Source organism: Dermacentor andersoni, chromosome 2 (genome assembly GCF_023375885.2).
Source record: "Dermacentor andersoni chromosome 2, qqDerAnde1_hic_scaffold, whole genome shotgun sequence".
NCBI lineage: Eukaryota > Metazoa > Arthropoda > Arachnida > Ixodida > Ixodidae > Dermacentor > Dermacentor andersoni.
Genome location: NC_092815.1, coordinates 119,245,867 through 119,353,867, shown reverse-complemented (window position 1 = coordinate 119,353,867; position 108,001 = coordinate 119,245,867). Strand labels below are relative to the sequence as shown.

The window sequence follows — 108,001 nt, the reverse complement described above, 5'->3', positions numbered from 1 at the left end:
GACAACTTTGTTGGAGCGCTCTTTTATGTTCACAGTTGTCTGATCATGCGTGAAGTATCTGTAATGTTAGTGAGTAACACTGGGGATGGTCATAGCCGGCATGCTTTCTTTACTGCTGGACCTAAAGTGTTAGTGAAGAAAATTTCTACAGAAAAATATAAAGGGCAGTAGAAATAAACAAGAAAATACAACAGCACAAGAGCCCGTTTGAATAAGAAGATACGCCCCTTGAAGAATGGGGTGAATTAATGCCAGCCAACAAAGTTTGGAGCTTCTTATTGAAACACTCACTTTGGCTGTTCATCTTGACGGTCATGAAAGAATCAGATTTAACGCAAATACCGACTGTACCGACTGGGCCATGAGTTCAAAGTCACGACGTCCTGATAAGGCCATCTATTGCTCATTACTAAACATATAGCAATACTGCATGTGTCGGGTGGTCAGGTGTCCCGACAAAAAAAAGGTAAGTACGAGGTGTCGATTTCAAGTAGTTAAGTTTCAAGATAGAAATAATGGGGGCAAAGCGATCCAAAAAACTTAAAGACGAGACATCTTTTAGCTTAATTGAAGACCAGGAGAAGGAAGGGGGCAGAGAGAAGTTTCTGTTGACGAAAGTGTATATATAGGTCGACCGGAATCACCACCTAATCATGACTGCCGTAAAAAACGAGGAACGGAAAGGAGGAATAAATAGAATGAGAATGACGACAAGACGGCGACTTTGAAGTGAGCCCATCGAGTTTGCGCTGTCGGAAAGACTTCAGAGTCGCTCTTGTAGAACTGCAGCACAGATAACTTTTCATAATATTCTAAGACGTTTCTGTGTCAGCCAAATAATCAGATATGGACTGTCATTCTTGAGAATATTCGACGCGTACACGTAGCTAGCAGCACACAATCTGTACACCTTAACATGGTCCATTTTTCATCTCGGACAGTTTTTATGTCCAAAAATATGCGGATACAGTCGACTAAAGGCGACACTGAGCCTGATTTTGAGAAATTATTGAAAGGCATATGTGATTTCTCCTTGCGCTAGATAGTAGTTGGAAGCTAAGTTTTCTTTGAAGTAGCTCGGCAATATATGGCTAAGAAGACTTCCAGTTAACTTATAATACAAGAGATTGGCCGAAGTGTCTTATGAGGAAACCGTCGAAACAAGTCTGCATGCCAAACTACAACTTCGTCGGCTCTTTTCACTAGTAGAACTCTGTGCTGAAACATTTCTGTGGACAACCAGAACGCAGGAGATAATAAGGATGCGTATATTTATGGTGCAGTCGCCGCTTATTTTTGTGAGTACACGTACCTTCCTTTGTTTCATAAACGGCCCTTTTGTCCACGTTTAAGAGCGTCATGATGCAATAATAAGTAAATGATATGAGCTCCGCAAATATAGCATCAAACAAATCGAGAAGATGGCGGCATTCAAGGTGAAAAAAAAAATGCTAGCTCTCCCGTAATCGAAAGTAGATGTAAGCATGAAGTGGCAACCGGCAAAGCAGATTGGATGGAGATGATACTAGCCACAATCTTAAAATGGGTGTAGTGCATGTTCGCAATGGCACACCCCACCACACCACGCCGTACCCCACCGCACCACGCCAAACTGTGCACTGGCCCACATGGACGCTGCCCAGTTAGAAAAAACCCGCCTGAAGGCGGCACGACAGGCAGCGAAAGACGCCAGGAAGACAGCGCACTGCCCAGTTGGAAAAAGAAAATCCCCCGAAGGAGGGGCCACGCAGCGTGGCGCCATCTCTCGATGCGACGCAATACCTGTGTCGTGGAACTCACGGACCGCTGACGTTCAAACGAGCAAAGGCAGCCTCGTCTCAGCGCCAAAAGATGACAATGAAGTATATGGTGCCCTGCACTTACCTTTAGAACGTCGCTGTTGGAAATGATAACTAAATCTTCAGCGTACTAGAGCGATATTGTGAACAAATATTAGGAAGAGCTCGGAAGCAATATTTCCTGTTACTTGTTTTGGCAGTAACTGTTGTATCTAATGCGGTCATGTACAAAGGACTGGGGGCCAGAGATCGCATTTTCTTAAGTTTTGACTGGTTGCCAGAATGATGTCGAATAGTTCTCGCAACTTGCCCGGATATTGACGCTGGCTTCTGGCTCAAGGTCTATTGAAGGTCGCCGGCAATGGGAGCTAAAAGCATTCCATGCTTAAAAACAGAAGATGCAGGCACCACTACAATGACTGAAGGAATATAAGCCCTGCACGAAAAAATACTAGAGACAGTAGTGGAATAGAATGACAACTGCGGTGGCTCTGATACCAACTGTATTCACGACTTTGGCTCTATCCGTTCCAAGCAGCAACGGCGATGACGTTTTCCTTTCTGAACTGTTTTGTTACTACGCTTATTCAAGTCAATCACTCGGTATCAATGATTTCGAGGGCCAATTGCGGCCCATTCAAATAGTTTGGCAGACTTGCATCCCAAATCTAGTAGTTACCTCAAGCACGACCTTTCAAATTTTTTGTATTATTCAATTCCTATAAATAGCCCACTCCCCCCCCCCAAAGAAAAGAAAAAAACCTGCGGATTGCGGTTTCGACGAATTATCATCGGGTTTCTGTGACCAAAGCAACGACAGTACAACTGGACGACATTATACGGTCCGATTTATCAGCTATTATAGTGCCAGTGGCATTATAGCTCCATTGGCATTATTAATGTATTCATGTATTATCATTGTCATCAATATTATTATTTAAAGGTGTGTGAATATTTCGCACTTCGAATACGAATCAAACAGACTATTCTATCCGTACTCGATTCAAGAATTTACTATTCGAGATTGTCGAATTTTCAATTCTTTCGAATATATAAGGCATAACCGCACGATGGAAGTGATGCCTTTTCCGAATTATGCGGAAGCAGTAAAGCAGCTGCGGCTGCTGCCCAGAGACAATAAGTTCATGCGCGAGAACACGAGGCGCATAACCCCGGCACAACATTTTTTCATTCACTCATAATGCATGTCTCACTATTAGGCAGCCTATACGCGAATCTGTTCTCTCCATTTAGGCAAAACATTTTATTATTTCTCTCTTCGCACCGTGCCTCAAGCTTTTCAAAACAATGCGTGGTGCTGTGGCAACACTCTTCTCCCTTTGAACGAGCACAAATATACGTATAACAGGTGGCGTTCCGTTCCAGTTTTATTTTCATTGCTGTTGTAGCGAAGGAGAGGAATGCTATAGTGGGCCATCCAATCCAGCGCTTTCTAGTTGGTCAGTCACTCCAGCGCTCTTGCTCAGGGAACGCCGCTCGTGCTGGGAGTTCATGCCCTGCTCTGACGGTCGGGCCAAACGCTGATGACTAATAAACACCTTAACACTGTCATTGTCACGGTGCACCAGATAACTCGCAAGCTTCTCAGTTGACTGGATGTGCAGTTGCGAGCAGCGTTACATACATTTAAATATGTATCTGAATAAACCATCTTAAATTATTAACCATCTTATTCGATTCAGACGTTTCTATATTCGAACACCCTTATAATCATTGCATTATAATGTTGCAATAACATTAGTAATACTTATGTCACTGGCCTTCCACTGTAATCGTACTGACAGGGGAAAGAAAGTAGCGTAGTACACATGGTGATCACTGTTCACATTGCGGAGCGACGCATAGTTGGCATGGTCGACGTTGACAAATCAGATCAGCTGACAGCTTGTTATACAACGTTTTGATGAATTGTGTGAGCTGTTGGAAAGCTAGCTTATTTTTTTTCTATTACCGCGTTGACACCGCTGTCATAAAGGAGTTGCGTGATTTTTTCGAGAGTACCGTCAATAGAGCCATGAAATAGCGCTTCAGAGAAATCCACGTTTTTACCAGTTGCCATTCAGAATTATACCCATCCAGCACTTGTTGTGGTTCGACAGCCACAATTAAGACTAGCGGATACACGGGCACCACCTGTTCAGATGCGAAAGAGTCGAAGCTGCAAGAAGCGCTACCACAGCGCTAGGTCAAGCAAAAAACGAACGTTCCTATTTCTTTCTTCTTTCCGTCTCTTTCTTTTGCCGCTAAATCAGTTTATTTTTGCCTCACGACTTAGGGGAATTGTTTAACGACATTACTCCAACACTGGAAAAGCTAGCAGTTTCTTCTTTTTCACCCAATTGACATCTTTTTTTTTGGGGGGGGGGGGGGGCGGGGGGGGGAAGTGATACCTTTTAATTTTTCTGCGATGCACGTAAAGTATTCATGTTTCCGTTGACATCAGTTGTTCTGCAAGTATATCTTTCTTATATGCTTCTTATTTCAACACCTAACACATATGCCGGCTCTTCAATTTTTTATTAGCATTTATTAAATATTTATATTTGAATCTTCCACGGCTGGAAGAATAATTTGTTTGTCTAAATTTTTTTGGTGCCGTTACATTACATAAAACTTTACCTGCGGCGACGAAAAATTATTTTTACGCTATTTTTTCTTTGGCGCATTAAGCTCTACCTATAAGCCAACTAGCAACGGGAGCAAGCCAACCTTCAACTTCATCTCAATTTTTGTTGGGCGGCTTTTTCACACAGCTTAGCGGCTGAAAGGCGCAGCCCGACGCAGCGGCGGCTTGTGGGCTGTGTACATTACTCTTTAAGAATGGTCATTTTCGCGCAGTTAATGAGCTAATCGCTGGGGAAGTATAATATTCCAGTCGATATAGTAACATCTATTCACAGGTAATTCGCAAGGGTGATTCAATGGGCATCTTGGCAATATTGCATCTTTGTTTAGCAGCACGACGATCTACATAGGAAGTAAGAGAAACGACAGCAAAGGGCTTTTTCAGCGCTCTTTCCGCTCAGTTTTTTTACTTCACCAGTAAATCGCCGCGCTGCTAACCAAATATTCATTCACAGAAGGTGAACATATTTGACGCATTCGACTAAAGCTATTTTTAACAAAAATCAATTATCCCCGCCCCCATTGTGTTCAACAATCCATTGAGCCTTATATATCAATTGAAAAAGTATATAACATGCGCCATTTCACTCCTACAACTACATGAAATCCTATTAAAAGGCCGTTGTTCTAAAAATAAAAAGAAAATAAAGAGAAACCGACATACAGCGCATGCAATTCGCCAATAAACGCAATTTTTTTCTGCGCATTAAGCTCTACCTATAAGCGAACAAGCAATGGGAGCAAGCCAACCTTCACCTTCTCAATTTTTGTTGGGTGACTTTCTCACACAGCTTAGCGGCTGAAAGGCGCAGCCCGACGCAGCGGCGGCTTGTGGGTTGTGTACATGACGGCGTGTAATCGCTAGTGGTTGGAAGTAATTCAGCAGAAACCACGAATACAATTAATTACTTGTTTAGCTACATTTATTCTACCGGTAGGCTATTACGTAATTTGAATAAGCAACCTGTTTTATTTAGGGGCGAAATTTTTCAAACACAAACAAACAAATATTCATGAAGGTTTTCAACTAGAAAATAGAGTGGTCAGTAAAGCCGCAGGCTTGACGTGCCACATCATATGAAAAATATTTTTTTTTAAATGACATGGCACATGTTCCATGAACAGGCTTTTTAACAATAAAATATTTTTGGGGCATAAAGTAACACATAAGCCTAACGAACTGCTCTAAAACCATTAGTATCGTTCCTGGAAGACAGTGGCAAAGTTTGGAATTTTTATAAAGAGTGATCTTGCTTGCTTGATTATTTGCTTATATTTTACTGAGCCTAGTTCCTGTTATTTATTCAAACTAATTTTTTAAAGCGATAGCTCCTATGGGCTCAGGAAAAACGTATTAAAGATCACCTAATCTTCACCTAATACACCGGGGTTGTTGGAGAAGTATGGGAGAGGCCTTTGCCCTGCAGTGGGCGTAACCAGGCTGATGATGATGATGATGAATCTTCAACGAGCTCAATTAAATATCGAAAGACATCGGCAGAGTGGCTTTGGAACCTTTAGTCAAGGTGGCGGAGCGGTTCAAGGCAACTTTGCCAGTACTAAACCGGGGGGAGTACTGATCCTGGAGAGTGTGATTGCGCCAGCAGCTGCCAGGATTGGCTAACGCCCGCTTAACATGTCTTTGCGTACTGGACATAACCGGCGTCCGCGTCATCTTAGCCATCACGTCGCCTTCGCAGTTAAGGGGGTGGTCCTCAATTTAATTTTCCGCTTCTACATGTATTGGTTGAGTATGTGTGTCTCTGATTAGCAGCGTACTTTGATCCTTTTTGCCGGTCATGAAAGTTCTCTGTCCCGATATGGGAGAGCTTCATACGCGGCCAACAGTCACATACACCGCAAACAGTGAAGTGTGAAAGAACTGTGGTATTAGTGTTCTATTTCAAGCGGTCGGCTTCTTCTCATGTCTGCTGGAAGGCGCTGCCGTCGTCTTGTCTTCTTCAAGAACAGCGTGAAGCCTGTTAGCTAGGTAGCTTGAGAAAAGCCGAACGAATCCAGCAGTGAGCAGCTAAAGCGTTGTTTCAGTGGAGACCAGTGGGTAAGTTTGACTAGGTAAGAGGAAGAACAGTCGAGTCTTTCCACATCACCACAGGGAGGCGCAACTTCCAAAAACGAACAGGATTCACACTTCTTTTGTTTCCCGAAAGAAGACCGCTCGTCGCACCTGTGAATTTTCACTCCAAGAAATACCGCACAGTACAGTCCAAGACTTACTGTGAATCTTATTTCGCCAGCTGTCGCATCGCTGCTTCGCGTTACGGGCGAAACAAATTCTGTTTGCTCCTTGCTTGTTACGTTTAGAATACGTTCGATGTTTTTCGTGTAGTGTGGCAAAACTGCACAGAACATCTATCCATTTCCTTGTTCAAAGTGACTCTCCGTGCATAGCATCTGCGAAAGTGTCCTTGAACATCGTGGCAAGGCTTTTATATGCATTCCACTTTGACAAATTTGTTTTGGTAGGCTTCAATGCAGTATATATATGTATTGCGGTAAGAATATCGAGCATCTGAAAAGAAAAATACTGGAAAGGGGAGGCCTCAGGAGAAGCACACGAGATTATATAAAAGCGCGCGGCGCGGACCATCCTAGTTGCAACGGGGGTATCAATTCTAGAACCAGGGTGTTTCGTGAGCTGTAGTCGCCGACGCCGAAGCATGCCAGGAGGTGTTTGCATACAATATCGGTTTTCTGCAATAGCGTACAGCCGATGCTATACACTTCCAGCATGCGCAGGCTTCGACGAGTCCGTAACCCATTGACCAGTCCGTATTCAATGTTTGGTGTCCCCGTAGCCTCTTTGCATCTCGGAGAAGCCGCCAAAATGTACTAAATAATAGCGCGCTGTTTACACTTAGGACGTGCGCGAATTATCGCTTCTCTTCACCGCAATCCAATGCGTATGCTTCACCGCACTAGGCTTCTATATAGCGGTAAAGGTATTACAAAACGTGGGTAAGGTTTTGGTTGTTCCTTTTTCTTCGGGCTCATTGAAAAGAGCTGTTTCATTCTTACAGTGAAGCTGTTTGCCTCTAGGTGGTCGGCATTATTCGTTTCCTTGTGGGCCGATGTGGGCCGATCCCGCCGGCAGTGCAGGGCAGGAGCAGTGGCTCGTATCCCAGTAAGGCAGAGGCTTCAAGCATTCAGCAAAGGGAAGCGAACAGCATATTCATTCTTTGAATCACTCATGCAATATACAGAACAGCATATGTTTCAATAAATAACAAGCACAAAACAAGCCCCCGAACCCCATAATTGGCGATAAGGCGCTCCCGATAACAATGCGAAGCACGTACCGCTCCCCGCATACGTGTGCAGGTAAGGATTACTTTTGCGCAAGCTGCCACGGCGACGGCAGGTCGTGCTGCGCTGCTAAGCACTAGGTCGCAAGATCGAATCCCGGCCGCGGCGGCCGCATTTCGATGGGGGCAAAATGCAAGAACGTCCGTGTCCCGTGCATTGGGGGCACGTTAAAGATCATCTGGTGGTCAAAATTAATCCGGAGTCCCCCACTACGGCGTTCCTCATAATCAAATTGTGGTTTTGGCACGTAAAACCCCACAATTCATTCAAGAAGATGTCAATAGTTATAACAGAGGACCTTAATTTTAATATATCCAGACGCAAAATATGTCTGGTTGGCCTAGTTTATGAGAGAGCCTTTCGGTGTCGAAAAGGCTTTCAGGGACCTTGTACACGCAGTGCAAACAGGAGCGATCACCTACCATGTGTTCGTTAAGGGACTTACTGATCTTTAAGGCACTGAAATACGTACCATACTTCGCCAGCCACAGAGCCCTCCTGTGTGCACTTGGTAATAAACCCGAAGCGATTCAAATCTCAAAATGAAGGCTAGCGATTATAAATAAAGGTGTCTTCAGCAATACGGTCTGTCGCTAAATTGCTTGAATACTAATCGCATTAACGCCTACAGTCATCATGAGAAACGTTCTGCTGGAAGCTTCTTAAAGCGAAAGTACTGTCCCACGTTTGATAGTGAACTGCCACATAGCTCTAAGGCTTCGCTTCCCTTATCACTATCCTTTATCTATGCACCAATTTAATACTTTCGGGAAATCGGCGACATGTTCTGCTTGTTTAGTAGCCTAATAGCATAATAAATAAAGAAAAATCAATCCATGAAAAAGAAAGAAAAAAGCGTAAAGGAACACATGCCCACGTACTCAAGCTAATTAGATTACATCAGCAACATGGCAGTGCTGTTATCTCATTACATTGACAGCACTCACATGCACGGAAGAATTCCGGAAGTCCTTCTTGACGCGTCAAGAAAATATTAGCGACAGCTTAGCCAGAGTAAAAAAGAAAAATGAATTAACAGCAATTTTCGCCAACAATTCATGAAATGATAATCCAGAGACAGAAACTGAACAATAATAATTTCTGCAACGACATCAAGAAATCTGGTATTTAACTGTGCACGCTCATCGAACCTTGCTCATAGCAAGGTTTAGAGTGTGCTTAAACTCTTCGGAGAGTGTTCTAACCACGGAGGAAGGGAAAAAGTTTCTGACAATTACAATACTCCCTAATGCTAAATTCGAGCGCACCTCGATACGCGTTTTCGTTTCGCGATATATTGAGGCAAAGAATTTGAGACCGAAATCACCGCACCGACTGGCACTGGGTCAGTGACTTCAGCGCCTTTGCAGAGGGAGGGGCAGTGTGGGAAAGCTGGCATCAGAGCCAGTTGTGGAAGATGACGGCGACGAAAGCGCGAGCGAACAGCGAACAATTTTTCGCTTTCGCTGCAGATGTCTTTACAATTAAGAAAACGAGGAAATATTACCGAACAAAATTTTCAAAAGTCATTCTTAGTCAACATGACGTGTGAAGGGCCGCAGAGGACGACCTGAAAGAGCCAGTGCCGCTCATTCTATTTACTATATTTGGACAATGGTGATAAAGGTATCTAGGGTGGAAAGTAACGTCAAAGTAATCAATTAGTTTTTAGTCATTGTTCATTTATTTTCGTGGTGTTGCAATAATTGATAACAGTAATCAATGACATTTTTGACAGAGGTAGTCGTGATTCTATTCAGCAACTTTTTTGGCGTGACGTGTACAATTCCCAGCCATACATGACGCCTTTCTGTGGCTGAAATACGGTGTGTCAATGCATTACTTCAATGCTAATCACTCTAACATCGGCAGTCATCGTGAAATGGGTTCTGTCAGATTTTTTTCCAGACAAAAATTTACTTGGAGAGGGGTGAGGACGAATGATTGAGCGGCGTAGGTTTCATTATAATATTCTCTACCAGCTATATTCAGTAGCTTTGAGAAAGTTAGCTACGAAAGCCTGTACAAGCGAATATATTGTTCTTGAAATTGACTCAACAAAGGACAAATGCCCGACACAGCGTGGACAAATGGTTACTGTTTTTCTGGCTTTTATGAATAAAAAGGTTGCCACTGAACGCACTAACGATCTAGAAACTGTTCATGGTGGCACAAAAGGAGCTTCGAATCTATTAATTTTTATACCCTGTTTGTGTAAAATTGCAGGAAATATGAATGCTATATTGGCGCGAATTATATTATGGAGTTCACACAAATGATCGACTGATGAAAAGGCATAAGCCACCTGGCCTTGTAAAACCGGTCACTCCGGCTATCGAATACGATTAACAGCCGAATCGAATAACAAAATAACCGCTTTCGCCGCAACATGATGTTGCTGCTCCAGTGGCTTTGGGCTTCCGCTGCTAAGCACGAGGTCACAGGTTCGATCCCCAGCCACGGCGGCTGCATTTAGATGGAGGCGGGATGCAAGAATGCTGGTGTGTTTAGGTAAAGTGTCCATTATGAACCGCACGGGATAAAAATTAACCCGGAGCCCGTCAACTTACGGTGTCTCTCACAGCCTGAGTTTTGTTCTGGGTCGTTAAACTCTGCTTAATCAATCCAAAAAGCGTGGGCGTGAGAATGAAGGCCCCCTAAAGAAAAGTGTACGGTGCCGGCGCGGCTCGGGACATCGTCAAACCAAGCACCGCACGCCGTTGTCAAACTACTCGAGAGATGGCAGCACGGCAGCCACGTTGTCCGTATTTCGTAGTATTGAAGAAAATGATGAAAATAATTGTTTTACAAAGAACATTACTGACCATAAGGTGTGATCGGTTAGCTCCAAGATTTTAAAACTTCACTTCGATGCATGAATGAATGAACTTTATTCCCCTTTACTCTTTCCAGCCGTGCTACAGCATGACTCTGCTTTAGATGGGCTGGCGGGGAATATTTCGTAGTCTCGGAGGGCACAAGCCGCTGCGTGGTTGCACCTGCCAACTAAATTCATAGCGGAAATTCTGAACGATCGCAATTAAAGGAGAAGCCTTATCTCGACTCAAACTCCGAATTCGGTATTCCGCATTCAAATGCATAGGAAATTTAAACCTTTTTGTCTCACTGTAGGCAATCCTTGAACCAGTCTAAACGACATTTATGGAACTATAAAAAGTTATGAGCTAGTGAATGATAGTCGCCAGATTTTTCAACACCTTAGTACGACCTATACTAACTCAGAAAATTTTTAAGTCTTTAGAACTTCAATCAGGACATTTGCAGCCTTGCAACTAGCAAATGTAACTTGACAATTGTGAGAATATAATCAGATCTACACTTGACTACGATCAATCAAGAGAATAGGCTGGCTTCAGGAAGAGGTGCTCTGCGATGTACCCCATCCATCTCATCAATCAGGTAACCGGGAAATCTGCAGAGAACAACCAAGCTTGGTTGTACCAATCCAAGGCTTTTATAGATTATGAAAACGCATTTGATTGAGTACAGATACCAGCATTTGTAGAAGTATTGCGTCATCAAAGAGTACAGGAAACATACACGAATGCCATGGCGAAGATCTACAAGGACTCCACAGCTGTACTTTATTTCTCCACAAGTGTAAAAATGCCCCTCAAGAAAGGGGCCAGGCAAGGGGACACAATCTCTCTCGTGCTATTTACTCCATCATTAGAAGTATTCAGGCTATTAGACCAGGTTATGAGTGAGGAACAACGGCGAATATCTCAACAATCTTTGGTTTGCAGATGACATTGTCCTGTTCAGTAACGATGAGGACGAATTGTAATAAATGTTTGAATACCTTAAAGGAGAAAGCGTGGAAGTAGGGTTGTAGATATATTGATAAGGAAAAGACAGAGATAATGTCAAATGGCCTGGCAAGATAACAAGAATTCGTGATCGGCAGTCAGTTCGTAGAATACATGCAACATTACGTTTACCTAGCTCAATTACTCACAAGTACCCTGATCACGGGAAGGACTGCATCCAGCAGGCATTACCAAATCATGAGTGGGAGTTTACAGCTTTCTTTGAAGAGAAAAAGTCTACAACAATTGCATTCAACCCATACTAAAATAGGAGGCAGAAACTGAGTGGTTAACAAAGAAGATTGAGAAGTTGATGAGCAGGCAACAAGCGATGGAACGAAAAATGTTAGGCGTAAATTTAAGAGGCAGGAAGCCAGCGGTATGTATTAGCGAGGAAACGGTGCTAGCCGATAGTCTTGCTGCCATTAGGAGAAAAAGAAATGGAACTGGGCAGGTGATGTAATGCGTAGGGCTGATAACCGGTGGACGAATAGAGTAAAAGAAGGGGTACCAAGGGAAAGTAAGCGTAGTCGAGGAAGGCAGAAAACTAGGTTAGGAGATGAAATTAGGAAGTTTGCGGACACAACTTGGCATCAGTCAGCGCAAGACACAAGCACGGTGACTTAACTTGGCGTCAAATAAGTCCACTAAAGAACTGCACACAACCAGTGGCACATACCGACGTGAACGACCAACATTTTAACTGCGAAGCGTCTGTTTGCCTAGTCGAAGCCAAGGTCAGAGCAAGGTCACGCGCAAGGACGCGCTAATTTTGTCTCCGAAAAATATGTGCCGATTCAGGGGATAATGCAGCTTGAAATGTCGCCGGACATAGTTCAAGCAAACGCCGAATATGGTGCGAATTATGGCGGTCCTATTTACCGCTAACGGACAGAGTACAAACAAACATCAAATATAGTGCGACTTATAAGGCGGCCAGATTGGCCGGTACCAGACATAGTTGGAACAAACGCGGGATATAGTGGGAATTATGGTGGCCCGCCGCGGCAGGTGATGCACTTGAGCACGGACGTAAGCTTCAACAGAAACATGCCGTCGTTGTCTTGCTGTCGTCGTCATTCCATCGTCGTCATTTTATTGTCTCCATGGCATGTGATCATTCCTTCGTTGTCATGTTATCATCATCTTTCTGTCATACTTTCTTTGTTGCTGTCACAGCGTTGTCATATCGTCGACATCACACGTCGTCTTCGAGGTGTGGTCATCATACCGTCGTTACCATTTCAACGTCGTCATGCCTTTGTCGTCATCACAAGGTCACCGTCATGCCGTCGTAGTCATTCCATCGCCGGCATTTTGTCATAGCGATTGCACTGTCATCAACCCTTTGCCGTCATCTCGTAGTCGTCATGCCTTCGTTGTCATACCAATGTAATGATTTCAACATCGTCATCCCTTGGCAACACTCCAGCATCGGCATCCCGTTATTGTCGCGTTGTCGTCGTCCACACCACCGTCGCCATACCGTCGTCGTAACTCCAGCGTATTATCCTATGGTCGTCATGTAGCCGTTCTCAGAAGTATAGCCGCTCTTTGCACACGTTTGTGTCATCTATACCTTTGAGAAATGCCTCGCATGAAATAGAATATATCTAGGGTGCTTTCTGCCTTAGTGTTCTTTTTGAGTGGACATTTTCGGAATCGGCTTGCATTTTTGGTGCTATAGCTAAATAGCTAGATAGCTGGTGTTACGCCTCAAAACAGCATTGGGCATTGCTCGGATACTTCCCACGAAGCGACCACTTGACCAGCGCCCGTCCAGACTGCGACACAGCCCTAGTACCAACTGCTGACGGGTGAAGAAAGAAGCTCCCCTCAAAGTGACAACGACCACTGGATTCTGTAGACGTGGTAACAACCATGAAGCCCAGGCTTCCCGGATCGCGGCAAGCTGACCGTCACCGACAGCCCACTAATTGATAGAGGCGGTGTTGATGCAAAGGGCCAACATCGAGGACTTCCGTGGGAACTCCGTCGACTTCAGGTTCTCAAATTGTCACGTGGTCGTCTTGCATGAGGGGTCTATCGCGCAACATTGGAGGCGGATTCCGGCGGAACGGTGCAATGTCATGGGCTGGATTTTGCGAACGGTTCTACGATTGTGAGTGGCCGAGACACAGTTATCAGATCCTCTAGTCTAGTCACTTAGGGAAATGAGCTGCTTTAAATGCGGGCACCTTTGATGTAATGAGTGTGCCCTGACGTGTGCTCACATGTATTTACGTGTGTGAGTTTAGGCATATAGTAGCTCAGACATTTAAAGTGCTCCTACATGAAGTGGGCTCCCATATCTGGAGCCAGTGTAAAAAAAAAAATGTAAAATAAACCTTTTTCTTTCGCTCCAACTCCCGGACGTTATCATCCCTGTGCCTGGAGGATTCCTGGCCTAAACGCTACCCCGAGGCGCAACACTGGAAAAAAAATTGGTCTCACATTGCCAAGCACACTATTCTCATTAAAACCGGAAGCGTTCGAGTCTGATTAAGTTGACTGTAAATATAATATGCCATTGTTGTGTGCTTTACCCACCCACTTAGCACAGCTTCGAGTGTACCAGAACTGAGAGAAATTGTGCCTAATCACATATTTATTATGTTCCAAATTATCTAAAATTTTAGCAATATACCTTAAAGCCCCAAAGATATCTTGCTTTTCATACACTCAAGTTTTAAGTATTTTTTTCTGATGCAGCGAGGCTGAATCAGATCTCAGATGATCTTTAACCGTTTTCCATTCGCCATCAAATGTCTCTCTTATGCCTGTTTCACGTGTACATACGTCTACAGCAATGCAATACCCTCGTTACACCTTGAACGCCACCGTTACACGTCGCGCACGCTACATAATCACCTGAGCTTCACACGCATGTTTGGTAACACCAACGCTTTTAACACATCCACACTTCTACAAGCCGTCCGCATGTAGAAGCCTGTTTCTTACGAGTTTGCTTGTACTTTGATTAGTTAACCCCCCCCCCCTTACTCAATGCCGCTTGGGTGTGTAAAGTATATTTAAAATAATAAATAGACAAACAAATAAATCAACACACCGCTCCCCCCCCCCCCTCCCCATGATTACTTGATCAGATAACTTTCGCACTTTACGTATGATTCAACAGCGTCTCCAAAGTTGGTGCGATTTTTTTTTCTCTCTCAACTTGTCACTTCACTTCAACTTCCTTCACTTCTTGTTATTTCCGCGTTGTTTGGTCTTCTTTTCTGTACTGGGATTATGTGCTCAAATTTTATTTATCATGTATTGTACCTTGTTTTCTTTTGTGTTCTTGTTGTGTATTGACTGTTGGGAATTTGACGCCCCCTTACACAATGCCTTATGGGCCTGTAAGGTATTTCAAATAAATAAAAAACAACGTTCTTATATTTTTTGGCAGAAAGTTTCACAGGTAGTGCCTCTGACATATCACTAGAAACAGTTGCATTTTCATTATTCTTTGTTTCGTCATGCCGTTCCTTCCAACGCACTTGTTTGTCATGCTAACTAGTACTACCGATTAATAAGATGACTTGGTATTGCATTGTGATATTAGATGTAGCACCTCCTCATAAAAATATACTTTCTGTCCAAGCTTCATTTTTGACATGCCGTCCCATTGTGTGGGCTTGCTTGTCACTCTGGATACGAATGAGCGAATGAGATAGAGCGCGAGGGGAAACGAAAGGCTAACAAGACGCATATCCGGTTTGCTACCCTGCTCAGTGCTGAATTAGACTTTTGGAAGTAGTTTATATTATGTGACATTACTTGAGGAACGTGGGGGGGGGGGGGGGCGTGTAGCTTCGTGTTTTCTTCATAATATAATAAAACACCTTTAAAAAATATTGATGATGGCTCCAAGCAGTCTTCCCTAGAAGTATTTAATTAAGTAATGTCATTTACAAACAGCGTAGGAGCGGCGCAGTTAGAGTTTTCGCAGCCGTGGCTGTCATGTGGCGAGTTCATCAGTAGACTGTGCTTGCCTGTCTAAAACTCAGTAACAGCAATCTTGTCAACGAAAACGTTCGTGTAGAGCCAAGGTCAAGGCTCTTGATTTTGGAACCGACGCTCAACCGACAGAGTCACAAGGGCAGTGACAGCACGGACGCTCAAATTGGCATTCGAGCAACGGTATCGTGTCTCAATATACAATGAAACATACCGACATTCTTGATTCCTTAATGCATGCGCTACTTTACTTGGTTGTCTGGAACCGCGATATTCTAGTTATAATATAAAAATAACTTGTGCACTTCCATCGCCGATGGAGGAGACTGCGGGTAAAAGCCGCTTGAGAAACAAACAACTTGACTGAAGCCCGCAGCCACCTCTAGAAAGCAGGCAGTGATAGCAAACACATTCAGAATAAAAAATATTCAAAATTAATGCACTTTCACACGAAACAGTCACAGCAGTTAAAAATTAAAAAGAGCGCCAAGATAATACTCTTTATTTATCATGGGAGCAAAGGTTGGTGAAATGTTCGCGTAGTGTTCGCACAAAAGTTATTTGTAACTCAATATCTGATTTATGAAATAAATATAAAAGCGTTGGCAGTGTGTATGATACGCATAGAATAATTTGCCAGCGCAGTAACCATGTCAAACTGTTCTGTGTAACGAGTGGCGTATGAATGTGTGTTTTTATCGAAATTAGATATCTCATGAAAACACTAAATTTTCTTTTACGTCACGTTTGAATGCCATACTTAACTTATGAAGATTAAACACATGGATGATATTTGCTTTCAGAAATAAATCTGATGCATGGGAATTATATGGCACATTAAAAAGTGCTCGAACAAACTTTTTTCGCAGTACATGTATTCTTTCAATATTTGTAAATGTCGTGGTACCCCATACCAAAAAACAATAGTATAAGGAAGAAAGAAGGAGTGTATTGTAAAGAAGTAGCTTGATTTTGAAAGTTAATATAGCTCTGTGTCGCGCATTTTTACCTACATCACGGCGTAACTTGCCCAAAACCAATTCCATGTGCGCGTCCCAAAGCATGGGATCTGCACTACAGTTCTCGCGCTGATGCACCTTCGTCACTCTATTTTTGTGCCGTGATTTCCTTGTCGGTTAGTGCGCTGCGCACGGCACGTCGTGCATCTTCCTTCCCGGGTGGCAGCCCTAGAGGGGGAGAGATACGTTTTATTAAACAGAAGATGCAAGAAGGTAGCTAGAGAGACCTTCATTTGAAAGTAACGCTGGCATGATTCTTCAGCGCTGCGCTCGGATGTACCACAGCTGCGCTAATGAACTCCACCAGATATATCCTTGCTCTGTAGAGGAATGGCTGACAGTTGATAGCATTGTGGTTAGCAGTCTCTATTTTTTTCTTGAGAATTGAGGAGAAGCAATGTTGATCCCCGACCACCTCGTTACTCGAGAGAGAAAGATATATATAAATTTATTGTTGCTCAGAGGTTGATGATCACGTAGCCAGAGTCTAGACGTCCTCTCTCAGCGTACTTCAGAGCGAATCTGATGCATGCTGTGGGATATGCTTTGCACTGAAGCATGGTGACCTCAGTAGACCACCTAGCGGTTGGTGAGGTCATATAGGTGGGATATAGGAAGGAAGGAAGTGAAGGATGGTGTTCTAATGTGCCGTGTGAACTAAGAGTGAAAGGAAAGGCTGGTGGATAGCATGTGACACCCTGAAATATGTTTTCGCTTCCTGAACACAAGCTCCACATTCGAAAGCGTTCAGTTTTTTTTCATTATTGTGCAAAGTGTGCTCCACGCAGCGTGATCATCGGTTGAGAAAAGAGTTCGGCAGCTGATAAAAATGGTCGCCAGCTTAAAGGAAGTTCTGTGAAGGTGTAAAAATAGGAAATTTTTTTCTAATGAGTACCATTTGCCACGATCAATTATTTAGATTACGCTTCAATACAAAGTAAATAGATCTAGTTCCTTGAAATACACTGATCTTACATTAAGGAAATTCATTCGACAAGTTGCGTTACCAACGCTGAAGAGGCTCTCAGCATGTTCATGGAAGGTCGGTCACATAAGACGTTTATGCCGTAGACTACGTGGGTACCGAAGAATCGCGCTTCGTATAACGTGCTTTTAATTTGTTCGCAAAAAGCGCGTTGTTTAGGCGTAGATCTTGGGAGTGTTGCACACATATGTGTTTGCCCTTGTTACCTTAGCTGTGTGCCGAGGACAAAAATGCCATAGAATTTCACAAAGATGGCAAGCAAGAAATGAGGAAAGAAAAAAAATTGAATGATTACACAAAGGGCAGTACGTGCTTTGCTCGTTCACGCCCGAGCTATCTGCCTGAGGCAAAAAAAAAAACAGGAGAAAATATTCGCAACAGGGTGTGTAACGCATATGCTGTTTAAAAATCCGGACACGACACAGCACGTAATGGAATACCAAGATATTCACCCAGCCAGAAGCGTAAGAAACGTCCAATTTCGAGAAGCTTTGGTGTTCCAAGCTGACGGGAGCGTTAACTTGTCAGCGGTCGACATATATAAAGCAAGAGAAGTTTGCAGTATTGGTGGAGAAAAAGCAGGGAAGTTATGGAATGGGATCGTCACAGGCATAGTTAACTTTACGAAATACAGCAGAGAAAAGGAGAGAACCAACTTATAATATGGTCACGGGTAAGAAGCTCACACAGGCTACGTGACTACACTCATTGCCATCCTATCCCGAATCAAAGGGAATGCAAGTAGAAATCATCATCATCATCAGAAGCAGCAGCAGCAGCAGCAGCAGCAGCAGCGGCGGCGGCTGGTTTGAAGAATACCTTGGAGCTAACGCCCGGTTCTGAACAGAGAAGTTGAAGACTTTTAAACTTATTTTTCGTTGATAAGCATGTAAGCGTATACACTGATTCCGCGTTTCAGAAGAACGAAAGAAATCTGCCGACTTTCAAACTGAGGGATGCGCACGTGCTCACGTTGCCGCAAGTGTTTCGACTCCGCATTGAGAAACACTGAATGGAAAGAAGGAACTAAGAACGAAAGATGCCGTGCAACGAGTGCTTCGTTGGGAGCCTGTTTAGCCGGAACACTTGCGAAATTGGTTCGCTGCTGTGTAAACGACTGCATTGAGTACAGTGACTGCCTTACGCATCAGCGTTGCTGCTATGCTTTCGCGGCAAGAATGCTGCAATGACTGTTAAGGTGAACGATGGTAAAACCGGGTTTTATGTTAGTATGCACGTAACTTGTTCACCGAACGTGCTTCGTACGATGGCGAGCCCGAATCGGGCCTCCTAATTCCCCAGCACAATATGGCGTAACTGCTCAGCAGCATAAAAAGAGTCCGCCGTTGAACAAATGCGCACTACACATTTCGCAGAGGTGCCTCTCTCTGCGCCCTATAAGACTTGACCTGAAAAGAGCTCACCTTCGCTTTTACTCGGATCCCTGGTGCGAAGAACATTGCTTCTCGCGAAATATATGATAAACACGGAGCCGCCGCACGGGGCTGCGCCTTCGTTCGAGCGCACGGAAATGCATTCTCATTTTTCTTCACGCACCGCGGCTGCAGGGGCGCGGAAAAGAAGGCAGAACGGCCGGTGTGGAACCAACTTCGGGCGAGCATGCTGTACTCCGCAATCGATCACCCCCGTGAGCAAAGGGCGGGCGTTCCGCTGCGAGAAACGCAGCGTTACTGGGTCGGTGCAAGCAGGCCACGTGCACACCTGCGCTTTGCAAGGTTTCCAGGTGGTCAGCAAAAGGGGAGGCAGGTGTGCCAGGTGCAACAGATACCCGCCGGGGTGACTCACTGGTTGCGGCGTTCTGCCACTCCACCCGCCGCGGTAAAGCCCAGTGGCTAAGACGTTCGAGCTCGAGGTCGCGGGTTCAATTCCCTGTATGTGGCGGCCGCATATTGATTGGGTCGAAATTCGACAATGTTGGTCTCCCAACTATAGACGCATAGCTTCAAGGTAGAGCCTGCACTTCTTTGAAGTTGGTTAACATCTTTGACTGACTGTTCTCATTAAATCGTGCCTAAATTGTTACGTATGACTCAGCATATCGCAAATTTCTTTTGCCTTGATTTCTTATTTTCAATCGAAAATACATCACTGATAGCGCCTTAGTGCTTACGATGAAATGGGATTGGCGACAAACAAAGTTTAAAACTTAGAGTTTACTTTTCAATCAGCCCCCGACAATATAGCCAAAAAGCACCTCTTTGTCCCCTCAACCGTTAGATTTCTTTTCTTTCGAATAAATGTAAACCAGTAATCAATACTAAAGCAAAACAGCATCTATCACCATAGCAAAGCCGCTTAGCATTGTGACATGAATCGACCAGCTCTTCGCAGCTCATGACAGTCAGGTATATATGCCCGCGGTGTTCGCAAATGCTGAATCATTGCTCTGAATACTAAAACCGGGTGAAGTTCATTTTCGTTTTACTATCTGAACTTCCCTCGCTGATGGCAAGTGTGTAGCCGGCTGAAAGCACCTCAACGTACAAGGTCGAGCTAAGGCGTCGTCGGTCTCGCTGCATACAAACGGCCATACACTGCAGCGTTTTCTTGAACATCCGCACTCTGTAGAAAAGCCTTTCTCTTTCTCTTCCTGCCGTTCCTTCCCAACAGAGCTGCATTGTACTGCAAGCGTTTGTAATCTTTCCTGCTCTTCTTACTTGCCTTGGCTTACTTTCTGTGGCCAGGGTGTGGCTCCGCAGCCAGCAGTCATTGCAGGCGAGTCGACTTTGCACGCATACATACCTGGCAGTTCCAATATGACAACAAAAAACACGATAGCAAGCGAGAAGGTGGAAACAATGAGCTTCGCCAAGACAATGCTCGTGCGCTGCTGATATAGCCTGAGTGTTGCTTTTTTTTTTTTTTTTCACAAGCTTTCACGTCGCCAATCTCTTCCAAAGTAAACTGTAACTCTATGCGGTCTGTGTATTCAACCGCTGTGGCGCCCGCCGCGGTAGCTCTGCTGCTGTGCCGTTCAGCCGATAAGAACGAAGTCACGAGTTCGATACCTTGTCTCGGCGGCCGCAATTCGGCTGGAGCGGAATGCAAGAACGCCTGGCCTCTTAGGTTTAGGTGCATGTTAAATAACTGCAGGTGGTCCAAATCAATCCGCAGCCCTCCACTACACGGCGCCCCCCCGTGCCGCACTATTGCATTGGGAAGCTATACCCCATTAACGTATATACCTATCGTGAGCCTCTGTGGTTTCAAAAGCCAGCAAGAACGCAACACCTTGCTTGCGAAAGAACAACAATGGACAAGGCAGCTCGTTTTTACGATTCGGTTCTTGGTCAAAGGTGTTCAGTATCATTCTTTCTCGCAGTTCGGAGCGTCATGCAGTGGTAACCGCTCAAGTACTTAGTTTTCAAGCGTAATGCACGGTCAGTGCCAATAATGTAACGAAGTACTCAGCTGCAACTTTCGTGTCGTGTCATTTGTTGTTGGCAGAAGCAGTCACAGCCGATTATCTTAAGTAAGTGTTCTATTGTCATAAAGTTGGCCTCGGTATGCTTGATGTGATACGTATTCTTGTCTAATATCTTTATTGTGTGGCTGGTTTTCAGAAGTGCGATAGTTGAATATAAGTTATATGGCTTTAATGTTCCAAAGCTGCAGTGTGGCTAGTGCACTATAGTGTGCGCGGTAAAGGTTCCATCAATCATGCAAGCTTTCCGCAGCTCTGACCCATGAAAGCTCGGAGTCGTGACGCTACTATGGCGCTCCCAACACCATCCTACATTTCTACTTTGTTTCTTAATTTTTTCCCTTTTTACATAGTTTCAAGTGACGCAGTCTTAAGTGAAAAACGGCAGCGAGAGAAAGAGAGAGATACGTATAGGTCAAACAGACATCATTCGGTTGCTACTCTGCGAGCTTGGCATTACACATACGAACTGTCGGGTTTCGCGATATCTGACAGGCATTGGTAATTCTCCCGTCACCTCTGACCCCTAATCCCGAAAAGTGCGCATACGTTTCTACTGACCGAAGCGGATACCCAGTATGGACTTGTCAAGGCTTGTGGGCGGAACGCTCCTGTCTGCTTTAGTGCAAACTGGATTATACGCTATACGGTGCCACAACCAGCTATGATCGCTCGGTGCACAACAAATATCACAGAACGCTCCTTGATTTCCCACACAACACTGATTTTACAGCATACATACAATGCACACCTTACGTTAGGCCTTCAGCGAAGTCTTGGTCGCAATAGAAAGGAGAGACCTCGCCTCCTGCCTCCTACGACGACATTTTTGGCAAGACCATCCGTCTGCCTCCTGGTTAACGAAACGACTGGGAGTTGGAATCAATCACGCTGTGCTAGTGGTTCGACAGATCAGTGCATACGCCACTGTCTTTTAATACACGGGCTCTCAGCCTGCCTGCCGCCATGTCACAGCCCCAAGCTGTCTGACCTTGTGCTATCAAGCGCAACCTAAGTAGAACACCGAATAAGTTTATATGATATTCCTGTCACATCCCTTCTTATTATTAGCTAAGCGCATTGAACGATCGAACCTCTCTAGCGAGGACAAACCGAGAAAACGACGTGTTTTGCACTCATTTGTAAACTTGCCGCACGTCAATCTAAATGAACATGTAATTCTACTTACCCTGAAGGGCTTTCGACGAAAAGAAAGCAAAGAAAGGAATGCGACAAAAAACACGCTCTCACAGCATGTACAAAACAAGCGCTTTATTAAAAACGTTGGAATGAGCTCCAGCAGCGACATCTCGCGTGCAAATTAAACAACAAAAATATAACTTCTATTGAATTACGCATCAAGTGAGGCAGTGCAACTGTAAGTCGTCCCAAAACAGAAGAGTAGCGCGACACACAAAGTTTACGCAGGAATAAAACAAGAGTATCGCTCAACAATATGTCAGCCACGTGTTACCGACTCACAGGAGTGGAAATATCGCGCTATCCGTGAAGTGAGAAGTTAAGCGACATTAGACGTAAAAAGTATTTTTCGGTCATTCGCTCACTCAATTCCCTGGCGCTCTTTCGCGTCAAGGTCGCGAAGAAGGCGAGTGCCACAGTCTGCTATTTTGGTCTCAATGATCGCAAATTCCAGCTTCCTCAACGTCTCACGGGCGTCGAAGCTGGAATTATCGCTCTTTCCTGCCAAAATCAGTCAAGCTAACCACAAACCTGCTGTTGTGGAGTGTCGTATAAACACAATGACGTCATTCTCCGTGCAGCCAACACACACCAGGGAGCTAAGCGAGCGAATGAATATCGGCACTTACGCCAGTCTGGGAACGTAATCGTCTGTTGCAATTCGTTGCATATTTAAGTAGAACTGAGAAAAGCAGATTTCGGATTCATAGTAAAAAAAAACAATAAATAGGTGGAGTTAGTACAGGGATACGGGATTCATTGTACTCTAAAATCTGGCCGTCTGCCTGCGGTGTTAAAAGCATTCAGACATACAAACACCATCAATTAACACCATGAGAGCAGTTCGCGGTTCACTTATGGGTACAAAGAAGTGTTGAGTAAATCCGTGCGACCCATTTGTGCGACTTGTGACGATAAACAGAAACTGGATGTGGTTTCGCTACATCACACAATGAGCAACGCGCTCGTACGGGGCCGTGAAGCCAGACACAACACAACGAAAACAAAAAGAACTTACAAACGAGATATAGGTCACACAGCAGCGCCCGGCATGGCAGGACACTGCCCACAGACAAACTCAATGAATAATGTAGATCAGCATCCACGCTGTTTATAAATATGAAACAACTTTTACAAAACAGAGGAAAGACAGGTTCTACTGTAATAAATCATGGACGAAGCTGAATACTTCGAAGAAAGCCCATGCCTATGATAATAAGCAATGCGAAATTAAAGATCAGCAGAAAGAAAGGAACGCGTATTCTGAAATAAGTAGAATATAACAGCAATAGGCACACATTCTGTGGTTAGTAGAGAAGCATTCATGCAAAAGTATTACCTTTAGATAATGTTTGAAACCTTTGTCCAATAGTCTGAAATCAACAGTATTGATGTATCAAAGTTCTTTTCTGACGCATCAATGTTTCTGCAGACCGGACTGCTTGCGCATACGCACCATCAGCACAAATTGAAAGGCGAACATGAAAGAAGTAATCAGAAAAACTATTACGCGTTATTTCATGAAAGTGGAATGACCAATAGCTCCATAGCAGGGTTCTAAACTTTCTTTATTCTAAAATTTACGCTTTGGAGCCCAAATTAGGTCCATGTTAAAGAGATAGATGGACACGGGCACACAAAGCTGCGAGTGGCTTTAAAATCGTTGGCGTTTGAATTTATGTTGATGGCACATAATTTCCTAACAGACTATTTGTGTCCCCAAAGCCACTTTTCCTGTCAACTTCGTCACGTCCTAAAATAAATGTGGACAGGGTCAGACGCTTTTTTTAACACTGTGTAATCCGGCAGCCGTCATGGTTACGGCAACACAAATTAATTAGGCTTTGCCTTGAAAAAAGGAAACACGAAACATGCATACAAAATTGTGACGTCGAGGTTTCATATGAAACAATGCACACACAACGTGGTCGTTTAGACATACATAATCAGCCTTCGAGTGGCATTCTTTGTACATGCGTGCGCCAAAGAAGCTTGTCAAAGCGTGGCAGTCAAGGCTCAGGCAGTTCAGTATGAAAGTGAACACGTTCTCAAAGGTAATTTTTGTGGAATAGCGAAGAGCGACACGATTGCACATACTGAAGAAAACACTCCGGAACTACCTCTTACAACCAACAGGCTGCGACAATACATGAAATACAACGAATATCTTACCGACGAACAACCCAAAAGATAAGACCTTATTGTATTACCGAAGTCACTACTATAGCCTTAAGTAAATACCCTATTTTATACACTCGTTATAAAAAAATACCGATAAAGTATTTGCACAACAAGTGAACTAGATTTTCTTCTAGAATTGAACTTCTAAACCATGGTATACAGCAATGGTTCAGTGTGGAAATGGCTGGACGACGGTAGTAATTTGCTTCCGTCATACCCGTGTCTCTCTCGTACCCGTTTTGTCCCAGTTCTCAGGGTAATGTAGGCTCTCCAAGAAAAGGAAAAAGCTCATGTGCACACACCCAAGGTGCGATAACATTTTCGGAACTTTATAATAACAATATCGGTTTTCAAGCCTGCAAAATTCATTAAGGCTCTGGTGTTCTTCAAATTGCCTCGCTATTGCTGTGACTTCAGCTGTCGTTGCTCAAGAACTGACGTGAACTTCCAACTGCACTTTTGTTGCACTCCAGAAATTCATTGAAGTGTTTCTGGATGTTCGGACTGGTTGCTTCAGCAGCATTTTTATGAGCATGTTACTGAATGAGCATTCGTCACCACTCTTCGTTCAATTGGCCCCATGTAAACATTGCGCAGAAATCTGCCTCTACAACCAAAACTTTCCCAATTCATTGCACTACCTTCCCTAGCGAACACTGCACGAGGCGCCTACGGGATGGTTATGAACGCCTGGAATGAGGGCTGCTAGCCCGAAAAAATTGCTGAAGGAAGCAGTTAGCAATTGCCAGGCATAAAAACGACAATCTTCCTTCAGGCAGTCAGCGAAAGCCAAAAGGCACAGTCGCCACTCTGAAGAAAGCGCGTCTACAATGCAAACGAAGCACAACAAACTTCCTGATTTGGCATAGGCTGCTCAGTACCATCACCGATTTTACGTAATTCATTGCTCGGCGCAGACGTAACAGCTGGCCCAGCGTGCACGGACGGCTGCCGTAACGTTGTTTTCGGCAAAAGCCTTGCGTGACGCAGAGCATGATACCAGGAACGTGTGCGGGAACTTTCGAACTGTACACGTGCTGATCAAACCTACGTGAAAACGAGGGTGCGACGTAGGCTAAATCAACACGTTCACTGCCCCAAAATCTCAACAGGATATTCAGTGACGCGCAAGGGCGCTTGGCAGACGTCAAGCCGCCTCATTTTCTTTGTCCTCTCTTCCTCTAGCTGAGCCTGCCTGCATAACAGGTAAAGCATGATGGGCGTGACGTCAGCCATGTTGCTACTGAGCTGCCTCCACACGCATAAGTGGGTCAGCCAGTGCAAGCGGACTGCGGGGACCTCACAGTTCACATCAATATCGGTGGCCTTTAAAGTGGACGGGACAATAAGTTAGGAGGGTCAACGCGCTTAGTCCTTGTAGACGGGCACCTCGACGGTTCTAAAGCGTCCATCCTTGGTGGCCTGAACGACGCGGACGCGAAGACCTTGCGGCTTGGGGCGCTGCTTGTTGATGATGGACTTCTTGAAGAACTCGGCAGGCTTGCGGCGGCGCACCTTCTTGACGGTGCGCGAGGAACCTCCGGTGGCTCCGCCGGCTCCACTGCCTCCGCTGCCTCCGCTGCCTCCGCTCACACTCCTTGCGACGGTGCCGCGGTTGCCTCCGTAGTTAACAGCGATCGGGGATGCTCCCTGAGAGGCCACCACAGGAGTCAGAACGGGCACGACAGCGGCGGGTCTCGCAGCCAGGCGACGGAACGAGGGCTTGCGAACCACTGGAACCTGTGAAGTGGAGCGTGGTGGGTCGAATGATGAGACCCTCTGGTTAAAGCTGGCTTTTTCATCTTTGACATCGGTTGGGCGATGCGGATCAATAGTTAGTCCCGTATTGTCAGCGAATTACCTACTATATTCGCCGCCCCCAACCAACGAGAATATGCCGTTTATTGCGCATCTAAAAATACCCAACCTCTGGCGGAAACAGGTGCAAAATTTTAAGTAAACCCGACAATGAAATTAAGAAAAAACAGCAGTGTAGTCTGTCTGAATATGAAATGTTCTTCAGCGCAGCAAGTCCTGGTATCAATTCGAGGTCGCGGTGGCGGCATTTACATTGAGCCGAAAGACACAGGGGCTTTGTTGTTTCACCGAAGCCGGCCAGGACAACTTCCCAGGCGTAGCCGCGCTGCAACCTTTAAAGCGCTCTAAAGCGGTTCGCCTTCTTAGCATAGTCTGCAGCGCTTCCGCCAACGCGCCCAACACAATTTCTATGTTTTGCACTGAGGAATATTGAAAATCGGAACCGGTTATTTGTACTAACGCGGGTATTTCAATGCCGGTCTACCCAGCCAAACACGCAACCGATAAGGCAACACGCTCGAGCGGAGCACTTACTGGCAACACGTGCAAGGCGAAATCCACCTTCAGCCAAAATAATGCTTCAACCTCAAATTCGTAGCAATGTGTTTCTAAGATCAATTTTTTTTTTTCATTACTGTTCTCCAGCAAGCATATAGGGACGCTATACATACCTGCTGGGAGTACGCCTGCTGAATGGGGCCATGTCTCGCCGATATCTCGCCGATTGGGTAGAGAGAGTGGTGTACGGGAACCTTCCTCAGGGGCGCGGCCGCGAACGCCGGTGCAGCAGCCACGAACGAAGGCGTCGCCGCGACGGTGGCTAGGTGGTGCACCTGCGTTCCAGCAATCGAGAACACAATCAACACGGCTCATGTTACTTGCGTGTAGCGCAAATAACTGACTCTACATCGCTTGTTCCTCTCGATGATTCACTGGCGGAATTTCTCATTGTTCACGACTGCCCTACATTGTTCGGTTTCGTAAGTAAGTTGTCGAGAGTTGCGCGCTACACCGCACTTGGGTGCAGTTTAGTTTTCTTTTTCTTCGCTTTCTTGATTTATCTGAGCTTTTCTGTCTTGCTGTCACGTTTGTTTCCATCTTCTGTCTTACTCCTGCACAGGGTAACCAGCTGGCCTCCCAACTTATCTCTCTCTTCCCCCTCTCCTCTACTCCGGACGAAAAGTTGTTGAGGAGTGTTAAAGTTTAAATGTATGTGTTCATACAGTTCCTCCCCCTTTTAATTATTTTTTGCGATGTTTCAGCGCAGCCAAGCTTACAACATTCGTCGACTTTCGTCGTTGCTTTCACCTGTGGCGTGTTCGCCCGTTAACGCATTGCGAAATTGGCTAACTGAGTGTCGATGCGAGTGCAACGCATGTTTATCATAAACTAATGACAAAATCATTAGATAACGAAGTAACAACAGTCGTTTTGTGCGAAACCTGTTCCACACAGCGTTTAGGTTGTAACAAAGTGAGAATGCGAAATTCTCCACAAGCAAAACGCACTACCTAAAGCAATATGGTATTAAACCCAGCAATTATATATGCTATGCGCTACCAGAGTCCTTCCATTGGACTCTGGTGCTACTCACACTTCGATCACGTTCTGGCAACCAATTTTACACTTGCAAACTACACCAATGATTCGGGTGATCCCCAAAGGTCAATAAACGGAAGGCCGGCTTACTTTTCCTGTCACTAATTACAGTTCCTAATAAAATGCAAGCTGAATCAACTCGCTCATTCTAAACCGCTGCCTTAAAGATCCCATTCATCACATTTGGAAAGAAAAATGTCTGGAGCTCGATGACCCTTCATAAATCAGTTGATTGAATCAAGTTAACCATAACTTGCAGACTGCTTATTTTGTCTTCCATTTCAAAGCCCCATGTGATTTTGGCGTACGTGCATAGTTTTGCTGCAGTGACTTTTGTTCTGGCATTCCGTAGTTCCAGTGTACTGAAACAAGTACTTGAGGCCCATTTATGTTTATCTAGATGCTCAAATATGAACTTTTCTTTTTCAGCTTGCTCTACGCACCATGCACGTGGCTGATCAGTCCGTGATTGCTCTACTGCTCAGTGTTACGACCGCTGGAAACAGGACTGGATACAGGCTCGTGATTAATCTAAAACGCGTGAGTCATAGGAGGTATACTTTCAGTCTTGTTCTGCACACACTATATAGATATATACGTTCAACAAGACTTCTGTCAGCAGAAAGAACACCCGAATTTCAGAGATTTTACAATGATTTCGATATCAGTGGCAGGCACTTGGTGAGAACTAAATTCAGTCGTTACAAGCATTGGTTGAGGTCAGTGTCTTAGCTACTGTTAAAGTGTTGTTGTTTTTTCTCTCTTTCACATCGGCTGTGAAATTAGCAGAAATGAGGTATAGGCAAGGAAGGTAAAGTAGTCATCAGCACACCTACGCTATCGATCTATCTGAAGAGCTGTGTGACACCGTACTATAGCACTGCGCGAGGAGACGCGTGCTCGTCAGACCCTACCTGTGGCTGTGGCCTGGGCGCCACCAGGCGGTAGTGGTGCGGCGCGGCGGAGGCCGCGCTGGCGACGTGAGCGGCGTGCGGCTGCTGCGACTCGATGCGCACCGAGGCGGGCGCCGAGTCCTGCGTGCCGGGCTCGTTGGTCTTGACCCAGGCACGGAAGCCCCGGTGGTCGGCCACGTACTGCACCTGCCGGAACAGGCCGGCGGCGTCGCGGAACCCGTACATGCCGGTCTTCACGCCGTTGCCGGCGTCCTGCTCGTGCCTCGACTGGCGGTTGCCGTACTCGTCCTGCGTCTCGTAGCCGAACTGGTACGGCTGAGGAGCGTAGACCTGCGCGAAGGAAGGTGGGCGACAGCCGCTGTCAGTCACGAGGTGCACGGAAAGAAAGAAAGAAAGAAAGAAAGAAAGAAAGAAAGAAAGAAAGAAAGAAAGAAAGAAAGAAAGAGAACTTGGGATGGGCCACCGGACAGGGGCACGAACGGTTTGCTACATTTTGCAGGGCAAAACAAGCTAAGGGGAATAAAAAGAAAGAAGGAAGAGCAAGAAAGCAGTATCCGAACGCACACGTAGAAATGCGCCCACATCACGCCTACAAGCGGTCAGCGGGGCCGGTTGATTTCGGAAATCGTAACAGCCGCGTAGACATAAACGCGACAGCAGCGTCTCGCAATCTTTATCGCATAACGATAATTACTAAGCGATGGCGTTTTCATGCGCTGCATCCCCCATCGTCCGAAACAAACGGTAACCCATGTGTCGGAATTTTTGGTTCGCCGTGGTCAATGGAGAAGAGCACAGAGCGGCACTCGTATCTCTTCCTGAATGCGATACGACAGTGCTTGTGTGCACCGCGTGAGACGACTTAACCCGTCTCGAACTATCGTTTCCTGTCTAATCAATGCGATTCGCATTCCTCAACGCAATAGCGTAGTTTATATGAATTCGATGACTTAGAAGCGCGAATTGATGCGCCAATTTTCGCATTCGTAAATGCCGCTATAAACCGCTTCGTTTTCTGATTGTGTCGCAAGCACCGCTGTGCTGTTCATGCACCTTCACGCTTTCCGTCGAGTATTAGACTGCCTGAAAAGAAGCTTTTAGGGAAAGTAAAAAAAATGCTTTCCTTTCTTTTCATTATTTTTTTTTATTTTATGTCTAAGCAGTTTCAGCGCAAGGTGTTGCAGCGATGCTTCAAATAAAGGTGTCGTCCTTGAAAAGCGAAGCAGAGCTTCTGGAGCCTGCCGTGCAAATGTCTGTCCGGATTAGGGACTTAGAACTTCATATATAGCATTCACAAAGCGGGCGGCTCTCCAGATTATCGACGGCAGAAGAGAGTGCCCATATTTTTTCGCAACGCCGGAGGCAGTAACGAATTGGATATTCTGTGGCTTTCACAACGCTTCTCACAAATGGAGCTGTCAGCCATACATCTACGTTTGGCGTCCTCTACTATGTCTTTTTTTTTATTAGATAAGAATACAAGAAAACTCTGGCATTGTATGTTTACGCGTGCTTGGCCTTGAAGAATACACGATTCGGCTCATTGGTAGTCGAAACTTTGACTACCAATTAATTTGTCGTGGATTTCAGTATGTGGTTTTTGAATGTGTGTTGGTCTGCTGAAAGTAGAGTTATTCCTTCTCCCTTAATGTATAACACCGAGCACCGGAATAGGCAGTTTTCACTCGCATAGCAGATACGAAATCAAAAAATTTCCAGCTTATAACGATGAAAACTTGCGTGCACTTGTCACATGGAGACTCGCAACCGGTGCTCAAGAAGCACGACTATAGCGTCATCAAAGTTACTATTATAGATTGCACTGACAGGTTAGACTGGGTTTGCCTGACAGGTTCTCGTCTCACGTTTTGAATCACGCACTTTAACTCTTAATAACGGCCTCGCTTGAAGGAAAATAAATCTTATTCCTCAACAAAGTGAAACCATAGTGTCCTTATAACTCCCCATTCCCCCCCCCCCCCTCAAATTGCTTACCTGTCGATAGAGTATCAACGTGAGGTACCATTCCATTGCTACACTGTGGGATCCTTTTGTCTGTGTTTCACTGACGATTGTGAAGTGTCACCACTGCACGCTGAAGAAATGGAACTCAATTTACATGAAACCAAATGTCTTGGTTTCCAGCCGAGTGCCCCACTGTATAATGGTCTTTACAGATGATGAACATTGTCGTACGTTGTTATGTGGTGCCTATGCTGTATATAATTTCGTTTACTAAATTACCTGCAGGCTCTCAGTTCTATATACAAGGCGGCCATTACATTTATGCCGTACGTGAGTCATGCTTTAATAGTATGAAAAACGAGCATTGTGTGCGAATTGCTTTCGTGTTTTGAGGGAGTACCCACGGTACTGCGGCAACGACTAATATTCGCGTATCTCAGAACCTATAAGGGCACTGCGCATGATCCAACGTCCCCGCCTCGTTGCAGGCCGCGATATCACGTCTCCCACGCGAGCGAAGGCTATATCCATTGCGTCATTAGAGAAGGAGGAGATACAGAGAAAGCCGCTCTTCGGATTACAGTAGTTTGCCGAGATCGCAACTTCTCGAGCGACGCGATTCACCTTGAAGTATAGGGCCGGCGTTCCGATGTTGCGTTTTGGCAACGCTCGGTGCTCGCGGTGTTACGAAACGCAGGCGGTCCCGACCGCCCTCTCGCATCGGCTCGTGCAGTCCCGATCGGCGGCATTAAGAAGCGGATTGTTTGATTCGGGCAGCGGAGAGGCCCGACCAAACTTCTAACGGCGGACAGTTGAAGTACGTCGACGAAGAGCCGGCCATCACGACGGCGCGCGGCGCAGCTGCTCCGTGCGTCCACACGCTGCAGAGAAGGCGGCCAGATGCGGGACATACGCGTCCTCGCACGCTGTCCGCGCCGTCGCCGAGCCGCAAACAAATAAAAAGGAGTCCGCATCGTCCGACGGGCCGTACATACAAGAGCGCACGGTCAATTCCGAGAGCCGGCGTCAGGCATGCAGACGCCGAAAGACGTCGTGTCGGCGCCGGTATATATGCTCGATAAACAATAGGGCAGCGCCGCGGACTCGATGCGTGTCGTTTTGTGTACAGGGAGGCGCGCGGCATTGCCTTGGCGTGACGCTCGAGACAATCCGTGCACCGTCGCTCACGCACGAACTCCGCGTATAAGTGTACATCACTGCGACGCACGCTACAACGCTACGAGCCGCGCATATTATGTGTGCGCACGCTCGGCACACAGTGCACAGAGATTCGTGCAGTGTATGGTGACCTCGAATCGATAGATCCGCGACACGAAGTGTTTATTATTTCTTTTTGTGTTTGCATCTCGCGGTTAGCTTTCTCCGATTTATAAAGCGAGTTCGGACTGGCAGAGAGCGTTGTCTGGCAATCATCTTCTGGGCCGTAATGGCGGTTGCTTGCGAGGTGACATTGTCTTCCGCCCGAAACGAGTTCGAGAAATCTGATATGCGTTCGGGCAACGTACGGGCGATTCCGTAGGTCGACGACTATCCTGCGTGCGGTGGGCCGCGCTGCGGACCACGCGGAATTGACCCTTTTAATTATCGGGGAAATGTGGCCGATAAAGTGCTATCTCTGCCGAAGGCGCTTAGCATGTATGCATGTACGCGTGGTCAGCTTCAAGACGTGCAGAGCGATGGTTTCTCTCATTTTTGCGGCCTACACCTCGCGACTGCAGGTGAAAAAGACACTAATTTTACAGGCGCGCGTTTTTTCTCTCCTCTTTCTTTCTCTCTGCTTTTCCTTCCCTTCGCGTGAGATTAACCGAAATAGCTGCGTTTCAGCTGGAGTAAACTGAAGAGGCTTTTCAATGGAAGCTGCAGCCAGTATCGTCTGCCATGCAGACACCTCACACGCCACTATCAGATGGCAGAAGTGACAAGAAAATTGGTGTTCTCACACCGATAACGCTGGGCCCCCGAAGTAAAGATATGATAACAGCAAAGCTCCAATGCAATAAACGTAGCTGCGCATTCGTTCAACCAGATGCATCGTGTCTTTTTTTTTTTACATTACTCTACAGGTATAGGCTCAGCAAAGCGTGGCTTCGAGTATCTACGCGTACGTTGAAATCTCCAGCTGGGGTTGAGGTTCCGCTACAGTCGTAAAGGTAAGAGGATAGCCTACCTTGCGACTGAAGATCACTGATTTCTTCGCGCGGCTTCTAATGCTGCAACGTATCCGACCGCGTCCACTTTGAAAGCGCTCGCAGTGTCGTTCTTACTGCTGTTGAATGCATAATGAAGGAGCAACTAGCGATCGGGTTATATGCTTAACGTTATATGGCCGTCAAGAGATAAAATCGTAACTTGCGAAGATATATAGCGCGGAATGCTGACATCCACGTGTGCAGCGCAAGCGCGAAATGCAAGTATTGGCAAATGTATAGTTGCGCCCAAGGTGACGCCTTATATGGTAACCTCACACAAATAACTTGTTTTTTTTGCGAGACCTAATTCCCACAATGGCATGGTTATTAAAACACTCGTCAGCCATTGCCTCCGGGACATAAATCAATACGAACCTGCGACTGAAAAGAAAATACACATCGTTGACGGTCGATCTCTGCTGTGCGAAATGTTTTCTTTGATTCCCCTTTTCATGCAAGTGTGTACAGACTGATGCGACGACTGCTTTTATGCCCGGGGACACTGAAGCGGTGACTGTAACAACTTTGTCTTCAGTGTTATGGTAAGGCTGAAGTGAATTATTGTAGGGATTCTCATTGCTCCTAGTTCTGCGTGTTTACTTTACCTTATCTACGTTTAAACATAAACCTTATGATTTGATTTGGTTTGCTCGCTTCATGGTATTGACCCCTTTTCTTTTTGTATTCTTTTATTCTAAATTCACTGGTGCCCATATATATATTTCTTTATGTTTTGATTCGGCCCTGTACTTTCTATTATACTGCAACAGAAAGCTACAAAATAAATACTGCGCAAAAATTGCCTTGACTTGTCTATTCACCGTCACAATGACATGCACATGTAATGAAACATAAAGAAATTAATAGATAGTGAGGTTTAATGTCCGCGAAATAGCCCATTGGGTTGTTCCAGGTTGACTTTGACCACCTTTGGCTTTATAAGGTAGACCGAAGTATGGTACGTCAGTGCATTTGCATTCCGCCCCCATCGGAATGTTGCCGCCATGGCAGGGATCGAGGTGCCGATCTCAGCCTCAGCTGCGTAACGTTATTTATGGTCATTGAGCTACTTCGCAGGGTAGGCGTCTAAAGACAACTTGTGATCCAATGGTGGATGTTTTCGCATACGTTCTGTTCAAACAGTGGTAAAGGATCACGATGTTGAGTGCAGGAGGATTTAGCCTTGCTTAATTTGCCGGCATTTGTTCCGTCCGAGTAGCGGCGACTCAGGTATGAGATCACATGGTTATGCGCCGCGTCGTCAGGTTTAAGGACAAACGCCGCTCGGGCTACATTACTCTATCTGTCTTTATTTCAGCGGCGTGGACTTCACACGGTAGTTATTACTTCTCTCTCTCCCTCTCTCTCTCTCTGTTACTTATTTTTATTTTTATTTTTGTCGGGTTCGCGCCCCAATGCCTACTCTCCGGCGTAATTCTCTGTGTGCCAAAGAGCACAGAATAATTAAACTGTCTCGTAACTGCACAGAGAGTTAGGAGGGTGGGAGAACCCGTAACGGGGGGCCGCCCCGGATTAATTTTAACACGTGGAGTTCTTTGGCCTGCACCCAAAGCACGGTACACGAGCGGTTACGCAATCCGCCTCTGTCGGAATGCGACCACCGCGTTCGGATACCGAACCTCGGGAGCAGCACCAGAACGTCGTAGTCACCGTGTGAACCACCGCGCCAGGTGAACTACAGATTGAACGGTAAGGTATACAGTGAGCGAAAATGAATGAATTGATCGCTACGAGCATCGTCTAACAAGCTGGCTCAATTCCCAGCACTGTCGTTATTCTCTGTCATGAATTTTGTCACTTGTCCTCGCGCTCGACCTTGACAGTTCAGCTGCCCCGCGCGCAGCGTTCCATTTCTCGCGAGCGCACGTCACAGCGTGGCGGTGGTGGCCGTCGCCGTCTGTGTGCAACCGTCTGTCTACTCGGCACCTATTTTCCTTCTCACCTTTTCGCCAACGGGCTGGCAGACAGACCTGAGTGCACAGCACCCATTAGATTGTCAGCGCCGGCGCAAAGGGTGGGAAATAGCGTTCGTGATAATAATTATGCGCGCTAGCAGGGCTGAGCAGCATAGCTGCAGTGAGCGAGAAACGCCTGCCAGAACACGCGGCTGGCCCCACGAACTCTCAATCGTACGCGCCGCTCGATACGGATACGAGTGCAGCGTCCAGAAGAAAGACCTTCGCGCCAGAGCTTCATATATTAGCGCGTACGGCCGCCGGCCGTGTCCAAAGGGCGCGCTTTCCGCTCGCCACTTGTCGTTCGGCGCGGTGGAACGGTTGGGCGTGGTTCTCTGAATGTGTGGACCTGCGGGAACGAACGCCCGTTTCTAATGCATACCTGCGAAACGCGCAGGTCACTCAATTTTTCTCGGGGAAAGAAAGCGAGGCCCTGCACTGCAATGCCAAATACGGTGAGCGCCGTAGCGTTCACGCACCACTAAAGGAGACACGGCCGGCGCTGTACCTAGCTGGCAGATTCCAGGGCTTCTTTATGAGCGTACGCAGAGGCAATTTGCGCTATAGATATAGAAACTACCAATTAGCTCGGGTACAAAGGAACGCAGTTGGCTGGCGATCAAGGGTTAGCGTCTGAAACAACAAAGCAGTAAAAGAAATAATCCACCTTTCGTATAGTTTCCTACTTTCCGGCAGGAATTGTTCTTAAGAGAAGCAATTCTTCTCGAGAAATACGATATAACCTTACTGCAAACATTTCGTTGTTCCTTAATTTCGTCTCTCGACTTTCAGTGCCGGTTATGTTACCATCCAGACCTAAATCTATATGAGTGGGGTATTTGTGATGTCTGCTAAGACGCCAAAGACAGTTAATTAAAGATTCGACAATTACAAGCCCTGTGGCTTTACCACGGATGCATCGATTGTATATGTTTCATTTGTAACTAATTGAGCCGAAGTAAAAATTCGTTGCTGTCGACTTGTGGAGGCATTCACATGAACCTAACAAGACCTCACCGAGCTTGACTGCCTGACTGAAATTTGCCTCTCGCAATTGCTTAAACGGGCGAGACGATTTATCTTCTCAAAGTTAAGCCTAGCCGCCCAGTCAAAGAGTATCTAAACGCGGTATAGTTCAGAGCGACACTGTGCAACAGCAACCGCGGACAGGACCCTCAGCTCGCAAGAGCTGCTGTCTCGCCTTCGGAAGGAAACAAAGCTGGTTGACCGAGTTAATCGCCTCGAAGCCGGCTGCTGCTCGAATATCGGCCCACCGGCTGGTCTGCAAACAACGAATTCATATACGCGCGATCCTGTCAGGCTGTATCAACCTGACCCGCTGGTGCGGCGTTCATATCAACCAGCCTATTGTAGATACTCGAACGCGACTATCACAGCTGCTGTTGGTGCAGTGAACAGACTCCAGAGAACGCAACTTGAGCTACACTCGAGACTTCTGTTTGTTATCAGTGTTCAAAAATGAAAAGAACAGGCGCATTTCTCTGTAGACCCTGTTTCCTTGGGTCTGCTTAAGCGTCGACCGCAGTGCGTTTCCTGGCACTGAAAGTGGGCTCGCATGTCTACGTTAACTAATAATAATAAATAAAGTGCCCAAAGCAACGCCTTCAACGTCGCCTTTGCCGATATAGTCGCTGCATTACGTTTCCCGCGTGAAGGGAAAAAAATAAAAATAAGAAAAAGAACATGCAAAGAATCGTACCCTGGAATCGGCCAACAATTACTCGTATGCACTGTTTCCACTCACTGCCCTGATTCGAGTGCGCAGAACGAGAATTAATCGATGCAATCAGCGTCGGAAACGGGCCCGGCCTGCTCAGTGGACAGGCGTTTTACTGGTAGCGATGACCCAGCCGATATGCTCGCGGCAAGGTCTTTCTGTGTTTCAAGAACACGCCGCCGGCACACACGCTGCAAGCCCGCAGGAAAAGGGGCACCCACCCAGTGGGGTGCCCACACGGCGAGACCTAATCAGCGACAATTAAATCTCGAAAGGGCAACCATTGTGTTCGAGGCTCGTTAGGCGAGTATGCAAACTTGAGTGTCCGCGGTGCTCAAGGGACCGTGCGCGTAGGTTAAACACACGTATCAAAAGCTCGGGTCGCGCAAACGCACACACACTTGTAGGCGCAAAAATAAAGGCCGAGACCAATGAAACACTGTGAAATGTTCGCACAGAGGCGTAAGTGGAACGGTATGCAAGGTCAGCGCTGGGGTGTAAGATTAACGGTATGACCACTAACCAAGTCACAGCCGTCATAATCGCCCTTGTCATTCCCTTCTCGAAGTTCACTAAACCGGCAGCGACCTACTAAAAGACATGCAAGGCGCGTGGGCCTTCGGATGATTCGGAGCGCCGGCGATTGATTGCGCACAGTATTGGCGTTGAGTAGATGCATTATTAGCACTAGCAGAGATGTGGTGCCTAAAAATAAGAAGAGCGGAACGCGATGTACTGTCATGCCGCGAGGGCTCCTACAAGAGTCTGTAGTAGCATATGCAACATTGTAACACATTCCTTCGGTTGCGAATTTTCGTTTCTCCGCTTGCCTTTCTTTTTGCATTTCTCCCTTAAATCCTACTTTGACGGATGGACATTGTTTATTGCTCTTGAATCAGACAGGTTGTGGAATCATTGTTAGTTTGACCATGCCGCGACAGGAGCGCAGGAGCGACATGAATGAGAACCAGAGCCAGATTCTGCAGCCAAACAAGTGACACACTATCAGATATGAGTTTCTTTACTTCTATTATTTATTTATTTATTTATTTGTTTGTTTATTTAGGCGATTTTGCAAAATTACAGGCAGTGACGGTGCATACACTATACGCAATGTTCCTTCTCCATTGCACGCCCCCCCCCCCCCCCGCTTTTTCTTTTATGCTCATTTACCATGTGCAGTGACATATTATGCTGCTACAAGTGCAATTTCATTTTACATGTGTTGTTTCTTAGTGCTTCTTCTTTTTCCGAGACTGTTTAGCCGTATAGAAAAACATTGTTTTTCGAAAGACGGCAGTACTATTGATTACATTAAATAAATAAAGTCACTTTAAATATCACTTATTTGGAAATGACATTAGTTTGACGTTACCTTGCAATTATGACTGGGCTTTGTAACGACTTATCATAGCGGTGAGCAATTCTTTCAATAAAGTGTTGTCATGATGTAATTCGCTACGTTACTTATATACTCAAGGCCTAATGAACGTTGAGTACACAGATCATTAACCGAAACAAGTTTAACCCTTTCTTTTTTATACCTGTTTTGTTAATTCCTACCATGTGTCTTGAGCAACTTGACAGGCACTACCAAATATAATTAATTCAAAAGCAAAACGTAAAACATTTCCTGCCATTCACAGCCATCTCTCGTTCCTGCAGTCAAATCGCAATGTCTTTTGGTAGTCGTACCTCCACTAAACACTGACGAAATTCTCACCTTCCAGTGTTCTTGCTTTTTTTTTTAATGGGAAAGCTATTATTTTGAAGACGCGGCTCATGTTCTAAAAAGTGTCTTCACAGAACTGCACGCTGAGCGCCGCGTATCACTAAGGAAATATCTGCCTAGTTCGCATCAAGAAGCAAAAAAAGAAAGAAAAAAAAGAAAAAAAAATGACAGAACAAATTCTCACCTCTTGTTCATCGTAGCCGGCTCTGGCTGAGGCAGCCAGTGCACACGCCAGAAAAGCCACCTGCAGAACGAAAGAACAGCAAAGAAAGGTTAAAACAGGCAATACATCAACTTCCGTTGAAACCACGGATCTACAGAGGCTAACGAGCCCTTCTCAAGGCATCATCAGCCGCAAACGTAATTCATCATGCTACAACACCTATCGTCATCAGTCGCAAAAAAAAGCAGTAATCACAAGAGTATTACTAATGGATGAAGTCCAGCCGTACGCGACGTAAGCACGTACGGTGTCGCCTTGTCAAGCCACTTGGCACGTGAAAAGCACATCTGGGATCGATACTACGAATTGTTTCGTACGCACATTCCGCATCCCCGGTTTACCTCGTCAACCTCGACCACCTCGACAAGGACAACCTCGTTGACTTCACGGTCTTTCCTTTCTCTGTGCCTGCCTTTCTCTTCTTTCTTTTTTTCACGAATTCCATAATTTACAGGAAGAGACCTCCCACCTGACCATCCCTATTAACTTTACCTATGCTTACCTTGCGAACGTCTTCCCTATGAGAAGACACTAAGACCACCTGCGACTCTCGCCCAGTATATTCATTAACTACACCTTGAAGCCCTTCCCGCTGCCTGAGAGATTTAAAGACGCTTTAGAAAGCTTGTGTTATACGAAAGTCATTTTTCCTGCGGTTTCTCCATATAATGCCAGAAGGTTTCCGCGTACGTTGTTGCGACGAGTTTTCGGGCCCTGTGGGAGTGACGTCGTGAATTTGCGACGATTCCGAGTCCTGAAGAGCGATATTATTTTTGTACATATCTTACGTTCTAAAATCAGTATTTCCTTTCTTTTCATTTCAATTTCTTATTAGTTATACACGTATTTATTTATTTATTTATTTATTTTCTTGCACAGCTCTTGAGTCATTTTATTTTATTTATTTATTATGCAAAGTTTTTTCTCGCAGTAAATAAACAGTCGAACCCAATGCGACGCGCATTATGCAGTGGGCAATGGCAGTGTGTATAGGTCCCTGTTCAGCACCTTATTCCCTAGCGCGAAATTATTCAACCTTAGGTCCTGAACTACATTGTCGACCTAATTCCGACCGCTACATTCACTGTACAAGGATGTTTTATAATTCACTCGCTGAAATCAATATAGTAATGTTTCATCGAACCGGGAGTTAATTTGTTAAAGCGTAGCAGATATAAGGAACGGGAACGTGCCACATTATGGACGCAGACAATAAACTGGGCTCCAAAATAAGGCGGCAACAAAAGGAGTAGTTGAGAGCGAAGTAGACGGACAGAAAGAGAACGAGGATAACAATTGCTCACAATCGAAGGGCGTTCGATCACGAGATCGCGTGCGAGGGCACAACGCCCAAGCTTTGATGAACGCAATGTTTTCATAAACCCGTATGGTCTATTGTCACTGCCCGCCGCATACGCCCTCCACTTTTGAAGGTAACGGCTTGAACGAGCAGAAGGATTTGTTCTTCTATAGGCCGCACATGCATTCTCTGAAACGCAACGGCATGCGCGCATATGCACCGTACCCTGGCTTTTCGTGACTTGGTCTATGAGGGCCGGCTTTACGTCATTCAATGAGATTGATCCTTGTCTTATCCAAGGCGTTACAGATACACGCAACGTCCTGCAGAGGCTAGTCGCTTATTGTGGGACATTCGGTATTGGGTGCAAGAGAGAGGCAGAGGAAAGGCGAAAAGGTTAACCAGAGGGAAAGATCCGGTTTGCTATCCTGCGCTGGGGAGAGAGGGGAGGTAGAGGTAAAGTGACAATCCTGGGTGCAAAGTAATTGACTAGACGTGTTGAGGTAGCAAAACTCGGGACTCGAAGCACGAAAGATGAGTACATTAGAAATTAGACCAAACGAAAGAAAAATAATATTTTTTTTTTATTGGTCGCCCTTTCGCCATTAGCGATAAAGGCGCCGTTTGACCAATTGCTTTTGGTCAAATGTTTTCGGGCTGCACCCCCTGCTCATGTATGTCACGCGACGTCACAAAACCGCGAAAACTCACCACGCCAAAGTGACGTGTGCGCATTAAGGGCGCATTAATATGCCGAACAAAACTGAAATGTCTTCGGAATAGCCGGAGGCTGCCCCGTTCCGAAAGGAATAGAAGATGGCTCTCCGTCGATCACTGTGCCACCAACTACTCGGAGCTGCCGGGGAGCATGGATTTATTTGCGTATGACAAAACTTTTTGCGTGGCCGTATAACGTTATCGAGCCCTTCCGCCCCCCCCCCCCCCCCCGCCCCACCTATTCTGCTCCCATGTGTAGGGTAGAAAACTGGTTAAGCTAAACTCGTTAACCTCCTTGCCTTTCCTTCTCCACTCTTTCCTTCCTTCCTTCGGCACGTATACGACATTGCTCTGCCAACTCTTCTTGCTCAGGATCCGTTTTAGCGCATTATCAGCCTTCCGTTGCATGCCGCCGCGATTTTGACCAGCCACCGCAAGCTAAGTAAGGAAATGCGGACCAATAGCAGACGCCGGCACCTCCCTCTTGTTTCGGTTATCTATTTTCATTGCGCTGGCTCTATAGAAACCCCCTCCAGTTGAGTGTTCTCCTCGCCGGTTGTCAGCCAATTTGATAAGAAGAACCGCTCAATGTAGGCAATGTTATTCGTTTTGAAAGCAAACAAAAACGACCTCCTACAATCGAGGAGAGCGTTTGATTGGGCTGTTCAGTCAACGCTGCGGGTCACCGCTCGATGCCTGCGTCGGCGGTTAGGTATATTTCACGTCAAGAGATTGGAATAAAAACATATTGGAATAGTTTTACGTTATATGGCCCCTGTATACATGAACGTGCATAAAATGTGGTTCCTCCCACTCTGATGTTGTGGTGGAGAAGGAGGAGAAAATAAAGAGAGAAGGCAGGAATGTTAACCATTGGCGTGCAAGTATAGGCGGATCATCCTCGCAGAAGTTTTCCTAGACAGTCGGATTGATAGGCCATGGTAAACAGCAGTTTACAATAGGTAGTGACGCACTGGAAGTAGTAAGGGAATACATCTACTTAGGACAGGTAGTGACTGCGGATCCGGATCATGAGACTGAAATAATCAGAAGAATAAGAATGGGCTGGGGTGCGTTTGGCAGGCATCCTCAGATCATGAACAGCAGGTTGCCATTATCCCTCAAGAGAAAAGTTTATAACAGCTGTGTCTTACCAGTACTCACGTACGGGGCAGAAACCTGGAGGATTACGAAAAGAGTTCTACTTAAATTGAGGACGACGCAACGAGCTATGGAAAGAAGAATGATAGGTGTAACGTTAAGGGATAAGAAAAGAGCAGATTGCGTGAGGGAACAAACGCTAGTTAATGATGTCTTAGTAGAAATCAAGAAAACGAAATGGGCATGGGCAGGACACGTAATGAGGAGGAAAGATAACCGATGGTCATTAAGAGTTACGGACTGGATTCCAAGGGAAGGAAAGCGTAGCAGAGGGCGGCAGAAAGTTAGGTGGACGGATGAGATTAAGAAGTTTGCAGGGACAACATGGCCGCAATTAGTACATGACCGGGGTAGTTGGAGAAGTATGGGAGAGGCCTTTGCCCTGCAGTGGGCATAACCAGGCTGATGATGATGATGATGATGGTGGTCTTCTACATGAGCTAAACGAGAAGCTTCATTGGCATGGCACAATTATCGTCGATAATACATAATATATAACATAATACGATAATAACATAACATAATACGATAATATATTTAAGAATAAATTTAAGCATATGAGCTCATGCTGACCTTCTTTCACTCACTGAGGCATCCAGCTTAGAGGTTCAGCTGCTCAGCTAATAAAGCATGGAACAAGAATACCGCTACGAAAGTGACGACTGCCCTCCAAACAACATCACTCTTGACTGGAAGTCAAGAGCGGATTGCTACCGGCTTGTCTGCAGACGTTAAACCTGCTTTGCAGGGCGTAGGTTGTCACCGTCACGTTGTCGCATCAACGACGCTCTATCGCACGAGCTGTCACGCAGGTTACGTCTGTCCAAGCAGCGCCGCGTAGGACGCGCCCGTCAGAACAGGTGAGTGAACGACAAGCCGCGTGGGCTACTGTCACTCGCGTTGACATACAGGCGTGCACGCACTGTACAACTGGACACACGCGCACTCGGGTACACAATCGCACTCGCTTAAAGGCTGAGCAGTCTGCTTCAGCCTCCGCATCGGGGAACAGCCGTGTAGGCGACGTGACAGAAGCACAAATAAGTACATAAACGAGTGGTCGCGCGGTAGCAACGCCCGCGTCGATGCCCTTGCAATGTATATGCGAAGACGCATTCTCAGGGGCTACGACGTCCAACAAAAGACCTCCAGCGCTCGGTAAAGGCTGTGCTTTGGTTAGTTCCCGCGATGACCGCTGAAGCAAAGAATGGTGACACACTTTGATCGGACGCGACCGTCTCGCGCCACCTCTCTGTTATTCTATGTCAAACCACAAGGTGTCTATACGTCCAACGTACAGAATCGACATCTCCTCGTGCGACTCGACTCTGTCATCGGCCCTGAATTCCATAAGCTACTTCTCTCGACCGTCTTGGGTGAAACATTTTTCGTGTCCGCCGCCATGGATTTGCTCTACCACTTTTATCAGCCACAACCGAGTCGCCGAGGCACATTTGTAAGTGACAAAATTAAGAAAGCATGAATTTTGTCCTAAACGTGTCTTTGTGATCGCACTTGTCTCCTTCACAATGATGTACAAAGCCCCTCTTCGTGTTACGTAGTTGACGACTTATCCCCACGGTTTTCACGCACGCGGCAGCCAATGTTTGATTGTAAACCTAACTCTATTCCTTCCGCATGTAAATTGTATCTGAAATACTGCAACCATACTGCCTCACCTTCATCACTCATAACTATTTCCAGCCAGACGCACATTTCGTCACATCTTCAAACCAATGAGCTTTCGACGTCTTTATGGTAAAAGCTACGCGTTTAACTATAATCATTTCATCCTAACTTTATTGAAGCCTATAACTGTCTACGAGAAGTAATTGTCAGTCCGAGCCAAGCTACAAAGTTTAGAGAGCTGACAATTCCATATTTTTGTTACTGGCTGTGTCTAATATCATTTCTGTAAGTTCACTTTCTCATTCCGCAATTTTTCACTCTACTTCTATGGAAAACGACTGTCGAAACGCTGCTGTCGCTAGGTATTCGCTTATTTATTGCTCTACGTTTCAAACGATTTTCTTTCGCTGGTCGTTGCATAATATGAACTTTCTTTTACTTTTATTCTAGAAACAAACCAGCTTGTTACAATGTTTTGTTTTGTTTTTCCATTTCATATCCATGCGCCTTTACGCTGAAGAAGCGGTACACATTTTTATGTATCCTTTCGGGTTACAGGATGACAGAACCCCTAGCAATGAGTAGGCTGTGCTTTTTATTCCAAATGATTTTGCTCATTTTGTCAGGTGAAAACATTGTCGTCGATATTTTCCTAAAGTTATTAAATTTAGTCTTTTTTTAATTATTTTATGGCACTAGTATTTCGGTTTTGGTGATATTTAGTTCACTTCTTTGTGCTACGGACATGGCCTCAGCAAGGTGAGAAGGAAAGATCATGGAAGAAAATGTTTCATGTCGAAATACTTCAATATAAAGAATCTTCGTTACCACGAAGAAGGAAAAAAGAAAGGGGGGGCGGGGGGGGGGCGGGAGGGTTGTATTGGAATGAGCAGTAAAATATAGGAAGCGCATAACTATAGCAAGCAGGAAAGACACAGTAAAGGTACACAGTGGACGAAGATCGATTATATCCTATACGTTTCGCATATCTTCATATTACACATTACCACTGCAGCTTCAGATTTCACGCATCGCACGTTTGTCTGATTTGGGATTTTCTGAAGTCACGAGCGAACGAACGAACGAAGACCATGAAACGGTTGCTGGAAGTCGTAAAATCCTGGACTGATATGCAAATAAACTGCAACGCCAGCGGCTACACGACAACTCGATAGCAGGTCGTTCCACTCCGTTATGGCCTCCCTGAGAGGCGCGCGGTGCAGCGCAACCATAGCATCGACTTCCTATCGCGGAATGCCTCGTGTGCAGCCTGTCGGAACGGTGTATACGTCCGTGCTACAGACATTGCGCATTTTGTTCAAACATTTCGCCTTCTTCTTGTCGCGTTGTCTGCAGCCAATCGCGATGTTAAATAACGCAGTGTTTCGCGGAAGGAATGAAGAAGTCGCGTGTGGCATTCACATGTGTATAGCGCTATACGAGGGCAACGAAGGGCGCACAACTGAAAAGAGCCAGGCACCACTCTATGTCTTCGCCTTTCCTTATGAGTTAAGCATCGTATGCGCATTCACAACGAATCGTCTGAGCCTGCCACGCCTATCAACGGTTCTGTGCTGTTGCAGAGCGCGATAAGCGATTATCGGCAGCGCCAGATTAATTTCGACCACCCAGTGTCCTTCAGCGGGTACGATCGATCTCGACCTACGTAGACACTCCACCAGCATCGGAACGCGGCCGCCACGGCTGAGAAACGAGCTGCCGACGCCTTGCTCGGCAAGTGGACGCCATAATCACCCGTTGAGAAACCTCGGCGCTCGAGGATAAAGGCAGCGAAATGATAGTGTGTTCACTCAATTAACGCGGGTGAACGCTAGATAGTGTTGTGCTTATTTATAATGCCGGTACACCTCGACTCAGTCGTGCGACGAATGAGACGAGGTTGCACGCCTTTCTGAAAGACAGTGTACGACCGCGTGGCAAGCTGTGAATGCGTTGCGATGATACTGCAGAAGGTACCATTCTCTTCACGTACAAGGGCACTTTAAAGGAATCCTCAAGTACTTTCCACCAGTGCTGCGCGCTTTTCTGTCTCTCGTGACTGAATGTGCACTGCATAACGCAGAGGTACGTCAGGTCAGTGCTTTCTAAACAATACAAGGTTTACTATGCTTGAGCCCTGGCGTCATGCGGGAAGGGCAGCGGTACATATGCATTTAAACGGAGGACGTGGACGATGCTTAACGCAATCGTCTTTCCTTCCCAAAGCTCGGGCTTCTGTGGGAACGTGTCCATTCCTACGGATGACGTCACATTTGAGGTTCGGTGATTTTCCCATAATTTTTTAGGCCGTTTCTCCAATGCGGCTGTTCCAACTTTCGCGATTTCATTTGCCGTCGACGAGCCTTTTAGCATGCTCGGTCTACGAGGTAGCCACCCAGCAGTTGCAACTTTCGCGATTTTCACGAAGTCATTTGCCGCCTACGAGCCTTTGAGCATGCTTTGTATGCGAGGTAGCCACCTAACAGCATCCGCCATCGTCGCCGACACGGGTGGTACAGAGGCAACGAAATTCCGCGGAGGTATGAACACCACGAATGGAGGAGCTATGGAATAGGCTGCTTATATATAGAGAGAGCAGCAATTCCGTCTCAACACTGTTTCACGAAGTAGATGTCGACGTAGCTGCCTTACTGAGACACACATTCATCCCTGAAGGCAGGCGCACACGACAGATATACAAAACTGTTTGATCTCAATCCATCAGACAGAATGCCTAACATGCATGCATTTACTATACTCAACAAACTAAAATTCTTGCGGGTTCCTTTTTTAGATTTCATTACTCTTGTTCTCGATCGACAAAGCAATCCATTTCGGCGTAGATGGAGCAGCTGACAAGCGACACTTTACCCTGTCGTACACTGGCACTAAACGTCGGAAACAAAATCGAGCAACGCTGCAATCTCGCACGTAGTGTCCACAAGCGTGCTACTTCCGTCTGCACAGACGCATAGCCCACCCGGCTTTCACGTGAACAAATGGAGCGATCGCTTAACGGTGCGCACCAGTTGTGTAACCGGTTACTATTTCTGAGACCTGCAATAAAAACACGCCGGGTAGTTAAGGAACCGCGAGACTGAGCTATTGAAATTGGCCGTGTAGATCTATGAACAGCTCGACAACCGTAAGTATAGGACTCTTTGCTCAAAACAATGCAGGTTGTTCACCTTAGCTGATCGCTTTCGTTTCTATTCGCTTATTTAGCTTACTAGATATATCCAAGACCAATTTCTGCTATTACTGCCTCACTCAAACTACTTCGTCAGTTGCCTTATTAACGATTGAGAAGTATCAAATCGTTGTTTACGTTATTTTTTTCTCTTCTTCTTCCTTTCTTTTCTTCACTTCCGCCGAAGTATGGACGGGCAGCATTAGAGCCCACCTAAATATTGTTTGCTTAGAACTACAGATGGCACCTCAACAAGAGCTGATCCGTAAAAGAATGGAGAGGAATGACACATGACGAGAAATGGACCGAATAGCCAATTTACCGTATATAAAGTACTTAACACAGCAGCAGCATTATGCTTATAAATACACGAGAATAAAGTAAAAGGACGTCTTTCTTAAAATTACGCCTACATGTCTGAGACGCGTGGTATGACACCGTTTAAGAACATACCATTCCGCATTCAATTCGCGGCGCTTCTGTAAGGAAAGCATATCGCGCGGAAAGCGATTTACTGTGTTTACCGCGGAAGGCCTTGCGGTGGTGCTCCGTCGGTAGTTGTGTTCTAAGCAGGCAGGCAGGAAGACCTCCGAGAGAGCTGACGTGTTTGCGTTTGCCCGAAGAGCAAATGCACGCGGTTCTTATCTCGTCAACCTAGATGTCCGACGGAGACGCCAGCTTGTCTGATGCATCGCTTCACGTGCGCCGCCACGTCCTTGCAGTGCTACACGTTGACCGGCGGAGCGCATAAGACGGCGCCCTTCCTCGGCGGGCCCCCCTGCCTTGCCCGGCAACCCCAATAAACTATCAGTCAAGCGTTTCATTGGAAATGTTTGGCCAGAGTGCTGGTGTATTTATAGCTTCGCGAAACAGCAGTGCGGTAGCTTCGCGGCACATCTGCGTAAGCGTGGCGGCCCGTGCCACCTCATTCTGCCCACACTTGAAGCGATGCGTAATTTAAATTATAGGGTGTTACGCGCCAAAACCACGATCTGATTATGAGGAACGAAAAAATAGTGGGGAACTCCTTAATAAATTGGTCGACCTGGGGTTTTTAAACCTGCACCTAAATCGAAGAACTGGGGTATTTTCGTATTTCGCCCCGATCACGATGCAGCCGACATGGCTGGGATACAGAGATGCGTAATTCTTAATCAATTTTTCTTTTTTCATGTGAAAGAGGAAGGAAACCAGAGTTACGTGTTTCCCAGCAATGCAGAATGAAAATGCTCCGGTAAGCGATAGGGGCGTACGCGTAATCAAGACACGACAAAGCTTTAGATCGCTCAGGCGGCTCGGCCAAATGCACAAATTGTATGTTGAACATCACTGGTTTCTTGATTGATTGATTGATTGATTGATTGATTGATTGATTGATTGATTGATTGATTGATTGATTGATTGATTGATTGATTGATTGATTGATTGATTGATTGATTGATTGATTGATTGATTGATTGATTGATTGATTGATTGATAATTTTGAAGCCTCGTGGCAAAAAGATGTTCGATGGGAGAATAATTATCTTGACGAAATAGGCCAATTGCAGCCTTACTGTGGTTATTTGTACATACAGCTATATGACTAATAGCGAAAGGAAACGAAAAACTGGAAACTGCCTGACCTTCTTTCTTACCTTTTCTTCTTCTTTATGGAAGGACAAATGGCAGAACGTGAGGCTTAGTAGATTTTTGGCTGAATAAAATCATTTATGCTCAATTGAGACAAGACAACGCACTGAGTTAGCTGAAGAAATCCTAACGCACATGACGCCGCCTTCTTAATGCTCTTGCAATGGCAGTTTCTTGCTTGCGTGCGTGCTTCTGCTGCCTATTTCTAGACACCAACGAATTGCGTTTCATCGATCTAAACTGCTCATTATGCAATCGATAACATTACAAGCAAAACTAGCACCACTACTAAAGGTACGCAATTTGCCCGCACTCCTTCTACCTCTTGTTTGCCACGGTCAACCACTTAACGCTCCTTGTGACTGCAGTTCCACCCATTGCTCAAGGCGTTGCTCGTACAAGTCTTGCAGCAAGCTGTAAAGAAACTAACTCGACAGTTCCACTATGCTCTATAGCTGCAGGTGTATTTCAACATCACAGGTGGTGGAGGGAGAAGTGGAGGCCCCGGAGAAACACCAAGATGCTTCGAGCAAAAAAACCAGGAACATAGTCGAAGCAAGATGTAATCCGCGTGACTTCTTGTCGAACGCAAAGGTTGCTACTGCTGTCCTTTTTTAGAAAAAGAAAAAAGTGTTACGCATAATAGCCTGCGCATTTTCTCGACTTTGATCTGCGGGACGTCGTCGACGCTCGATGGCTTCGTCCCGCTTCGTCCTTCGCAGAAGGACGAAGTGGGAGCTGTCAACGTCAAACCCAGCCTCGTCAGAATTGCTGCATTATAAAGCGCTGATGACACGCTCAGCAAGGCGCATTCAGATACGAAATAGAGGCCTTGCCATGGCTGTAGTACTGGTGGTGCGAAATTTATTGCAAGCTGGCACCTAATCTCTCGCCCATACCAGACATACGCTACGAAATGTGCAAGCAGCGTTTCTCTGACTCGCTGCGAGGACGAGCCGTCGATCTGCTTGTGCACGGTTTGACACCAGTATGAGGGCGCACCACGCTGTTATACACTTGGCGAAACCTGCAGTACTCAGCCGGTGCCCATTCACAATTTAAATTAAAAGGAGTGTGCTTTTACGAAGTAGCCCACATTATGAACGCTGCTCACTTTAATGGGACGTAGGAGCACATGAAACGTTCGTACAGCCGAGTGCAAAAATATAGGGACCACGGCATATATATATATATATATGTATATATATATATATATATATATATAGTTTATTCGAGAACAGCCGTCAGCCGTGCAACGTGAAATTGTATAAAAGCATGGCGCTCGTCAAGCAGACGCACGTGGTGGGCAGTACACTTGATTTCAGCATTTATGCCTAGGCTGAGCAGAAAAAAGAAATTTAGCGGGAACTCTGGTCTTTCATATCTTGTACTCGACTGCACATACATATTGTGCGCGTAACCTGACGCTGAATTAAAGGAGGGAATATGAGCGTGATGGGATCACCGTTGTCTTTGTCATTACGTCGCTAAAGGCACCACTCCTAATGTTTTTCTAGTTTATCAAATATATAACTGCTCGTTTTGGAAGTCTCTGTTGTCTACAGATAGTTGTTCACGTGACGTCATGGACGCAGCTTCTAATTGTGTTAGTACCCGAATATAGCAGCCACGATGACGTCAGCGCAGCATAATATCACGCGCGCATTGTTTTGCTTTTTAACGGGTAACTGGTTTTCGTCTCATTATCACTGTTATCAGTGTCTCCTCTTTTTTTATGTATATGTCGCTTGGCATAAGACGCACCCTGTTGTGCTGCCAAGCTGCCAGGCTTTTTTGTTGACGCACCTGTCGACGTGCCGGCATAGCCCAGGATGGCGGCCACGGTGACGTAAATGCAAACCAGCTACATATTCGAATCGTATAGACAATCCACATTAATATCACCTATTCCACGCAATCAATCTCAATAGCATATGCTGCCAGACGTTCAGAGCAGTCAGCACCTGACGTAGTTCTAAATAAGCAGAAGCAATAAATTGTAGAAGTTTCGTGAACATTTTCCTGAAACACTACGCATGTATACAAGCTCGCTATCCAGTCTTTCTCCGGCCCGCCGGGCGCGAACAGTTGTCTTTCTACAATGGGTTAAAAGTTTAAAGACGACCAAGCAACGCTATAGCGGCCGGCTGGCCCAAGCTTTCAATGAGGCGAATATGCAGAACGCCAATTCGCGGGCGGAATTGGCTTTTATCTGCGTGCGTGTTTGGCCCGCGAACGCGACGGCGAGTGATGTTCTCCCGCGCAAAACGCCGCGAGCGACCGGCGGAGGAAGAAAGAACCCGAAAGCTCGTTCAAGGGGTGCAAGGCGGGCCTTACAACGCGTGGAGGACGCATGCGCCCGGGCACGCGCGCGAGCGTCCGCGTTTGTCAATCAAGCGGCGGCCACGGCTGCGCCCGCCAGCGCTACACGCTCAGCGTCGACGAGGAAGGTCGCGCTTCGCTTTCGCCCCAGGAATCTAGGCCGTGCCGACCCGGCGAGCCTGCGAATACCGCCATAGCGAATACGGCCCGCAGTATAGCCGCAGGTATTAGGGCCCCAGGGCAAGCATATAAGTGGTCGCGCACGAAACCGTCAGATCTCATCGGGCATTCAGTTATGCTAACTGAGTTTACTTGTCTCGCAGTGGGCCTCTCCCTGGCTTTCTACGCAAGTGTGCGGGACAGCTGCTATGGCTCGCTTGCGCGAGAGCCTTAATCGAGTTGCCTTCTGCGTATCCGCCCAGATCTCGCATCGAACTGCCATTGGCTCGGCGCGCGCTATGCTATATAAGCGAACCGGAAGACAACGTAGATATATGGAGGCGCGTCTTTAGGTTCCCCGTGTCCTACACGCGCGTACACGTCCCACCATTGGGGCATGGTGCATTACGCCACCAGGAGTTGTCTTTGCGCTCCGAACGAGCGAAGTCTGAAAAACAAAGAATCGAACGTGAATGAAAGGTAATGGCCCCTTCCGCGGTGGAGCGCGGTTTGTGCAGCGTACAATTTACTTGCGCAACGCGGGCGGTTAGAAAAATACGTGGAGGTTACAGACACGTCATATATACGTGATAGCTGGGAAAGTGAGCAAAACAACAACGCTTGGCCGCGAAAAAAGTGCGTATAGTGATCTAAGACACAAGTTTTTGGAGTTCATTTATTTACGTCGTTTTCACTGATGCCAGAACGCGAGGGTATGCGTGTTACGGCAACTCTAATCTACCAATATTTCTTTTTTCACAACATCTCTAGGTCTCTCCTGATCGCCTCCGAATCAACGGTTATGTGGTAGTGGAAACACATTTTACGTCGTTCGTTTTCACTCAAGCGCGAAGCTGCTCGCGTGTGTTAAGGCATGTGTGTATATTACGGGAATGCGAATTCGAAACGGAGGTTTCTTTTTCTCCTTCTTCGTCTTTTTTGTTTCCTCCAGCGTTCTTCTTACCTCGCCTCCGATTCTCGAGATGGTCGTCACAGCCAAGCAGGGAAATGCCACGACGAATCTCTCCGTGAATCGTGCGCAACCGTTTTCTTGATGCAGGCGCGGAAGCGCACGCCCTCCATTTTTCGCATCACGCCTCGATTCTGCGTGCCCCGGTGCGGAACTTGCATGGCCGAAGACCATGCATGTCGTTTCCCACCGCGAGCGCTCGGCGTTGGCTTCCGCTTGTCCGTCTGTCGGCCTAGACTTCCAGGAAACGCTATGCACCTCTTCATTCTTGCTACGCATCGTTCGTAATGTTGGAGACCGAAAAGAAAAGAACTCCATTATACGCGGTGGACGCGTTTATATCCTGACGCGGGATCCTCAGGCCGTCACGAAGTAGGTTGAACTCGAAATCTCGCAGTGCAGTATTGCTCGTTTCTTGATTTTCTTTCTCTCGCGGCGTCTTCACGAACGCTAGCATGCAAGCGTATGTATGTAGTACGCCTTCATCGTTCGTTATCTAACGCCTGTACACGTCTCGGGGCACTCGCCAAGTTTGCTGTGGATGATCCCACGCGTCTTCCGTGTCGCTTTCCGTGTCGTCAACCTTTTGTGATACCAATTGCTGTTTATGCATCACATTCGACGTCTGCCTGCTCAATTATCTGTAATTTATTAGAGTAGGGTAGCCAACCAGACGCATTTCTGGTTAACATCCCTGCCTTCTCTCTTTATTTCCTCCTCCTCCTCCCTCCATTAATGTAAATATTACTTCAATGAAGCTAAAGATTTTTCCTTTGCATTAGTGTTATATAGGATAGCATTTGTACGCATTTTTCGTACAAACTGCGCTCTCACGACTGTTATTTCGTCCTCAGGTTTGTCCATTCCAGTCTGCTTGGAAATTACTTTCACCGGAAAGGCCAAGAATGCTACAGACTTCAAATTCCCCATAGCAACCTACAGCGCTTCTCAACAGTCGGGGTTAATGCAACGCCCCCATGGCACAGCAATACCGCGTGACCCAGCTGACATTAGCCAGGCTGTTAAATTTAAAAAAAAAACATACAAAACGCGGTGCAAAGTACATTTATAAAACCTACGGTGTTTGGTTGTCAGAGGTCTGACGACCGAACACCGTAGTTTTTAAAATTGTGTCTTTCACCACGTCTATTAAATCTTTCTTATTTTATTTTTTTTGTTGAAGAGCTTGTCCACGACGTTAGCTGGGACACCCTATACACTACTCAGCAGTTTATGCCTTCTTGCGATAAAATGTCACTGTTATGTTTAAATGCACTCATTTTAGGGTGCCATGGTTGCAATCATTACCCCTGATCACCATCATAATAATAACAACAACAATGTAATGTTCCTTCATTTAAGCCATCCCTGACCTCAACAATCATCCTCATCATCAACCGAAGATTTATTCCCATCATTTCCCCCCCTATGTATTTCGATATGCCACAGGGAGCCGTGCCTGAAAACCCCGACCACAATTGGTCAAACAGCGTACCGATATCTCTCGCGATCGCCACGCGCTGCTCCTGTATACATACGGCAAACAACGAGTCCGAGCTACCAGGCGTGACGCCCAGAGGCAAGAATCAACACAGTTAAGGAGCGCACGCGCCTGCACGAGCGCGCGCGCGCGCGCGCGGTGAGTTCACTCGCGTTGCCCCGACGTCGTCGCCAGCGCTCGCTCGCACACGCTCCGCGCACGCACGGGTGTTGCGCGTGGGCGTTCTCGCGTCCGGCGCGCGTTCCACTTGTGCGCCGAGCGGCGTGAGCGGCAGGTAGGCAGGCAGTGGGCGCGACCGATCGCTCGATCTCGATCGCGTTCGGCGTCGGGTCAAGCACGCGTTCCTATACTCCGCCCTTCTTTCGTGCCAAACTCGCACGTTTTCAACCGCCTCGCTCGCTTCTTTTGGCCGCGTAGACCACGTAGTCGAAGCTCGACTTTCAGCTCGTCGCCCTCGATAGGGTGCGAGTGTTCCTCTGCGTCGCGCGTGGCCAATCTTTCGAGCGTATGCTGTCGTGCCCTCTACAGAGATATCCCGGCATTGTCTCTCTTTCACCGAAAGATGAGGACATATTTCGAGCCGATAGAGCGGCCGCACGCCTCAGCTGGGAGAAATTTGTGCAAGAGGCTGCAGAAGAACGCTGTTCGAACGGGTTGTAACAGACGCGTTCTACGTTGGAAGGGCTGGAAGTGAAAACGGCGTAAGCCGTTTCTCTTTCCCCGTGTCTCAGAGATACGCCAGTCAGATACCTACGTATGCAAGAAGAGCTACTTTGTTTCCCTTAATCGATTTTGAATGTGCCGCTTCCACAGGCAAATGTTACGTAACCTCTTGATGCACTCTGTCTTCATACACTCGGCACACATTTCTTTTGACTGTCAGGCTAGAGCTTTGTTAGACAACTCGGTTGTTAGCCCCAGAGTCGCATGTATGATATATCTCTCTGTGGTCTGCGTTCGGCTTCCACTCTTCTCTTGTTTTCACAAGCATCGTTGTTTACACCACGTCGTTCACAAATCCTATAGGTTCGGTGTCAAAGACGCATGACGTAAGAGAAGCTTCGTATCGATGGAAGTCTTCCACGGCAGAATAAAGTTGTCTCCACAGAGGCAGCTGCGTCGCGTATGTAGGTGGAGGCCAGATCATTCACGGTCCCGTGTTCTCCGATGCTGCAGCGAAATCGTAATACTCTAGGCCTACACGCTCACAGCGTGCGGCCACGCTGGCTGCTACGCAATGAAGGACACCGGTGAATCTGGGCCTCTCGCCGCAGCTTGCGAGGGCGCGCGTTTCTGCTCGAATCGATGTATGCGTCGCGGGATTAAGCAGAAATGCAAACAGGTTCGAGTACAGATAGCGCTCTAAAAACGCAAACAAAAGGGATGGGATACGGCGATGAATTGTTCGGAGCAATCGAACAGAAAGCTCGTGAACTCGGCACATCTGTTGCATGCGCGCTTTTCCTGAGCACATCAACGTTCAGTTCAGGACATCTAATGTGTATAAATAGATTTAGCTTGGGGTTCAGCTGGATACATTGAAAGCACGCGCTTCGTACTACTCCACTTAACTTATATGTGGATTAAGGCGCTAAATATGTTGCATGGAATTCACGAAAGACAGAAATGCTGATGAACGTGCAAAAATGAGCAAGAGAAAACACCCAATTGTGGATGACGTGATCTCGCATTTATGCGAGAAGTTGATATATATATATATATATATATATATATATATATATATATATATATATATATATATACAGAAATTATTAAAGTTTGAACACATACAAACTCTGTACAAAACTAAAAAAACAACTAATAAAAGTAACAATAAATTTAAAACGCATATTCACAGCCAGTACTTTGAAGAAAAGTTGCAAGAAAAGAAAAGAATGCGCAACTCACATGATGCTCTTTTTAGCAATGTCTGAAGAAAGCCACGGTCAAAGAATGAAAGGGAGTTTGTTTTCACCTTTCCGTATTTATGTTTGTTCTCTTTAGGTGACAATAGTGCGTGGAACTATATGGTTAGAACTATGATTCAGAGAACAATAGCTTTTCTTTTCCGGTCTTCTATATAGTAACACCGACCTTTCTACTGAAGGTTGTGGCGCCCGAAAAATATTGTTCGTAGTTAATGAGTCTTATGAAAGTAGAGGGATGCAGGCGGAGACGACCGGGCTTAACTCTGCTGCCTGCCATATTCTTATGAACCAAGAAGGAAATTCCATAATGGTATGTCATTTAAACACTTTAGTTACTGCAGACGACAAACAACCAGAAACGACAAACAACCAGAAACGACAAACCACGGCGCCTTGACATTTCACGCGTTTGAGAAGAATGATCACTGTAATGAGTCCTTCTGAAACAGCAATCACGGTAAACGAAAATGTTCATATTAAGCCCCGCATTAAGAAGTCATGGTATCATGTTTTTCGACTCAATTTTCCTGCAGGGATAACATTTAATAGCTCACAAGGTCCTGACGCCCAACGCTACTGAAATCTGTAGCCTTGGCTACTGCCAGCGTTTCAATCAACGGGGTCATCCAAGTCCTAAAAATTCTGGGCTGCAATTGTCACTCCGCGCGTTCCGTCTATGTTTCGCTGGGCGCCAACAGCGGTCCTCCGCGCGAGCCTGCACGTGAGGCTCCTTGCGACGGGTTGCAAATAAAAAACCCGAAAAGAACAACAAAAATAAAAACGATCTAGAACGACGCATTAGCAGCCGTATGCCACACTGTGTTTGTTTGTAATGGTTAAAACTTGTTTCATTCAACACTGGTCCTATATAGACAAGAGTTGCGCACAATTGCGGTCAAAAAACATCGAACTATATCCAAGTGCGAACGAAGCCACAGCAAGGAGCTTCTCTAGCCTCCACAGCGTTGACTGCTATGTGTGAAACGGAGTATATAATGATCCCGCAAGGATTTCCAACTCAAATCTTTAACTGACGCTGCAATATTCGCAGCAATCACTCGAGTCTGCATTATCCTTCACGAAATTAATTGTTAGGAACTCTTGAGAATGGTCCCGCTCGCTCTACCATGTGTTCGCTGAAGATTTCGCACTTAATCACATGCTTGACCTTTTGGCTTCTCATCAGTGTGCACACGAGGTATACTCAGTTTCTGCCATGTCTGACGTCGATATAATCTCTTGTCGGCCTCTGGAGATCGTTTCAAAATCCTCTTCCGGTTGCTATATATTCACCGAGTCCAGATGAACTCATAACCGCTGATATTGTGAATGTTCATATGTATACGCGTGCATGTTAAACGGAGGAAGACGGGCTTGACAGCGCCGGAAACAACAGGACAGGTGCTCGCTTCGAGATCTCGTAGCAGTTGATGCCATAAAATTGAAAAAAAAATTCTGAGATGGCGCCAGGTGTCAGCTGCACATACTACGAGTTAGTACGGGCCACAAATGCGCCACGACGATAAATAGTGCGGCTTATCACGAGACCCGGATAAACGCAATGCTTATGAGCAGCGTTGAAGGAAACATTTGCAACTCTATAAGCTTCTGTAACTCGCCTAGACGTTCGCCTGTCGGCTGTACGTAGCCAGCCAAAACCTGTTGATAGCGTGTTTTGTTGTGTTTATGTTAACCGATACAACACACGCTAGGCATTACACTCAGAAAGCTGCTGCATTATTTTTCCAAGATGGAAGCTTCTCAGAACGCTTGTTCAAATGTCAGTGTACCAAGGACGACAGGCAAGGGAAGGCTTCTTTATCCGCAAGCCAACTTTCCAACTATACGCAACGCCCGAAGGATGCACGCGAAAGCAGTTTTCCTTTGATGTCCTTTTGACGTGCGAGGAAGGAAGAGGTGCAGCAAATGGGATGCCTCGGAGAAATTAAACGAGCGGGACTGCATGCCTTGCATGCTCTCGGGCAGCTCGGTGATGAAGTCTGTAGGAGCGATGTCTAAAAGGAACTGCAAGTTCTTCTGTCAAAGCGGTATGTTCCTTGAAGTGTCAAGACCCTATGCGTGTAAAAAGACAGCAGGTGAACCTTGAACTCACCCGGCTCGTTGATGTGTAGGCACAGAAGGCGTTTCTCATGAGCGGTTCACCTTGCGAGGTTGTACAAGCCCCCTTTTATTCTTTTTTTCTTTTTAATGGTACTGTACTATCATAGCTTCGAGTGTTCCTTGGTTGATGTGGCGCGCGCAAAAGGCTACACAGCAATATGAAAATGCGCCGGCTAGCTTTACATTATATGAAAATGTAACGCACCACCACATCTGCTTGTTCGGTTATAGCGTGGCCTGTGTTTTTTGGTTAGTAAGTACAGCTCGAAGGTCGCCGTGAGCACGCAGCTATTAGCTTTCTTTACAGGTAAGACACCCAGCGATTGTCAGTCGAACTATTGTAGTCGCGTGCAGAAGGCACAGGAGGTTCGTGCTGCCGTGCATCTTACAACATCCCAATATTTACTGTATCGACTCGAATAAGCATCTTGTGAAAATCATGAGAGAACCGGAAATCCAGAGGCGAGAGGCCGAGTTTACGATGCCTCACATTTGTAAGTGCTCTTTGCCATTGGCCCTCCACCTTCGATAAAAATACGCACCGCATTAGGATTGCTTGGCATTTACGCGTGCGAACAATATTAGCATAAAAGCATTGTTTATTAAAACAGGCCTAAGTTTACTTATTGTGCGGAAGACAAATTCAATTCAACAAACTAGGAGGAAGACACTTGATTGGTTTGCAATGACAAATACTATAGTTTTCGGTTAAGGCTGCCGAGATGACCTCTCACTGAAGCATTCTGTATTTCGCTCGGAACTAAATTGAGCACATTGCTTTCCCTCCTCTGCAAATGCCATCTTACGTGTTGCAATATCGTATTGTGTCACTAAAGTCTAATATTAATTAGCATTACTACCACATGGAAGTTAGAAAGCATCCCGTATCTGCCTCTTCCGCTGTAGTCCTTATATGCAAGCTTTAGAAGGTAACTGCAACCAAACTGCGTCAATTTCAGAGCCACTACAGAGATGACTATCGACATCACTCACTCAATGTCCACGCTCCTTGCCGAAGACAATAACGCCGGCCACTGAATCACTCGTTGATCTGCAAACCCTGCTCGGAGCAGCGCGCACACGGGTTGTTAGCCGCGCACGCATGCATTCAATCAAGTCGTATACTCGCCGCGCGACACGGCGCAATGTTTTGCATTCTGCGTGCTCGTTCTACAGGCAAGGTACCTCCGAAAGCGCGCAGCAATCGGCGCGCCGAAGCTCAACTGCTCTTTGTTGTACTGCCGCTGTTATACGACGCGATGGCGCAACGTCGGCGGAAGCCAAGCGACCGATCGGTCGATGCCGCTCTCCGAGACGACGAGGAGCGCCGCCCTTTTGCGTGGCGCTCATTAGCGAACGCTCGTGGGCTTAACCGCACACTCAAGCACACGATACACGTGCACTGGTGCAGCCTAGCGACCCGGCGGTACCCCCTCTGAGACAGCGGAGTCGCCGAACGGGAATCTGACCGCTCGCCTCAACGCCGAAGCTCAGTGTGCACGTGAGGGATTACGTCGGGCAGCTCTTCCTTGCATTCGAACGACCCCGCAATCATTAGGTGCTTTAGGGACAAGTGAAGTGCGCTGGGAGGCGGAAAACCAGTTCTCGACTGTTTGCCGACAATAATCGGGTGCGATCTTACTAACTCGCACAGAAGCCCTGAAAGGTACGTGAACCAACTGGACACAGTTTAAGCTTCCATTAGCAGCCCTGCGACGGTTTTTTTAACCAAGCTCTCTTTAAATTCTGGAAGAAGTCCCACGTTTCTTCCTAGGAGCTTACTAGGCAGGAAGCTGACAGCCGAACCCGTAAGAAAACTCAGGCTTGCACCCTCAGGCTTTCCAGCATACGTATGGGGCTCGGTTAATTACTTGTGCGCCCAGCTTTAGCGCGTTGCACGAAACTAGGAAGGCGCTAAAGACATGAAACATGTTGCACGGAACTAGGAGTTCAGTCGCGTGCCCCAAGTCCACCACACACACAGACACACACACACACAGACACACACACGCACACACACGCGCACACACACAGCTAACGGAGTTATACGTACGCGCTGTACACATACCCGGATGTATAGATAAAAGCGAGAAGGTATATAGGTGTCGCTTGTCGGCTGGCGATCGCGCGGCCGGTTTCCTGCTCAGGTTGCATGAGGTTCCCTAGATGCAGTGTGGCGCGCGCAGTCTGGCAACTGTTTACGCGGAGCGCGCTGCGCCGCGCGCAGATCGGTGGGTACACAGACACATTAAAGAGATATCAAACAAAAGACCGCCGCGACGGCATCTGTGTTTCGCGGTCAGCGCACAAAGGAGCGGCGTGGCTGCCTCGTCTTCGTTCGCGGTGCGCCGCGCGTTGACTCGCGAGCTGATTTGCTGAGAGGAATGCGCGGCGGACCTACTTCTTCGGCGACCTTTCCGCGCTGCTTCGAAGGTGAAACGAACCGCGGAGAGAGAGTGAAACGAACCGAAGGTCCGCGTGTTCACCGACGGTTGCCCACGCGCAGCCGTGATTTGGGCGCAAACAGACGGGCGCGAACACGTCCGTTCCGCACACAGCGTCCGTGAGGCCAAACTTTCACGCGATGTCTCGGGCGTCACGATAGAGGTTAGTGGCGCTGGTGCGCTGGGTTCTTGAGAGAAGACGCGTGCGATCGACTGTGACGAAATTTCGTGGAAGAGCGAGCGAGTTTAGTGTGTTTGATCGCCGCCTATATAGCCGATTCGTGGGGCTTTCTTGACATTTTACCGAAGTTGTAAAGAGGAGCAACTGAATCCCTGGTCTTCGCTTGCTTTGAAAAAGAAGTAGACGAAAATCAAGAGTTCGACGAGAACTCGTCTGGTCGAAATTGCTCATAGTCAAGCGTAAGACGGACGCCGACAGGAAACATTAAAAGAAAAGGGAAAAAAAGCGACATTTCGGCTCCCATACGAGGGCCTTGCTCCCAATGAAAGCAAACGAAAGGGAGAAGATGATTATGTTTGTGCGAATAAATGGCGCAAACAGTGGGCATAAACGGAAAGAAGTATGCTCTAGGTAAGGTTCAGCGTGGTATCAGTAGTTTAGATTAGTAATGACTCGAGATGCAAACGCGAGGTTAGGTTACTTTCAATGACTAGCACATACGCCCTAGCCCAGTCAGTATCATGTCCTTCTGTTACAGAATGCTCGGCAAGAGCGTTAAAATAAACTTTTTTTGTTTTTTGACATATGACAGTGTTCCTTGATGCGCCTTTGATAACTGCCCGTCTCGCCGATGTAGACGTAACTACAGTCAGCACAAGGAATATTGTACACAATACCTGGGTACGTTTCTTTCGGAAGCTTGTCTTTGACATCTTCAAGCATGCTTTTCAGCTCTTCCGCTGGCACATATGCAACGTGCACATAAAAAAAAATACACGGGCTAAGGCCTCGCTAGTACCAGAAGCATCGCAACACGTTTACGAGGAGCAAACGGGGCGGAGAAAGCACTATAGGGGGCGGGATAGGTGGCGCTGCTCTGAAACCACAAATGGAGCATGTTTTATTAGAATGTGAAGAATCTGCCCAGCGGCCCACCACTGTCCGCCTTGAAGCGCTTGGATTCAGCGAGAGCAGGAGAAAAGTAAACATGTCCGCAATAGAGATTATATAGTAAGAATCGATTTGGAAGATTGGTGGAAGAAAAGTAGGGAAACGACAGAAAACGGAGACGTACAAAGGAAAGTTCGCAATAGGTGGTCAGAAAATTTGGTTGTGAGAGTTCATACTGTTTTTTTTTCTTTATTTCTTTTTTAATCTAGGTAGGACATTAGGCAGTATAATAGCAAGAGCTTGGTGGCGCAACCCACCGCCCCGTTCCAAATGGGACGCATATAACATCCATCCATCCAATGAAGTAGGATACTTGTTACGTGAAAGTTCAAGATGAATGGCTTCCAAGTCTTTTTCTAAGTCTTTAGGAGAACTGCAGGTTTGTTGCGGACGCTGTATGAGCGATGCGGCCACGGAACGTTTGTGGCAAACAGGATCAATTGACATGAAGTTCAAGTAGCCTCCCGCGTGCGTAGGTTTTCGGACCACATTGAAACAAAAGTTCTGTTCCTTCACTTTGCACCATAACATCCAGAAAAGGCAACCGACGATCCTCCTCCAATTCGACCATAAACTTTATAGCGTGTTCTATGGAGTTTAAATGAGACGAAAAAAGCATCCGGGGCATTTTTCTTTATCACAGAAAAGCAGTCGTCAACATATCTAAGAAATATTCTTGGTTACGGCACGAACGTCGCTAGATCAGGCGTTCTACTGCTTCCATTGTTAGGTTTGCAGCGGTGACCGACAGGGAGGCACCCATCGGTGTTCCCTGAAGTTGCTTGTAGAAGCAGCCTTGGAAAACGAAATAAGTATTTTCAAGGCAGAACTGCAAAAGCTTGCACAGGTCCGTAACTTCGAACGGTGTCCTCTCGGACTGCGAAGCGTCATCTTGGAGGGCGGCATAACACACGTGAACAGCGAGGTCGATCGGCACACAAGTAAACAAGGACGTCACGTCGAACGATACCATACTGTCGTCACCGTCAAGCCTATAAAGACCGTGTGCTTCTTTGATGAAGTCGCTCGAGTTACCCACATTCCTTTCGCCACAGTCCACAAGTGTCGATAGGACGCTGTTCAAGTACTTAGAAAGGCTGTGAAGAGGAGACCTTCTCTAATCCACAATCGGCCGCATTGGTACAGCAGGCTTGTGTATCTTGGGTAGGCCATATAGAGCAGATGCGGAGCCGTTGTGGCAAGAGTCTGTATAATAAAGGTGCTTATGCCTGAGAGGGACGAAACGAAACACATTCGTAAGTAATTTTTGGAAGTCTTCCCGTACTTTGCAGCTCGGGTCCTTGTTAAGGCGAGAACAGGTGCTCTCCCGCAGCAAGGACGGAATCCTGTAGACGTAATCACTCCTATCGAGAAGCACTGTGGCGTTGCCTTCATCGGCTTGGAGAATGACTGTGTATGTGTGCGCGCGTGTGTGCGTGTATGCGTGCGCGAGCGAGCATGCGCGCTTGCGTGTGTACACAGTGACTAACATAAATTTGAAAAAAAAAAGATGCTTCTAAGAATGAGCAAGATTAATGGCGTACCAACAACCAACGTACAATTACGGACCAGACCGAGACCCGAAACTGCATTCTTCACAAAAAACAGGAACTGAGTAGGGAAGAAAAACACACGCCGAATTAATGTACAGGAAAAAAGTAGCATAGGGCTGCGTGAAGCGGGGAGCACGAATCGTTATGGATATTTTGGGAAATATATTTTTCGGCTCTTGGTGACCGTGAACTGGGAGAGTCCATAAGCGCGCCTCCTGGCTTCCTCGCACAGGGCGTCACGCAACAGATGTAGCGGCTTCCACATATACGCGAGAAGCTACGAGCATCCTTGAAAGCACGTAGCTTCGGTATGGTTCGAGCCCACACACACACACGTGCCTTGAAGCGCCTATGAGCGAAGCGCGACGGCAGCCGCGCGTGTTATACTTCCGCGTGTTCCGCACGCTTGTTTTTAGCATCATCGCTTTGTGCTTCGGTTCTCAAGTGTACGATGAAGACTGGCGGTGCATTCAGCGCGGAGGCGGCGCCACTTTGAGACTCCAAAAAGCATCGTGCGTTAAAGTCAAGGGGGCAAGGTCTTATGCGAGCGGTGCTGAGGCAATTTTACGGCCTAGCGTTATACGGTGTGACACGCATGTCTGTCACCTTGGCCCTGAAAGACTGATGTCTTCTTCTCGGCCCAGCGGAGCGTGAAATGTGGGGTTTGCGACAATCTCAAAAACGAGGGCGCCGCCCACGATTCGTGCAACGACGTTTTCTGCTTTGATTTATTTCCGAGGATAAAAGGGAACATTACTTTCAGGGTAAGAAATACCCAGAAGGAAGATGCGTAGTCACTGAAATGACCGTTTAGCCTATAGCTAGTATTTGATTTGATTTGTAATATGTCCTTATTTTAAAGTGACTTCACACTGGCTTTAATTACTAGAGGTGATGACATAGTCGGTCTTAGTCGTAGACATAGTCTGTGAACTTAGCCCATGGGAGGGAAATGTATTCCTGTTCGCTGTAGCCAGGTCGAATCCAACCACTCATTGATGCGCGCTGAATTTATCGAGGTTACGTGGTCCTATGATTCTCGCTGTTCGTACGTGCATGACGTACCAACAAATGACGCCTGGTAAGCTTTCGGTGAAACATAAAAGTAAGCGACTACGGAGGGAGATACATGGGAGTTACCCGAAATTATGTGTTCACCGATAGACGGTGGTATGAAAACAAACATAAAGAAAACGGCTTGCAGTGTAGGAATATACACATGCCGTGCACTGAAGTTTTACACACCATTAATAGGACGTTTTATTCTTTGGAATTGTACACACGGTTCTCGGCGAAATTGACTCTGCCTGAGTTTGCAAAAAAAAAAAAAAAAAAACGTTGAATCTATTGTATCCATCTCGCTGACAACGCATTTGGTGCAAAGCGATAATCGGCGGCTTTTATATTTGCGGCAGTAAATGTTCTCACGTACGGCCGCTCTACACGATCGCACCGGCAGTCTCCGCTCAGCAAGCGCTTGAGGCGGCTACGTGAAATACATACGACAAGCTCCGTTTTCTGGCAGGTGGCCTTCCTTTTGCATGATCTGTAGTGGCATTACATTTCGAGGTTGTGCTTGCGCGACCAATTCAGCCATTCGTTATAATATCCTGGTTCCGCAACATGTCTAACCTTTAAAATGTTGAAATGCTGCAACACATAAAGCTAAAATGTAGTTCCGAAATAAACGGTTCAGAGCGTGACAAACGCGATCGCGGTCGGGAGACAAATTCACTGAGTCGTCGCGCTAACGAGCGCGTCGTAGAAAGAGAGAAGGAGAAAAATAAAGAAAGGAAGGCGAGCAAGAGGCATCATAACGTGCTATATGTGCACGCTCGAACGAGCACGCTGCACTGTACTCTTATATACAATGCAGGGAACATTGAATTGCCGTGTGCGACAGCGCAAACGAAGTGAATTGGAACCAGATGTGGCAAAAACGTTTCAAGGAACTACTGCGCTTAGAAGCGCGGAAGCTCGGGCGAGCTTGTGCTTATGTGCCCACCGCTGCTGGTGGTCGGCATGCGCGATGTCTAATGGCGTCTGCTTCTCTTTGTTTTGATGCACACGAGACAGCCAAAAGTATAGGAGGTGTGGGTGTCGGGAGAATGCGCAGACGAAGGCGAGAAGTCGGCATTTTCCGCCAAAAGGGCGCTCCGTTAGGCAACGATGGTATGAGCCACGGAGACGAGAGAAAGCGTTTATTTTTAGGACGGAGCGCGAGGAGGCGGCAGCTCCGTGTGAGGTCTGTGCTGAGGATGCCGCATTCACGCGATCGCGCCACGTGAGGCTAAAGAAGTGCCTCCGAAAGCCGGTAACTACGGTCGCTCGTCGTGCCAGTGCATGGCGTCGGGGAAGGCGCAGTGATACTATAGAAGCGTTCGAGACGTTGCAAAACTACAAGGGGGTGTGTACGCGATGCCGTCAGTCGTGCAGACGTCGTCACTTGTTGCACGACCTAAAAATGGAACAGTTTCCAGGAAGTTTGGCGGGACCCGCGCGACTTTTGAAGAGAAACTTAATGCGGGCCTCTACAGTGCGTCGACTGATTGTGATTGCACACCTTCTAGCGAAAAGCAGAAACGATGTGGAGTCGTTGTGACACGTGAGCCGAGCAGTTCGTGATGCTTTGAACAATGCTGTAGAAATTATGTGGAGTCATTGCGGCACTTCAGCAGAACAGTTTGTGGCGCTTTCAGCAATGTTGCGCACATGTTAGGCAGATTTCATCAGAAGCTTTTCGGGGCTGTTAACCTGTGCTATTAACAAGAAATATCTTGACTCTCTTGACGAAAGTGTATAAAGTGTTCACAGCTATCATGTCATTTACAGATCACTGCATTATTCTAGTACAGCCGCACGTGGCTATTAAAGAATGTGCACGAGAAAAGTGGTCAGCAGCATCAATGTAAGGAATGAGAGTCGATGTTCTCGCAAACTAAATGAACCTTATCTCGCACGAAGGCCGTCAGGACATGCAAACCCGGGCGCCAGAATCGTGTTTGCAGTACGTATCGCGTCACCGGAGATGCATAAAGACGTGGCAAAGAAAATCAACGGGGGAGTCGTCACAGGACACAACAGACGTTACCTAAAAAGTCTTGAAGTTGTGGTAAAAAAAAAGGGAAGCAGAAAGGGCGTATGCGCTATTTCGCAGGTCACGAACTATTGATTTGCGATTTGTGCGCATTGATCAGTCTCTGGCTCTTTCTTTCTACGGTTTGACGTGTCGGAATACCACAGAGAATCAGCGTTGGCTAAAAGTTTCTTAAAACTTGGTTTCCTGCTTGCTCGGTTAAAATATGTTACATACAAGATGCTGGTAAATGAATTCAGTAAAAAAATAAAAACCAGCCCACGGACTCTTATTTCGCAAACACCCTGCCGGGACTGCTTACCGTGAGGTACCTTTAGCTGCCACTCTCCGAGCTGCATAAGGTCTATGGCGCCCATTATACCGAACACACGCCTTATATACGATGGCCTTGAGGACGCGTTACTTCCTCAATATGTCCGTTCTTTTTTCTGAAGACGTCTTGCATTACCTTTATCTGTCGCCTTATAAATCTGACACTTCAGTTAACCTCGAATGTGCCCGTTTTGTTCGCGTATATGTCACATTTAATACGTCAACTATTTTATATTGAGTAACACACCAGCTGTACGAACGGAGAGGACAAACAAACCCCTCCAGTGCTCATGTAGAGAGAGAGAGAGAGAGAGAAGGGAAGACAGAAAGGCAGGGAGGTTAACTAGACTGAGTCCAGTTTGCTACCCTACACGTGGGGAGGGGAATGGGGAGTGAAAGAGGGAGAGAGAGAACTTAGGTATAGGATGTCTACAGTCTGGCACTCAAGTCTGTTTCCCTCAGGTAGCGAAAAAGCGCTCGAACTGCTTTCTGGGCCATTGAACTATGAGGCCAGGCCCCCAAGATCTTCGCTTCCGTAAATGGCCTGTCATCCAGTCTATTTAAGGCACACTGGAGAGTCTCGCGTTGATTATCGAAGCGAGAACAGTGGCACAGAAGGTGACTGATGGTCTCTTCACACTTGCACTTCGCGCACATTGGTGAATCCGCCATTCCAATACGATAGCTGTAGGAGTTGGTGAATGCTACTCCTACCCACAGCCGACACAGCAGTGTTGCGTCACGTCGTGGAAGGTTCGCTGGTAATGTAAGTTTCAGTGATGGGTCGAGGCTGTGTAAACGACACTTAGAGTTCTGAGGTGTATGCCAGCAACCTAACGTGATTGTACGAGCGAGACTGCGAAGCTCTCTTGCAGCGTCGACTCTGGATAAAGGTATAAGGAGTGTCGGTGAGCCAGCCTGGGCACGTCGGGCAGCGTCATCGGCGAGGTGATTACCAACGATGCCACAATGTCCCGGCAGCCACTGAAATATGATATTATGTCCTCTTTCAGAAGCGCAATGGCAGGTTTCGTGGATTTGTGACACCAGCTGTTCATAATTGCCACGTCGTAAACTTCTCAAGCTCTGGAGGGCTGCTTTCGAGTCACAAAATATTGCCCATTTGTTGGGCGGTTCTTTTTCAATGTATTCGACAGCAGCGCGAAGAGCGGCCAGTTCAGAGCCTGTAGATGTCGTTACGTGTGATGTCGTAAACTTGATGACGACCGATTGAGATGGTAGAACAACGGCGCCCGTAGAATTTTCCGAGACGGAACCATCCGTGTAAACATGAATTCGGTTAGAGTATGAACAATGCAGAAGTTCCAGTGTGATCTGCTTGAGAGCCGCGGTGGTCAGGCTAGCTTTCTTCACTATTCCTGGAACAGCAAGGTACACAGGAGGCTTCTTCAAGCACCACATAGGGGATGGCGTTCTTGTTGCGGGTGAGTGCCTCAAAGACAAAGAGTGCCGGTTAGCCGCAATTGATCTGGAGAACGCTGCCCTGGGTCTTTTCTCAGGCAATCGAGCGAGATGGTGGTCAGGGACTCGGGATATATGGCGAACATGCACCCGGAGCGCGTCGATATCTATATAGGTCCTTATTGGGTGGTCTCTAGCGGTGGCAATTGTTGCCACGGTTGAAGCACTTCGAGGTAGCCCCAGACATGTTCGAAGGGCTTGGCCTTGAATGCTCTGTAGGACATGGATGTTAGTTTTGTTAGCATTGGACAGCACTGGTGTGCTGTATCGCAAGTATCCCAGGAAGAGCGTCCTGTATAGTTGAAGCATAGATGTCACGGATGTGCCCCACGTTTTACCGGCGAGAAACCTTAGTATGTGGGAGATAGAAGTAAGCCTCTTCTTCAAATATGTGATGTGGGGGCTCCATGAAAGGTCTCTGTCTATAATAACGCCTAGGAATCGGTGAGTTTTTGCGTAGGAAATTGGTTGGTGGTCAATAGAAATGGGGTACCAGGTCATGGGCTTGTGGGTAAAGGCGACTAAGGCGCACTTCTCGGTCGAAATGCTGAGGCCTTGCGCACGCAGGTACGATGATGTTAGGGTCACTGCTTTTTGGAGCCGTGCACGCACCTGGAGACGTGTAACTGCCGAGGCCCATATGCATATGTCGTCAGCATATATAGAAAGGTTTACTGTATGTGGTAGAACGTCGGCAAGGCCAAGGATTGCAAGGTTGAACAAAGTGGGGCTAAGAACCCCACCCTGAGGGACGCCACGGTAAGTGTAATGGTCAGCAGTTCGGCCATCTGCACTGTGCACAAAGAAGGATCTTTTGAATAGATAGCTCCGAATCCACCGAAACATGCGTCCACCTATTCCATTATTTTCCAGGGCATCAAGGATGGCATCAAGGAGTGCTCATGTAACCACTTTCATATTCTTTCCACGTTCTTTCATCTTTCTGTCAATGCGAAGGAGTGGTGGCCTTTCTTTTCCCGTACACATCCAGCGGTTCCACATCGTCTTGCTTTGCTTATGACTAAGTCATCGCTCCTATCGCTAGTATTTAGTGCAATGATAAATCAGCCGTCACCTCGCACCTACTTTCTATCGCCGGCATACCTCTTAATCCTGAAGCGTGCGTCGCGCCCGCCGCAAGCAGCAGTAAGAACGCCTGTATATAAACTTAAACTGCATTAACTTATATAGCTTGGTTATCGTACCTTACGGTTTAGCGCCTTAAGTGGTTTGTTTACTGTATCTAAATATACCCAGACGGCATTCTCGCGACGCGGGTATGGATGGGTTCAAAGCCCGAATTCTGAATGTCAAAAAAAAAAGGCAAACGGAGCGAAAGGCATCGTCTAAACGTCGCTGGTCCTTCGACGTTGGTCGTGAATGCAGCCAACGTCTTTGTAGGTCGCGTCTGAGCCGCGTCGTCTGTCATGAGGCAACGGGATATAGGAGCGCAAATGCCGCTGCACTTCATCCAGTTCGCAAAGCTTTCCGTGTCTCTTGGTCCTATGCAGTGTACGTGTACGAGTATGCCACCAGTGAGCGTGGCAAAACGGCACGGGGAAAACTTTTCCAGTCAGGCTCAAGTGAATGAAAAAAGTGCAGTTTTTTTTTTCTACAGTGTTGGCCAGACCATGCGTGGACTATTTCGTCCTCACGGAGCTTGCGAGAGGTTAAGTTTTGCTCCGATTTGGAGCAAGGTGTACCGTAAGGTAACGTACAATACGCCTTCGTAGAAGAGTGACACGTCGTCTTTGCCTCTCATTTAACTCATTAAACATAGAAAAAGAGAACGATATATTTCGCTGCACACACAGTGGCCGATACCGCTGGACGTGCAAAGGATATGCGTGTCCATAAAATTCTAGATAAAAGAGAACGACGTACGTTGCTTCTGTGCAGTATATTTACTTTATCAATTAAGCATCCAGGAGCGAGAACAGGTAGTAGTGAACAAACCTTTAAATTGCAAAAGTACTTCATGTTTCATAACCTAGCTGTTTCTCGAATGAATTGATTAATTACGTCAGAGAAAACTTTTTTATACTGAATGAAGTGAACGCAATGCTTGGACCTGTGCGTTCTGGCAGTGGAATACATCGCTTCTTCGCATTGCTAGAACTCGCGCCTTCCACTCGTTCACTACACTCAGCAACACTCACTCACTCACTCACTCATTCCCTCACTCACTCACTCACTCACTCACTCGCTCGCTCGTTCGCTCACTCACTCACTCACTCACTCACTCACTCACTCACTCACTCACTCACTCACTCACTCACTCACTCACTCACTCACTCACTCAATAAATTGTTTCTGATCTTCAAAGTACGCCGCATAATATACAAATATCTTCTATTTATGTGATATTGGTGATAATGCCACGGTTTACAAACGCACATTACTGCAAATCCTTTTATTGCCCTGCATGGACGCACGCACGCAAGCATCCATTCACCAGTCTTAATTAACACACGCACGCGCACGCATGCACGTGTGCACACACACACACACACACACACACACGCACCTCTTCGTGTTAATTACTAGCCGCGTTTTCTTATCGCTTCGTCGACGAAGACTGCGAAACGTTATATTCTCGAGCGTCAGAAGCAACCAGCAACGAACACAACTTGTGTTGCGCCTTGCGCTTGCGTGCCGTCGAGCGCAACGGCCGCGCACGCACACTGGCCAAGACTTCGTGGCTCGATCGCCAATCGACAAAGTCAGGGCTGCGCAAGGCGCCCACATGCTGGGGTCCTCCCTCCCCCCCCTCCCCCCCTCATCGGCCAGCGACCTATTTCGGTAGCTTCAGTTTCTATCCAGTTCTCTTATCTCGAGGAAAGAAAAAATAATAATAACCTGCCCTATAAGACGCTTGTGTTGTGGGGAATCCAGGCGCCATCGCATCCTCTTTGGCCACCCCTCGTGGACATCGATTTCAACAGCACGCCGCTATCACTCACTTTCCCTCTTCACTTTGATATAGTGAGGCGCTACGCTACCAGAACACTGGTATTGTGTTCCTCAAGGGACATCCTCAATGTTTAGGCGAACGCTAAGACAGCAGGTGACGTCACTTCTGGTCGCCGTTGTTAGACTGAGTCACAATATATATATATATATATATATATATATATATATATATATTACGGGTGTGATATGAGGGGTGGTGGATAAGAATAAGAATGGCGGATGTAATGTTAAGGCATAAGAGCAGATTGGGCGAGGGAACAAACGCGAATTAATGCCATCTTAGTTGAAATCAAGGAAAAGAAATGGGAATGGGCAGGACATATAATGAGGAAGGAAGATAACCGATGGTCATTAAGGGTTACGGACTGGATTCCAAGGGAAGGGAAGCGTAGCAGGGGGCGGCAGATAGTTAGGTGGGCGGATGAGATTAACTTTGCAGGGACAACATGGCCTCAATTAGTACATGACCGGGGTAGTTGGAGAAGTATGGGAGAGGCCTGTGCTCTGCAGTGGGCGTAACCAGGCTGATGATATATATATATCCACCGCAACATACAGTTTCTTAATATCTCTTTCACGACGCTTTTCAGGAAAAATTACTCAGATACGAATATTTCTATTACTTTGTCATTAACCACTCATTCCTAAAGGCAAGCGTTAGGTTGCCTTTAGGAATGCCCGCACGGCTTTCTTGATGTTCATCAAATTGGGTTATACTCATACCAAGAGAGTTATTACATTGCCGATTACTCTGAATATGCCATTAACATACCTCAGTAAAATACAGAGCAAGCTGTTAGACTATCACGTGCAACGTCATTAACAGCCGAACTGTCTGCTATCCGCTTTTACGTCCGCCTCATGGCATGATCCAAGATACACAAGAATGGTTAACACACAAAGATGCTTTCTTGATTGATTCTAAACGCTCTCAGTCAGCGTAAATAGCAATTGGGATCATACTGTCGGTTGTAACATAAGCCGGCTGGAAAGAGTAAATATTTATAAACGAAGTAGTTCTGACTCCGTTGCACGTATAGCTTGTTGCCCAGGCGCTTTCAATGGAATAGGCCGAATATCAGCGCTACCTACAAGCATGAAAAAGAAGAAAAAAACGCTTCTCCTCATTAAGCTAACGTCAAGGTTCTACCCATTTTACTCTCATCACTCCCATACGTCAGCCTGAGTACAAGCATTAGAGAAAGAGGAGTGGCAAGGGAAAGGATATAAGGTACCATAACTTCGCAGATAAGTCGCTGCACGAGCTTTTCTACAGATAGCCGATATATTGACCCGATAACTCGTACACCTAACGGTAACTACCCGGGAGGTCTGATCAAGTTGCAAACATCAACATTGCTCTGCCGCCTGCAGCCTTTGATGCCAGCAGCCCAGCTGCCCTCAAACACGCGAGCGAACGACATTCTCAAGTTCTCACACAAGATAAGAAGCGCATTAAAGCAAAGCTAATTAACGAGTCGAGATGGAAACAGGTGCTAAGGACAGACAGTTAGAAGGAAAGGGTCAGCTCTGTCTTTTGCCGCTTTATGGGCCCTGCCCAGCGGTTTTTTTCCACAGCTTAGGCTTGCTTTGTTTTTGTTTCGCTCACGTTTCCACGCTGCGCGCAGGACCGCCAAAGAAACGATAATAAAGAAATAAATAAGCGACGCAGTATATAGAATCGGCTCACGTGTATATCGCGCTGGCTATATACAGTCAAGGATGTCAGACAAACCACGCCCGCCGCAGGCCACGCCAACAGGGCGTAGCCTTGAAGCGGCGTCGTGTCCGGTGAGTGCGATTCGGACCACAGCCTCAGGGGGCAATACACAGGTCTGCCATGCACGCCAACGGCTGTGTTCAGTAGGCTTGAGCGCGGAAAATACCGTTAGTCTCGGAGATCTCGGTACTTTTCTCTGGTTTCAAAGGAATCCCTCTTTAGCTGAAACCAAGTCCTGGAATCCACGAAAAAAAAAAGAAAATCATACATAAAACGCGGAGATGTTAACCAGAGTACTTGTCTGGTTGGATGATGTATATGCACTGGAGGGAAAAAGAAGGATTAGAAGAAAATGAGAAGAAACACAAAGAAACTATGAAAAGGGTCTGTCCACACTAAGAATTCCTCAAGGGACATCCTCAATGTTTAGGCGAACGCTAAGACAGCAGATGAGGTCATTTCTGGTCGCCGTTGTTAGACTGAGTCACAATAGCAGGTGTCGAAAACAGACTTTGTGTTTTTGCTCACCCTTCTTTCTGTGCAGTTTCCTACTCTTTCATTATTCACAGTAACATTCTAAATAAATGAATCGTCAGTGTACGCAAGTAACATGTGAGCACCTTCCCAGCAGTAAACTCAACACAGATAAAATGTATTTCTTTGGTGGTGACGGAGCCTGTGGTCCCGCCGCATCGATTAACATAGTCGGAACGGAAAACTAAAATTAGTCATTCTCTACAGCTACAGGGCGTTTCCGCATAGAGGGTTTTAATATAGACGCTATACAAAAGGTGCTTTCGGAGCGACAGCTCCTGGCTTTCAGCCTTCATCCAAAGAATGACAACTGAAGCGTTATATGTATCCCGTACGGAAAGCTTCAGTGAATATTACTCAAGAGTTCGTCAAACCTCACCTGTACCAGCTTTCTATCTTTTTTTCCTTTTTTCTTTTCTTTGAGACTGAAACATTCGTCTACCTTCATGACCTAAGTCATCATCATACAAAACTTTTGGCAGCTAAGTCCCTAGGCGATAAAAGCCTTTCCTTTTTATGTCAAACGTAACGAAAGCCTCCGGTAATTGCACAGCCATGACAACGGTTTCGCATCGTCCATCGTCTGTAACAAAACTCAAGCCACCCAGCCCATATGAAACAAACTCAAAGGTCGTCTCGCAAATTGTTTGGGGCCACAGAAATGCCCAAGCATACCTGGGGAGAAGAAAAGCACATTGCCTGTCACTGATTGAGAGCATGCGCGAGTGCTTCAAGGACGAGTTCCGACTGACGTAAAGGACGTTTAAGTGCGGGTCCTTGCCCTACAAATGCAAAATTTCGCGTGTCCCGCAACAAAAGCGATGGTCCTTGTGATCACAAACCCCACGCACTTACCCGCCGTTCGAGAAGCTCCGCCTCCTTACTCAACACCCAGTTGTCGTCTCACTGAGAGACGGCTTCTCCCTGCCGTCGGTTTCGACACGGCGTTCGCATCTCCGCGCTTCTCGTGCGCTCGAGCGAAACGGGTCCAACGTCATCACCGTTCAGTGTAAGGGTGCACTTACGCTGCTCGAACACAGTAGCTTGAGCTGCTGCTTGGTTGTGACCTAATGAAATCGATACCCGATGGCAGTGAAACAAAGACATCAAAATATAACCTTTCGTTTTATCCTTCGTTATTTTATTTAATCCGAAGCATCATTTAGCTACGTCACCAAGTTATTCACACCGTCGGCCATCGGTGTAGTCTAAGCCGCCTTTTTAACGAGTAAAGGCGCCGCAATTAATCAAGAGCCCTCCATTATGGCATATAGTCAGCTTCCTGCGAGCTCATCTTTGCGACGGTAAAGAATTACAAGTCGGCGCGTTCTCACACAAAGGCTTTATTTTGTCGATACACCACGTGCTGCGGGTCACGACCGCACAGTGGCCTTGTCTCTGAGCGTATCTCCCGCGCTGGTCACGAAACTGGACCACCGCCGCCTGCTTCGCGTGGAGACGCCGGCTACCGGGCCAGCGTAACGAGGAACTCGTGCGGCGATCAATAATATAGTCCGCAAACCTCGCATTTATCACGCGCTGACATGCTCGTGCGGTAGGACGGATCGGCTGTAAGGATATCATCGTTAATTGCCCGGGTGGTTCGACGTGGAAAAGCTGTAATGATGACGTTGCATGTCAGGGACCGCCTTTCACCCGGTCATTAATAATTCACAGGCCGTACAACATGAACGAACGTTCTCCAGGCACTGTCATATTCGAGTAGTTGGTTTTCGTTTCTAATTAAACCGTGCGTGTGCCAATTTCGCAACCTCTTTCCCCTGAACTCAGCGGATTATAACGGCACTCATTTGACCCTTCAATGCGACTTCCACTACCGTCTGGTCTATCTCGATGCAAAGCAACGTTACTGTGTCACTTGTATTTGCGCATCGCTTTGACAAACGTCCGCTGTTTTCGCATCGGCATGATGAACATAGTGCCACTTGTGTTATTGCGACAAGACCATAGTACACATGGTCAGCTACTGCTGTTCGTTTGTTGATGGCCTAGAGACTTTTCATGCTGCTTTAAGACGACATTAAGCGGAAGAAAATATTTTACGGCGATGGACTTTACGTCATCCACAAAAAATGCCACCGGAACACGCCTACACATTTCAAGAAACGCCGGATATGCGACCGTCTTTGAATGCAAGGTCAATACTGCTGTGCGTGCGTGCGCGCGTCATCACTTCGTATGTACTTCCATTCCCTTTCCTTTTCTTCCCTCTTCCCCGTCCTTTAACGCAGGGTATCAAACAAGGCGCAAGCTAGTTGACCCCTCTGTCTTTCCACCTCCTTCTTTCACTTTCTATGTCACCTGAACTATTAAAAAGGGGTAACTATCCTAAAAATATTTTTTCACACTATGAATTGCCCATTCACTTCTTCTAGACCACATTGCCTTCTTACGCACCTTAGTTCAGCTATTTTAATATGCATACGGCTGCACAACGTGTATGCAGGCAGTCCCAGCTAACTTTAGCCAGAGTTTAAAAAATATGTGAATGCTGCGTAGCTGGACAGAGAACCAAAGTAAAGTTGCTTGCCGTCGCTTCGAGATACTATGATTATTTTTTTCATTCCGCCTGATTAGATAATTAGTCTTAATTAATTAATCAACTTCTGAAATGTTATATTTGGACTAAAGGTGTAAAAAAGAAAATTGTAGAGCGACATGAAAAACTCCCGATACAGCTTTACTTTGCTCAATACGTGCTACATAAAAGTGTTTGTCCTAGTGTGAAAGAAGCCCGCAAATGCAGGCAAAATTGCCGCGCGACTGGCCACTCAAGGTACTTTGCATGTATTCGCAAACTCATTTCACGCTTGGAAAAACACTTTTATGTAGCACGTATTAACATAAAGCTGTATCGGGAGTTTTTCATGTTGCTCTACAATTTTCTCATTGACACTTTTCATCTAATTATAATATTTGAGAAGTTGATTATCCAATTAGGACTAATTCTGTAGTTAGGTAGTATGAAAATAATAATCTGGGTATCTCCAAGCGATGGCAAACATCACCTTGGTTCGGTCCAGCCACGTGGCCTTCGCATATTTTTTAAACTCTGGCTAAAGTTAGCTGGGACACCCTGTATAGAGTGTATCCGTCTATAGACGAAAGTGTTAAAAAAATTCACGCAGAAACCCCTCTGGGAGTTGTTTGAGTACGCATAAGCATTGTGCCACTGGCTCATATCCATGCAGGCCGGTTCCCTTATCAATGTTATTAAACGTGATTCGACCAGCACAAACCATTATCAACCCTCATCGGACGTTATCACCCTTATCGAACATGACCCGACCCTTATCAACCCTTATCGGCTCTTATCAACCTGGAGGTCCAGCGCAGCTGTTGCAAAACCACCACTACAATTCCTGAGGAGGGTATGCAATGCTTTATTGATGGTTCGGATGCTTGCTTTGAGCTCGTTTTTTATTGAAACGTTTGCTGTTATGCGTGTTGTATGGGTGATTTCAATGAATGTATGCACTGTTCGCTTTACTTTGCTTAACGCTTGTAGCCTCTGCCTTACGGGGGTAAGAGCCATTGCATTCGTCTTACGTGATGGACGGACAAGTTTCTCGTTGGGTAGGAATAGAAATTCCTGCGTAATTAAAAAGTATATTTTCTTTAATCTACGGGGCTTATTGATGTTTTAGTACAGCTCGTTTGCAGAAAATCTGCAGAAGTAATGGGCCGCGCACCCACACACTGTCTTAGACAATATATAGAGTCAATCGTATTGTCGCAGCGCAGCAAAACGGGAGACACGATTACAGTGCCACAATGACCATCTCTATATTTTGGGAGAGTGTTTGCTTGTTTGCTTGCCTCCGAGAGTGGATCATATCCAGTATGAGGGATTGGCCAAGAATCAGGTGATTTAAGAAAAATATCATACGCGTCTAAAAAGAAGCATTTTCGAAAAATTTCGAATACCTAAAAAAAAAATGAAGTCATATAAAACTTAAAAATTTAGCAAGAAAGTCGTCCTGAATCGATTACATACCTCACAACAGCTGCCCCAACATCCCTATGATAATGTCCTAGAGAAGAGGCTCCCAAAGATAAAATATCTGGGATCGTTATGTTCATGCGCCAACCTCGTCTTCTTGGGAAGGACGGTGGGCACTGTCTATATACGTTCCTCGTTTCGTTGTCCTCGGCAGTCTAGCTTTAACATGTTACAATATTCGCGGAAGAACATCTGTAGGTGTTCCGTAGACTCTACGTAGCCTGTGCCGTTAAAGTGGCATTCAACAGTGAAGACAGTATAAAATTCCTATACACCGCATACGAAAAAACTTTTTCAGAAACACTATGCTAAAGAGTATATATATCCCACGCGCTTAAATGAGACGATGAACCGCGTCAAGGCTTCTCTTTCCTCATCATCTTAAGAGAGTTATCGAGAGCCTTCCCAAACATATACACGTTTAGGCCAAGGCTCTTCCGCTTCCTGCTTTTTCCCCTCTGTTATGCGAAAGCGGTGTTCCTCGAATAGCCACGCCAGCAGCACTACACTGCCAGTGTTACCACAATAACGCAACCAACAAAGGCATCAGAAGCCCTCGAAAACAAAGCGAGCGGTAGCCACCTTTCCGTTGCCCGCCGACGGCAAACGAGATGCTTTCAGTTACGAAGACTCGGCTACTGCCAGACGCCGCCGGCACCGTCGCCTGCTTTTAAGAACGTGAGCGCGAGACGCCGGTTACAGAACTCGGTCGGCGCGCATTCTTCGCGTGAAGAACAATGCCGGGCTTACGAAAAGTATAAAGCAAGGTGCCGAGCACACGGCGCTTTCGCACCTCTGCGTTTGTGGCGTGTCCATTCTACGTGTCCCGCAGCTATTTTATTATTTCTTAATTTTCTTGCGCCGTTTCTCAGATCCCATCTTTGCGTCAGCTGCCAGCTTCCGCAGGTAACGCTGGCGTCTTCGACTATTCGAAGAATGCAGGAGAGATACAAGAAATTGACCGGTTTGACCACCACAGCTATAATAGAATGTGTTAACGCCAGGTGCGGAAAGTGAGGCAAGGTCCACGCCTATAACGCGTGAGAAGAAAACGAGGCGTCCTGACAGCTCAAGCATCTGCAAGGTTCCGGCGCCTGCGAACGCAATTTGTTTTCGCGGCTCCCACGCTCTGCATGCTTCCCGCGTCAACAGGCACGACAGAAGTGCACCCGTTTTTTTTTTATTTATTTATTTAACTTTATTTCGTTTTCATGCCCTAGCTACTCGCTTTTCTCCGCCACGGCTGTATACACTCACTGCGTCCTCTGCACTGCCTCAAGCGAACGCACTGCTCGGGGGTTCTCACGTACGAGACTTGCTCAGTTTGTCGCCAGTCGTGCGTATAGAAAAAGCACGGCACGGTATACAGGTGCATACGAGCGCGTGTACGCGCGCGCAACGCCGCAGCGGAGATAGAACGTCCTTGCCGAGCGGCAACATTTGCGCAATCGGTGAATTCCTTGCTCCGTGCGTGCGCGGAAGGCTAAGGCGGCGCCATATCGCCACTAATCTCGATCGTGCGAGCCGCGGAAACGTATATGCATGCAGCAGCAAGATTTGAGCAGCGGTCGTGTACGTGGTGGCAGCTCGTAAGCACCCAGTCCGTGAGCACGCGCGCGCGTGCGCCTTTGCGCGCGAGCCTTATATCGAGATAAAACATCCAATGCAACGGCAAATATCTACTCGCTCGCGCGCGCGCAAGAACGATCGTGTGGGTCGGCGGGCCCGCGCGCCTGCGCTGCCATTTTGCGGTCTTGTCACCGCGGCCAGGGCCTCCGCGTTTCTCCGCGTTTCTGCAAGCGGCAACAGCTGAAGGCGAGAGAGAGAGAGAGAGAGAACACCCGGAGCTATACGCTGCGCGCTCCATTACAGTGACCGCAGCCCGAGGGTAGCGCGCAAGCGCGAGCTGCTCACAAGCACGCAAGCGCTCGATCTCGTTGCTGGCACATTAGACGTCGAGGCGTCGGCGCTGCACCGATAGCTTAGGAAAAGAAAAAGGGGGGCAAAGAAACGTGTCGGTTTCCACGGCGAGAAGTGTCGGCGCCGCAGGGCGAGCTAGCGCGTACGGTATGCACGCATTGCTCGAGAACAAGTAAATAAAGATCGAACCTTCGTTAAACGTTGGCCTTTTTTTGTTGTTGTTGTTTTATGCTCCTTGCTCGGACGGCCCGGGCTTTTGCGTTCTTACGTGAATGCTGATCAACGCGCATGCAGATCGAGCGTGAGGTAATAAGGCCGGACTTTGTAGAGGGAGAAAAAAACAAACCGAAGAGAAGTACAAATGTACATGCCTAGTGAGTGAAATTTTTGCAATAGTTGACGGAAATTACACGGAAGGGGTTGGAGGAGGAGGGTAGGAATTAAAGGAGAGCTGCGAGCATGCCGTGCCGCGTCGCATAGCCGGACGCGAGATCACTGCGTTTCTGTAATTACTCAGCGGCTGACGCCGAGCAGCCGTTATGTGCCTATAAGGTGGGCAGCTGCGACGGCTTCGCGGGAAGATAATTCGTCGGAATAATTGGCGCGCCCCATATAATCTTCGCGTTGTATATAGATGACGATAAGGCTTTAGTTCGGCGAAAGGCGGCGTACGCTGCGCAGGATAAAGGCCCAAATCGATAATATTACGAAATGAACCTGCGGGCGGATCTTTCGGCACCTCGGATTGTGTTCTTTAATACCGACTCGAGGAGAAACGAGATAAAGCGCTTATTGACGAAACTGTGGTTTCGTTATCTATATCGCAAGGAGGCCGACTTCCGGGCCACACATAGCCGTCACGAAGCTTTGTAGTTGCGCTGCTGAGCACGACGAAGAGTGGGTTCAAGTCTCGTCGGCGGCATTCCTGCGGAAGCAGAATGCAAGAACGCTCGTCTACCGGTGCAATAAATGAGCATTAAAGAACCCTCGGGAGGTCTAAAAAAGTTTGATGCCCTTCATTATATGGCGTGCCTTATAATCAAATGGGCTGTTTCGTTACGTTGAGTTCTACAATTTAATTCGGGTTTCTTTCTTCTTTTTTATTTGTTTCTATTCCTGTTCTTTTTTTTTTTTTCGTCACGTGGGGAGAGTGCATATAGTAACTGGAGTGGCATTTGATAGCAGCGTGCCGTGTTCCATATGCGTCTTCACGTGACTTGCTGCTTTCATCGAGAGGTGTATACCTGTTTTAGTGTGTGGTATCTACTATCTATACAGCGCAGGAATATCTCCTTCAGGAAACGCTCAACCAATCTCCTTCTTCAGCTTTACGCTATCGCGAATAGCAGTAAGCACGCCCGTGTGCAGCACTTGTGCACCGGCTGGGCGGTGCTGAACCTCGGTCTCGATAACAGCGCTCGGCGGACGGGCACAGGCCTTGTCCCACAGCCGCGGCGAGTCCCGTTCTCGGCTCAGCCTTCCTGAGCAAAATTTCGTGACCCGCTTAATAGGAAACGTGGTTGTGCGCCGATCCAGCGCTGACGGTCTGACGGCCGTCGAGGATAGACAAGTTTTCAAAATAGAAAAAGACAAAAGACTATCTGTTTCTGGCCCAGCTGACTCATCGCTGGTGCTTTAAAGGTGGCTGGAAAATACAGCACTGCACAGCTTACTCATTAACTTGCGCCGCGCCGCTGTGGTTCAATCACAAAACAATCAAACAATAGTTATTGACCTTGCCCGTGCTTTCTTTTCCCCTCTCGGTGCGTGAAGGCCCCTTTGTCTTACTGACCTTTGGGCTCACCGCTTTTAAAACGAAGTTTTTTTTGCCTACTTTCCCGGGTTTGACCTGGTCTGCTGACTCGGTCAGTATCTCGGCGGATATGCTTGTAGATACATATACGAAGGTTATATATGTGCCGAGTCCTGTTGCGCTGACCAACAAAGTAGCGCGAGTAAGCACACCTCTGTTCTGCTAAACAAAACAAAAAAGTAAGTTTCTACGTAGAACCTAAACAGATAACGTAGGCTCACAACAGCACACCGACCTGTTCATGAAATGACGCGTTATATTGAATAGATTGTTCGATTTACTTGATTTTTTTTTGCACGTGCCACTGTATTTGTGCCCGCCCTCGGCAAGAAATGGTATGTGCCACTGTGACTCAAGAAGCGCTAGAACTCTCGAATGTAGCGAGATACGTGTCGTGCTTCTCTGTGCGTACAAGTGCCCTCGCCATTATTCTCTCATCAAACGATCGCCTTCGTCCTCGTGACCATCACTGCGTAGGTGTCTCCCACTGGGCAGGCCCACTTGATTTCATATTTTCATTTTGACATGGCTTCTGAGCTGTGTGGTGCATCTGCATAAAACTTGCACGATACTCATTTTGACCTCTGTGGCGGACAAGCATAAACCTTGCATGATGCTGCGCGCTGGATACAGTTAGAGTAAACACAATTCTGCGCACCGCCGTTAGCTGTACAGGGCTTGACCGCTTCACTAAAGCTTCGCTTCCCATAAATTGCAACAGGTGTGTTGGATTTTCATTTCTTTTCTGCGTTTATATAATAAGAAAAGCAAGGATATTGATCTTATGAGTCCACCATGCGGCTCAGCAAAAGCCATATAGGTGTTCACATCAATACAGATGCTTAGAGTTGTAGAATCAGGCGGCCTCATTGCTTATCTAGCTTCACGAAATTGCGATGACGAGATAGCTTCACCAGATTGTTATAACGCGACCTACAGCGCGTGCTCTTTACCCCTGGTCACTCGCTTTGATGTCTCAAGGTAATAAAACAAGCGCGTTTCTATGCATGCGCAGAATATAGTATTTGCAAATGGTCCATTACTGGATATGAGAATTATGGGGCATATGAGTGTTTTCTAAAATGGGTTGAAACTAATGACATAGCAATGGTAGTGCGTATCGATTTTTTCTTGAAGCTGCGGTTCAGAGCGCATTCTAATGTGACGAGTTCACGGAGGCGCCCCTATGAAACATGAACTCAGCATCATTTAGGTTTCCAACTTAAATAAGTTCTGGTGTTTTACGTGCCAAACCGTGATGTCATTATGAGCACCCTATATTGGGGGCCTTGAGATTAACTTGGACCACATTAATTTTTTAACAAGCAGTTAAAGCTAAGTACGCGAACATATTTTGCATTTCGCCCGCATCAAACGTTTAAGCTCCCAGTAGCTTCGGGTTCATTTCTCTTTCTATTTGTAACAAACATTGTACCTAAAATAATTCATGCTCCTGTATACGTGTCAGAGTTTTTTTTTTTTTTTTCTCTATACATTAACGAGCAATGAATAAAATTAGTCTCCTTGATTTTATAGCAGGGTATCTTAGGCTGAGCAATAATGGCCATCCTTAAAGCTTATCTTCGCATTTCCGAAGACAAATGAGCTCAGACTGCGAGGCACATAAAGCATAATTCAAGCGAAAAGATTCACGAAGCAGAGAGAGCGAGAGAGAGAAAAGAAAAGGCAAAGGTAGACAGATTAACCAAGGACGTGCTCGGTTGGCTATCCTCAGGCACAAACCTCGAGGAAGCAATGAGGCAAAAGGAAAAGTTAAACGCAGCTGGCGTTTTCTCCGGCCACAACTTGTTCCACGAGCATACAGACCAGCTTACTACGAACTGAATCCCTTTCCTGGTCCCTGGATGAGTCTAAATAAAGAAGGTTCAACTAGCGAAGCAACAGCGATGCGCGTGACGGTTGCAGTAGATGGTGGCAACTGAACGCATCTCGAGTTAATCGCGCGGGCACCAAATCGATGAAAAAACTGGCCTTCACAACCCAGGAGATGCCGATAACTACCGCCATCCAAGAGAGCGACAAAAGGGGAGGAAAGACAGGGAGGTTAGCCAGTGGAAGTCCCAAAGGAGTGAAAGAGGCAGCAAAATCTTGATCGCCGAATAGCTGTCAAGTCTCAAGCTTGATTTGGCGGCGCTTTAGGAATGTGTGTGAGGAGTGCATGGGGGCGTGGGGCAGCGGGAGGGGGAGGTATGCCATTTCATTGAAACTGCCGTGCATCATCCGTTCTTGCGAGGGCTATAGGTACCCGCTGATGTTTTTGATGAGCCGAGCGAGCAGCTTCTAAATATGCATTGCTTGTCATCTAAAAAAAGAAATTTATTCTGGGGTTTTACGTGTCAGAACTATGGCATGATTATGAGGCACGTGATAGTGGGGGACTCCGGATCAATTTTAACCATCTGGAGTTTTTTTAACCTGCACCTAAATCGAAGTGCCCGCGGGAGAGTTTTCCCATTGCGCCGACATCAAGATGCAGCCGCCGGGGCCTGGAATCGAACTCTCGACATCGTGCTTAGCGGCGCAACGCCATAGCAGCTAAGCCTGTGCGGCAGGCACGTTCCATATTTAATAAAACGAAAAGACACACGAATATGTCCAAGTCCAAACGCGACAAGTGCGATGAGAAAAATTTCGCGAACGAGATCGGTAAAGAGACAATCAATGAGAAATTAAAGCTTCTGACGAGTGATTTCAACAGAAAAGCAGCTCGTCGCCGTGCCAAATACCGTATCACAATAGATTCGAAAAAAAAAAAAAAAACGAGATCGGAGCTACAGTTTTACCTCATTTGCTGTCTGGTTGACGGAGAACTTGCCCGAAGCAGCGGAAGATCGCTATCGCTTTAACTGGCCCCACTCTAGGGCGCGGCGGAAAACAACGCGTACACCGCGTTGCCACGCGAGGTCTACAAATTACTGCGGCAGATACTACAACGTGTTCACAATATTCATCGCCTATGCCTCTCGCTTATCGCTCATCGTCACCCGCTCACTTTGAAAAACATGTTATCGTGGCTTTGCGCAAACGGGAAACACCACTTTTTCCCGATAAACGAATGGGCGATGACGACCACGGTGACCACCCGTTTCGAAAGGACCGCTGAAGCGTCAACGCGCGCACTTCGCTCCAACGAAGCCTCACGCGCGCAAACCACCAATTATCGTAGCGCAGCGCACGTATCACGTCCGCCTGTCAAGTTTAATGAAGATAAAGCGCGCCAAGGTGGGCGAACCCCCTTTCGGTCCGTTCGTTTCCGGGTTACGGGGACGAAGAAGGTTATGCGCCAATATACGCCTCGCTCCAGAATGCCGGCCACGCAGCATGTGCTGCAACATGTCGCAATACACGCCGCGTATACACTGCAGTATCGCGCGAAGCGTGGATCGCCCATGGGTGTACGGTTGTTTCGCGCGTTCCTTTTGGTCGCAAAGCGAAGCAAGTACGAGCGCGGCTCTCTTCTATCTACTTGATTGAAGACAGTCCTTACGACGGCAATCAAAAAAAAAAAAAAAAAGCGCGCTTGTCCGTTCTACTTCGCGTTGTTTTCCAACCGATTATGCCACGCCCTGAGACAAGGCTTCCTTGTTTCCGTGGCGAACCGCGTACAGCCGTGTGGCAGCGTGGAGCAACGTGAGAGAACTGCAAATGGCAAACAGCTCGTGACAGGTCCATGGCGCGCCTAACTGCTGCTACAAAAAACGCCGCAGTTTCACTAAGTCCAGATCCGGAGCGAAACCTTCGCTCCTATACGTATCCGCTTAAGATCCTTCTCCATGGCACGCAACGAATCGCGTGAGGCTTCCTATACAAAAGGCATTTCGCATGCCGCTTCCTAAGAGCAATATAAAATACAAAGCGGCGAAGGAACGAACGAAGGCCACCACTCCGTGGCGTGCAAACAGTGCCAGTGCTTGGAGATCGTCCGAGAACTCACGCAATTGCGATGCCGGCGTAATGAATAGCCAAAACCACGCCGCACGCGCGGTTGTCATCCTTGAAGGCGGATAATGACGCCCGATTTGAATGCAGCGCTCCCAAATGGCGGGCTTGATGCCGCGTTCCAGCTTCCCCTTCCGTCCGTCGACACATTATACGTCGCCGCATTTAGATCTCCATTCAGATGTTTTGTCTCTGGTCTCTTCGGATTTCCCCCCGAAAAGCTGGCGGTGCGAGCCAAAGAAAGAGAGAAGAAAGTGAGAAGGAAAGAAAGAAAGTTTCCTACTTTTAGTCGCCGTCCGGTATAGAGCTCCGACACCTGCTGAAAAAGAAGACAGAAAGGAAAGCAGGAGGCCGTGCGCGGTCCAAGCACCGCGGAAACCTCATCGACCATTCAAGAAAAGGGGTGTTGGCCGCCAGCCCACGCTTTGGGACGTGGGTGGCTGTGAACAATGGTCACTCGTCGATCAGCCGTCTAGTGCCCAGCCGGCTGCAGCTACACACTTCGCGCGTTTATAACGGGCGAGCGAGCGCACACCCAGCGGCGTGTAGCCACGAGGGGCTTGCGAGTACGACGCAACGTGTGGCCGCTTTTGGCTGCGGGGCGAGCCGCGCGTCTCGCTTCCCGTTCCAGCCGGAGCGCGCGGTGGCAGCCCCCTTGCAACGCCGTTGTTGTTACGAGGTCGCGAGACCTTGGTGTCGGCCGCAGGCGACGGCGTCTTGCGGTCTGCGGCACGTCCTTTGGAGGTCGTCGATGGCGGGGTGCGATTGACTTCCGCGCGCGCGCCTCTGCGGCGAGAGGCGAGCATGCTCGCCGCTGCTGCTGCTGCCACAGGCGTTGCCCCTACGTGCTCGCCACTGCCGTTGCACGCTGAGCAGCTGCTTTAATTGCTTTGCCTCTCGTCGTGTTTCTAGCGTGTGCGGTCGGTGGAACGCGCGCCCGTCTGTATCGTATACCTCGACACTGCTGGGAGCGGCGTGATGGAAAGGGAGAATGCAAGAACTGCCCTTCAGCAATTTGCCAACGAGAAAGCTCGCGTTTGGAAGGTTCCAAGCGATTCCTCTTGCACGGATAGGAAAGCAACAGATAAAGCACTTCAACAACGGCAGGCGAGAAAGTTTAACGGTGGAAGGTCCCGAAAGGAGCTTAGGTGGTACGTGTACAAGAAAGGGGAAACCGAGTAATGAGGAGTTTGGCGTCGACCAATTTCCGGCGCGATCGGCTTCTTTTTTTTTTTTTCTTCCACGAAGCAGTTCCAGCTGTCCTTAATGTACTACGTCGAACAAAACAAAAAACTGAACCCCAATAATCTCTTGTTCGCCGGCACTATTCCATCGGCACGTAGCGCTGCCATGTAGCCTGCAGTGTAGGCGGCATAAAAGCACGAGTGGTGCTATCGGTGCCTTCCAGGCACTGGCAGACCACGGTGAATGCAGTGTTGGCACCTTTCAGAAGAGCGGCAGCAGTGCTGGCGAGCTGGACGTTGTGGATACAACCTCGCTGATATAAATGCTAGAAATGAACAGGTACGTATCCTCTATAGCGATGTGCAATTACTTCCCGTGCGTGAGTCTTGCGTAAGCTTTTGAGGCAACCGCAAAAACCCGAGGCCCTGGAGGCATTCTGTCGGTTGCCGATGTTAAAAGGCGAAAACCTAGAGGTGCATTCAGCGCAATGCGACTCGGCTCGCGTGTAACTTCAAAACCGCTAGCAATGACACAACTTCATTTAGAACTTGACTATGCAGCAATGAAAATGCTATACTTTGGCGCTCCGAGAAAGTGTGCAGATAACTTGACCAACTTGTCGTTCGACCAACTTGACTTTGCGAATACACTGTTATCGTAAGTAGGTGCATCAAGAACGTTTACCGTAACTCGTTGCTGCGCCATTACTGTGAATTCTTCGCAATACCTTTTTAGGCCTACTTCTCACGAATGACAGCGGACGGTCAGAAGCAGGTTTTAGTTTCAGTTTTAGTTTATTCCACATAATTGTGCTTGCAAAATGTGGATTGTACATGCAGAGGAAGGTCCCAGAGTCAACAGACTGTAAAGGAGACCGCCCGTTAACATTGACTAATCACATACAACTGCTGTGTATTGAATACATATCAGATATGAGCAATTAAAAGAAGAAGAAAAGAAATAAGGTATGACTAAAGCCACTAGCTAACATGACAATATTGATTTATCAACACAGAACTATTATTGTCACCAATACATCGAGTGCAAAAATTTACACAGGTTTAATTTATATTTGTAAAGGTCAGGCGTTATTCCTTAAGATCAGTTGGTGATGAATTCAATAGTAACGTGTCTGAACATTTGGTAATAAATTTGACATAATTATTCGCAAGTTTCGGTAATAAGTATCTGTTGTTAGAAGGGAATCGAATGGACCTTCAATGAAGAACCAACTGGCTGTCAGTAATTACTGGGAAGGGGAGGTTCGCGCTCACAGATTTATGCACACGTATTCCAAGCGAGTATTTCTTTAGTCTCTTACAGAAAAAAAATACCGTGAGAACTGAGCAACGGAGATGCGTCTGATGTGTGAATGCTGCGTGTGATAATGCGAACTGCCTGATTTTGGGTGAGTGAATTCAGTGTAATATGCATCGTAAATCAAACGAAACAATAGACGCAATACTAGCACACATTTTTCAGAGATTACGCAATCATTCGGCATAAACTTACACATACGAAATGTTATTGCGAGCTTCTCAGGCACCGCTATCATTTACACGGCTGAGAAGTTAAAGTGGATTCATTAAATGCCGCCAAGTAATGTACTTCTTTTTTTAGTCCCATTCTTATCCAAATGGAATGGAAGATCTTTCACTGAGAACGATATCTTAGGACAACGGCCTCGCACATCCCAGCAGCTGAAGGACGCTGCTGCGGCTTCTGAAGCCAAGCGGATTCATGCTGCGAGCATCTGTGAGGCAGTTAGGTCACCTGCGCCTTGTTACGTTTCGCCTACAACGCGCGGTAATGCCGGCGCGGATGCAACGGACGCCGGGGCTTTGTTCAAAGCGGCGGACATTTTGGCCCGTCCGACGCCGCCGCAACGCCTACCCGCCAAGCGTGTCGTGTGGGGGGGGTTGGCGATGCGTCACTGCACTCGGTTCAGCAGGGCTCTCGGCTCGACAGTTCGCGCCGTCGTGGGGTCATGCTCCGCCGTCCCGTGACCTTCATCCCATGACCTTCATCCCGTGACCTTCTCTTTTGGACCGCGACGCCGAGGGTATAAGAGCAGCTGCCCCCGGACGCCAGGAGAGAGACTCCGATTTGTACTGTTGAGTTACGTGCTCTCCCGTCTCTCCACTTCGGTCGACCTGACCGGCCGCTCTTTTGCTATGTTAGAATAAACAAGTTGTTCTGTTACCAGTCTTCTCTTGCTTTGCCGGGACCTTCGGATGCTTCCAGTGCCCCAGGCCGCCAGGCCAACGCTACCCTTGGGGCTTGCGACCCATTGGCAATAACGGGCGTCAGCACCGAGACCCCAACAACTCGTGCCAGCGGTACGATTCCAACATCTGGTTGCCAGCGGTGAGATCGCGACAACGGAGGCCAGCAGCGAAGAGATGCGGTTGACTGTATGCTGAGCAGCACAACGACCATCCGGGAGCAGTGCAACGAGCCCTGTGTGATGACTGGTTGCCTGCAGCGGAACGACTGCGCTGAAGTCTTGGCTGCGAGGTTTGGTGAGTGCGGGACTTTCTTCTTCTGAGTTTTGCCAGGCTTTTGTTAGTGTCAGAAACAGAGCTGGTAATTGGGGTTGTCGTTGCTGCCGGGTTAGTTTGCGGCAAGACAATAGTAGGCAGTAGAGAAAGCAGCATTCAGAGCAGCCATGGATTTGAAGTCGTTGCGCAAACCGAAATTGCTGGAGCTTGCGAGAGAGTTGGGTCTGGATGTCTCAGACAAACTCAGAAAACCAGAACTGCTAAGGGCTATTCTTGAGTTAGAAGCTGAGGATGACGAGCTGTCGGAATGCCTTGAGACCATTGAGGAGAGGGAGGAGCAAAAAGAGAAACAGGAGCGCGAACTTAAAGAACAGAAAGAGAAAGATGAGCGCGAACGTAAAGAACAGAAAGAGAAAGATGAGCGCGAACTTAAAGAACAAAAAGAGAAAGAAAAAGAAGAGCGCGACCGTCAACACGCTTTGGAAATGAAGCGTCTCGAGTTAGAGATGGAACGCGCTCGTAATGGAAGTCAGGCACACGGTGCAGGAGAACGAGTATTGTTCAAGATGACTGACCTGATGCGGCCGTTTAAGCTTGGAGAGGACATTGGTTTGTTCCTGGTTAACTTTGAGCGAACGTGCGAGAAGCAGGGGTTCTCTCGGGAAACGTGGCCACAGCGCTTGCTCACTTTGTTACCCGGCGAGGCGGCCGACGTAGTCGCTCGCTTGGAGAGAGAGGAGGCAGAGGATTTCGACAAAGTGAAATCGAGTCTACTAAAAAAGTACCGGCTGTCAGCGGAGGCGTTCCGTCGGAAGTTTCGGGAAAATGAGAAAGGCAAAAGTGAGTCATATACAGAGTTTGCGTACAGGCTTATGTCAAACATGCAGGAGTGGCTCAAAGAAGAGAAAGCGTTTGGTGACCACGAGAAAGTTCTGCAGTGTTTCGGGCTAGAACAGTTTTATAGTCGGTTACCTGAGAACGTGCGGTACTGGGTCTTGGATAGGCCAGACGTTAGTACGGTGGCTAGAGCCGCTGAGTTAGCCGAGGAGTTTGTGACGCGTCGGGCTCGCGGAGCTAAGGACGGTCAAAAGGGTGAATTTGGCTCCAAGTTTGAGAGGCCGAAGTTCACACCCATGAGGGTAAAGGGGGATACACGTAGTGCGGATGCGAGTGAAAGCAGTCCGACCGCACGTACGGAGACGGCGGCAACCGAAGCCGAACGCAGAAAGCGGTTCGAGACGAGGCAAGCGCGCGTTTGTTATACGTGCCAGAAGCCGGGTCACTTTTCGGCGCAGTGTCCAGAAACAAAAACAAAAGTCGTGTTTTTGTCTATATGCAGCACTGACGAGAACATGAAGCTTCTCGAGCCTTACATGCGAGACCTCCTCGTGAACGGGAAAGAGTGCCGAGTGCTTCGCGATTCCGCAGCTACAATGGATGTAGTTCACCCCTCTTACGTAGAACCCGATATGTTCACGGGCGAGTGCGCATGGATCAAGCAAGCAGTGGAAGCTCATAGCGTGTGTCTGCCGGTAGCAAAAGTGCTTATTGAAGGACCTTTCGGAGCACTTGAGACGGAGGCCGCAGTGTCATCTATGCTGCCCCCCCAGTACCCGTACCTATTTTCGAACAGGTCCGATCACCTCCTGCGCGAGAAGGGGCTTTTGTTTGGTGAGGCTAGCGTTCAGGCCTTAACCAGATCGAAGGTTCGGGAGCTCGCTGCAAAGGCGGTAGTTGCGGGACCGACGTTGTTGAACGATGAGAAAGGGTCAGAGGCGCAGCAAGCTGGTATTCAGAGCACGCCCGAACGGAATAAAATTGAGCCTGTAGCGTTAAAGGCAGCAGATACTGGAGAGGAAATTCCCGACACGGGAAAGTTAGAAGAGCTGTCTCCAGATTTGCTCATCGCGCCTACGTCAGACGGACTTAACAGGTTGCTAAAAGTCAGCCGGTCGGCTTTGATAGCCGAGCAAAAGAAGGATGGCAGCCTAGAAAACATACGCTGCATTATCAAGGAAGGTATCGCCAAGAAAAATGCTCGCTTTGTGGAAAGAGGTGGGGTCCTGTACCGGAAGTATCTAGACCGCAGGGGAGTGGAGTTCGATCAGCTGATCGTGCCTCAATGCTATCGTCAGGATCTGTTGCGCTTGTCGCATGGGGGTTCGTGGTCCGGACACCTAGGAGTTAAGAAAACTAAGGACCGTCTCTTGCAGGAGTACTATTGGCCAGGGTGTTTTCGGGACGCAGACCACTTTGTGAAGACATGCGACACCTGTCAGCGGGTGGGCAAGCCAGGGGACAAATCGAGGGCGCCGTTGAAGTTGGTACCTATCATTACGGAGCCTTTTAGACGGCTCGTTATTGATACAGTGGGACCTCTGCCGGTAACAGCCACGGGGTACCGACACATTTTGACTGTGATCTGCCCAGCGACAAAGTTCCCTGAAGCAGTGCCGCTTAAAGAACTCAGCTCAGTTGAGATAGTCAATGCACTACTGTCCATATTTGCGCGAGTTGGTTTTCCTGCAGAAATCCAGTCAGATCAGGGTACAGTGTTTACTAGCGCTTTGACGACAGCCTTTCTCGAAAGGTGCGGGGTAAGGCTGTTACACAGCTCAGTGCACCACCCCCAGTCGAATTCCGTTGAGAAGCTCCACTCCGTCATGAAGCGCGTGTTGAGAGCATTGTGTTTTGAACATCAAACTGACTGGGAGCTGTGTCTGCCTGGAGTGATGTTTGCATTAAGAACCGCGCCGCATGCGGCTACGGGGTTTTCGCCAGCTGAGCTGGTGTACGGTCGCTCGCTGCGATCTCCGCTTCGCATGCTTCGAGAATCATGGGAAAGCAGGGGCGACGACCCAGTCGTGGTAGAGTACGTGCTTAAGCTCCTCGAACGCTTAAGAAGGGCACAGGAGTTGTCAGGTGAAGCAATGGCAGAGGCCCAGCAGAGGGCCAAGGTTTATTATGATCGGACAGCCAGGGCCCGTCGTTTTGAGGTGGGCGATGAGGTCATGATATTGCGCACATCGCTAAAGAACAAACTCGACGTGCAGTGGGAGGGCCCAGCACGGATTGTTCAAAAACTGTCGGACGTCAACTACGTGGTGAGTCTGCCAGAAAAGCGGAAAGCACAGCAAGTTTACCACTGTAATCTGCTCAAACCCTATAAGCAACGGGAAGCAGTGGTGTGCATGATGGTAAACGTGCCCGAAGAGCTTCCGGTCGAGCTTCCGGGACTAGGCTCAGTGACGAACAGGAAAGACACCGATCAAGTCATTAGTGACTTAATAAGTAAAGCATCGCTGTCGCCTGAGCAGAAAACAGAACTACACCAGCTCTTACAAGAGTTTCAAGGTCTGTTCTCTGAGACGCCTGGTAGGACTTCTGTCCTTACTCATGACATAGAACTTACCTCCCCAGAGCCAGTACGATCCAAGGCGTACCGGGTGTCACCCCGCCAGAGCGATATTATGGAGGCTGAGGTAAAGAAAATGCTACAGCTCGGTGTTATTGAAGCGGGTGAGAGTGATTATACCTCCCCTTTGATTTTAGTTGAGGTACCGGGCAAGGAACCTCGTCCTTGCGTCGACTACCGCAGGCTTAATTCCATCACTAAGGATCAAATTTATCCGATCCCTAACATCGAGGAGCGCCTTGAGAGAGTGAGTAGCGCTCAGTTTATTTCCACCCTAGATCTTGTCAGGGGTTATTGGCAGGTTCCACTTACAGAAGAGGCTAGTAGGTATGCGGCGTTCATTTCACCAATGGGGACATTCCGTCCTAAAGTTTTGAGTTTTGGTTTGAAGAACGCGCCATACTGCTTTTCAAGCCTCATGGATAAAGTGTTGCGGGGACAGCAAGAATTCGCTTTACCGTATCTAGACGACGTAGCGATATTCTCCGCATCCTGGCCTGAGCATATGGCGCACTTGCGGGCAGTGCTAACCCGCCTGCGCGATGCGGGCTTGACAGTCAAGGCTCCCAGGTGCCAGTTAGCACAGGCCGAGGTTGTCTACCTCGGACACGTGATTGGTCGGGGTCGTCGCCGCCCCTCTGAAATAAAGGTGGCCGCTGTGCGAGACTTCCCGCAACCGCGTACGAAGACCGATATTCGGTCGTTCTTAGGTGTCGCCGGCTACTATCAGAGGTACATCCCCAGGTACTCTGATATCGCGGCTCCCTTGACGGATGCTCTAAGAAAGACAGAGCCGCAAACAGTCGTCTGGGATGAGACGAAGGAAAGAGCTTTTAGCGCCCTAAAGAGCGCCCTAAAGAGCGCCCTAACAAGCCAGCCTGTGCTACGATCGCCCGACTACACAAAAGGGTTCGTTGTTCAGTGTGATGCTAGTGAGCGAGGCATGGGCGTTGTACTGTGCCAACGGGAAAATGGAGAAGTAGAACACCCCGTCCTGTATGCTAGTCGTAAGCTGACCAGTCGTGAGCAGGCGTATAGCGCCACCGAGAAAGAGTGTGCGTGTATCGTGTGGGCCGTTCAGAAATTGTCATGTTACCTAGCCGGCTCGAGGTTTATCATTGAAACGGATCACTGCCCTCTCCAATGGCTGCAGACCATCTCTCCCAAAAATGGCCGCCTCCTGCGCTGGAGCCTCGCTTTGCAACAATATTCCTTTGAGGTGCGTTACAAAAAGGGGAGTCTCAACGGTAACGCCGATGGCTTAAGTCGAAGCCCCTAACGTGGGAATCAGCCTCAAAATTGCTTGTTACTGATGTTTTTCTTCCTGAGGCAGGATTTTTAACCTATTGCTTTTGTGTAGTGTTTCAAAGTGATGATGTGCTTTCTAGTGCAATTTTCCGATTTGTGGACGCGTTCTGAGTGCTGCTAAACTACTGTAAGGAACTAGGCAGCAGTAAAAAAGGGGAAAGAGCCTGGCAGGGCTTAGTGAGGGTTGTGCCGTGCTTGCTGACTGAGCGGTTGACTTTGGCGTGGTTCTAACGCTTGCCGGAAACGAGAACAAAAATGTCAACTCTCCCGAAGTCACTTTGCAGTGTCCTGTGTGCACCTGAACGTGAGAACGAGGCCTTCTCTGTGCGCTGCGCTCAAGAAACGCCCAAGGACGCCCAACTTCGGTTATGAGCATCATCGAGCGGCATCCCTCCGGACAGCGGATGCAGTCCCCTGACCATCGGGATCTCCTTCCCCCGGCGGGGCGGTCTGTTACGTTTCGCCTACAACGCGCGGTAATGCCGGCGCGGATGCAACGGACGCCGGGGCTTTGTTCAAAGCGGCGGACATTTTGGCCCGTCCGACGCCGCCGCCGCAACGCCTACCCGCCAAGCGTGTCCAGGCGTGTTTCAGTGCCACGTGTCTTCGTGTGTGCGTGTATGTGTGTGTGCCCTCGCTTGTCAAAGCGCGGCAGCCGGGGAGCGGAGTTCCCCGAATGAGGAGCTTGGAGGTCTCTCGGCTCAACCGTTCGCGCCGTCGTGTGGGGGGGGTTGGCGATGCGTCACTGCACTCGGTTCAGCAGGTCTCTCGGCTCGACAGTTCGCGCCGTCGTGGGGTCATGCTCCGCCGTCCCGTGACCTTCATCCCGTGACCTTCATCCCGTGACCTTCTCTTTTGGACCGCGACGCCGAGGGTATAAGAGCAGCTGCCCCCGGACGCCAGGAGAGAGACTCCGATTTGTACTGTTGAGTTACGTGCTCTCCCGTCTCTCCACTTCGGTCGACCTGACCGGCCGCTCTTTTGCTATGTTAGAATAAACAAGTTGTTCTGTTACCAGTCTTCTCTTGCTTTGCCGGGACCTTCGGATGCTTCCAGTGCCCCAGGCCGCCAGGCCAACGCTACCCTTGGGGCTTGCGACCCATTGGCAATAACGGGCGTCAGCACCGAGACCCCAACAACTCGTGCCAGCGGTACGATTCCAACAGCCTCAAGCACACCTGAAATGTGTCCTCTCTCCCCATCAAAAGGCCAAGATGGTTACTAACTTCAGAATTAAAATGCGATTACAGGTGTGCCTCGATATATGAGACACGGGTAGGAAGCAGACGTCGAACCGTGAGAGAGGGAGAGAGAGTACAAAGTTATAGAGTTGAGTGTCCGGTTACACCAGGAGATGCGAAAAACTAGAATGGCAAGAAAGTGTGTACAAAAACTTGCGTTCGATGCCTGTCCAGTGCAAGTCCTGCGTTCGATACCTGGATGCGGCGGCCTCATCATTATCATTATCATCATCATCATCATATTTTTATGTCCACTGCAGGACGAAGGCCTCTACCAGCGATCTCGAGTTCATGTCCCGGTAAAGCACCGCAGTTGGTCGAAATTATTGTGAAACCCTCCTCTATACGCCACACTTAATAAATGGCGTTGCTTCGGCACGTTGCAGTGTGTCAACCGTCATAGCCTTCGCGTACTCGCGTCTTTGCAAGTACGCATTATTTAGTCCGGGCACTGCCCACGCTGTGCCCTCGGCGTTCATCTATTAATGCGCGACCACGATCCTTACATTTTGCCTTCTTTTCTTTGCCTTTTTGCCCCCTGTCTTGGTGGTCGCATCGTAAACTGACCTGCAAGCATATCTGCAAACTCACTTGCAATCGTCAAGCAAGCAATAAGGTGGTTTATTTCTGTCATCACGCCATGTCATTGGAACAAGAAATAAACCGAAATGAACTGAAAACAGCTATCGAGTGGATTCTGCTGAAACACCCGAAGAAGATACAGAGAAAGAGAACACCAGGAAGGTATTCAGGTGGAATACGACCAGACTGATGTCGAGTGTGGTATATAGTTTACACGCGAGATACGTACGGTGGGCGGGCATAGAAAAAGCAAAACCGGGACACGGTGAACACCGCGCGCACTCGTAATGATACTAGCAAATCTAGAGGCGGTTACTGCATAGCACTCAAAAACCGCAGTAGCACACACACACACTCTCTCTCTGTCTCTTTTTTCTTTCTTTTCATTTTTATTTCTCAGCGCCAGCGAAATGTGGCCACGGCACTTGAATTCTTACCCGTGAAAACGGCCTATAATTGCGCCATTCGAAGAAAGTGCCCGTAATTACAACAATATGGCCCGTGCATGGACGTCCCTGCTGGCCAACGGCTCATTCCGTGCTCGGCCCGAGTCTCCCGTCAAGAAGCACTCGCGGCGCAGAGACATGGTATCGCGGGGCGAGAGGACTCTGATTGACCTGCGAGCCCTTCCTCACCCGCTCTTCTTTGCCATGGCTGGTGGCAACGCTTCGCACATACCAACACGCGACTGTCCGATCTACGGCGGGCTCCGTGCTAGAGAGAGCTGCATCGACACGGTTTCTTTGTCTGCTTCGGTTCTCGTGTCGTCGGTCCGGCGGCCCCTGATTGTAACTGAGCCGAACCGTGACCCCGTTCTGATTCGTTGAAGTTCCAATATCCAGTGCACCCCGAGAAAATTTTAGAGCGAAATATTAATTACAGAACCACAAAAGCTGCGCGCGCCCGTCGTAAGAATTAAATCGGCTGAATTCGGGAGCGACTGAAGGTTTGAATGAATTTTCAGTAAGCACTAAATTGAGGAAATCAAGAAAATTGTTGCCGATTTCATCTAAGCACAACGTTAAGTTCTTTGCACGCAGCGTCCATCCCGTGTATAGGAACACAAGGTGAAAGCCTACGCAGCGTGATGGGTACACTTTAAAATGATTAACCATAGCACTGCGTTTATATTAAAATTACGGAGCGCGAGACGTCGGTGTAACGAACGTCGGCGCAAATTGTCGTATATGAAAGAAGCACTAATCTAGAGGCGTGCAGAAACGTCCCTTCGAAAGCATAGCGCGTCGTTACGAATATCAAGAAGTTGCACGGAGAGTGGGGCGCGCTTTTACGTATACCAAAGCCTCTGCTACGCGTCACAAATCGAAAGCACGAGGCGGACCTGCTCGACCGATCAAATGGTGCGGGCCGCTGGTGTCGCAAAAGTAAACACAATCAATTTCCGTCAGCCCGTCGACAGCCAAATCACCCAAGCAATATACTTCAGTTGACAACGCCCCACGAGATTCTCCAAGTTCTCCACTCGTGTACGAACGGAACCAATTGTGCGCGTGACAAGCAGTCAGATTCGTCACGCTTATCGCAGTTTTAAGCATTTCTGTACCGCTTCGATCTCCGTTCGGCGAACAAATCGCGAACATCTCTCCTGGCGCACGTAGAAGTGCATACGCGTTGGCCTTTAGAGTCCCCGACTCTCTATCGCGAATTCCTCGCAGAGCGATTCACTTATCGGAGCGCAGTTTTACTGCCCGTCTTTTTAAAGAAGCCGCAACGGCCCCGAACAGAAAGAAAGTTCAAAACATCGGACACGTCCCAAATGGCCTGCGCGAGCACGGTTTCTTATTTTCTTTTTTTTTTCATGCGTAGCACGGGTATACACATGCCACTTCCGCATGGTGAATGCGACGACCGCAACGCGCTTCTTTCATTTAACTACCCTCCTTTCCCTCTCTCACTCGCCTCTGACTTCGACATTTATTGCTGCCGTGAGAGGCACACACGAACGCTCGCGTTGATACCCGTTCTCCGTCGTCACACGCTTCGCGTGCCTGCAACGTATGTACGCCAACAGCGGAGAACCACGCGTATAGAGCGTTTTAGGTATGCCGCTCTTATTCATTACGGTTCCCCGCGTTTTCTCATCGCTCTTTCTTTCTGTCTCTTTCTTGATAGTTTATTTGTTTGTTTGTTCGCTTTCGTGCGACTTCAAGCTCGACGGGCAGAAATTTAGGGCCACTGCGTCGCGCTTGTAGAACAGCTGAAAAAAAAAAAAAATGAAACGCTGCGGAACGAAAGCGAAACTCGTACCGTGTGGAAGTGGCACCGAAGCTGTATATCTGCGCAGCCCTACTAGTAGAGAGAGAGAATAAAAAATTGTAAAAAAAAACGAGTAAACTGGCCGAAACGTGCGTTTAACCCAGTAGTGCTACAGTGCTCGTTTACTTCTCTCTCTTTTTTTTGTTTTTTTTTGTCCTTGCATACCATGCTGCTACTATAGACGCAGTCTGTCGCAGGCGTCGCGAAAGCCACGTTTTCGCTTTAACAGCTGCTTTCGTTTTCCCGCGATGCATTAAACGTGCCTTAATGGGCTCGCTGCCACCCCGAGGAGTTTCGGAGCGCATGACACGTGCGGGAACTGGGAAAGAAGAGAAAGAGAGAGGCACGCAAGCGAGCAAGTTCGCAGAGGCTGAAAAAATGATGGAGAGAAAGTAGCCTTGCTTCGTTTTATCTTCTTTTATTATTAATTAAACTAAGCATAAGGAAAATAAGGAGGCCGCCAGACAGGTGCGACGCATTGAAGAAGGAAGAAATGTGCAGGAAGTGGATGCGGTCATTAAGTCTCGGAAGCGGAGTTATTGGACCGCTTCGCGAAACAGGAATTTTATCGCCTCGGTCTGAACGAAGTTAGCAAGACCTTCGGAATACACCGCACTGTCGAAAGCGTCTCTGCAGTGCCTAGTGCTATCCCGTTGGCGCCGCGGCATATTCGGGAGACGTTTCTCAAAACGAGATGAGATTGCAACATTAAAGTTTTTCTTTTTTCTTTTTGTTGTTGTTTCGCGGTGTACGAAAACACTCATAACTTCGAGAGCAAGCAAGGACAAGTCGTCTATTATACGCATCATTAAGAAAGGGAATTTTCATATTTTTGAATGATGAATGTAACTGTTGTTATAATAGATGTACAGTTTATGTATTAATGCCGATATAAAAAAGGGCTGTACCTGCGATCAGATCATTATGAATGAATCTGACTTAGTCACGCGTTGTTTCTGCTCTGACGTCAAACTGGACAAATTTGTTGAAATCTCTTGCTACGATTCATTGCTACGGAGCAACGCTGTCTACTGATTTCTATCTCAGTCCATCTCCAAAAATCGATTCACTTGATTTTCATTGGCAATTATGTTTTCCTTTTTTGTTTCCTATTGCATTAAGATAGAGTAGAAATAGTATATGGAGTAGTACTCTGAGTATTCTGCTCCATCTCCAATCGGGCATGTTTCTTTTGTTTTGTTTTTTTCCCATTTCATAGAAAGATTCCCAAAATGTGACAAACGCGTAAAAAGCACTTCTCGTACATCCGCTTAAGGGATTATTTCACTTTACTAAAGGGTGTGCCTCCCTCTCCATTTTTTTTTCGTTATCTTCTTGGTATTCTCTTTCTATCTCTTTTTTTCTCTATCTCTCTTCTCTTCAAGCGGGTGGGCGTGGTGTCACGCTTAGTATACAATTGTCAGCCCGCTTCTCTTTTTCTCTTAGTGGCTTTTTATACGTTTACTTGAATAATCATAATCGTCATCATTAATAAAGATGAAGTTGAAGGAACACATACTACAAAAGGAAATCTGCTATCGTCAAACGTTAATTCAACATATTTTTACGAGCCTTCAGATTGTCATGTGCATGTTACACGTATTACACACTAGATTTCGCTCGCAGAAAACGCACAATTCTGATTCCGCGCCAAGCCGAACTTTGCAAACGGCACTATGTGCGTCGCAATATGAAATAATATCGCTTATACACGAAGAAGCTTCCTGTCATCGTTTGTGCACCTTTCGACTAAATAGTACCGAGGAAGGCGCATTGATTACGTATGGCGGGCTATAATATTGAAAATACATACGTGTAATAAACACGATATTATTTCTCTGGCAGGAGGATATTGTAAAGCAAGAATCATTTATCGAGACCTCGTAAACGCAAGGGTGTAAGCGTGTAAACTGGACATTTAGCTTCTGCTGGAGATCACTAGCTTTGAAAAACGTTGTTTCAATTAGCATTCAAGAAATAGCGAGGCCGGCATTATACAGCATTTGAAAAGACGAGGAAAACTTATTTCTTGTCGTAATAGGTTGACTAGATACCGTCCTATTGCCGGCTATCAGCTGCAATAACCACAGTATATTCCCTTTTTTTTTCTTGTTTCTTTTCTATAGATTTGCACAATATTAAGCAAAGCGGAATCAACGTGTGACGCGGAGTAAGTGGCTTTAGTTGCAGTTCAGTGAGGGGCTATACTCTTCTTCTGTGTTTGCACTTCTGTACTCTATTACACTTTACATACCCTCTGCAAGAACCGCGCGCGCGCCTCCACGCACGTATATTTAGAACCTTCTTCATATCACCTTAGCTTATCTTCTTTTGACCACTGAAGAATTTATCGTTTGTGAAGAAGCCGGTGATGCGGTAGTTATCAAAGTTCTCAATTTCGTCCCAATCATTCGATCACTCGTGCTTGGCTGATGTAACTAACCATGCGAAACTGCAACAAGGGAGGCTACGCAGCCTTGCTTGACTCGTTTGCAGGGCTTCAAATGAGCGCGTTATTTAATTTTGTAATATCAGAAATTGTATGAATCTATGCAGTACTCGACCTTCTCTTTCCTTTCTTATATTTTTTTCCAGGAAAATCTAGACAGTCACCGTCATGTAAGAAGTTACGGGTGCTTCCTTTGACTACATGGTAAATGGACATCTCACCATCCTCCCATGCTAGGTGCCTATACACTGTACAAAGAACGCGTGCCCTTGAAATCTCTCTGTAGTGTGACAGTTTGCATCGTCAGGCGTACGGCTCTGCGTCGGTTTCCATATTGCATTGTCGCAGAAGCTGCACAGTATACCGTGCTGCTTGGTATACCAAGCGTCAGCAACTCTGGTATGCGCGCACATGTGCGTTCACTCGCCACCCTTGCGCATGTCATGAGTTCGTATCGAGAACGGCGCCAGCTAAGCTAGCGGGATTACTTCAGCTGCTAGGCGTGTCAGTAACACGTAGATCTGACACTGCTGAATACGACAGCGAAGCTGTCGATTCGACAGACGTGTAGCCTTTCAAACTATACGCAGAAATTTACGCCGCATGCAACTTGATAGCTATATAGCTTACTGCTAAATATGCCGCACACTATCTATAGTCATTTACACAGACTAGAAGGATATCTACCGCCTTTATGGCTTCGCACCTTTCGGCCTAGACGCACCCATAAGACACAAGGTTTCCAGACTCGCACCAGCACTTTCCTCATCACCCAGAACTAATTATTAGCCCTGCTTGAGCAAGAGCACGCACTTAATTATAACCATTAGGTTGCAATTCATGATCAGAAATTATAAGGTTTTGCTTCTCGACTTCTTCGGCTAGGGTTGTTATAGGCGAAGAGGGGTATGGTTATTCGCCCTGGAAAGGGTCAAGCGCTGTAATTACGAGCGCACCATCAGATGTAACGCCAAAAGCTTAATGCGGCTCTCGCTTCTCCACAAGACAGGAGTCTATCGAGGCAGCCTTGCAGGTCTGCCAAGATGGAGCGTCATGCAGAAATGAGTGCCATAATTCACACGAACTACGCAGACTACACATGACGGCAAGTGGGAAGCCATACCACGAAGTGGTTTCCTTCGTTATGCACAGCCGGTACGACAACGTTACACTAGTATGTTTTTGCTCGGGTTCACCGAAATAAGGTGTTTGCCGTTGTGCAGTTCAAGTTCCGCTCCAAAAGAAAACATTTCATGGTTGTAGTGGAATGAAATGGTGAGGAAGTGCTTTGGGGCGAAACAAAGGGAGAATAATGAGGCATACCAAGTTGGTCTGCTTGCTGTATGAATTACATGTGCGCTATAGGGTGGTAGCACAAGGAGTTGTTCTTGTTACTGTGGAACCTTTTTGGTACGTTCCCAGTAGTTCCGTTTTTCTATTTGCTAGATCTCGTCTTTGATGTCTCGATGTAATGATCGCTTACGCACTCGTATATTGTATGATGATTTCATACGTCACGTTCCGGGACGGCCCCGCATTCTACATTGCATTTTGGACATTGTGGCCGGAGAAGGGAGGGGAGGGGGGGGGGGGGAGCGCACGAAGGACAGCTCCTCGTTGAACTTTTGGGATTGCGATGAGACCATAATACATCTTCTCGTCTACAGGCATCCTTTCGACATAATTTGCGTGTTGCTTTAAGCCGACTGGATGGCACAGCCTTCACAAAAGAAAGTATATTGGAACCATGGATTCGGCCGTCATCCGCAAAGAAAGCCACCAGAGCTCTGCTGCACTTTTTAAAGAAGACTGGATCGTGCGACCACCTTTGATTGCACGGTAAACGTTGTCTGTACGCAAGCATCACTTCTTATCCCATTTTCCCCTTCTTCCTCCCCCTTTCTTTTCCCTTTTCTTCCTGCATACCCTGCCGCCAGTGCAGGGTAGCAAACCAGGTGGTTAACCGCCCCTGCCTTTTCTTTTCCTTTCTCTCTCTCTCTCTCTCTCGCTAGACGTCGTGGTAACGTAAATATGACGGTGTGAAGAATAACTACGCAGTTTCCGAAGCAAACATGGTGCAATCAGCCGGCGTCGTGCTCTCTTGGTTCCGAGCGGCATAGTTATACAGAAGGATTCACATCGACATGGCATATCGTGGCCACCGCCGTGAAAATAAGCGCCAGCGGTACGGTATAACAACTTTCATCGTCGTTCTCAGCCACTAGCTATCGCACCCAACACACACGGTACCCGGAAACATGTCATCACCGGCAGCAATAAGAACGACGACGCATCAAAGGGAGCTTATCAATCAAGTACACTATGAGCATAATTTGGCGAAGTTCGAAAAAAAAAAGATAAGTTATTTTCGAGCAAGAACTATTCATTCGTTTAAAGGTGTCTGGGGATTCGTGTTCTCCCTGCTCTTTCACAGGCGTTTGTGCTCCATCCGCTAACATTGAAAAATCTTGTTTAGATGTCGCCCGACGCATTCCCTTCGTCGGTTGGTATCATATGGTCTCCCATGCCGTGTTTGTTTAGAGTACTTTGTTGCAACTGCCGCACTGTACGTGATTTGCAGTTCAACAAAGCGAGTTTCGCTGCTCTGCGCTGCGTTTTTCAATAATTTTCTTCGGTTTGTCTTTCAAAAATTGTTTGCTTCCTAATTCCTCTGTGAGAAAAGTAGATTGATTTGACACGAACTTATATTGTTTTGTCAGGCACAAAAACTTCCACGCATACGCGTCTTTGAAAAATGAGAAAGCGCGAGTGAACATGTTATGTGAATATAGATTGTGCTCCTAGAACAAAAAAAGCCCTTATTCGCATACGAAGTCGTTTATGAGGTTACCTAAACATGGTAAAATAGGCTACCGAAAAACCCGCTGTAGCGCGCAGAACATGCCCACGCGGTTAAGAACCGTAATATCAGACAAAATTTATCGTCACTACGCCCAACACATGTCAATTTTAGATTAACGAAAGAAGCGTAAGAAATGCATGCCTCAATATTATTTGACTTATGAAATGAACAATGACAGGAACGAAATAGATAACTCGCTTCAAAGAAAATCAATGAAGGAATGTTCTGCATAAACCGCGGGAACGACTACTTTTGCTCGAGATGTTGCAGTCGGTGCTAGAAATAATCTATATTTTCCAACTGTCGAATTCATCTCAGAACCGAAACTTCGAAGAAAATGAAGCCGGGGCTCACCTGAAGCAGCTTCATCCCGGCGATCTTGGTTTCGCGTCCGAAGCGAAGCAAACCAAAACACAGCAAGAAGAAGCGTCTGGCGAGAACCTATCGACGTTCACACACGGAAAACACTCTCCGGTCGACGGCGCCGAGCGACGCTTTCAAATCACCGGCTGCAGCGGCGCGAGGTCCGAGCAGCAAAGGGTAGTCGGCGTCGACGCGAGCGAATCGCTTCGCTCTAAGCCAACGAGTCGACGACGGTCGGTCGAGTCGTGTCGTGTCGAGAGGCACGCTTCAGGAGTCCGCAAGGATCGATCTGCTGCTTCGCGAGAGGACTGCGCCGGCTGCTCTGGACGCGGAGTGCTTTTTGTCGCGCCGGCTGCGTCTGGCGGGGAAGAGTTTCTCGCCTTTCTTTTTCTTTTGCTTTCTTACACACCGAGGCTGCGGGCAAAGCGCTCTCGCACTTGCACTTGCCCAACGAGGCCGCACGGCCACCTCCTCCCTCCGCCCCTCCCTCGCTGACCTCGCCGCCGAACGCTCTCGCTACATCGCTGCGCTGGTCGCCATGCATTCGGCACAGAAGCCACGCGCGCCTCAAAAGCCGCCGCTTTCTCCGTGAGGGTCGCCTTCTCTGCTGAACTCGGCGGTTCGCCCCCTCTTTTTCTCACTGCCCGCGTCGCGCACCATGCGAGTCAAGCTCAGTGTACTGCCTGCTTTAACAACACCTCCCTCCCCCGCCCCCCTTTATCCTCACGCCATCCAGCACGTAACCCCTGCATTTAACTCTTCCCCTTGAGTTTCTGCGTCGTGTAACGTTTGCAATACTCGGAGGTGCGAGCGAACGAGTAAGCAAGCGGTGGTATTTCCTGCAGATCCGTCGTGCCTGGTGGTGCGGCCTTGCGCGGCCGTTCCGTAATCCGCCCGCCGTTCGCTCCACCAAAGGCGGCGATTCGGATTCGCTTGCGTTACTCGTGATGAGCAGCATACTGTCACCTTCTCTCCCACGAACGTCGCCAGATTCTTTCTTCGACCCTTCCCCTCTTCCCATCTACCATCCCCAATTCATTTTTTTATTACTTTTTCTTTCCTGAGTTGCCAGCGCTTTTGTATTGAAATGATTCGCAGTCATTGAAAAGAGAAAAGGAGCGTGAAGCCTGGTGCGGTAGAGAAGGGCCACTGGTGGAGAGGTGTAATTTGGCCGCGAGCATTAAGCGCCAATGAGGCAAATCTTCTCTCTCTCTCTCTCTCTCGCTCTCCCTTTCCGGTGGCCTAATGATGGAAGACGTTCAGTAGGTGTCATGCGCAGTTCATTATGAGCATCGCTTAATGCTCAGAGATAGATGCCCGCCGTGCTGCCGCGGAGTGAAGGGCAGCCGCTTCCCAAGACCACCCGCAGTATGGAGACGTGATTTGGCCGACCTGGCCACAGCAGCGTGACCTACAAATTTAACTTTGTCCGCGCAAACGTGGCAAGCATTGTGCTTGACTTGAATACACGCAGATAGTTTACACACGTTTGAATAAGCTACATTAAGTGTGCATTTTACGGGCTTCCTTCCTTTTATTTTTGGTTGTTCTTTAGCTATTGCAAACAGACGTCACAAGCTTTCTTACATAACTCAGCGCGGCAAGAGAGCATGTAAGCCTTATGAGGCGCGAATAAGTAAATACGGGCAAGCCAATACAGCTATTACAACAAGGGAGCATGGACGTAGTTGTTTTGATCATTTGCAAGTATACAAATTACAAATACAAATAACTACACCGGGAAAATTGTCAGGTAGAACGGTATAGACGCTAAACAGAGAAAAAAAAACAGAAACAAGAAATGAAAAATATATTATGTATAAGCTTATCAATGCCGGAAAATCTAAGAGACAACAGAAAATTTGAAACATTGGTACACCACCTGCGTCTTGGTACTGCATTTACGAAACACTTATTGTACAGGATAAAACGTGTCTCTAGTCCGCAGTGTTCTTGTGGCCATCCAGACGAAGATGTGCATCATCTTCTTCTCGAGTGCACGAAATACGATACACAAAGAACGGTACTGCAAGCTAATTTGTTTATGTTAGACAGAAGACCATTCACTCTAAAAAAGATACTTGCCCCATGGCCAACTGCGGGCCTTCAAGAAAGAGCGTTTCTTGCTCTGGAAAAGTTTTTAGAGGACACCAACATTTTGGGAAAATATTAGGTATCAGATGATCCGAATACGCTAAATGAGTAACGCAAACGTTGTTCGTGGTTCATAATTGGTTTATGTGGTGATCGCAACTTTTACGCAATATGTAGAATTCCGTTCTGTACTTGCAGTGCATTACATGTGTTGCGTGTTTTGGCTGTTCAAAACATCTGACTTTATATAAGCGTACGTAGACTGAACTAATGCACATAACTTTTCGACTCATGTATTGTTGGACTGTATATTTTTTATTCATCCCGCGTTCTACTGAGTGCCATATTTCGTGTCGCTATTCTCCCTTTTTACGCAAATTTGGTTCCTTTGCCAAGTGACAAGGAGTAGCCGGTGCCACCATAAAGGCGCCAACCTCTCCTAATATTCATTTCAATAAAAAAAAAATTTGCTCCATGTCAGGGTTCTGACACCAGCCGCTGAAAACTATAACTAAGAAACTATTACTTGCAGATTGTGCTTACCTTTGTAACAAGAGATCCGTTTCTGCAAAAGCAGGACATGCAAAGTCCCTTGCAGACACTAGCTGAACCTAGAGTCGCTAAAGAAATAAATAAATTGACTGTGCAGCCCGGACTTATTCAGAGTCAGTGTCAAAAGTGACGTCAGAACAAGCAGATGGCGGTCGCTGCAGCAATTTACAAGGCTGCGATGATTACTCGACGAAAAAAAAAGTTTTTGATAGACAATAGGAGAATTAAAAAGGAAAGTGCGGAGGGGAGGAATGGCGTGTGATGATCATGCGAGTAGATACGGTATGTACATCACGTACAAGCAACAATCGATACGATCGCCACGTTCCCCTGCGTGCATGGTCGTACGTGTACGCAGGGAAGAGTGTGTGTGCGCAGGGAAGACAAAACAAAATGCATTTTTGAGGATATCGCGGCCGCTGATTTCAGCTGCGATGTATGTATGCTTCAAATACCATTCTTTGAAGTGCAAGCAAAGCTGTATGGATAACTGTTCTATTGTCAGAAAACACGAAGTGCTGGAGCTATTGTTATTTTTTGTTTAGCTTCTATGCAAGAACTTCCTATTGTAGCTTTAGCGGTTTTGAACGAGTGAGGAGGTATTTTGGAGTCTTAGGCTGTGAAGTAGTGAGTAGTTTTTTTTTTCGTATGTTTGATGCAGCCAGGTGTGGTTTGAATCAAACAAATAATAAGGTTCAACGTCCAGAAGCTCGTGAGCCAGCTAAGAGAAACGCCGCAGTGAAGCCTTTGTCTTGCTGTACTGAAGCACTGCGAAGGGAACGGAAATTACAGAGAACCATGCTCCACAAAACTTCGTCAGTATACCGTAAAGGTGCTATTTTTAATAAGAATAATGAGTCATTTGCATCAGTGTACACTGTATATCAAGCTGGAGACGATTTGTAATGACAACTTGACTTTCCTGCAGGCTCCTCGCATTTTCTGACGGCGACAAAGGCAGTGGTATAGTTTTTACGAACGAAAGGCCTGTACAAAAGCGGCTCTGGTCTGAATTGGTGTTCATAGTGCTACAAGTGCTACTGTGCTTTGATAGTCTGCGGGGATAGTAATAAGCTGTGGTTGTGTGACTGTGCTCCATTTCTCTCTCTCTCTCTCTCTCTCTCTCTACTAGCTTAACTGTTTAGCTCAACGTCCCCGTTCCGCCGTGTAGGGTAGCAAACTGGACTTTTCCTTCCGGTTAACCTACCTTTCCTCGGTGCTCTACCTGTATCTGTCTCTTTTTCTTTCAACGGCTTTTTCTTTTGCACTAGGAAACTATTAGTATGGGTCAAAGAAGAGTGCGAATAAAGACTTGGTCACGTTAAAAATATTTTCTTTTTCTTTTCCGTTTCGCCTGAATGTGAAGCAGTGACCACGGCTGTTATCGCGTTAATTACGAGAAGTGAGCAACACTTACAGTGCTTCACAAAAGTGTCCAAGTGCATAGATTCTTGGAGGCGTGCAGATAATACATAAATACCTGTTCATCTGAAGCCAGGTTTGCTACTCATTCTGCCCATCATATGTGGCAGAGTTTCGAACTGATCCTGTGCAGACCTCAGAGAAAGGAGCACCCTTGCTGTGCAAGGCCACCCGACAATCCACTCGAACAGTTATTTTGCAGGTTGCGGTGAACCCACTAGCTTAGGTTGCTCCGGACGATTTTATATAAAATTTTCCTTTGAGTAAGAGCGACAAACGCGTAGGGTATTCAGCACTGTCAAGTCATTTCTTTTTCCGCATTACTTTTTACAGTATTTGTGCTAAGGTATTATTATTATTATTATTATTATTAGTAGTAGTAGTAGTAGTAGTAATAGTAGTAGTAGTAGTAGTAGTAGTAGTAGTAGTAGTAGTAGTAGTAGTAGTAGTAGTAGTAGTAGTAGTAGTAGTATTTGATTTGAAAAGATGTGTACACAAGCCAGGAAAGGGAAAGCGAGGAGTAGGCGGGCAACTGCCACCGGAAGGGGCACAACGCCTGCCTACTCTTCAGAAAGGAGAGGACAGAAACATAGAAATGGAAACCAAAGAAATAAAACAGGATATTTTTTCTTCTTGTACCTAGGTGTCGAACAAAGTAACACTAACTTGGAGATATAACTATGGACACTGCAATGACGAAACCGCGCATTCGGGCAGAAAGTACCTAAGAAGGCATAGCAAACGTCTCTGTAGTAAATGAAACACTTACGATTACATTGACCCATGGAGAAACCATGATCACACTTTGAAACGCTGCAGGAAAAAAAGAATTTATACTGACACAGTAGTGATCACGGTGTAACTTGGAAAAGCGGCAAGTGCAACTCGGCAAAGTAGAGATAACTTGTAGTACCTATATTACGTGAAACGTTGCTCATTATACTCTTATTAGCGTAATTTTTGCACGCGTATTATGTACGAGTTCGCGGTACGCCTTGTGGCACGCTACAGCGCATATCTTTTGAATACGTTTTCTTTTCTTTATTTTCATGCAATGTTAAACACAGCAGCGACAAGTATAACGGCAGTGTGACGAAGACATCATTTGTGGCACGAAGCAGCCATTTTGCTGGGAAGTAAATTCCGACACACGTTCCTGGTGTTAGAAATTCTTTGTGTGCATTTAGTGTTTTAATACGGGTGAACCATGAGGAATATGGCTAAAAAAATCACATCTATTCAGGAGTCACGCCAAGAGCCTGTAATACAAAGCCTTTATCGGAAACAAATAGTCAGATAGAAGAGGAAACACATACGAGCGTTCTACAATTATCTCTGAAATTGTACTCACTGCGATCTCATTTCTGTACGTCACCTGAACTACTGCAAAGCTCACTACAAAAGTTGGCCCCTAGTACCCACCAAGTTTTATCATCGAGAGAAGTCAGCACAAAATCACAAACGGGCAAAATAAGCATGAAAAAGTGGTGGCTATTTAATGAGGGGCCATCCGCCAAACAGCATATTCTATGACATGTCTGGCTGCACTTTGGCCACAGGTACAAGGGACTTCTCTTCACGCGTATGG

General features: G+C 47.1%; 1 protein-coding gene across 1 annotated transcript; it reads right to left on the bottom strand.

The window, feature by feature from the left end:
* Positions 1 to 22,268: 22,268 nt before the first annotated feature.
* LOC126541303 (uncharacterized) lies at positions 22,269 to 102,801 on the bottom strand. Its single transcript, XM_050188027.2, has 5 exons — positions 102,337 to 102,801; positions 38,529 to 38,588; positions 28,724 to 29,053; positions 26,882 to 27,043; positions 22,269 to 26,132 (listed from the first exon to the last, which is right to left on the bottom strand). Exons 1-5 carry the CDS (start codon positions 102,349 to 102,351, stop codon positions 25,761 to 25,763), a joined length of 939 nt encoding a protein of 312 aa, XP_050043984.1. The 5' UTR covers positions 102,352 to 102,801; the 3' UTR covers positions 22,269 to 25,760.
* Positions 102,802 to 108,001: the final 5,200 nt, after the last annotated feature.

Coding starts and splice junctions, on each gene's coding strand:
- LOC126541303 (XM_050188027.2), bottom strand. Junction 27,044..28,723: donor CGCCCAGGCCACAGCCACAG/GTAGGGTCTGAC, acceptor GCTGGAACGCAG/GTGCACCACCTAGCCACCGT. Junction 26,133..26,881: donor AGCAGGCGTACTCCCAGCAG/GTATGTATAGCG, acceptor TCCACTTCACAG/GTTCCAGTGGTTCGCAAGCC.